Source organism: Psittacula echo, assembly GCF_963264785.1.
Source record: "Psittacula echo genome assembly, chromosome: 6".
Taxonomy (NCBI): domain Eukaryota; kingdom Metazoa; phylum Chordata; class Aves; order Psittaciformes; family Psittacidae; genus Psittacula; species Psittacula echo.
In genome coordinates, this window is record NC_137743.1 from 53091120 (window position 1) to 53235298 (window position 144179).

The following is a 144179-nucleotide window of genomic DNA, read 5'->3' on the forward strand; positions in this document are numbered from 1 at the left end:
TTTTACAGTAATGTGATTCAAAGTAGTGAGATGGCAGACTAGGAGTGAATTTGCAGTGCAGATTCTTTCCCTGACCCTAATCCTAAATCAATTTGTAATGCTATCATCAGATGTACAAGAGATGCTAGGAAAAATTCATCAGAAACTGTATGGAGCATATGAAGAATGTGTGCTGCAGAAAAACTCAACTCTCCTATATTGAACTGTAGGGTGTTTGTAAGTGTGGGCAGTGCAGAGAAGCTTAGTCAGCAAGACCTTGATTTGCAGCATTATTGAGGGCACAGCAACTTCATTTGGAGTTGTGGGTGTTTAATAGCCTTGAAAATAGGGCTGCAAGAGATGCTGTTTAAGGTTTAAGGCATTTCTGTCTGCTGGAAGAAAACCTGAAGAAATTATGCTGATTGTGTCTAGGGTAAGGAGGAAAAATTGCCTTCTGTTTCTTCTTCAGAAGTCTGTTTTTCATCAGTGCGTCAAAATATTCACTGTGAGGCAAATGTGCGAAATCAGACTTCCTGTAAAGAGGGGTAGTAGGGTGTTGTGGTAGTATTGGATATGATACTGCAGATCATTGTGTGTTAAGAGTGCTTGGATACTGTATCAACTAAGGAGAGGCATGCTTTCCTCTTCTATCTTGATCATGATCAATTGTCCAAACTGTCCCCAACAAATGCTGCAATAGCTAATGCAAAGTACCTTGAAATGCCATCTAATTATTTTTAGAAGTGGGTTGTAGCTCTCTTGTGTTTAGTGACAGGACAGGTATTAATCAGCGATGTTCAGACTGGCTGTTCTGGCTTAAGCTGAGTTGCTGAATGCATCCAAAGGTTATACTTTTCTCCTTATTTTATGGGGGATTTTTTGGGTGGTAGGTGGGATACTACCTGTATGGGAATGTTTTCCAGTCCCTGTGTAATACCCTGGGCTGTACTTTGGTCAGGGTAATATACTACCTGTTTATAGCCATCTGGGATTCTCCAGAGTGTGGAAAATTAATGGGGTTTTGCATAACCCACTTCAGCGTAACCACTTGAGATATGAGACCTTTTTGTGACAGGCTTTATCAGGATGGTAGCAGATATTCATTGGCAACCTCTGGAAAACCAGCAGTGCCAGAGGGCACCGGGCCAACGCTGTTGTGGTAAAGGCTGACTGTGCTAAGGATAAACTGTGTAATTAACTGGAAGTGTGTGTTTGGCTTCTTGATACACTGCAGTTTGCTTTCAGACATTTTTCTGAAGGAAAGACAGCATGCTTGTTGGTGCACTTGTAAGTAGTTGTCAGCCAGTTCTTAATGTGGATAAATTACTGGTAAGAACTAGTTCTAGCTAGAAAAGGATTTTTGTCTTGGTGACCACTTCCTTGAAATGTTTATGTTTATTTCCATCTCTTTTTTGTTTGTTTCAATTTGAGATTATCCACCATCCAGTAAATGAGCCACGAGCAACCTCATTTCCTCCACTCTTTCTTAGGAAGTCAGCACCCAAGGCATTATGAACTGTTCTAATGCTTCGTTTGCATCTCTTTACTCAGTCAAGAGCCTTTGTAAGTGATATGAAGGAGCCCCTAGGCTGGGACAGTTATGGGCCTGACTGGTTGAGAAGCATTCGTTTAAGGTATCTGAACCCGTGCTTCAATAAGGCTGTCTTTGGTTTCCTTACCAGCTACCCCTTCTGAGCCAGCACTCTCTCATTGTGTTCAAGCTTTTCCTTATGTTTGATTATCCCTGTGGCTCTTTTCTAGCTTATCTATATGCTCATCGAGTTGGAATGACCCAAACTATGCACCCTATTCCATAAAAGCGAGCACAGTGGCTTTCAAGTGGTGTGAACATGTGTCCTCTTTTGTTTCCTATTCCATTTTTAGTGTTTTTTAGCATTCTGCTGGGATTTGTCTCTATGACCCCGCTGACAGTGAAATGATGATTTCAAGACCTGCCCAGGTCTCTTTCCTGAGAAAAAAGATAATTACAGATTCAGAGCCTGTCACTGCAGATACTTACTTAAAGGTAATTTTGCCCCCATACACATTATTTTGCGCTTATCACTGCAAACATTTTGTCATCTGCTCACTTAATAATATGGGTACCTAAGATGTAAGTCTTAGCTGTCAGCTTTAGATGTGATTATTCTGAGTAATTTTGTACTGGTGTTATTCACTGCTCTGTCAGCTATTTTTGTGACTTTATTGAGCCTCACAAGCCCCATAGCACCTCTCTGAATGGGATTCTGCTGGTTAACTTGCAACAAAACGACATGTATTTCCTCTTTCTGGCCATGAAGCGAATGTCCTTTCTACCCACTGATTGTTCAGCTTCCAGGATTGCACCATCTACCCTTCTGTAACCTATATACAACTGTTTTTCCTTACCCTTTTGTAACCCATATACAACCATTTTAATATGTTTGGAAGCTTCATAGGCACAAATAAGCTTTTTCTTTGGTTAGCTTCAAAAGCTTTTTCACTGTCAATGCTTGGAAATGAACCATATGATCCCTGTAAGAATCAATTAGGCTTGGCTTTTTGTACACGCAATCTCTCATATTCTGTGTGTCATGCCTATATTTTTTCTGCAGAGAGGTCATTCTGAGACATACGTTGTAGTAACAGGCAATATCAACTGACAGTTTTTCAGCCTGTAGGCAATGTGAGCAACATGCACAAATACAAATGTTTAAAATGAACATTTCTAATAGTTAAAAATATATATGAATTCTGTGAATTATACAATGAATGGCTTTTTAATTTCTCAGACTTTTTAGTCACAACTGATTCAGTGATTGTTCTCACTCATGTAGAGCACAGGGGAATTTTATGGCAGATATGAAGTTAGGTTTTATTCTTCTGACGTTTTTAGAACAGAATTGGACCTGTCCATGCCTTTAGTTTTTGCTCAGTGTTTGATAAGAAGATGAATTTTTATGATGGAGTATGAGCTTGTTGATTTTCCTTGTAAGCAGCAGCTGCAAAATCTGATGCAGTTTAGTGTGTGACAAAGCTGAATGTCACATACTAATTCATTTGAATAGGAGCCAAGCTAAAATATTCCTTACTGGGGTAAAACGCCCACTAAAATAGTTTTATACAATTAGCATGGCAGATTCATCCTGAAAATTTAGGAACTCCCATTTTGGGTGCATTGAAAGTGTATTGTTCAATGCACAAGCTGTTTATGCAGACATGTGGTGTAATGCTGGATATTCCTTTAATCTTTTAGTAATCCAGACATTACCATATGGACAAACTGTACAGATTGCTTTGAGGAGGTCTCACTGGATAAATGAATACCCTGCTTCGGTTAATTTACTGAGCTTTTATGTTAGTGTAAAAGGAAAAAAAATGCTTTCCAGCACGTAGTTTATTTGCAGTGACATATAAAATTAAACTGATGACAATCAACACAGGTTTAAGGCAGCTTGTTTGACAAGCAGCTCATGATGGTTTGGACAGTTATCTGGAGGGCTTACTTTTAGTACTTTATTGCTTGTAGCCAATGCACAGCCTTTCCAATGTGGAACCACCTTTGCATGTACACATCAGAGAATGCACAATTTCCTCTAGAGTTTTGCTTTCAGTGATGCACTTGCATAAATTTTGCGCAGTGCTGTAATGGGTTATTTAGTTTTGTTATCAACTTCTGCTTTCTCAATCTTCTGTCCTGTGAGGAACTGCCATATTCCTCCTCTGTAGTTCTCATTCCCCAAGGCATATATAAAGGCATCCACCGTAGGCACAGTCTTGGCAATAACAGCAGGAATCTGTAGTGAGACACAATATTTGTTAATAGGAAAATGCACTGAGGAGCCAATGAGCTGATTTCAGCCTAAGCTAAGTTTCCCTTTACCGAACAAATGCTTGTCTCCAATGCCAGTAGTTTGCTACTCCCAGAGAGATGACAGGTAAAAGCAGTTTGGTCAGTTGGAGGCCCTTACTCAGGAAATTGTAGTCTCCAGGAGAAAGAATTTAGATCAGCATTGCATGAAACTGGTGTATTTCAGTTGAGAGTGAATACAAACACTTAGGAGGAGTGAAGAGTGTGCTGTGGACACCTTTTGATGGGTAAGTGTGCTGGTACTTCTAACATATTTTATGCGGGGTACTGAATTCCGAAGTACAGGCATGCATTTGGTGACCTGAAACTGAGCTGATTCTTGGGAACTGAATGAAAGTTGAAAGTTTTGATGTGAGTCCCAGAGTCAGCTTTGGAGCCAGGACTCATAGGAAAAAGGGAAAAAAAGGAGGTGGCATAATGCAGAGATCAATCATAGCTTCCCTGAGGAAAGGGAAGTATTAGGAAAATGAATGACACAAACACTCTCTTCAAAATTGAAAATATGGAGCTGGTGCTTGACTCGATGAAGGACAGAAAAAGCTCCTATGAACCGTGAAGCAGCACAGGCTACAGACTCCTGAGAGCTAAAGAAAAAACCCTGACTTCCGAAATTGTTGCTTGATCTAAGCATTACTATAATGCCTGTTATATCACTGTGCTTAGCTGTTTTGCCTTAAAGAGGTAGATGAACAGGATGTTTAAGGAAACAATCTACTTGTTATATATGTTATAACGACTAAACCCATTTGGGAGTAAATTGGCATTGTTCCATAGGAATGGAGAGAGGAGAGCAAGGAGAATGTCACTGCTTGAATTCCCTCGGGTGACACAGACATACCATGCGGTATTTTGGTGAAATGAACATCACATTTTCAACTGCTGCATAGAAGCATAAAAGGCAATAAGGGCCCCAGCAAATGACCAGCGTCTTCAGTGGTAAACCAGTATTAAACTGAAAAACAAGAGCAATACATTTCTTTGTGTTTCACAATTGCACACTGCAACAAGCAGATAAAACAGATCCTAAGAGACCATGGTTTGTGCTCAGCAGCAGGAGAGGATCAGCCAGCAGGATATGCCATATCACTGCTGCTTTGCTGTTGAAGTCAGAGGGAGTGCAGCTCCCTCTGCATCATGGGCTGCCTGCAAGCCCCAAAGCTCTGTTCCTGAGGGGTGGGTGTGGAATGGAGTTGCTCCTGGGCAGAAGTGAAAAGCACCTTGTGGCAGATCAGTTAGATGAGTGAGTGTGCTAGACAGAGAATCCATGGCTGGTAATTGCTGCTGAGGAGGAAGGGCAGTGTGGAACTTTGAAAACAGGTAAAAAAGAATGACGTTTTGCTGACTTCTTAGAGGGTCTTGCAGGCAAATAAACTGTGTGAAGCCTACTACAGCAGTGCAACAGATCCATGTAGTGGCATTTGTGTTGTGGTGGTATGATTCTTCTGTCCTTTATGCTAGGGCCTTATGATGTTCACAGCCAGCTGTTCCCATGTATCTTATGTTAATGATAGGGAAGTGATAATTTAATCCTTAAATTTTCTGCATTGTAACTTGTCTGCACAGCTAGAGAATATTGTGGGAGAGAAATGACACACTATTGCATAAACACACTGGAAAAAAGGGCAGTAGACTTACAATAATAAACACTGAGAAGTGTTCAAGTATTTCTCATAGAGGGTACATGTATTTATTCCAGGCAGCTACGAACCAGTCTGCCTGTCTTTTTGCTGGTATAACATCCCCCTTGAGAAGTGACCGTCTTTACTAAGTGCAGGGGTCAGGCTGTGCCTGCCAGCTCTGCATAGTGCCCAGACTGTACAGCCTGCACCTAAGGAAACAACTCATATAATCACAACATTACATTCCCATAAACCTGCCACACCAGAGAAATTCCTTTGTTTCCAGCTCATAAAGATTTCTGAACTTCCTCAGCCAAGTGAAAACACAGCATGTATAGGAAGGTCCTTCTTCCTTCAGGGGCTGCCTGCATGATTCCTTGCAGCGCTGATGTTCTGGCTGACTTCCTCTGTGACAGGCTAATGGCCTGTAGCAAAGCAGGAAATAATGATCCTTCCTGAGCAGTTTCTCTAGGTAAATATAAATATGCTATTAGCGAATATTCTCTGTGCTGCCTGTTTGTTTTGTGACAAGAGTTGGACCTTTGTTGGCGGAGGGAAATCCTCAGGGTCACTAGCCTGACCCCAGCTTTGATGGGGAATTCTTTAAAGAGCTAAGGCTGGGACAGATGCGGCTGGCTGGTCAAATCCTGAGATCTCTAAGGATGGAATTTCCACAGACTTATTGGGTGTCCCCATCTGTGTTGTGCTACTCTCCTACTCAAGTAACAGCACTGGGAGGTTAGCACAGAGGGTGTCGAGCCAAAGCGTCTGTGAAAAAAGTCGTTTTTTGAGGACTTTGTGTCTAGTGGATGCAGCCCTATTTTGGCAAGGTAGGCGCAGGGCTGAGGAAGCTTTCTTACCTTGTAGTGCCCAGTTTTCTTGAACTTCTGGTGTATGGACTGATAGGCTGTCAGCATGATGAAGCCTGGGATCATGAAATTGAAAACGGACAAAGCAAAAAGGAATGTGATGTAGTTTCTGGAAAGGGCGAAGAGGAAAAAAAAGAGGTTGTTAATTCCTCTCTAGGGCATCTCTGTAAACTTGCTGTGAATATTTAGTTGTTTGGTTTTTCTTTTTTTAATTGTCCAAACCAGTTTTGTCAGCATGCTTTAGGTGCAGCATTTGCTGGAGGCTGGTTAAGTTGTGCCATGCTGTTGTGTGCGGAACTGATTGCATTGTAGAAAATCACAACGGGTGTTTGGTTTCTAAACCCAAGCATCCCCACTCAGACATCTGTGCTGGACTGCATAAAACCGGAACCATTCTGAAAGAGTTTTAAGTCCTAAACCCAGAAAAGATGCAGCTTACAAATGAGCAAGGGAGTAGCAGAAACCTGAGCACAGCAAAAGCTGACTTTAGATGTTCCCACATGCCATCATGTGAGTCAAGGCAGCCTCAGATTGTGCCTGCTTTGCCCCAGCCGCTGGGTGGGGAGATTGCCCCAGCAGCAGTGTTAAGGGACAGCTGTGGGCTTTGGTGTGCTGCCAAGGCCACCCCAGGGGATAGCAGCCACATCCCTCCTTCCCATAGGAGCTGTCCCTGGCCCTCACCTGTCCCCTTTGCTGTAGTCCAGGGTGCAGCAGGTTCGGAGGGGTTCGTAGTCGTATTCCCCCCACCCCAGCAGGGGCATCACGGACCAAAAGGCAGCAAACAGCCATGCAAACACCACCATGGAGATGGCTGTGCTCCACTGCAGCTTGCTCCCTGTGGGAAGAGAAAAGGGGGTCTCTGTGCCTGGAATTAAACCACTGGCAAAAGCTGCCCAGCTCTGTGGGGCCAGAGCCAAGTGCCACCTGCCAACAAACAGTTGTCTGTGTTTTGTAGCCTGAAGCTGACCTGAGTGTGAAGAAATCAACCCAGAATATGAAGGGAGATTTTAGGCTTTAGGAAACAGCAAATTGTACTTCCCCTTTGATTGCTTTACTTAGACAAATGCTGTATTGCTGCTCAGCTTTGTAACATATCGCTGTTACAAACATATTCTTATATTTTGGGGGCATGTTTTAAAGGTTCGGATGAGGCGGAGACCAGAATGACCAGGGCGATACAATAAATACTGTTTGAAGAACTAGAGTCCTGCTGCACGGTGTGGGTCAGATCAGAAATGTGATTCTGCACAAGCTCTCTGGCCTCTGCCTACTTCCTTTCTCCCCTGCCAGGAGTGCAGGTCATGCGTGGATATTAAACGTACCCTGTTCTAAAATTGCTGCACATCAATATATATATGAATATATATACACAACCTGATAAAAGATCTTGTTCTAAAAATACTGTTGGTCAAATTATTTTGCCCTTAACATCATTACTTAGCCTGGAACAGGAAATGTGAAGCTCAACATTAGTAATTTTATAATAAAGTAATTATATAACAATAAAAAAAATCACTTGTGCCTATCTCATCTAGTTCCATAAAATCCCATGGGAATAAGTCAATGAATGAAATGAAAGATAGGAAACTTCAGAAGACACAAGAAGTATTTCTTCATGGAGAAAGCAGGCAGGCTTCCCTGCTGCTGCCGGATATTGTATTAACCTCACTGCTTGCGTCTAAAAAGGCTTAGATAATTTTGTTATTGAGGCTAACATCTGTAATCATGCCCATGCTGAACAGCCCATGATGCCAGCTGCACCAGCAAGGGGCATGGTGACTTTTCCCATTACTCCTTTCTAATCAAATCTGTCATTAGGGAGAAGTAATGATGTAATTTTCACTGAGGTTGGGAAGCGATCTCTTTGTCTGCCCTTAACTGCAGCATTATGACAGCAGGCCAGGAAGATTCAGGCCAGTTCTAACCTTTCTCAGAAAGGTGAAGAATTGGAGGTGGAATGCACAGGGTGAGAGGCCCTGTCATGGGATTGGACGTGGCTGACTTGTGGATGGACAGCATCCCGTAGGGCAGCAACTCCAGGAAGGACTGCAAACTCTACAGTAGCTGTTTTGTGTTTTACTGTCCTTGTGTATTTAAAGAAGGATCATAAGGTACATGTGGTAGTGAAATTGCCCTTTTACAGGAATGTTGATTCTACCTCTGCCACTCTTCTTCTTACAGAGGTTCTTCAGGGAGAAGAATTAGTTTGAATTGCACTAAAAAATCAACCTGGAAAAATAGTTTGGTGCAGGTGTTCAAAAATCAGTTACGGGAAAAAAAAGGTGTACACATTGCAGTTTAAATACCAAGGGAAAAGTAAAATAAATCCTTTTTACTATATATTTTGCTATGGCAGTTACCAATAAATATTCTGATAATTTTTATCATTTAAAACATTATTTTTTGATAATTACTAGTGAAGAATGATTAGTAAGGACTAATATCTGTCTTTTGTATGATTCCTACATAAAAGATACACTGTGGCTGCAAAGGCTCAAATATTGTTTTCTAGTACTGACATAAGAGGACTTTAGAATGACATAGATGAAAAAAAAGGGACAGTTTCTGATTCAGGGAACTAGAAATATGAGTAAAAGTTTTTAGTAACTTGTAATTATTATTAATCTCCCAGTTCAAAGAAGCAGTGTAGCCTAAGTTGTATCTTTCAGAACTGCATCATATTTCAGTATATGCTCAAATGGGCGCGTTAGAATTGTCACTCATATAAGGTTTCCATTTCCATTTGTTCATTTGTCCATTTGTGTTCTGCATAGTGGTTCTTGTAGCTTTGCTTTACACAAGCGTAGCTTGAAATTCAGTCAGGACAAAGCTTATTACATAATCTGTCAGGTCTGTTTTGTGTTTTACACAGTCTAGTTACATTTTAAAGGCATTATCATAAGCAGCTGCACTGAAACCTGGGTCTGAATTGTGTTTCTTTTAAACCAAGTTCATGCCAAAAGTAGCTTTTTTGCTTTGGAAATACAATTTTGTAAGTGGTAAGCCCTCCTGATAGTCTGAGAAAAACAAACTAAATCTTGTTGCTTGCTTCTGCGTGGTTTCTTTTGGATTATTTTCCTCAGAAATTCCTTAAAATAGTGAATGCCAATTTTTTTCTTGGTATCTTGTGGCAGAGATTTTGCTCTCTTTCCACCCCATCTTTTCACTTCAACGATTACTCCAATATTATAAAGGTCTTGAAACATGATGAGCTCTGACTGAGGCACTCCAGTGACCTTAGGTCATAGCCACATGCCGGCACCTCACCTATCTTTCCATGTAAGGGAAAGATCCTTGCATTGGCAAAATTTGCCCTCAGCTGCTGGGACAGTGTTGGTGCCATGCTGAAGGCAGCCTGTGGGTGACAGAGAGCAGCTGGTCCAGCTGCCTGCACGTGTGCATGGAGTGGTTGGTGGGAATCTCACTTTCCCTGCTCTCGCCTTGCAGGAGAAACTCCTGCTCCATGGCTTCCCACCACCTTAGGGTTTTTCATGGTGCCCAGGGTCTTGCTGCCACATCTTTCCTCTGGCCCTGTGTGCTACCAGCTGGGGTATATGCAGGCAGCAAGTTGCGAGGCCTGCTGCTGAAATGGCTTTCAAATATTTTTTGTCAAGAGTGGCTTTAATGAAGATTTCTATGTATAGTTTCTTAACAGGAAAAGTGCAGCCCATGGGACAGTCCAGGGGAAAGCTCTCTATGATTGTGGCTGGCACTGCCCTGTCTCAGTTCCCTTTCTGTTGTAGCTGGGGAGGTCCACATGCCTGGCACGGCTGTGGCAGCACAGCGAGATGACACTTCTCCATTTCCATTTGCTTTCTTTTTTTCCCTTTGTTTTCCTAATTTTTTGCTTTAACTTTTGTGCCCCCTCTATGACAAACTGTAAGAAAAGGTTAATTTTAGTTACTTTCCCACGGGTATTAGGTAACACAATTTTCTTATCAGATGTAGACCACCATGCTCTAATGAAGTCTGGCAGCAGGCGTGTCTTGATAGCCTGCATTTGGGAAGCTCATCTCTAGGGCAAAGTTCATATGTTCTGCCTCCTCATGCTGAAGGAGTCCTGTTTTGGACATTAGAAAAGGAGAGGATCAGAACTAACAAAACTATTTCTTTCCTTTTGGATTTGGCCTTTTGCAAAGTGAGATTTATGGTGAAATAGTCCTGGCGAAATCAGCTGTCCACTGATCCTCCAGAAAACATTTAATGACATATCAGAGGTAGCTAAATGCGTATGAATGTAAAATTAAACAAACCTGACATTATTTTAGTTTTATCCAAAAAAATACTTTCAAAACAAGAACAGTAAAAGGCTTGTGCTCCATTCAGTTGGCAAAAATGTCCTCCTTGGAGAGGGCTGACAGCAGGGAGCAAGTCGAGAGCAGTTCAGTTGTTTTTGTGCAGAGCAGGCCATTACTTTACCTTAAATGCCTTTTTTTTTGACCTGATAAAATTTAATGTAATAGCCATGTAGATCCTAATTCAGTTAAATGTGTATGTATGGGCCTCAGCTTGTGCTTAAGGGTAGAATTCCTAATTAGGGCCCAGAGATGGCAGTTTGCTCCTTTTAAGTCTAATCACTCTTGCACTTTGGCTTTCTCTCCTTGAATAGCAAGAGGGAAGCTTCTCTTTTCCATACAGTCAAATATTAATACAGGGGATTTGAAACAGCTTCTGTAATTGCTTTGGAACAGAAAGAGCTCACTCTTACAAACAAAACCCCCCATCATTTAATGATTTCTAAAACTGTGATGTCAAAACCTAAGATTTTAGGAAGTGCTAAAATGGAGCATGGAACCTTAATCCTTTTGATTATGTTGAACAGTTTTTCGTGACATAATCATAAACTATTTCTCCATCTCTAGTTGGTGGGGATATTTATGAATTTAGATTTTTTTTTTTTGGTAGATTTGTAAATGGGTTAAAATTTTGCCAGTTTTCACAGAAAGAGAAAAAAAAAAAATATCTTTGACACAGCGGCTACCTTTCAGCTAGAGCTCAGGCTGGTGTTCAAAAAGAAATTCTCAAACAGACGGATTAAAGGACTTTCTCGGATAAAGGGAGAAGTCCTTTTTCCTCATTCTTGGAAATGGTTAAATTATAATGGCAGACTTTCAGGTCTGCATCACTTAAAATTGGCAAAGTTTGTCAAAACCAAAAATATCTGAGTATCTTACAAGGGAAAATACATATCAGTCATAAGTAAAACAGGTATTGGTGCCTACTTCATCTGCAGTGTGAAAAGCACCAGTCACTGGTGTTCACAGTCATTCATTTTTAGTAGGAATAAGAAACCTGCACTGCATAATAGCTTCTTTTGTGCATAGCATTAGAAAAAGCTCTTTAAAATAACCTAATAAAGGTATTCTTTTACTCCATTGATTTTTTTTTTTTTTTTTTTTTTGCTGTGGTTCTCCATGATCACAAAGCTGTCTTGGCAATTCTCTCTTGCTGCAGTGGAAATGCAAGAGCTGTATAAACATTGGCATTTTGTCAGAGAAAACTGATGCAGGTACAAGACTAGATGAAGGAAATGTGGCAGGGTGGCTGCAGTAAGTGTGACAGGAGGTAAGCACTTGATCCTAATTTGACAGATCTGACAGCTGCAATTGGAGCAAATGGCAGTTTGCTAATCTTTGAATACTGATATAACAACCTAGATTTCATTGAATGTTAAGGATTAGATAAAAGTCACTGCAATTCTACTTGAAATTAAATGCTGCTGTGAAATCCCTGCTGATTTTGTTCGTATTTTCTTTTGTAATAATGAGAAAAGTACTGACATAAATCACTTCAGATTTTCCATTTCCCCTAATTCTTTAATGCAAGTGTAAAATCTGACAGAGTGGTTTTTTTTTTTTTGTCTTTCCTTTTAAAACTGTATCTGTATGCTGTGGTTAGGAAAGGAAAAAAACCTGACCAGGATCCTTCCCGTCTCCACAAGCTGCTGATGGCAGAGTGCTACCTTCTTGCTAAAATGAGCTACAAGTTAGATTGAAATGCCTTCAGCAAAGATGTCTCCGTGGTAGGTGTCTGCCTGCTTTCAGGTCACTGACACCCTGGGCTGTCCACCAGCCTGCCTGATTTCTGCTCCAGTGAGACCTTCCATGCTGATGCTTCCTTCCTCCGTACTATGTTAAGAATGTAATCCAGGATGTTTTCCTCATTTCAGTGGCCAGGGAGGGAGAACTAACAATATCTACCTTGATATAAAATGTCATCTTCTTTCTTGAATGCTTGGCTGCTGGTAGACAGCTTCCTCAGAGTTTGCCCTTTCCTACTTTGCTGTCAGGCACTAACATAAAACCGATTCTGTTTTTTCCCTTCCACTCCTAATGATTGGATTTTGAAATACAATTATCTCTTTCCCCATCTTTCTAGTGGTTGACATTCAAACCCTTCAGACTCCCCTGCCTTTTCTCCTCTTGTAGAGACTTTCAGACTACAAATTTATGTAGTTTTTTCCTCCTTGCTGTGAAAGTAGCCCCGTAGGTCCCAAAGCCATATTTAGGGGATGAAAAGTTGCCCTGCATGATTGCCTGGGAGGAAGAAAGAAAGAGGGAGGAGAGTAAAATGTCTTGAAACTCTAGTGTCTCTGTCATATGCGGTGGTCATAGTATTTTCTTCCATATGCCAATCAATATCAACCTCTTTTCTGATGCATGACGTGTCTAGTTATCAATACACTTTAAAGGCTAGCACTACATCCCCAAGGGTTGTACTGACTTTCAAATCAAACTAATTAAAAAAGTTGGTTAGTTTTCAGGATGTTGGTGAACATTTTTGTGTTATTAGACTCCAGAATGGCTGAGAAGTCCCATTTTTTTCTCACCATCTTTGTAATCTCTCACACTCTCATCAGTTCTTTCTTCTTCAGAAATATGGATAGTGGATAATTAAGTGTCAAGCAGAGAAATGTCACAAGAAAGGGTTTATTGGGAAACTGTTAGGGCATAACAAAAACATTGATGTAATTTAGTCTGGAAACAGTGCCAGTTCCCAGGGAATGAAGATAAATGGTTGGTAGCCTTGTTTTTTAGGCAGAGATATTTTGCACCTTCTGTACAGGCATGCAAACTCACACCAGTGTCAGCAGGAGTTTAACGTATGGATTGAGAACACATATAGCCTGGAGCCTTGGGATATCAGATCTATGAAATATGATTTAATCTTGCTCTCAATCAACATGTGAAGGATGAAACCAGAAGTGGCTGGTTTTACTGGAATAGCCACAGAGCATGAGCTTTTAAAACCTTCTGGGTTTTGGGGGCTTTTTTGGTTTGTTTTTTTTTTTGGTTTTTTTTTTTTTTGTTTGTTTTTGTTTTGTTTTGTTTTGTTTTGTTCAAAGTATTCACTAACAGAAGCAATGTTTGGCCATCAGTAAGTAACAATTTGAGCGAAGTAAAGAAGCTTGTGCCCTTAGGGTCTCTCTGCCTGTGCTCTTAATGTAGCATGCTCTTGACTGGAGGAGAGCATGACATGAAAACATTAAAGCCAATGTTGCAGAGGGTAAAATGTCTTTCCAAAGACATGCTTATTTTCAGGCTCTCACTTGTAAAATACAGATGCTCCTGTTCTAGCTCCAAACACATTTTAGTGTCCAAAGGGTGTTAGTATGGGTTTAGCTTACTGCCTGCATTATCTGGGGCCTTTGGATGTAAAAAAAACCACACCACAACATTTTGTTGCCTGAGGAAAAGAGAAAAACTGACAGAAGTTGCAGAACAAAAAGTTGGCAACCCTTCCACCCTCAACAGGATCTTCATTGAACATGTTTATTGTCTGCTCTGGTTGTGTTTTACCACTTGCTGCTTTACACGTATGAAAGCTGTGCCTAAAAGGCTGTGAGGATGCCAGTGGTGGGGGGGACTGAAGCACTGCAGCTCAGCAGTTTCTTCCCCAGCCAGCTTTTACACTTTCATTTAGTAAATATTTTGTGAAGTGGTCTGAGCAGCTTGTGCTTTAGCTCAATAAAAGGATGGCTGTATTTGTCTGTCAACATCGCCAAAGGGACACAAGTGTTTAGGGAATGGTGTGGTCACATTAGGTGCTCTGGACTCTTCATTCCTCTGGAAAAAACCTGGCTTTAGCAGGGGATATGAAAGCTGCAGATGGGAGGACCTCACCAGAACTCCCACATGACTGCCAAAATTACTGTATAATGTGAACTAAGGCATTTCTAGCATTACAGAGTGCTAGGATGTCCTTTCAGAATAAGGTTGTATTTCACATCATGTATTTTCCCATTTTCCTAATGAGGGCTGTGAGATTGTACACCCTGTGTTGGTCCCTCAGTCCTTTCCTGATGACTTTTGAAAACTGACTACTTAGAATTACACTGAAGAGAGAAGTGGGGACTGACAGGTACTAAGGTGTAGCATTTACTGTGAAAGTTGGTGTTTGGGAAGAGGTGATGCCCCAGGAAAGCACCCATAGCTGCTGTTACAGCTGAAACCAGGACAAGCAGTCAGCACAAATCTATCTTATTAGACAAAGGTGAATATCATGCCTGTGCACCATATTCACAAGAAAGCAGGTTTTGCAAGTTCCAGTGCTTACAAGGCTGCTGTTTTTTTTTTTACAGCAGATGATAATGCCCCTTGCTGTGCTTCCTGCCTTCTGTGCTAAGAGAATACAGTTGTTTGCCTGTTCTCCCCATCCACAGTGGTGGCTGGAGCTCATCTGGACTTCCAGCATGAATCCCAGCAGACTGTACAGGCACCAAAACCTGTTGAATTCCTAATTCAGCAGGAATTTCCACTCATGTTATGTGAATGCAGTACTGCCAAAGTTTGGGAGGAATTTCTGTGATACAGCATATCTATCTCTATAAATCCACATATCTGCCAATCTTTTCAAACTCTCACCTAAATCAAAAATATGCTTTCATAAGTCTATAAAAGGGTCAAATTTATTTTCCTGGGTTGATCTCCCTGTCTAAAATTGGATTTCCATTAAATCCAGCTAAGGTGTCAGAGCTAGTTAAAAACTATATTGCAAGAAAAAAAACAAAGAATGGCCTTCACTAAGATAAGAGAAATAACATTTCCTCCTCTTATTAGTACTTAAAAATAGCTCTGCCACTTTTATTGAAACTTGCAGGTAATTTTTTCCTTGCTTGGGAACAAATACATGAAGTTCCAGTCTTCATAAGGGAATCTGGAATGCAGCACAGACCTCACCAATGGCTCTTGTACCCCAGAGTGCTTGTTTGTTGCAGAATGGGGCTGCCGAGCTCTGTCTGCAAGACTGTAGCTCTGCAGAAGTGCTTTGCCGTGGGCTATGTTTCGGCTGCTGTCTCTGCAGAGGCAGCTCCCTAGCTGCACCAAATTTATCTGTAATTAGTAAGCCCTGCATGGGCATGAAGATCTGTTTGGTACACAGCAGGGTGTTGGATGGAAGCCAGAGGTGCGTAAGTTTTTCTTCAATACGATGAGTTGTATTTTGGTTTGGATTTTGTTTTGAAGATTACCTACAGGGAAAGTGAAATCATGGCAAAAGGGTCACAACTTGGATGCGATGTGGAAGAGGAAATATGTCCTGAAGGCGGTTAGTTAGTGCCCCGTCTATGGGAAGAGGTCCTTTGGACAGATTATATTTGCTCTATCTCTGGTGTACAAGATAAGTAAACTTACATATAAAACACTCAGATAATAAATATGTGCTTGCTTTGATTCTCTGAAATCTAAGCAAGCTGCCTTATAGCAGGATCTGGGTAAGGTTACTAGGTAAATTGTATCCCTTACTTGTACAGTAGTGATGATACCGGTCCCAGGCAACTGCAGCGCTGGAGCTAATGCTGGCTAGTGCTGTCAAGAAACCCTGGAATCCATGGATTTGACAGCCTTCAGAGCCATAGGGCCAGTATCTGCCAACAAACAGGAAGTATGTTAAGAAAAAGATAGAAAAAGGTGAAGATATGTTTGGAAATGTATTAATTGCAAGGGTAAAATTATGATAGCTTTTGTCATGTTTTCTGAGAAACATTGAGAAAAATATTACTGTGGTTGCCTTTAGATATTTGCCATCATTTATCTTGCTGTGATGCCTGATATAGTACAACAGCTATTTTAACTCTTAATATGGAAAAGAAAATAAACCTTTAATTTATGTATTGGAAAGTTGTTTTTTTGATTTGAAATCTTCGTTTCATCCAATTATCCATATCTTCAAAATTTGCACCCACTGGGAGCAGCCAATTTGTCAACATGTGAATATGGCAAATGAGTAATAACGTTTTGGAAAGCCAGTGTTCACCATGCAACACAGTACAAAAGCTCACAATAAATAAAAATATTCCTGATAGCAAGTCTGAGGCCTCCAAATGTCTTTGTAGACATAAAATGAGAAGAACCATGTGGTAATCGCAGGTCTCATCTGCTGACATGTGCTTTCAATATCCTGGTCAGCCATGGCAAGAAGCCATGGCTTTTCTTCTTTCTCTGCTCATCTAACCTGACTCTTATGCTCATAAAGCTGCCTGTGAGGTAGAAATATTCAGCAAACTACTTTGTCATGTGTTTACAGAACAACAGTATAATTCATTAGCAGACTACTCCTGAAAGTCCCATTGAACAGGAGACGGCTGAATGCTTGGGAACCTGGGAAACTTCTGCTCCTGTTTAAGAGAAAAGGTCCTGCAGTTGTTAAAACCAAGCTTATTTTGATATATCCACCTTAGCTTCTCAGCTACAGCTCAGTAAAGGCATCTTTATTGTCTCCAGTGAGACATAAGTGTGTGAACAAGAGCGATCTATAGAGGAAGTAAAATAATGTTGAATAAGGCCTCATTGGAGCTTATTATTGAATTGCTAATTTGCAAAAATTCATTAAGGGAGGATAAAATGGTCACATTAAGTCTTGAAATGTATTTCTGTTCTCTATTAGAAGTATTTCCAGGGTTTAAAAATATGGTAGTAAAGCAGAATTATTCATCAGCTATTTTATAGGGTTTTTGGATTTTTTTTTTGAGCATGGTTTGCATGTGATTTGTTTGTTGTAATTATTCACTGAAATGATTGATATTGTTTCTGTCCTCTGATTAAATGATTGACATGTGTGAAAATGTGGAAAATCAAATGTGTCACAACTGATGTAAACTCCCTGCTAAAGATTGGCATTTTCATTTTCTGCAAATTTCTCAAATAAGCGCTTTAATGGAAAGGTTCATCAAAAACCCAGGAAGACTTAAAAATAAATTTGGGGTCAATCTAGAAGTTTAGTCAAATTAAAATGTACCACTATTTCGATATTCAAGCAGCTTCTCCTATGACCACTGGTAAAGTTGCCTGATTAAATGTCTTCTATAATCAGTTTTATAATCTGCAAGTCATTATGTGCAGTAAAGTCTATGTTTTTCTTGCTTGGTCGATCTATATAGAGTTTCATTTTGTGGTTTCAAATAGAAAGAATGAAAAGGTTGGTTAGATGGTATACTAGAGAATCATTTGTATTAATTTGACCTCTTAGGACTTAAGCTGTTAATTTTGATGTATCTTCTTTAGGAAGCAGAAGATATACCTTAGGAAGCTGGAAAAGGCAGCGATGAATGCATTGATGCAGATCCCGCAGTCGGCCAGTGCAATGCTGAGAATCAGCAGATTGCTGGGTGTTCGGAGTTCTTTGATTTTTCGGAATGAGATAATTGTCAAGCCATTCAGACAGAAGCCAAGCAGGGCTGAAACACAGAATTGTTTGGCGTGATTCAACTAGAACTGGGAAATATCTATAATGATACTGCTGTTTTCTTTAACAAGAGAACAGTAATTACCATGGAAAGTTATGCACAGGGAATGTATATAGACTAGTCACAGTCTTCACGCAAGTTACAGAGACTTTCAGCAGAGAAGTCATAGATGACAGCTGAAGCTAATGCTTCACACTGCACTGGGGGTATGTCTAGTCATGCAGAGCAGAAATGCTTTAATCTTATTTGCATTCTGCCTTCTGTTTCAATAGAGAAACCTGATTGCTGGGCTCCATCCAGGGACACATGGGTCAGAGTGAGGGATACGCAGAAGGGCAGACAGCCAGCACATGCTGCTGGTGCACACATCCCCAAGCCTGTCTTTGGCAAAGAAGTGGGCTGTGTTTAATATCATTTGTAGCATTCTTTTGTGTTTAAACCCCTCAGCTGTGTTTCAGTCAGCCTGTGTCCCTTTGGGCTTCTGTCTAAGGTTAGCCTAGACTGTGCTTGAATCACATCAGCTCAATCTTATTACTGCCCTTCATCGAGAGACTATACATGGAAAAGAATAATCTAATTATAAAATGCAGTCACTGGTAGATTTAAAAAATAAGTTAATGTTAGTCCTCAGAGAGGAGCATCCAAGCAGCTCTGGCTATTCACCCACCACAGAGCTGTGCCACCCTGAAGCCTGTTCTTCACTGGTTTAAGCTCAAGCTTTGTCCTTTAATGTCCTTTTTGAGATGAATTATCTGAATTGCTTTAGCTCTGATGAGGCTCTGACTCAACATCCCGATCTCAGTTAGATAAGAGGCAGTATGTCTTTTTGTGTTCTTCTTGGAAAGAGAAATGATGTAGCACAGAAAAAACCTGTATCTTCTAATTCTGCGATGTAGTTACTTATGCTTATTTTCTTAATTCTGCAGCTACATAAGATGGATGATTTTGTCAGTCAGAAATCCTGCTCCTACCTTAATTGCATTAATGGCTGATGGTGTAACCATAGTAATGGCTGATGTGCACCTTTCATTACACAACAAACAACAAAATATTTCCAGGAGAAATACTTGAAGCCATTTGAGATCTGCTATTCTTATTTCTTCCCTGCCAGCTTACCTCCCACCCACAGGGTAAAACCGCTGCCAACTCTCACAAATGCAGTGAAGCCTTTAGGAGAGGTATGTTGTGACCATATTTAGAATAGTAGCAAAAGAGTTACTAATAGATCGACTTTCTTCTATCTTTCCCCAGTTTTTGGAAGCTCCAGGCTTCAACCCACTCTGCTTTCTTGAAGGCCAGGATGAGTGTACAAATAGAGAACTCAATTAAAAATATATATGTTCATTTTTAGGACAGCAAATGTGTCCAGCTAATAAAGTGAATGCAAGTTTCAATTCTTCACAGGACTTTTTTGAAAACTGCACTTAGAAGCTGCCACAAAAAGGAGGTCTTAGAATCATAGAATAGTGAGAGTTGGAAAAGACCTTAGGATCATCTAGTTCCAACCCCCTGCCATGGGCAGGGACACCTCACACTAAACCATGTCACCCAAGGCTCTGTCCAACCTGGCCTTGAACACTGCCAGGGATGGAGCATTCACAACCTCCCTGGGCAACCCATTCCAGTGCCTCACCAACCTCACAGTAAAGAATTTCTTGCTTATATCCAATCTAAACTTCCCCTGTTTAAGTTTGAACCCATTACCCTTACCCTATCACTACAGTTCCTAATGAACAATCCCTCCCCGGCATCCCTATAGCCCCCCTTCAGATACTGGAAGGCTGTCTTCATTGGTTTCTTTCAGAGCCTGAGAAAGTGAATGAATCTTGAATTATTTAGTTAGATCTTCTAAGTCAGACGGAAAAGATAAAAGTTTTACTGCCAATCCACTGGGCACATTCTGCCTAAAACCCTACAGAAAATACTTGTGTTTAGTAAAGCATAAATGTGCTAGAAGACATCTAGTTTAGATGAGGGTTACTAGCAGGCACTCTGCTTGGACTTCAAAAGCAGGAGGTTCCCGGCAGGATGCAGCCCCCGGGGCCTGGGCAGGTGAGGGGTGGCAGGTCCGTGGTGCCGCAGGCAGGCGTTCCCCAGCAGGACCCCAGCTGTCAGGCTCTGCCAGCACCCAGTGGCGTGCCTGTCCTCCTGCCGCTTCTCACCCCTCAGTAATGAAGTGCAAAGTCATGCCACAAAGCTCTTCCAGCTTTCCTTTGCAGGCAGATAATGATGCTGCCTTCCAGCTGAGCTCATCTGCAAGTAAAGGGAGAGCGCTCTCCTTTATCCCATGCTCCACGTTCATGGGGTGAGCTGATGAGCATTTATCCCATTCTGATGGTGCTTACACCTTCTCCCCCTCTACTGTTTGGCTTCACAATCCCTGCTTCCCCAGCTGAGCAGCACTATGCAGGGATGGAGTCCCAGTCCCTGACTGGGATGTAGCTCAGAAGAGATGCTGCTGACTTACACCTAATAATCCTAGCTACACACCTGTCCTTCACTAGCTGACAAGTAGGTACAAATTCAGTTTTGCTGCTGTGTCTCAGTGAAATGGCACATGCCTTAAGAAAAGCCCACATTGGCTCAACTAAATGAATACGGTCTCCTATCTCAACTTTTGCTTCCTAATGCCATGAGAGCTCTTGAATCTTGCGCAAGTATATTTCTGGCTTTTACTGTTATCCAAGAGCCCTTAATTGCAGCACTACCAATGCAATTTGTGTGTATGCTAACAGTTAATAGGTTATTTTGGACCTATCATCTTTGATTCTAAAACAACTATCACAGCCCACAAAACAAGAAGCTCGATTTTATTGAGAGATTATTGGTCATTCCAACATTGTTCCCCATAGGAGGATAAAATTGCCTTTAAAAGTCAACAACAAAATCTTGCATCCCAGATTCTTGATAAGAAAGCTATGTAGCAGGTACTTTACTGCCACAGGGATCTTCAGTGCAAACATCTTGCAGTTCACCCTGATTTACTCACAAGAAATACTGGTGACATAGCAGCAGTAACCTCCGCTGGTCAATGTACCGCAGATGCTGCTGTTTGCTTCAGTTTTCCTTCACCCTCCCACCAGGAGTAATTAGGGTAAAAACCTTATTTCTGCTGATGTCCTGCACTGAGCTTACCTTCTACCAGCAGGGCAGTGCCGATGGCAAACACCTCTAATTCAGTGAAGCCTTCAGGGAGAGAGTATGCAGTGACCATACTTGCAATAAAGATGGCAACAGATTTAACCTCTGCCCTATGTTACAGCTGTAGGGCTGCCTTTTCTCCAGATCCCCCTTCTTCCGCTAGTCCAAGGCTTCTTAAAGGAACAGCTCACGTGCAGACACATGCTTGTTATTATATAACAGCTTTGGGGTTTTTTACTCCCACCACTACAATCCGTGCAAGAATGTTATTAATGATGGGACTAGCATCAACCCGCACTCCCCCTTCCCCTGCAAATCGTATTTCAGACACCAGCAAAATGAAAGCATTCATTGCAATTACAACAAGTTCTTTGTAGAGACAAGATTAAGAACGCTGTCCGGTTAATTCTGCAACACTGGAAAAGAATTAAAGGTTCTGGAACAAAGGAGACATGTAATATATAATTGGGGAGTGACCTGAAAAACAAAGGGGCACTCACTGAGTTGGTAATTAGAGGAAAAGTATGAACGAAGAGTTTCTGCAGCATATAGGTCTTTCTCTCACCACTTTTTTCACATATTTTTCTGGCAATGACTATTCTGTATATTAACATATCTTCTTTTCATAACTGGGGCTTAAATTAATGTGCACATTGGCACAGCCTGATTAAAGGCAAACACAAATTACTGATTTTGGGCTCCAGGCATACAAGGATGTGTGGGACTTGCCTAGTTGTGAGTGCTCACGGGAATTCTCTTACTGTTGTTTTGGAGGTTTTTGAGGACTGGGGTCTTGGTGCAGTGTGGCTCTGGAGTACATGCAATGTGCAGCTTTTTTTTTGTCCCTTACCTGCTGACTGACTTCCCACCATGAGCAAACCATACGAGGGGTCTAAGATGTGTATGAGCCCTTGTCAATTCCCAGTAGGGTCAACCATTTTCCTTTAATTTCTTGTACTATTGATTGATTATCTAACTCTGGGAATTTGACAGCCTGGATCCTGCAGAATGGAAGGCAGCAACTTTCAGAGTCCAAATGAAACAAATGGTACTTTTTCAGTTATACAACTGTTATTTATGCAATTTTCAATGCCTGCCTGTTAAAAGTGAGCAACTTAGCCGTAGTTCTAATTTTTTAACCTCCATTTAGAGTAGCTTACTAGACAGGGTTGTTATCTTTTAATGGTACTTTATTCCACCCTTTTTGGTATATTTGTTTCCTTTTTTTCACTTCTTTTTCTGTACTATTTTTCTACAGACCCAGTCATTGCCTTAACAAAAACGTGCTACTAACACAATAGTCACTGATTGAGATGTCAGGCAGAGTGAATCTGCTCCAGATGCAGCCAGAGCTTTTTCATGGTTCTCCCAACTACATGGCAGAGGTGCATATACAGTCAGCACTCTTGGTTGAAGACAGCGGTAGATTTTTTGTGGTTTTCCTGAAATCTGTGCTTATATGCTGCGATGCCCAAGAGAACTGATTGGAGCTTCAAGGTTGTTGTGAAAACTTGCTGCTGTGTTTGATCTCTGGCATTCTATTTACAGCTGTTTGTGATGTAGGTAATTGCCTTGATAGATATGCTCTTGCATTTTGAAGTAGGATTCAGGAGGATTTGATACTTGTTAGTCTATACAGATGTTTGGTTTAAGCAGAGCAAAATTACATTCCACCACATAAATCCGTTGATATGTTTGTCTTTCACTCACCTACATGTCTTGGTGATAAAAGAGGTGACAGCTCTGCCACCTAGCAGGGCAAATAACTGATCTAAGCCTGTGTCTTAATAGTGATCCATTGTGGGTTCTTGCAAAAAAATTAATGCTAGATCTTCTAAATGTGCTGTAAATCTTTTTAGTGTGATAGTTTTTAAAATAGATGGCTCATTGTAATGCTTGTCAACATACAGCTGCACAGCTCTTCTATACTAGGGGTAGGGGACATGAATATTGTGTGAACTGGCCTCATGAGGGCTGTCAGGTGCTTTTAATTGCCTGCCACTCTACTTCACCCTCACTTTCAAGCAAACTCCCTCTCAAATACGTTACACTGCTGGTATCTTTGTGGTGGTATCTTTCATTAAAGTCTGTGGTGCAGACTTTGCTCATTCCAGAACTATTTTTTTCCATGAAAGCAGGCTACTTCTCCAACCTCTTTGGGTTTAGCAGATCTTTATTAGAATGAATATTGTGAACTTGTTGGCTGCTTTTTGCAAGTATCTTAAACCCTTCTGTGTCTAAACCTTATTTATTTTATCAATGTTGAATCTAATAAAACAAGTCAGTCACAGGCAATCTTTCCAGTGGTGGTTCAGCATCTGACTCAAGTGCAATTGGTATCAATAGGAACTTTATATATCAGGCTCTCAATATCTATTTTTGATGCCGTGTTGAGCTGACTTTTTAATAATTCATTGGGATAGTATGGAATGATGTATGGTCCAATATGGCTGCTAGATTTAGTTATAAAGGATTTTCTTCAAGCAAAGAAGCAATGTACATAGGGAATAAATTATTGAATTTGGTAGGATCTACTAATGGTATTTCTTTTTCCAGCTGGTAAAACAAAGCTGCGTTCATTTCTTTCTCCTTTTTATGTAAGACGCAACTTCACTTTGTGTATTCTTGTGAAGCCAGTGAAAACATGCAAAGCATAAAAGGTTTGTCAAAGACATTTATTAACTCCTTAAATGATGGAGTTTTCTGTGATCCCTTTCTACTTTATGCACTCTTTTGATAGCTACTTGCTGTTTCCAAATTCAGAGGAAAAGTTCTTTCACTCAACCTGATGTTAACTTGCAACTTCATATTTTGAATTCCCACTGATCTCCTCTCTGCATCAATAAAACATCCATTTCGTTCTACCCTCTCACTTAAGAATACTTCACTAGTTACTAATCTGTTTGCAAGGAACATGCAGAAAAAAGATCTGATAAGTTCTTGCCAGATGTCCCCATGGATTTTATAAAGCTGTATGGATTTGGTGGGAGCATATTAATCTTTGTAAAATATGCACTGGTACAAGCACAACAAAAAAAAAGGTGCAGTGTAAAGGTAACAGAGCACTCATGCACTCTGAATTTTCTCCAAGCAATCAATGCAGATTAGTGACATACTTTTTGATATTCATAGCAAGAACTTTGCTAAATTGATGTATTATTATTCCTGTGCCTTCCCAATCTTTTCTTGTGATTCACGTTTAGTGAAATTGTCTTTGACTTTTTATATTGAAAACACCTTCAAATGACAAACTGCAGCATTTCAGCAGAAATGGTCTGGGAATACAGCCACATGGGACTTCAGTCTGGTATCAGAGAAATGAGTGGTAGTCTTGGTTCCCATGGGAAAGGCTTCTATTCAAGGAAAGGAAAGCACCAAAACATGCTGTCTGGAGGCCTTCTAGTTGCAGTTGTGTAAATTTGTTTTGATTTGGAAGGAGTGATTGGGAATACACCCCAGACTCTAAATAGGCACCTGGCGCTGGCCATAGGAGGACAATGCAGGGAACGATACAGAGCAGCATGCGGACAGGCTTCAGCCCTTTGAACAAGCCTGCAGCCATATAATAGCTGTTCTCTCAAAAGTCTGGCAGTCTAACATGCTGCTCAATCTGATTTTCTCTGCAGCTGCCTCCAGAGGTGTTTGGAGGAAGAACTAGTGGTGAAGGTCTGGGATGGCCAAGGAGGCTTGGGGTGGAGGCAGGAGCCAGTGGCCATGCTTTTGGAGAGTTAGTGCATCAGACTCAGGTCCAGTGAGGAGGGTGCAAAGGGCTCCGGAGTAAGGTTTGTGCTCTCTGTAGACAGGATGGGGGTGGGATGTGCTGCCTGTGCAGAGGAAGATGGACAGAAGGGCTCGCTTGCAAGTGCAGAGAACCAAGATCGGAGATAATGGCCAGCAAAGCTCCTCAGTCATGTTGAGCCAAGGTGAAGGAGCTGTAAATTCAGAGTGAATTAGGAAAGCAAGAGGGGCATCTTCAGAGTCAGAGCTAGAGTGGTGCTGTGTGAAAATTCCTTCAGAAAAGGATGCAGATCCCTCATTTCCTTCCCAGATGTCACGCATTAACCTTGTGCTTGGCTAACACAAGGATACAGTGCTGCCTGGGTCCAAACAGTCATTCACACCTGTGCTGTGGCCCGGTCTCTGCACTGCCTGGCCTCCCAGTCCTTTCTACTGCTTGGGTTACCCCTCTAGAGAGAGGTAGCTTAATTCATAGTAAATTTAATACATATTTGATAAGTATATGGATATCCACCCAGGCTAGAAAATTAATAAAGTTACTAGAACTTTATTGCATAACTTCTTAGACTTTGCTGGATACACCAATTGTAATCATTATCAAATATGCATAATTGTTGGCTTGATCTGTTACCTATCTCTCAAATTACATTTTAGACATCTAAAAATAATGTTTTGCTTTCAGTTATCCTACTATTTTGAGGGTCATATACATATTCACAATCTGCTTAAATATGCTGTTTCTCTCTGCTGAATAGGACTTTGAAGGAGAAGGCAGTCCTACAGAGTGTAGGATATACTTACCACTGGGATTGAGGCCTTCCCACAGCATGCAGAATAATAATTCCTCCAGGAGTCAAAAGAAGATCTGCTGTCAAGAGGGACATTAATTGTATTAAGAGAGGATTTGCACCTCAGCTCTCCTTGTATTTACTACTGCTCTCATAAAGAAGAAACTTGACTCTCTTTGAACCATTCCTCAATGAGTCTATCCTCCTGACCACGTATGTAAATAAACTTCTAGACCGAACCGAATTTTTCCCATCACTCTGTGATATTATGTATCTTGCTTGTCTTAGCAGTCTTCTGCCAGTGTAGCTCTGTAGGGATTTCCCCAATTTTTCTGCTGATAGTTCCCTCACAAACATTACTTAAGCCTGAATTCTGCATAGCTTTCCTTGACTTTAGTATAAGATCTGTGGTTACATTGAGAGTGATTCATCACCTCTAAACTTTTCATATAAAAACCAAATGTGCTAATTATCTTGTACAGCCAAGTACACTTTCCAGTGCACATTAGGGACAATCAACAGAATTATTTATAAATTATACCTGTGAATTAACCAGGACTTCCCCCCCCCTTTCCATAAAATAAATGTTACTGGTTTTTTAAACACTTTCTAATTGTTTCAGCTTCTGTTATCCAAGCCTTTGAGCTCAGTGTAATAAGCAATTTCTTCTGGCTGAGTTGCCTTTTATAATGGAGTGGAATGAGACTTGTAAAAACTACATTATGTTATCTCACAAAACAAAACTAATCATGATGAAGGCAAAGCCTTCGGTTGTGCTTTTGTTGTCATCTTTAATGTGAAAATGTTGCTGAATTATTGTTTTGTAGCTAACTAATGAAGGAGGAGAGGAGTTTTTATAATGTGCCATTTCAAAATGATAGTTCCTGGCTTTCCCATTCAACTTTCAGTTACTTTTGTCCTGGTAATATTTTTTCTTCTTACAGAAAAAAAACCCCAATCTGTTCCTGAATAGAATCTTTGGTAAGTCAGATCTCCCCATAAAGTGGAAGTCTTGATTAAAAAATTACTTTTCAGACAGACAAAATATATGAATGGCATGTTACATGGGTATTTTACGGGTAATCCACCAGTTTGGAATAAAAGAGCATATCCAGGAAAAAAAATGTTTTTTGCATATGTTCCTCCAGTGAAATAATCTACCAAACACTTTAATGAGACATTGAAGCAAATATAAATGATAATTTTAAAACCTTAATGGATGCATTTACTTAATAATGTAGAAATGCCTAGAATTGTTGAGGTTAAAATACACGCAATGAAGAATAAACTGTCAAGAAAACAAGATAAACTTGGCGGTTTTTCCAATATATTGGTAAAAAAGCTTAATGTCCATTATGAGAGATGATTAAACTCTCCCCAGATGACAGGACCTTCCAAAGACCTTGCATAGTCCTTTGCTTCTGTGGGAATTCCTTAGGGAAAACTTCATCTCATTATACATTTCTGCAGCTTGCAGCCCATGTGCTGCCTGTTGCCCTTGGAGCATCAGCCTTCCTTATGTTTTTTCTGGTCTGAGTGGATTTGTAGGACTACTTTTGCCCTAGCAAAGATCCTCTGAAGTAAATTGAGTATCTCTGAAGACGAGTATTCATGGACTTAATGTTATTGTGTCTGAAGGCAGACGGAACAGGGAAGTCAGCACTTAGAGGAAGCTCCTGACCATCATAGACTTCACTCATCTTCCTAGGTTTGTTTTTCACTCTTACCTTGGTAAAGATAAGTTGTCAAAATTAGGGCAGTTATTTATCTTTAAGGGTTGAACAAATGAAGGATGAACCATAAAGCAAATCAGAAGGACTGAAATGTGGTACTTTTCCTTTTTGCCCTTTTGTGTCTCGGTAGAACAGTTGCGGGTGTGAGAAGCTACCCGAAGCACACCCTGATCCTCTGCTATTGCTTCCTCAAACTCCCCCTTTCTTATTTCACAAGTAATTATATTTGAAAAAAAAAAAAAAAAATGTATCATGAAGCATTTAGTCCATAATAATCAGAATGAAAATAGAATAATGACATAGGCAATGCAATTCACCTATTATGACCCCACCACATGCATATATATTCATCATTCATGGCTTGACTTTGCGAACGAAGATTTGGGAAGGGCTTTACCCACGCTTACTACAAGCGCATTGATGACTGAAAAAGGCCAATGTGGGATAGGCAAATCTGGTTGCAAAAAGCACAGTGAAAGGTCTCCTTGGGTGGTACAGGCGCGACGCGATTCTTTCTACATTGTCTTTTCTCCTCGAGACTAATTCTGCGTGTGCTCTCAAAGGAGACAATGGCGTTATATATACCACATACATACGTTGCATCACTGGAGAGAATAGATTGAGAGAAGCTTATTGCTCTGAGAATAATGTTAAGAAAATAGAATACACCAGGGCAAAGGCTTTTCTTTTTCCTTTCTTCCTACCTTTTCTCCCTTCTTTTGTTTTCTTCTTTTTCTTTTCCCTGTAGATCTTTTGGTCCCTGTGTCTAAGACTTGCAGCTTTCCAGAGGTTTACTAAAACTGGCGCGTGTACCTAGCCTGCAAAATCTCAAGGCTGTAGGCAGCTAAATCAGAAAAGAAAAGCTGGTGATTATCAGACTGGAAAGAGGGAAGAGGGTTGCTGTGTAAAACATTATGCCCTATCTGCATTCAGCAGCCAGATAAACAGTGCCTGAAGTTGAATTCTTCTTGCATGTCTGAGGAAGCGAAACAAAACAGGCATTGTTTCCTAAGCAAAGGTGACTCTGCAGGGCTTAGACTAATACTATTAAGGTCCAAATCAGAAAAGGTTGTTGCAGTCAGCAATATTACTGTATTACCCCCTCTGTCATGCAGCTAAGGATGCTAAGCGCAAAGTTAGCTGATTTTGTTAAATTGTAGGAACCTTACTGGGCTTCAGGGAATGAAGATACAATAAAGAAGAGGGTCCAGGAGTATAAACCTAAAAGAAGTTTTACCCATTTAAAATTCCTATGTCAGGTATGATTATGGCATGTCCAGTCATCAAAATGGACTACAGTGGAGCAGTATATGGCTGTGGCATCTGAGAAGAATAGTGTTTTCTTCCGTGAGAATGATGCTACTAGACATTGCACTTATGCTGTTCTAGGTGTATGTTTTAGTAAGTCTAGGGGTGTGTGCATGTGTATACAGACACCTAAATACTTCTCCAGTCTTACTCACCGTGTGTTTGGTTTCCTTCTTTAGAAGACTTGTAAAAATCCCCTTTAGCTTCTATTCTGGTCAGAAGTCAGTCAAGAGCTTATGGCTGGAGAGCATATGTATTAATTTTTCTGTTCATGATAAATTAAGCTTTAAATCTAGATTGTTTATATATATATGTCTACAGTATCTACTATATCTTGATTTGTTTCTATGTTTCTTTCTCTAATTTTTGCGTCATGTCTTCTTTGGTTGTGCTCCATTACAGATACAGGTGTCAGTCTTTGATAAAAGCTTTCAGATTGCTTATGCCCTACTAGAGCTCCTAGGCATTTTTTCAGTATAAATGTGAAATAGTAAGCATGTTGTAAAGCATACATACCAGCAGTGAGAATTTGCTTCAATGCTTCCCTTTTCCCCTTTTTCTTCCTCCCCCCAGTAACAGCTGTAATGTCAAGAGAATTGGCATAGCAGAAAGCTGTTAGGTGATTGTAGCATGTATGAATGATACTTGTTTTGAGTTTTAAAGATCTTTTTCTGTGTGTAAAAAAGCTAGTCAGAAACATAAGTATCTGCAGAAAGATTCACTCTGTGCAACTCAGCTGATTTTTTCACATTTGTGAGTTTTTTTAATATTACCTTGGTGGATGGTTTTGTGGTAGTTAAAGCATTTACTAACATGGAATTACACATTTTCTGTGCATTTATAGTTTTTGGGTGGAAGCATCTTTCAGCTTCCATCTAGTGGGCAACATCGGTTCACTCTCTCGTTAGTGTTCAAGACTAGTAGCCTCAAAGACAGGTTTGCAGACGGCTTTTAATAAAGATAGATATTTCCTCTGCTGTCTTCCTTCTGCAGAGGAGTTTACAGAGAGTTTGTGTCAAAAAATTTTGCATGTGACGCCAGTGGCGTTTGTCTGTCTCACAGGGCCCTTTGGAGAAGAAGAGTAGAAGAGCTATGCCTGCGGTGGCTGGCTCACTGCTCCATTAAGATGAGGCAAGATTTAGTGTCAGCTCCTCCACCCTAGGGCCAAACTTGCCTTGCAAGTTACTGAGGGGATCATCTCCCATTGGACCTGGAGGTCGTGGGTACCATAGCGTCACGGACACCAGCATTTTAAATTTTGCATCAGCCATGATGAGACCTCCCTAGTTGCATGAGCCCAAAAGGGAGGAGAGAGGGAGACACCAGGCAGATTGGTGCACACCTCCATCTTCTGCTAGACTTGCTCCACTGAGCATTGCTGGCTGCAGCGTGGCCTTGTGAAGTGGCTTCTGCTGCGTGGGCAGAAATGGGTCAAATGCTGCATTCACAGGGGAGGTGTATGCATTTATCTTCCCCTTTGGTTAGAGGTCTGTATTCACTTCTGCTCTTCTGTACTGGTTATAAAAACCAAGGTAAAAGTATGCACGTTGTTAAAAAATAAATACCTCTGATAAACTTTAAATGCTCCATGAAAAAATCCTGTTTGGGTCTATTTTATTTCTTCAGCATGCCCAGAAGTCTATTAATGACTTCAGTCCTATAGGTCTGGAGGAGCTGCCTTCAACAGCATTAGCTGCAAGATCCAATTTAGAATGACGTAATGCATTAACGTGCTCTCGACTTGCATCAGTGGGAAGGATTTTCCACTTTAAAAGATGTGCCCTGCCAGAAGCTTCTTGGAGATGCATTTGCCTAATGAATTTATTTAGTGTCTGGCTTGCATTGCATGCTAATAAAACCTTTCAGACAAAATCATGATAAGAAGGTATTTTATGGTTTTCATTTATGCTAAAATATGCTGGTTTATTTGCTTTATGCCATATTTCTCTTAAGTATATGGGGAAAAGAAGTAAAAATAAATTCTGTCCAGTGGCCATATTAAAAATGAGTGACTTAGTGGAGCATGCCAGTTCGTCACTCAAGTTTTGTTTTGAGCTTGTGGGTAGAATCTGCTGATAAATCAATTCAAAAAATCTATATGGGATGAAAAACTGGAAACTATAATGTCTAGTGAACTTAATCCTATTAAAACAAAGTAAGAAAATTTCTCCACTTTATACATCACTAAGAAAAGATTGCCATATACTGAACTTTGTTAACAGTAGGCTTTGACCCCATTTGCTTTACATTTGCTTTCACCTCAAATATAAACAGGGAATCTGGCTATTCTCAAAGAATGCAAACAAAGTTCTTACACTTCTTGCTTTTTTTAGTGTTCGGTTTTCTTTTTTTTTTTACATATGATATTTTTAGCTTGATGCAGAGAAGAAGCTGATTACTTCCTAAGTAAGCAGCAAGGAGCACATTTTTTATGATTTAGAGTGCAGAATTGTACCCATGGAAGTGAAGGTCCTAACTCCCACTAGTTTCATTATGGAATGAAATTCACTGTCATGAAAAAAATGTTTTTACTCTGCACTGGTACCTTTGGCACTTGCAAAACAGTCTCACATATATATCACCTGCACCTACAACAAAGTTAGTTAATGAGTGTTCATTTTAAATGAAGTAGCATAATGTGTGAATACCTGTTCAGTAGTTGAGAGGAGGTAATACGCCTTAAAAATACTATGAAGATCTAGAAAGGTGTTGCATTGCAAGCAAATGCTTCAGGACAAACCAGAATTGTGTGTAAAGGTGAATACATGGTCTGTTCAACAGAGTAGCTAGATTTCGCTTCCAGTTTTGTCTCTTCCATGTTCCTGAATTAAGGATGGAGCATGGATGTAACCAGAAGCAGCATCTCCTTGCAGCCACTCACTGATGCTGCGTCACTCATGCTTGCAGTTTCTGTCGTGTAATCACTGATGTGCAACTACTGGCATCTATCCTTATGTTTGTAGGCATGTCATTTCATTGCCCTTGTTTTACTAATTCTCCCTCTTCTGCCTGCTCCTTTCTGTTAAACCTATGAAGCCTATGCACCAGGGGAACACATCTGCTCCCTGTGCACCAAGGCCTTACTCCTTAATGTAACCACTTTTATTTATCTTGTTTTATTAATCTCTCAGTCTATCACAAGGTATTTCTCTTTCTTGTTCAGAAGTGAGTCTGTCATGTTAACTAAATAGCAGCGTTCTAGACAAAGTGCATAGCATTAGCAGTCACTAAGGCATGGTTTATTTATTGCTGTTGTTTTTTATAAATTAGGTTTACTTTTACTGCTCCTGGCATTTAGTTGTAACGTAGACATTTCATTTGTGAGGCAAAATTGAGGTTTGTGGAAACAAACCTTACCATAGAGTTACTGGCTGCTTTCTACAAGTTTATTGTTCCAGAGACCCAATGGAGGGACACCACTTTATCAGATGCATTCAAAAAGAATAGAGCCAAGAGGTTAATTATGCTGAATTGCTTTTTCAAGTAGAATTTAACTTCATTCAGGAGAGAGATGTTTCGGTCAATGTTGTGAGTATTGAGCTGAGGCAGAGTCTGGGTGGCAAGGCAAGTTGACCAATGAGTGCACTAAAAAAACCAATGAATTCACTAAAAAAACCAATGAGCTTGGTCTTAGCCGGAGATCATGAAGGGCACTGAGAAATCGTTAAATCTAGAAATGGAGCCTAATGGAAGTCGATGGGAGAACAAGAATGGATATTTAATGAGCAGCAGTGCATCATGTTCTCCTCTGTTCAGAAATAAATGATGAGATACTTGAATTTCTCTCCAAACAACAATAAATGTAAAATATGAAAATAGCATGGGGAAAAAAAATCCTTTGGGCCATCCTCTCAGTACGTGATTTTGACAAGCCTTAATTAATTATTGGAGTTACTTGTGGAACAAGCTTACGTGAAAGTATGGCACCACAGAATGTCTGCTTAATAGTTAGCTACAAATGACATCTAGATTACCTTGAAAATCTGGGAATTCATTACACAGTATTATTGAAAAATTGCCACTGTAATTTCATTCTGCTGAAGAACACAGAATGGATGAATCTGCATGAAAACAGCTATAAGCCAGAAATCCTGGCAAGCAGTCTTAGGGAACATAGTTTATACTGTTGCAGTAACATGCTCATTACCCTTCAGGTAGCTTGCATGTATGGGTAGATATGTTATTGCTGCACTTCTGACTGGTAACTTCTGATTATATATTTGAAAGGAAAAGCAAAATCAACAGGTCTGCAACAGGGAGAGGTGTTGGAAAGGAGAGGTGCAAGATGAACTCTGGAGCTGGAGATACTTCAGCCAGTTTATCCAATAGGGATCTTCCTCACACAGGCAGATCCTCAGCCCAGGCAGGAGAGAGGGGGCTATTGGGGAAGCAGTGGAAATGTGAGGGTAGTTACACCATGTAGCCTTCTGCATTCATCTTAGCTGGGGAACTGGGCTCCCTTAATTACCACTGTTGTCAACAGGAGAAGAGATGAGCTTTGTCAATAGGCAATTCACGTTGCCCATGTTACACTTATTTTGGAACATCCTGTCCATCTTGACAGATACCTTTGACTAGTCTTTTGTTAGGGACTTGAGATGGCTGCACAAGTATTGGAAGAGATTTGAGTTTTGAGGTGTAATATCCACAGCAGGTCTTCAAAACACGTCTGTCTCTCATAGCATTCTCGCATGGAAGCTTTTCATGTTGAATGGTCTGTTGTGGTTTTCTTTGGTTGGGTTTTAAAATATTTTCTACTAAACTCCAAAATATCTTTTGGACTAGATTGTTCATATTTCTTCCTTGGCTTACAGCGGCTTATATGATTTGATTCTTCTATGTGTCTCTGCAGAAGGGCAGCTGTAGACACAACCAGGCTTTTAAAAAAGGTGCAGAATTGTATCTCCTAAGGAAATCTGAATTTAGATGGTTATCTACAAGAGGTGGACGGAAGAGCCATAGCATCTTCAAACACTGAGAGAAGAGACTGTGATGGGCACTTTTCCTGATCAATATGACTTTGGTTAAGATCCAGTAAAACCTAATTTTTAGGGAAATCTTTGTGGTTGTAATTCCTTTGCTCTTCTTCTCCGACTATGTAAAGAAAAGGGAGGCTGGGAAGTGACAGCTGCTGAAGGGCCAACAGGATGCCAGGTAGTTTTTGCTTCAATAAGCCACATTTGATACCACACTCCCATTTTTTTGAGTGAAGCAGATGGCAGAGTTCCTATTCTCTAATCACAGGGTCCAGGATTTTAGTAGTATTGCTCATGTTTTATGTTGAGTGAGGCATCTGGGACTCTCCCCTGTACCACTGCTGGGCACTGAGGCTTTCCTGAGCTCCAGAACTGGAAAAGAAATATTTTCCTAAAGCATCTCTGAAGGAGTAGAAGTGGTCTCTGGTTAGTGCTGGATTACTATAGCTGTTCAGCACTCTTCAGTTACTCCTCATTTCTGTTAACTATTAATTTGTGTTTTCTGTTTTGTGTCTGCACAGAGGTCAATTTTTCTGCCAAAGCTATAACGCAGTATAGCTGGGAACTGGGGGAGTAGCAATTTGATCAGGTTGAAAGTAATAATCTATTAATTTCTCCAAAGCTTTTTACTTTTAAGAGTGTTTCACGTTTGTGGTGTGAGTGATTTATATACATTTACATGGAACAGAAAACAACAGTCTTTATAAACAGATGTCATTGCTACTATGAATAAAATTCTGCTCCCATCTCAAGTAACAATTTCTTAAGCTTTATATTTGTGCATATCTGGGCTCTACTCATGAGTTGTGTTCTTCAGACTCAGATGAAGACAGCTGAAAACATGGGTGGTCTCCACCAGCTTTGCAGTTATGGCTGCCTCTGCTAATAGATTGGAGCAACTGTCTTCAAGGAGAGTGGACAGAAATAAATTGACAGTCAGTCCTGAGCTTTTCTTAGCATCCCTAAAGCCGTTCCACCACCCTGCATCAGGTGGTACTCCTGAAAGCGGTCCCTCGTCTGAGCTTTGCTGTATCAGCAAGATAGAGCATAGTGCTCAGTTCTTCAGGTGTGTGCTGGTCCTGGTATAAACTGAAATATGAGCGTATTTACTGGGTTTATCAATATCAGGCATGTTGCCAACAGTTCAATAATTGTTTGATCAAAGTAGGAGTTTTAAAAGAAAATTAAGCATTTTAATATTGTCACTATATATTTTTAGTATTCTTATATAGGAGGCTTACATTCCATTAGCACAAGAAACTATTTTTAAGTACTCTGGTTCCCTGTGAGGAAGTGAATTACTGCTAACTCCTAGTCAGATAACAGTTATCTTGCTTGTGATGCAGGTCCCCAAAAAGTATCTTTGCTTTTTTCTTGCAAAAAAGCCACAGATTGCCCAAGGAGGGTGTTTTGATGGTGGTCCCCGTGGGAGGAAATACTGTCAGTACGGTTCCAGGAAGCAATAAGCACCTTCATGAAAATAACTCAAGTCCTCATCCTTAATCCCTGCCTATCCTTTTTTATCTGATGGACTCAGCGAGGGCTGGAAGATCACAGTGCGGCTGAAAACAAAAGGGAGTTAACAAGATGTGACCAGTCAATGGATAAAACAATAGGCGAAGCCCTCCACATTGTCTAGTTCCCAGGTGTCCTTCCCATGCACAGGTAGCCATGTGGATCCTGGTGAGTTTGCTCTGCTGTGTAACACTCGGAGGGCTGCCACGGGCGGGCGGCTCGTGCCCATCGCAGTGCAGCTGCGCCTTCCACAGCCTCAGCGAAGGGACGAAAGCCAGGTATGCCGATATCTCACTGGGGGTTGTTGCTGCTCTTTCTCGGGGTGTTGGGGATTTTATTTCTTTTCCTCTGTAAGGATGGTCACAGGAGAAAATATTGCTTCCAGACTCCCTGTCCATTATTTTTCCAGTTGCTTTGCGCTCTAGCTTTATTTGCAGAGGATTAGCTTCTAAAAACAGAGTAAGCTGATTTCAGAGAAAGCGTTTGGGCATCTTGTCTGTGAGAAGTGACATAATTACCACTGGTGCAATAGCAAAAATGGAATAAAATTTAAATATTTTCTTTCTTTTTTTACCTTTATGCTAAAAATGCTAGTTTAAAAAAGCTTTATCCTGCTCTGCTGGTTTGTTTCTGAAGTGTAACTAGATCTGGTTTATGTTGTGGTACCACAAACTGCAATTCCATTTACTTGAAAAATCCTTCAGATGGAGATTTTAGGCAAAGCAACAGACTCTAGATGAGAATGAACAACAACAATAACAAGAAGATAATAATAATACTAAAAATAAATTAATATAATTCTCAAACCGTAAACTTTCAGTTAAAAAAGAAGACCAGACCAGAAGGACACCCATTTTTGAATACAATGCCCTTGTACAGACATTTCTCTGGAGGACTGTAATTAAAAAGTCTTCCTGAAGGGTAATCACAAAGTAATGATCTGACTTAAATGAAACACAGGCTACATTTTTATAAGATGTGGCTCGCAGTAGAGGAGGTTTTGTGACAGAGATACAATATTTGCAAAATCCTTTGGAAGAAATCTTTCCTAGACAAGACCATGGTACTGAAATGAAAGGCTGTCCCCTGTATTTTGGATCCTCATGAAATAGATCTACTTTCTTACTGCTTTTATGGTGCCATAGATTTAATACCAGAAACTTTCCCAGTAAGAAGCATGATAGAGACTGTAGTAATCTGCAATTGTTAAAAGGGAGTACAATAGCGGGAGAACCAATTATTGCTCCATAAATGTTACAGTTTGCAGGGGAATTTCCTCTCACTGACTGTAAAAAGCTGTACTGTATTATGGTAAGACACATAATAGAGGGAATATCCATTAAAGAGCGTAATGTGACCTTTTTTTCTGTGTTATGATTCATATTTCTCACTAGTAGGAGATTATCCCATAGATTAAATGTTTAGTGCCCACTGACATAGTTTAGGGACAATATGAGAAGCACACTGGTTTACTGCCATAGTGTCTCTGTTATCAAATGTTTTGTGTCATGCCTGCACACACACACACACACACACACACAATGTTTTATTGAAAGAGGATTTCTGGATTTTTCTTATTTGATAGATTTTTATCTTTCTCAACATCTCAACTTTCAGCTGAGGGTAGGCAGGATTTAATGCCACAATAAAAGTGCTGGATTAGAGTAATGTACTATGCTTTGATTATAAATTAACAATTTAACTATAGGCTCAAATAACATTTAACTCTGGGAAGCTTGCATGAGCAGTTCAGCTATGTTATTTGTTTTTTGCTGATAGTAGAGGAATAATTGCTTTCAGCAAAACCAATCTGGTTTTGGCAGCTTTGTAATATTCTGTTTATCAGTCAGGCAGCAAGATAAGAAAATGTTACTTCACTGATCACACTACATTTCTTACTGTATCTTGTTTAGCATGTGGAGTGGGACATGCCTATCTAACCTGCTACCTTTTGCAAGGTGGCTTTGTATTTTGTTGAGAACTTGCTTTTCTCTCATTGCTCATAGACAAATTACAGTGCAGTCTGAGAGACCTATTTTGTCTCCCTTCATTCTTCATGGCTATCTACAATCCCACATCTTGGCAAAGTCAAAGCCAAAATTTCTTGTACAAAGGCTGTAAAAATACAGCATAGGGTTTTTATGATTTGACCTTTATAGATTAGAAATATGAAAGAATGATTAAGACACATAAATCTGCCTTGTTTTTAGTATAGCATTTTCCAGAGAGTTAATTTTCTGCACTTTCAGTCTCATAACTCTACATGCCTCGTTCTTTGTAGAAGATTGGTTCTTGGTAGTCACTCTAGGGGAAGGAGGTTTCTGCTATGAGGGTGGTGAGGCTGGAAGAGATTGCCCAGAGAAGCTGTGGCTGCCCCATCCCTGGCAGTGTTCTAGGCCAGATTGGATGGGACTTTGTGCAACCTGGTCTTGTGGAAGGTGTCCCTGCTCATGGCCGGGAGTTGGAACTAGATGATCTTTCAGGTTCCTTCCAACTCAAACCATTCAATGATTCTGTGACTGTAGACACCTTCCAGACTATTTCATAGTAAAGCAGACTTGCTGAAGTGTATTTCCAATGAGTTATTTTCTTATCCTCATTTCACAAATCCTGTACCATATTTAATCTATATTTAATCTATTTAATCTATATTGCTTATTGCCATTCACAGGTCAGCAAGGCTTCTTTTCGTATGTCTTTTATGGTTCAGTTTATGGATCCTTTTGATTTAACGTGCACTAGAATCTTCTGTTGTGCATGAATGTTGTCACTGCTGTCTATCATAAGTAATCTAAAAAAATGAAAGAAAAAAAGAAGCAGGAACACTGTATGGGCCAGACTTAGACTTGCACCACTCCAGCAGAGGCACAACACTGCAATCTCTGCAATCAAAAGGTACATATGAATTACTGCAAGTTGATGTACTTATGGTGATGATGTAGTAGAGATCATCAGCAAGTAAGAAGAAATCTTGTGAAAAAAGAAAGGCGGATCAAAGTCTTACACATAAATAAAGTTTCAAAACCTGTTCAAAATGTGAGAAAGTCACATCTGTGTTTGTTTCTCCACCAGGACAGTGCTATGTAATGACCCGGAGATGACCCTCACTCCCGTGAACATTCCTGTAGATACATCCAAGCTTCGGATAGAAAAGACAGCCATCCGCAGGGTGCCAGGAGAGGCTTTCCACAGTCTCCACAACCTTGAGTACCTCTGGTTGCCCTATAACTCCCTGGCCAGCCTCAGCGGGATCACCTTCAAGGGCCTTCATCGCTTGCAGGAGCTGAGGCTGGATGGAAATGACTTAATATCATTCCCCTGGGAAACCCTGGCTGACATGCCACAGCTAAGACTTCTGGATTTACATAACAATGAACTTACCTCAATCCCTCCAGATGCTGCTCGTTATGTTAAGAATATCACATACCTGGACCTGTCAAGCAATAAGCTGATGACTCTTCCTCAGGCTCTTATTGCCACCTGGGCCAATCTCCAGGCCGTTCCTTACTTCCCCAACGATAACTCCAAGATGATCCTAGGTAAGAGAAGTGCCTGTCATTTTGCAGGGGGCACAAATGTCAGGAGCTCTGCATCTTATTGCAGCATTTTCACCCACTGTGGTTACCATAGCAAGTACACTCTTGTGTATAATTTAAGACCCCATATAAAGTGAGCATATTCATTTACATATTAAAAAACTCACCTCAGGTTCCCCATCACTTGGCTTATTACACCATAAACTTCATCACTTGCTTGAATCTTTGTAACATAAAACTGATGACTCTTGCTCAAGCCCTTTTTATTTATTGATACTAATTTTTGACAGAAATACAAATATGATTAGAGCTCCACATCATTCATGTGATCTTTTCTGATAACAGTTGCTATGAAATAGATCAATTTTAAGCAGCATTAAATAAAAAGACAGATATTTATTATGTCCAAATTAAAGAGGAATAAACACATCACTTTGCACAAAATTTGGGTCAGGACTGCCAGTTTGTCTCTTTCCAGAGCCTTGTTTATCTGTTCACACAGAATTAAAACCTAGTCTCCCCAAAGCCACCAAGACATTGTTATGAAGTATTTTTAATATTGTAAAGTTACAAGAATCCACTTTTTGGTGATTGTTCTGGGCTCCTCAGAAGTATGGCTTTGGGGTAATTGTTCATTTTTGTCTCTGAGGGTACATTACAGATGACTGTCTTGAATCCTCCTAGATGCAGTATCCTTAGATGAGGTTTTGAGCACATTTACTAGTTCTGGGGATTACTACTCAGCCTTTTAGGCGTCATGCACTAGTTCAAATCCATGTCAGGTTGATGATGGTTAGGAGTTGCCATCTGCTGTGTTTCCTTGCTATGAGCTGACCTAGCTCCACTGACTGGCTGATCTCTGGACTGTGTGCATCTGTGTGTACTGCCTCTACAGCCATGTTCTCTGGATAAATTGAAGGAAGAAAAGTGTTTAAAACCAGATGCAGTGGAAAGAGACATAAGACCTTAAGAAGATTCAAACTGACACCTACAAAGCTTGCTCCACAGCAAATGTTCTTTAAGGTTTCATTAACATCAAGAGAGGAGCAGATTTTTTGTCACCTTGTTTTGCCAGATGCAGTATCAGTTCTTTAAGCTGAAGCTGGCAGTTTGGGATTGCCCATTTCATTTGTGGCATAACAAGACACTGCCTAGATCATACTCTTTGTTTTTCTTTAGAGTCAAGTTACATGTGAAAATGTTACTCCATTAAATATAGATTAGGAGAGTATTCTGCCAAGAAGAACAGCTCATGCCTTGATGCTCATGGCCAACCTGAGTGTTTTTATAGCCAGCTGTGCACAGGTTCCTTGTGCCATGATCCTAAAAAATTAATGTAGGCAAATGACTATAATGCTAAGATTAACACTGTAATGTATAGACACTTCAGCTCCTAGGTCCTATCCTGCTGACACCCATTGGGACAGGGTATATGAAACACATGTCCATCACAGGAGCAGAATGGGAGAATACAGCTGCATGTTTCTGTTTCACTCTGCTCATGACTGCTTCTCATGGAGGTATAAAAAAATCCATGAATAGTAACGAGTCAGCCTAGTTCCTTCCTTTGTCTACAGTGCATCATTGTGACTCCTTTTTAGATCCCTTGCTTGTCAGCTATTTCAAGAAGTACCTTCAATGGTAGCCTGCTGGCTGATAATCTGTGCCAAGGCTGCAAGCTTTTGCACAGGAGGATCAGCCACATGAACCCACAGGATTTTGCCATGCAGGGCAGCAAATGCCAAGGCTTTGGGGGTGCCACAGCATCAACTGGGGCTGGGGCGTCTGCCAGGGAATCTGCAATAAATTGTGCATGAAGTCAGAAGTAAGCTGCTAGCAAAAATGCCAGAAGCCACACAGCCAAGCTGAACTTTCATTCTTTACTTAGTCCCCTTAACTTTAATACATTAATTAATAAGAGGTGCTCTCCCACCAAGGTCTCCTGCTTTCAAATCCCTTTCCAAGCCCAGGGAAGATGGTCTGCAATGGCCTTAGAAGGTGCTGTTGGAGTGACTTAGTGCTCTGATTTATTTTGACAGGCTTGCAAGACAATCCTTGGGTATGTGACTGCAGTCTGTATGAAATGGTCCATTTCCTAAATTTCCAGTCTCCTAACATAGCATTCATTGAGCCCAGGCTGAAATGCTTCACCCCCCGGAGCCTTGCAGGAGTCTACTTCAGCCAAGTTGAGCTAAGGAAGTGTCAAAGCCCTGTTGTGCATACATCTGTAGCCAAAGTAAAGACCATCCTGGGCAGCACTGTGCTACTACGATGCGGAACAACGGGGGTGCCCATTCCTGAGCTCAGCTGGAGAAGAGCTGATGGCGCTCAGCTAAATGGCACAGGTGGGTTTGGTTTAAGCTTTTCTCCTGCACACAGAATGGGTGAGGGAGACCTGCATGTTTTTCTACAGACTCTTTGGCAAATGGACGCTTCCATGACAATAGATACTTCCCACTGATAAAAGACCCTAAAAGATGAAAGTGGTGCAAAATTAATATTCACTATAATTCACAATAGTAGCTTCTGTAATTCACTATTGCATTGTGATTTTTCTATAAACTATGAAATTACTTACATGTTGATGTAAATATCATCAGATAAATGTATGCTGTCATGTAAAAGGTTGGTTTTACTTTGTCTCGTAACAGTTGTGGTAGTGAGATGAGTCAAGGGGTTTTCTGCAAATCTGTTGGAGCTGAAGAAATATGTCCAGCTGTAACAAGAGACTGTATTAAGTCTGACGGTTATTCAGTCACTAAAAAGGCTCAAAGTAAACTCTACGTACACTTTCAGGAAAGTATTCTCTGTTTTATTTTTTGTTATGGCTCTCTTTCAAGTGTAGGAGGGATGCTCACAGCAAAATGGATAGATGTCACTGTGAGGAGCAGCTCTGCTACATCTTGCACATCATGTACAACAGAGCAATGACTTGTGCAGATCCCCAAAAGGGGTATTTATTACAAGTGGTTCTACTGATGTGAAAGAAAAATGCTCTTTCCCCTGTTTCTGTGCACCAAGGTCCCCTGTAACCCTTCTATGATGTATTTTGTGCCCCATTAAATCAGACTTCGGGACCTATCAATAAAAAGGTAGCTGAAAATTATTTCTCAACAATGGCAGCTTCTGTGCTGATGCTATAATATGACTGAAATACTGGTGTTCTGAACAGAAAGGAGTGAGAAACAGCCCACAGTCTGTATGCATGGCTAAGTGCCATAGGAAGACCAGTAGCTGCCTTATGTTTTTTTAATATACCCATTCAGTAAATAATTAAACTGAAAAAGTAAGGTCTGATGCCATTGTATTTTACTACCATTGGAACATGTCCTGGTTGCCAAGGCTGGATCCTCACCCCACAAGTGCTTGGGAGAAGTTTGCATCCTGTCTTACCTTTGCCTTTCAGACATCTCCCTGGTTTTTAACTGTCAAGGGGAAAGGGCAGAGATAGTATGTACTCATCCTAAGGAGGCTGGTTAAATAAGGAAGCAGGTGCTTTACCCTTTTTCCTGATCCCAGCTCTTTTTTTCTGCACAAATATAAAAAGTCAAAAAAGAGCTAGTTTTAGGCTCCCGATAAACCAAGTAAGAAAATCAACACACAGCTGTGTACGTATCGTTCAGTGGTAAGTGATCAGACTTCCCTGTGTTTGAGTCAACATGAAAACCTGCATGAATTTAGCAATAAAATGGATATTATTTTGCAGATATTTTTCTCCATATAATCTAGACTAATCCATATATGGTTGTTAGAAGAAAATCTCCACTATTTGTATTTTCTATGACTCAGAAGACTGCATCTAATGTTCAGATAGATTGTGCTACTGTCTACTGCTTCTGCTCTTTTAGCATGGTGCCTACGTAAGAGCTTTAAAGCTTTATTCTTCCTTTCTTTTTTTTTTTTTAATGGAAGAACCTTTCCTGTTTTGTTTCAAACTGTCAGTTTGGAGGAAATTGCATCAAATGCTTCATATATATGTGGTCTGAAACAGTATAAATCCTAACATAATCTAATTCTAGTATTACTGTCCTTTTCTTGGATTTACTTTGATTTTGCAGTGTTCTTGGTGGCAAAAAGAAATGATTCTACTATATCGAGCAGATACGTGGCTGACTGAATCTTAGTATTTAGGAAACTATGTTATTAATTTTATTGATTATTGCCTATTACATTTTTCCTTCCTTGCAGTTCACCAAGAGATTTCCAGTGATGGGATGAGCTGGTCTATTCTGGGCCTGCCTGTAGTCTCTTATCTGGACTCTGGAGAGTACATCTGTAAAGCAAAGAATTTTCTGGGGGCAACAGAGGCATTCATATCTCTCATCATCACAGACTCAGAAAGCACAGATGACCCCAACTCTAATGTCAAAGGCGCATGGAGTGGGAAGACAAGTGGGATGGAAGCAGCTGCCTACAATGACAAGCTAGTGGCAAGGTATGTTATCACCACCTCCACTGTGCCTACCTTGGGCACTGGAGAGGGCATCATCCCAGATGTGGCACAAGACAGCAACCCCCGAAACCTGCTGGTGAGTCCGCCTACTGCTCAGCAGGAGCCAGAGCGAATGGTGAGGTCTGTCAGGGTGATAGGAGACACTGACCAGAGTATCACCCTGGCCTGGAAGGCTCCTCTGGCAAAGAACACAACAGTATTCAGTGTCCTCTATGCCATCTTTGGAGAGAGGGACATGCGGCGCATCAGCGTGGAGCCAGGGAAGACCAAGGTGACCATTTATGGGCTGCTGCCAAAGACCAAATATATCGTGTGTGTCTGTGTAAAAGGGCTGATCCCCAGGAAAGAGCAATGCATTATATTTTCCACAGATGAAGTCGCCAGTGCAGGAGGGACCCAGAAGCTCATTAATGTGGTTGTCATCAGTGTGGCCTGTGTTATTGCTGTTCCTCTAACACTGGTGGTCTGCTGTGGAGCACTAAAAAGGCGCTGCAAAAAATGCTTTGTCCGGAAACCCAAGGAAATTCAGGAGTCCTATGTCACCTTTGAAAGCCTGTCCCCTGGGGCCAATGCAAAAGGTGTGGAAGGAGAATACTTGACTAGACATACCCCTGATGAGTCGAACAGGCTGTTGTCTGCCCGATCCAGTGTGGATTCAGAAGCAATACCAAAGATAGAGGGGCAACCTAATGAATACTTTTGCTGATGGTAACTAGACTGACTGTCAGCTCATGAAATGGAAAGCACATGGCTGTATATATAACTCTCTTCTACAGCTCTGCAGGCCACCCTGTCAGTGCTTCTGTTTCTGACATGTTCTGGGGGACGATGCAAGAGGGTTGGCCAAGTTTTACAGAAACATGTTGCTCATCCCACATGGAGTTTGCTGTTTTTACCCAGTCAAAAGCTTGTGTGACAATGGCCTCATTCTCCTGGACCACTTTTATATTCATAAGATGAAGTGTGCACGCTGAGTGTGAGCACATTAAGCAACATTTCTGAGTGTACTCTACTTGGTGTTCTTTAGTACCTGCTCTGCAATATGCTAAGTATTTCATTTTCAGTTCTTTTGGTATTTTTTGGTTGACAAACAGAGGAGTGTTTAGTAATTTTAATATAAATATCTACGAAAGTAAAGACTGAGAGTCTTACCTTTTACATCCCCTATGTTTGCATGAAACATGCAGCTTGATGCTTAATAAATCAGTAATGACACATGCACAGCAACTGTTTCTAGTATGTCTAACATAAAAGCAGCTCTCTGTTCTGTATTCAGGGAAATGTGCAAAAGAGATAGAAATCAAGAGACAAAACCCAATCCACTCCTAAGAATACATAATGAGCATTTTGTGATTGCATTTTGGCCCTACACTCTATTCTTAAGATACAGTATCTTTCCATAGAGATCTTTGAGTATCACTCCTATCACTATCACTCACTGGCATTTTCTAGCTGTATTGTAATTAATAGAGTGTGTTTTATATCAGCTGTGCTAGTTAAAAATCATACAATAGCCTACTCTGCAAATTATGTGAAGTGTTATAATGCTTTGTTATCAGTCTGAAAAACCTACATAAGGCAGTTCTGCAAGAATCTCCCAGACCAGCCCTATCATTGCTGCTGGCTCTCTTCACAAAACTGGTGGTGAAGTCCAGAGGGCTCAGTCAGGTACCTTGTGGGTTGGTCATGAAAATATCTTGCTCTGTGCAGAGCAGGGGTATGTGATGTGGTAGTGGAGGGCTATTGCCTAGGCACACATCAGCCATATTTCCACCATGGCATCAGTGGTGGCAAAGGCTCAGCATGGACTTCTGGGTTTCAAACAATTTACAAGTTTAAGAACCCTGAAAAAAGCTAATACTCATCTAAATATACTTTCACAGTCAGGGTGAGCTAATTAGTTATTTAAGTCCTGCAGCTCCACTGGAATCTGGATCTGAGTACTTATCACAAAGCACTTCCCAGCTGGATAATTTTCCACTACAGTCCCTCATGTAGTAATACTGTATATAAAGTTTTTCTCTTTGTAATAAATATTCTTAATGAAGAAAATTATGTATGTTCTGCCAAATGTTGAATGGGAGGGATCCAGCCAAGTTGAAATGTTAACTGATAAAGCTTGCTGAGTTGTTTTGAAATGTGTATTTGTAAATTTATTGGAAGGGTCTTCACTCATATTCTAGATGAGTATGTACAGTGTGGGTTAAGAACATTCTCCTTGTACAGATGGGTTTCAGTTATGTCAGATTACTTGGCCTGATAGAAAAAGCTGGACATTTGATCCTAACATAAATACTAGCAACAGGGAATACATTATAATAGTTTCTGATAGGACTCCCTGTATTTCTTACATTAATGAGAAAGAACTCTTGCACTGGGAGAATTTGTCAAACTCTGTGTAAAATAAAGCATGTTACTTCTATCACTGGACTGCATAGATTTGTGGGTTTACAGATAACATTTTGTAAAATTATGTATTTTAATACAACAAATTGAGAAATATGTAGTATGTAATAATACTTATTTATACAGATGCAATTCCCAGGATGATTTTTAGAATCTGTCTCCAAAGTACAGCAAAAATATTCTTCTAGTAGCAGTTTTTGGGATGAGTTGCAAGGATTGCTGTGTTACTGAGCCTGATTCCTGCCTACCTGCAAGGCTATTCCTGAGCCTGGATTCTGCAGAAATTAGCCTGATGTGGCCCTGGATAGAACAAGGTTGTCCTAAAGTTCTTCTGAAGTGAACAGAGTGGACTTACTGACTTTCCTGAAAGTCAGGTTTGCAGGCACTGACTGGGAAGGAGAGATACTTACCTTTTGGCTGCTGGGGTAATTTGCCATGTCCAGCCCTAGTGAGGAGTGTCTCTCACCTGCTCTATGTGTGCAAGCTCTGACACAGTCTGTGAGTCAGCAGTGGAAAAGACATCAGCCAGGCCAGCACTGTTGCTCTTTGCTTGTGCGGAGGGAAGGATGGAGAGGTCATTCTGTGACGTTCACTGTGGATGTGTTGAGTTTCACACACTATTAGACATTTTTTGCACTTTGAAGAAATAGCTATCCCAAGTATAACAAATATGATTTTTAATTCTCTATTTCCTATGGCTATTCTCACTGTCTCATAGGTGAGGCATCACAGCATAGCATCTCAAAGGCTGCTGCTCCAAAACAAGCCTCACTGCTGCCCTGGTGATTCACACAAGATAGGTGATAGATAGCAACTTGCGTAAGCTCTGTGTCCTCTGGTATTGGTCAGGAAAGAAACCCAATACTTGCTAAACTGAGAGCGAAATTTCAAAACATGAAGTAAACTGATTTTCTGCTGAATGTGACTTCAAGGCTTTGGGTCAGATTTTCAGTGATACAAGGCATATAAAAATAAATATCTCACTGGAATTTCTATTGTTGTTTTAACCAAAGGGGTATTAGGCACCTAGTTTCGTCAGGGTTAGCTCAGGCAAACTTCTCTCTCTGGTCATAAGCCATGTGACTGAAGCTGCCGCAGAGTTCAGGCAAGGAGAATATTCATCCCTGGAAACAATTTCTTACTTGGTTAAAGTCAATCCTTGGACAGAGATGTGCTGCAAGAACTGAAATGAAAATCTGAATATCTTTTGGAATTACTGTATAAGTAGCATTTCAAATGTTGGGGGTCTTGTTTGTTTGTTTGTGTTTACTCTTTGTTCTGTTTGGCTTTTTCCTTGCAAAATGTTTCTTCTGTTAAATGTCTCTTTATGTCAGCTTTTGACGAATTTGTTATTTTTTGGGGTCTATTTCAAATATTTTCCACTGTCAAGCAAGCCTCTTCAAGTACAATGTTCCCTACTTTTATGGTAACTCATTTTAAAATATAAAAGAACATGAGTGTTGGACCACTTCAGTTACACTTAGGAATAAAGTAACAACCCACCTGTGTTAGGCAGGAGGTCTGCGCTGACTTTCTGGGCTGAGCACTTTGTAGCAGCACGAGCCACTTCTGGATTGGTACTTCACGTTATATATAACAAAGACAGACAAGCTTCTCCTTCCACAGTATCTTTTCATACTTGTTTTGGGCTTCAGAGTAGTGAAGAAGTGCAAAATTAAGGATAAAGTTTTAAAAATAAGATAATCGTGTTTTAAAATTTGATCCAAATAGCTCTGAACAGTACTGAAAAATGGTATATTTTTTTTTTTTTCCTTATTAAAAAGATCTGGAGAAAAGCAGCTATGAAAATGAGGGAACTGAGCAGAATGTAAATGAGATAATGTGCCCGGAATGATTAAAGAGGAGTACTGCAAGTAGGCAAACTACAAGAAGAAACGTGAAAAAACATGTTGAGGCTTTGAAATATGTTTTGCAAAATGTGCTAAAAAATTTCCAGATTATCTGGTGGCTAGATCCAGACAAAGGCTAATATTTGCTTTGAATTATAAAGTCTCTTCAAATATTTTTAATGCCACATATGCATAAAAATTCCACAAATGCAAAATAATGTACAGGCTGACAAACATCTTAATTGCACAGTATGATTAAAGCTTGCTGGAAGGCTGTAATTGCATTAGTGTGGTCACTTTCACATTTATTTCAGTGTGCCCAGAAAGAATAGACTAAAAGGTCTTTAAAAGATTTAAAAAATGAAAGACATAAAAATGTACATAAACATGTATATAAATACATGAGAAAAAAACCCCAAACAACACCACCCAAATGTGTCAAGAATGACAATAAAACATTATAAAAGATATTTTTAAAAAATCAATTTTTTAAAAAAATGAATGGACATTGAAGAACGAAGACTTTGAAAGTATTCCAATGGTAAAATGAAAATCTGAGGGTTAAAAGCTCCTGAAGAAGCTGACAGCAAAGTCTCTCAATGTCAGAAATGCTCTGGGAATATCTGGAAAGTTTCAGGATGTGTTAAATCAATAGTTGGCGCTACAACACTGTGGCTTAGTGGGAGCTTCACCGGCTTTAAAGTTCAAGAACAGAAGATGTAAATTGTTGCCCAAACCACAGCAAAAGAATTGTCCCCCATTTTATTTTCCTGTTACTCAAAATTAAAAAGGAAGAATTTAATAATTGCCAGCAAAGGTTCCAACTGCTCAGAGATAAGTGTATACACTCCAGAGAGCAGGACCGGGAGCTTTTCAGAGGTAGCAGTGAGCGTTGGAGTGATGCCCATGTTTCCCAAGAGCCCGGGGCTACTGGTGCTGATGTGGGGCTGCTGTGACCACAGTCACACCCCACAGAAGTTTTTGGGCCCTTGGCTCCTGGTTTTGGCATGGGAGACAGACTCTGCTCCTGCCCTGAGAGAGAGTTGAAGCCTTTCCTCTCCTCCAGAGGGTGAAAGAGGGTGGGCTGTGCCCCTCTGCAGCTCTCTGTGGTACTTTCTGCACTGGGGCTGGAGCTGCAGTGCCCCATGGGAACCTGCTAGGGGCATTGAGTTACTCAGAAAAAAATTGTGGAAAGACTAGCAAGTTTGTACAGCTGCTGTTGAAGGCTTGTGAAGAAAAGTCTTATTTACCTCTTTTCAAGTCACCTTCTTCTCTTTCAGAGGTGCTTTTTAAAGCCTTTCCTATTTGGTGTTACATGTGCCATACCTGAAATACCCAGCTGAAGCCTTCAACTCTTCTGTCCTCCTCAGCAGAGACTTCTAACACCTGGACTTGATTTCTCACAGACCTGTATGTGGTTGTGGTTTCAAGATGGAGTTCAAAACTCCCTCACAATTGCTAGGAGCACACAAGAGGTGAACTTTCAACATTTCCTTTGGCAATCAGTTGCAGCCTTTTAAACTCCACTTCCCATAGATTAGCAGCAATGTCACTACGGAGGTTTATTCTGACAGCTTGGGTTTTAACCAGCTTGTTCTGCATTTTGGCTTTGGCCAGGATGCCACATGACATTAAAGAACAGCTGAACTGAGTGGACATCTGCTGTCACAAAAGTTACCATCAAACTTACAGGCAGGCATAAACTGGGCTGAATTAAGAAGGCAACAAAATCACACTCCACTAGGGAACATAAACATAATGGCTGTGGTTAACATTGTCTGGGGGATTTTTTACTTTAACTTTTTTTTTCTTTCCTTTCCTTCTCCCTCTTCCCCCCAAGAGTAGGTAGCCTCTGTACCCACTAATTAATCTAATTTTGGTAAGTAATTCACCATTAGTTTCTCAGGTTATTACTGAATCTTCTAAGTACATTTGGGGTTTGGGACTGTCTAGAGAAATGGCCTCCCAACAGCAAATAAGTATCAGCCTGAAAACAGCTAGAGGACTGGCCCATGGTACTGACTGGCACCACTCTTTCTTTGAAAGGCTGTGTTTCAGTCTTGAGGAAGACAGGTGGAACTGGGAGGAGAGCTGATGTGGGAGAAAGAAAACAACCACAATTCTTCTGTTTTCCCTGTTACTCAGTGGATTTACTTAAATTAGTATATTTCTAACACAGAATCCTGGATAAAATTTTATTTGCTGCATCCCAGGAAATTAGGCATTATTCACCTGTACTATCCCCATAGATGTACATTGGGGAATGGGGAACTAACCAGTAGTTTTTACTCCATATACAAACTTGTTGTTAATAATTGAAAGGATTTTTTTTGAGGATTTTTAGCTTATATTTTAAGACCCTCCCTGCAGGCCATGGAGGAGGGATGTGAATGTGGCAAAGGGGTCACCCTCTCTGCGAGCCAAGTAGGTTTTTGCACCATGAGCAAATAAGGAACACTTCAGTTAGTTAAAAAAAAAAAAATAAATAAAAGGTCCCATCATCTTATGGTTAGATGCTGAGCACAGCGAGCACCAACAGCCCACCAGGTCTGCTGCTCATGGCCTGCTGCTTGTACACAGGAGGCAATTGGGAAGCACTGCAACAGTTCCCAGCTGTTTCCCTACCAGTTCATTTTGCTGATTTGCCTTGAAATCAAAACACCTGTCAACTTAACAGCTGCAGAATCAATACTTGTCTTTCGTAAACTTTGCTATAGCACACCCCACGACAGCCATGTATAGGTATAAGCCGTCACACTATAAATATTTTTCCATCCTGGTCCCATAGGTTAGAGATTAAGTAGGTTCAGGCTAATCTTGATTGGTGACCCAGCTTCACATGTACTGGCAGCGAGGTTAAGCCCTTTTCTGGCAGCAAGCTGCCTTCGGCAGGCTGTAATAAAGCCCATACACGCTAGATGGCCCCAGGAGAACACAGTGCTGCTTGGAAATTACAACCAAACCCTGCTATTTTGGATTAAAAGAAGATAAATTTGGTTACTTCAAGTCCCTTCCTCATTGAATTATTTAGACTGGGTTTTTCAAGCTGACCAACAGGCAATCAGCACATCTCACAGGGAAACAGAGAATAGCACTGAAATTTTATGTTTATATAATAGAGATTAATTTCCAAGATATTACTTTCTCAGAGAAGTCCACAGAGTGGCAAAAACTATATTGCTGTTTTTATTACCAATGTGCAAGATTGGAGATGATAGTTCAGGGGGGAAGTTGTTTGGGAGGAAAAATAGTGTCATACTTACGTTTCTATGACAGAGCAACTGAATTTGGGGAGTAGTTTTCACACTCACCATGTGCAAAAGTACATCCTCCTCAGAGTTATGGACAGAGTTTGTGGCCTGATGAAGTGTGAAATATGGCACTATGCACTGACAAATTACAGCTGCGAAATCTGGCCTTTATTGTGTTTTGTTGTTTGTTTTTTTTTTTTTTTTCTTGCCTTAACAAATGCCATTAAAATATCGGAGATTGAGTCAGAACCCTTGGGGAAAAGAAAAAAAAAGGTAACTAGGCCTGGTTAACTACTTGTGAGTGCTTGGGAACAAAAAGTGGTTTTGTTTCCATATTCATATTACCGACAAAATAAACGTCTCAAAATCCCTACATATCTCGAGACATGAAGAATAAATGCCAGGGGTGGTCCTGGGGTGATTTTTAGCACTTTGACACAGGCTATGAACCATACTACATGTCTTCTTTAGGGATGGGTCCCCAGCAGGATTTATTTCTGCGTCAAGGAAGATTACAGCTAATAGGATTTGCTTCTTGGAGGCTGTTGGCATGTTTGGTGCAAACCCTGCACAGTGCTTTCTTAAAGGAGAATATGGACCCCATTTGTCATATTTTTCTTCTTCTTCTGGCCTTCCACGAGATAAACCTGTCTGGTTCATCTTGTATCACCGGATGCTCGTGTTCTCAAGACAGCTTTGGAAGGTAAGACTACTTACCCTAGTTGTGGCACCTGTGAAGCAGCTTGGACAGTTCCAATATATATTTGCTGATGATGTGAGCACCAAAACCAAACTGATGGCCTCCTGGTGTCCCTCCCCTAATACTTGAATAGTACTAGCTTGAGCATAGAATGACATTCCTTTTATTTCCCTGAGATATGTAGCTGCATACATAGCAATTTTTATGACTTAATTGTATTCTTTGTGGGAAAATGGATGTAAGATCCAGAGAAGGAAGGATGTATGGCTTATGCATGCCCTGTATACAATACCTTTTAATTATCCAAGTGCCTGTAGACCCATAAAGGGAACTGTTTTTTTAGCCATGAGCATGGTGTACAACCTGGAGGATTTTCTGTTTTCCTCCTTAGGAGTTTGCTTTGCATGTCTGCACTGCTGAGGCAGATCCCTGCAAACATCCCTCAGGACATCCGGAAAATTAGAATTGAAAATTCTCACCTAACAGAATTACCTCGTGGTTCTTTTGAGAATGTTAGTGCCTTGGAGTATCTCTGGCTCAATTTTAACAACATCACAGTGATGCACATCAAGAGCCTGGAATATCTGTCAGCTCTGAAGGAGCTGCGCTTGCAAGGGAACAAATTAAGTTCCGTGCCATGGACAGCATTTCAAGACACGCCGGCTCTGAAAATCCTGGATCTGAAGCACAACCGGCTGGATGTCCTTCCAGAACACGCGCTCCGCTATCTTCCTAACCTGACCTATTTAGATCTATCCTCAAATCAGCTTACCATCATATCCAGGGATGTCTTCTGCAACTGGCCGGTCTACCAGAGAAGCCAGAGGGCAGAGGGGCACACAGAAGCTATTTCCAATGCTGTCCTGGCTCTTCATGACAACCCCTGGATTTGTGACTGCCGCCTGCGGGGATTTGTCCAGTTTATCAAGTCAGTCGGCCCACCTGTTATTCTGATGAATTCCTATTTAACTTGCTCAAGTCCAAAATTCAGGGCAGGGAAGTTTTTTTATGAAGTGGAGCTCAACAGCTGCATGAAGCCCCTGACCTCAGCCCTTGACACAAACCTGACAGTCGCAGTAGGGCTGAACGTCACCCTGACCTGCTTTGTGCAAGCCAGCCCTGCCCCAGCTGTCTGGTGGACCTATTCGCTCAAACTTTTAAGGGCATTTAATGGTAAGAAAAGCTTTTTCTTCTTTTGTTCTTTTTTTTTTTTTTTTTTTAATTAAAAAGTTGTGTTCTGCTATTCTACTTGCATAGGTCTTCAGGCCACCACAGTGACCACACCAGCTCTCCAACCCTTCAGAGCATCACAGTTATTGTGGTGGCAATAATCCAAATAATCTTAATCATCCTGCATGTCTAAGCATGCCTGACCAGGATGAGAACAGCTGCTTCACACAGGATATCAATCAAAGATGAAAGGAGCAGAGCCTCATTTTTACACAATTATTTTATGTAAATCAGCCTGGAGAAAAGAGGGTTTTGTGGAGACCTCATAGCAGCCTTCCAATATCTGAAGGGGGACCTACAAGGATGCTGTGGAGCGACTCTTCATCAGGGACTGTACAAGGGGTAATGTGTTCAAGCTTAAACAGGGGAAGTTTAGATTGGATATAAGGAAGAAGTTCTTCACTGTGAGGGTGGTGAGGCACTGGAAGAGGTTGCCCAGAGAAGCTGTGGATGCCCATCCCTGGCAATGTTCAAAGGCCTTGATCAGCCTGGTCTAGTGAGAGGTATCCCTGCCCATGGCAGGTGGTTGGAACTGGATGAGCTTTAAGGTCCTTTCCAGCCCAAACCATTCTATGATTCTACGTATGGATTTTTAGCAGTGGCTCTTTCATTACCACATATGATATTAAGAACTATTAATATAGTCACACATATATAATAAATCTGTGGTTATCTAGACCCAAATCTAATTTATGCTATATATGATATATTACATATATATGCACACAGTATATATTTGTGTGTACCTATGTGTGTTTGTAGGAGCACACACACCCCTACACTTGTATGTTTCTACACGACTCCGATGTTTTCTCAAGAAATACTCACATAAACCACAAAATCATGCAGACTTGTTGCCTGTGTTCATTCATGCTCTATAACGAAAAAGCTTGTCATTCTCCATAAGCTTTGTTTATTTATATTCTTTACTGAGGTCCTTGTAATATGAGGCCTTTCCTCTTCCTCCTTATCCAGCTTGGGTCTTACAAGGCTTCCCTCACATTTATTCTTACTAAGAGCCTTCAGTAGGGCAAGTTGCTATTTTCATCAGATAAGCTAATAATGCACGTGGGTTCCTAATAAGCCAGCTAGCTAAATAAGATAGCATTAGCCCTTAATCCTGGGCTTATACTTGCTTTAATTGCAGCATTGTAGCATTTGTGCATCTTTCTGTGAGCACACGTTAAACTAACTACATACAGGCATGTACCCCTGTTTGGGTAGACAACAGGGTGTTTCATACTATTCTTAAAGCTGCATCTCACTTCCAGACCAACAATGCGTGGCTTCACACACCTCTTTTTGGCCGAAGCCTCTTGAGACTGACATTTTCCTACTCAATCCTAATGGAGGATGGAGCATGCGTCCAAAATGCAGTGGTGCCTGCTGCACCTCAGTGGCTCTCCCTGGATTGCTGTGACCTGAGGACATTGATGGCAGATGGCATACGGGTGGCTTGGCCTCTGCCCACAGCAGCCTCCCCAGCTGCTCACGTTGGGGTAGGCATATTCCCTGTCTCCCATTCCTAGGTGTCCAAGTGCATTTATTGCCTTTCTGCCTGGAAAATGCTTCGCTGACAAGCTCTGCGGGGTTTGGCACACTTCTGTGCTCCCTCTCCTTCTCTTCCCGGGGCAGGGGAGGTTCTGCTTGGCCTCCTGGCACCAATCCCACATTAGAGTGGTCCTGGGGTTACCTCAAGATGTTTCTGCATGCTAACACAACTTGCTTTTGCCTGCAGTGTCCACGGAGCCCATCAGCGAGGACACTGTGCGCTCAGAGCTGCTGATCCCAGCAGCACGGCCAGCAGATGCTGGCAACTACACCTGCACAGCTGCTAACTTCTTGGGCAACACCTCAGTGGCCATCAATCTCCATGTGCGGTCCCCGTGGGTGTCTGCCACCACCACCTCCGGCTGGGGCCCTATTGGCCCAGCTGAGTCGGGAGCCCACGTAGAAGTGCGCATTGCCAAGCAGACAGTCTATGGCATCACCCTGGAGTGGTTTGCAGTGGCAGCAGCAGCAGCCGAGCCAGGGGAGACCTGGTACACCCTCCTGGTGGGCCGCTATGATGCGGCCCAGAAGGACGCCATCTACATTGGCCCCGGCATCAACACCTACTCGGTGACTGACCTGCTGCCTGCCACCAAGTACGAGGTGTGCGTGGCTGTGCGCAACCAGGCACCTCGCAAGGGCCAGTGCGTCGTCTTCGTCACGGGCAGCGACATCAGCCAGCTGGAGCAGCGTGAGAAGCTCATCCACATCGTGGTCATCGTCTGCGCCATGGTGCTGGCTGTGCCCGCTGGCATGTATGCCTGCACTGCCGAGGCCCGCCCTGGCTGTCTGGCCCGCTGCCCCAGCATGTGCCCGCGCCGCCGCCGGGGGGGCCAGGCGCAGGCTGCAGGCAGCAAGGAGAGCACGCTGGACAGCCTGCCGGCCGGCAGCGAAGACGGGCTCTGCCTCCCTGAGGGCGGGCGCGGCGCCCGGCGGCCCACAGCCCGTGACGAGCCTGGCAAGACTCGGCCGCCTCACAGGAACAGCGCCGACCTCTACTAGCCCAGCCGTGCCCGCCCTGCCTGTCTGCAGCGGCACCTTTTACCGGTGACCTCAAGCCACAGCAGGTGCTGGTTTGTTTGAGGGACTGTGCAAAGGAGGCTCCGTGCTGCAAGGACTCAGGGCATGGTCGTGCACACCACAGGGACTGCAGCAGGCTTGGGAAGTGCTGGGAATAGGGGTGCTCAGGGTGTGTGGCTGTGAGCCCACAGCTCAGGTCTGCCTCTGCAACACTGTCATGGAGCAACGCACAAAAACATGCAAACAGAGCATTAACAAAAAACCCCGACCAAACCAATAACAGTGCATGTGGCAAAATGCCAAAGGTCTCCCCTTGTTCTCCCACAGGCTCACTTCACTTTATTTTTCCCAGCTGGGGCACGGATGGAGAGATTCATTCACAGCTCTGCCTCATGGGAACAGGGACAGAAAGCCAGGGCGGGTCTGTGGTCATAACCAGCAACAAAAAGTAGCAGGGGGAAGACTGAGTCAACATGACGAGGCTATTTTAATTCACTTGGAGAAAAGATGGCGCTGTGGCTGTAGGGTGACATGGGAGGTGATGGGGATGCTTGGCTTGGATTGGGCTGGCAGGACAATGGGCATGGGGCACAGACAGTGGTGGAGCCAGGATTGGGAGCCAGGCACCTTTCCCAAATGCAGATGTGCTGCCTGCCCACCCTGCTGCTTTGAAACCAAAGCTTGACTCCTTTCTAGAGGCAGGAAAACCCAGATGCACATGTAAAAGCAACCAGCCCCCGGCTTGCTGAGCAGCTAATGCGTTATTTCTTGGGGGTCTGAGGATGTGTGACTTATTATTTTTTGGTTTTGGGCTCGTGCTTTCCAGCACAACAAAAGCACGTGGCCAGCAGACCCTCAGCACTTTTTAAATATGTGCTATAAATCTCCTCAAAAAGATAAAAAATAGAGCAGGAACCTCAGCTGTAAGCAGAGATAAAGCCTAATGTGAGCTTCGCTACACGGCAGTTTGGCTTTCTAGTTGTAGTTTGTTTTTTGCTGTGTTTTCCATCCTCCTCAGGCCCTGCGTTTCCTGCCCCAGCACCTCCTTCTGCTGTAAGCTATTGCACAGCTTTTGAACAGAGACCTGTTTTGTCAGCGCTCTCAGTGTTATACTTCAAGCGACTTCCTAGTCTTGTCAGTCTTTTGTTGTCAAAGTAATAAACGTGATGGATTTTCAGAATATGCAGATGTCCTCTGCTTCATTTCTAGCCTTTTACAGTTACAAACTGCAAAAATCCTGGATGCCAAGGGGCTCTGAGGTTCGGCTGCAAGGGATGGAGGGAGCCTGGCAGTTGCAGCACATCACATGGGGTATGGAGCAATGAGGGAGGATCAGCAGCAGCATGCCAAGCAAGGGACATGACCTTGTCCTGGAGAAACCCCTGGGGACATGGTGCATACAGGGACAGGCAAGAGATGATGCTGGTTGAGGTCCATCACCCCCCATGTGCGAGGGGAGGTGAAAAACAAACCAGTGCCTGTAATGACTGGCCTCCTCCCACCCAAGTCACCATGGAGGAGCAACATCAAACTGTGGAGACTGTAGAGAGAGCTGCTGAATCACAGTGAGGGAACAGCCAAGGAAAGACAAAACAACCCATCACCACTTGTGCAAAGTTCGTAACAAATTGCATACCCAGTGAGCTCTGGCATCAGACAAACCTGCTGCCTCACAAGGAGCCTTCCTGCCTCTGTGGCTGTGCTGCAGTGGGCTGCAGTGGGCTGCAGAGTGCAACGGACATTTGGCCAGGGGCTCATCTGTGACCCTGCCTGTCCTCTGTGCCTTACAGCATCCTGCTTCTCACCTCCTCTCCTTCCAGGCTAGTGTTGCCCAAAATCCACACAGCCCCTTCTTCTGACTCATGGCCTACAAAAGCAGCCATTTGGTTATCCTAGGAAGACCTCTGGTTGCCTGCACCCATGTGGTCGATACCAAGCAATAGCAAGGCCTCACTGCCAGCAGAAGCATATCATGCACAGAAGCACCTTTTGCAGGTTGGTTTTTTTAATTATTTATTTATTTATTAAAAAAACCCACCCTGAAGTTGAAATACAGAGTAACTGGAGAAAAGTCTCACAACATAGTAATAAAACATCTTTATTCTCTCTTAAATACAATCTCTAAGACTGTAAGACTATAATGCCTAATAAATCTCACTTAACTGAATGTTTTTTATAGGCTTCCCTCATTGGAGAACAAACACTGAATACTGGCTTCAACACAAGACTGGGAAAACAGTAGTATGGGTAATAAACCACAGACTTTTGATACCTTGGGAAACACTGCACAACCTGGTGGAGACACAACCAGCAGAACATGCATGCTTGCACAGGGCAGTGGGAGTGCGCCCGGTGGCTGCACATCCCCTCCCTCCACCCACAGCCAGAGGACAAGGTGACCACACACAATGCCAGAGCCTGGGCCTCATGCCATGAAGGCCCAGAAGGAGGGATAAGTAAGAAAAGTGATGGAAATGAGAGACATGACAGGGGAGCAGTACTGTTGGCACAGCCCCCCGCTGAGACCTTGCTGCACTTCTGGGATGCAGCTCCTCACTCAGCCCACAGGTGACATGAGCTATGGTCACCCTCTGACTTCTAGATGTATTGGGCTGAAGTTCAAAAATACAGCATTTTCCCTGTATCTAGGGAGCTTCATATTCAACCAGGTATCCCCCAAGCTGAAGTCCTGGCGCAGAGAAAGGAAATTAGACCAGCTGATGGGATGACAGGAGAGGAATCCCTCAGGGCCATGTCTGCTCTAGTAGGAGAAGAGTCTCAGGAACCCCTTTAAATAACAGTGTCCTGTCCTGTAGGGTTTGCTCCCCATCTTGATGTTCACAGTGCCAATCCATGACAGCACAGCTGCCCTGCAGGGCCAGGGCACAGGCAGAGGTGCAGTGTGCTGTTCCCCAGCCAGCCTCACACATACTGCCTTTTCCCAGAGGGATAGGAAACAGTCCCAGCTGAAAAGCATGCCCTCAGAAACAAACAGGAGGGGAAAACTGTGCATCCAGTGAAAAACGATCCAGTGAAAAAGCTTTCTGCCTTTGGTGCCTTTTTACTGTCACGTAACAGGCAAAAAAAGTGTCAGCTGTCCCCCACCCCCTGTGTTCCCCCTTCTGACTGTTGCATAATTCACTCAAAAGTACTGACAGGACAAACCAGAAACCTCACCACCCTGGAGCAAGCCAGGAGAGGTGGTGAAATACATTCCTCAATACCTCCTGTTAGCAGTGTACAAAACCAAATGATCTTTCTGCACACTTCCCTGACCAACATATGAGACTTTCCAGCACTTGTCTATATTTTTCACTTATCATTTTAATCTTGGTTTTCCCTTGTCTTCCCTGCTGCTTTAATCATGTCCTTCTTCTCATGGGCTTCCCCTCCTTAGGGGACACGGTGTCAGAAGGAGGCAGTATTGAGCAAGCGCTGCTACTGAATTTCTGTGCTCCAGTCTTGCCCCAGCTGGTCTAGGGAAGGCTGAGGTGGTCCTCCTGTCCCCTGATTACTAGGCAGGTTCAGAGCAGAAGCAAAGCACAGCATCATGTCAGTATACTCTGGCAAAACCCATCATAAGCTGCAGGAAAATGATGACCTTCTCCAAGTCTGTCCGCTTACCTTTTGGGAATGAAGATACTCAAGCCATGAGCACATCGCTCTGCCAGCTGTTGCAAAGTGTGTTGCACCCTGAGGACAGCAGGTACCAGCTACGCTATACCTTCTTGCAGTGTGCAGTGTCACTGCTGTAGTAGACCTGCACACGGAGTCACTGCTGGCACCACAGCCAGGCCAGTGTCTTCAAAAGTGAGTCTGGGATTGAAAGTGATGGGTTTTTGGACACCTCAGACACATCTACGAGCTCAGGTCAGAACTGGCATCCTCCAGTGCCTTGGCTGCAGAATTCCTTGTTTGAAAACTTGGACTCTGGGTAGGGACCACCAAAATGGGGGCAACCTGAATCCCTATTCACTTGGGGAAACTGTGGCTGGTGTGAAGGTACTCGGTACCCTGTTCGGGCAGCTGAAGGACCAGCACTAGGACACAAGCCAAAGGAACTGAAGCTGCAACCGGACAATGACCGCAGCTATGCTATAAGTGGGGTGACTCTGTAGCATGTAATACTTGCAGAAGGTGAGGGGTCTCTATTCCAGCACAAAGCTGCTCTCAGTTCACGGAATGCTGACAGACACAGAGAAAACCACAGCACATAAATATATCCACACACAGCCACAATCTGCAGTCACTGGGGGCTGCCAAGAGCACCTAGATGTGGGGCTCACCCATAGCTGCGTTCCTCTTCTCAAACCTCATTTTGAGCTCTGACACAAGGGCATTGTGGGCACTGCCATGACCTCTCTTCTTCACCTGCTTGTTTATAAACTTGGGAGTGAGGGAGCCAGACACAGTTGGCACCCGCCACCCTGGGGCATCACCTCTGGGAGCCACAGTGGGGGGCGGTGGAGGCAAGGGAGCAGTTGGCGGCACAGGCACAACCTGGATGTTGTTGTTGCTGTTCTCATTGTGCAGATCTTTGGCATCATCCTCAACAACAAACTTCTCTGCAGCGTTGCTGGGCCTCTTGAACTTTAGCCATTCCATCCTCATTGTCCGGGGCTGTGGGGTCTGTCTCTTTTTTATGATCCGTCTTACTGGCATGATTTTGTTGGACCGCTTGTTGCGCCAGAACATGGCAGTAGAGATCATGATAGTTATCAGCACCATTATGCCCATGACACCAGCTAGCACTCCTAAGGCTTTCATGGGGTTATCTTTAGTTTGCATCAAAAAGGCGGCCATAGGCCCTTTGTGAAGAGTCTGTAAAAGAGTACAGAGAAAACACATGACTTACTCTATGGGACAGACAGTGACCCAGAAATTTCATTTGTCCAAAATATGTAACAAGCAGGGCTAACTAATGGAAGTTGTCTCTAAAAAAGATGAGAGTCAAAGAGCCAGCCCAGGTTTGGAGACTTTAGATGGAGCAGGACACTGAGCAAGCATTACAACATTCTGAGATGAATGACCATCAAACATGAAAGCTTACAAGAGTACTACTGCCAAATTAGGATGGATTCCTGCATGTCACCATAGTGTTTGCTTAATTTGCAAGAACTGAGGAAGAAAATAATTGGTTCCAGGATCTGCAGCTGTATTGTTGTACTACATTTCAGAGTTAATTTCCTAGGAATAATAGTGTTGAACCCAAACAGAAGTTTATGAGTAGAAAATGAACTTTCAACAACAATTGCAGGTGATATGGTGTGCAGCTTATAGGACTATTACTGAGCATGGCATTGAAAAGATTATGAGAAAACCTCACTTCATAAAATTACAGTGTACAAATGAGTAGTTAGCAGGTATGTGCTCCATTCTGTTTTCAAGTACTCTTTTACAGACATAACAAAACTCTTTGAGGTAGGGGAGATGAGTAGAGTTAAAGAAAGAGCTTTGTTTTTAGAAATAAAAGAAATAAGCAATAACATAAGCTACATATGGCATATTAAGGACAAATGAATGGCCAGTTCACTTTGCAGCTTAGCACACTGTGCGTCTTGGAGGTCCCCGTATAATTTTGCGGATTTTGCCCTGTGGGTGGAGCTTGGATCTTTTCACACTTTTCCAGTACATGATGGTGGAGATCACCATTGTTACAGAAATGGTAGAAAGGACGCCACTCATGCAAATTCCAAATATTGTCCATGGACGCTTCTTGAGGCCTAAAATATAGGATCTTACCCTGGACTTGATCTGGAAACATCAAAAATAAGAGAAATGGTCAGCCCTCACATAGTTATATTTGAAAGAGGGCAATATCTATTACAAGTACAGCTAGAGAACTAAGGTGAAATGCGTACAGGACGGAGAGCATATAATATAAAGGGAGCTAAGTGTTGAACTAGGCACAGGAGAAAAGACAGTTGTAATGACATTGAACTGAATCCAGAAGCACTAACCGAAGTTAGGAGGCACTTCTAAACAGCTGGTTGATCAGAGAATAGAGGGTAGCAGCGTGATACATAGATCACCTTTATTCATGGCACTGTAGTCCACCCTGAACTACATTTCCAAGAGAAGTTCGTAATAAATACAATCTCCTGCAATTGTATCTGGACAGAGAGTAGTGTTGTGGAAGGCCAGGAGATCCTTCAGAAATGGCACATTCACGAGCAGGTTCATTTAACAAATAGGTGGTCATAAAGCTATGTGCAGCTGTGGAGAGACAGGACTACTCATCATGCCCCAATCCTCTGGCCTAGGCTTCGGGAGGGAATCACCACCCAAACTTTCCATGTCTAATAACAGGTTATCTGCATTTTAGTTGGTCATCTAAGCTTCCAGCTTTTTAGTCAATGGAGAGAAAATGACACCTCCAAAGTAGTAGTCACCACATGCTAATATAGATCTCAAAGACAGTGAGTATAAAGAGAGCCTTGTGACTAGCTTGGTCTTGAACCTCTGGCTTTTAGTCAGTTAAGGTGAGATCACATGGATTTCCCTGTATCAGTCTAAACCAAGACGCAGTGTGTGGAGGAAGACAACTAAAAGTGTCCCCCCCAAATGTTTCAGAGTACCTCTTGTCCGGTATTACACAGGAACACTAAATCACATCTCTAAACTTGGGGAATGTAAATTTGTTAATAAATACCCCCATTGCCTTCACTTCTGTATTTTCATAACCTACCTCTAACACATTATCCAAGCCCACTCTTCTCCTACTCTGAATATTTCCTGTTGCCAAAGAGAAATGGGTGAAGAAATGCTGTTGAAATTCATGGACCATATAACCTTACACATAGTGAGCAATTTTCATCATTTTGCTGTGCAAAGAGTTTTCCCATTATTTAAGTAGCAATGGGTTTGGGTTGGAAAGGACCTTAAAGATCATCTAATTCCAACTTCCTGCCATGGAGAGAAACACCATCTACTAGACCAGGTTGCTCAAAGCCCCATCACACCTGGGCTTGAGCACTTCAAGGAATGGGGCAGCCACAGCTTCTCTGGGCAACATATTTAATATATTCATCAATGATTTAGATGAGGGAATTGAGTGTACTATCAGCAAGTTTGCTGATGACACTAAGCTGGGAGGAGTGGCTGACACACCAGAAGGCTGTGTTGCCATTCAGCGAGACCTGGACAGGCTGGAGAGTTGGGCGGGGAGAAACTTGATGAAATTCAACAAGGGCAAGTGTAGAGTCTTGCATCTGGCGAAGAACAACCCCATGTACCAGTACAGGTTGGGGGTTGACCTGCTGGAAAGTAGTGAAGGGGAAAGGGACCTGGGGGTCCTGGTGGATAGGAAGATGACCATGAGCCAGCAATGTGCCCTTGTGGCCAAGAAGGGCAATGGCATCCTAGGGTGCATTAGAAAGGGTGTGGTTAGTAGGTCAAGAGAGGTTCTCCTCCCCCTCTACTCTGCCTTGGTGAGGCTGCATCTGGAATATTGTGTCCAGTTCTGGGCCCCTCAGTTCAAGAAGGACAGGGACCTGCTGGAGAGAGTCCAGCGCAGAGCCACAAAGATGATTAGGGGAGTGGAACATCTCCCTTATGAGGAGAGGCTGAAGGAGCTGGGTCTCTTTAGCTTGGAGAAGAGGAGACTGAGGGGTGACCTCATCAATGTTTACAAATATGTAAAGAGTGAGTGTCAGGATGATGGAGCCAGGCTTTTTTCAGTGATGTCCAGTGATAGGACAAGGGGTAATGGGTGTAAACTGGAGCATAGGAGGTTCCATGTGAACATCAGAAAAAACTTCTTTACTGTGAGAGTGACGGAGCACTGGAACAGGTTGCCTAGGGGGGTTGTGGAGTCTCCTACGTTGGAGATATTCAGGGCCCACCTGGACAAGTTCCTGTGTGATGTACTCGAGGTTACTCTGCTCTTGCAGGGGGGCTGGACTAGATGATCTTTTGAGGTCCCTTCCAACCCTTGGGATTCTGTGATTCCATAAAAGAATTCCAATAAAGAATTTCTTCCTAATAGCTAATAGTTTGAACTTGTTCCCCCTTGTCCTATCACTACACGCCCTTGTAAAAAGTCCCTCTCCAGATTTCTTGTAGGCTCCCTTTAGGCACTGGAAGCTGCTCCAAGGTCTCCCTGGAACCTTCTCTTCTCCAGGCTGAGCAACCTCAACTCTTTCAGCCTGTGTTCATGGGCAAGGTGCTCCAGCCCTCTGATCACCTCTGTGGCCTTCCTCTGGACTTGTTCTAGCATGTTCACATCCTTCTTATGTTGCTATGTTTTCCAAAGAGGATGCCCATATCTGTCTTTGCTACCAAAATGGCAACTAATTTCCTTTTCTTTTCTCTTTCCTGCCACAATAGTTTGCAGTGTGCAGACACGCACACCTCCTGGCAGCTTCTCAAGGGCCTTTCACAATGCATGGGTTGCAGTGAACAGAGCAAGTGGTTGATGTATCCAGAAGTTGGACACAACAGGAGTGTGTGGTTGAGCTGTTCAATCACATGAGCAGCTAAGGCTCATCAGCTATATTTAGAAGTCTAAGTAGGTGAAGCTGTTAAGAGCCCAAGCTATCGCAGATTATAAACAACTCAGGCTGCATTGACTTGAGCAATTGGATTTGTACAACAACCAGCTGGTTCTGTGGAGCCTATTTCCACATAATAAGCATTTCTGGACCTCTAGCCTGGTTGCAGGGATGGTCTGCTTGCTACTGCCAAAGCACAGTTGGTGTGCTTCACAAACACATTTTTGTCTGAAAGAAATACAGTTTGTGTGCTTGGAGCTATCTGAGATATGAGCCATCCCACAGTAATGTGGGCTGATAAGGAGATTTGCTTCAGAAGTAACTCCTGATCTGAGGTAGAACACAAGCTGCCCCCTTCAGTGCTTATCCCAAAGAGCAGTGCTATGACTGTATATGAAGGCTGCATTTACATCACTTTGCAATACAAACACCAGCATGGGGCAAGACCTCTCAAATCAAACCAGCCTTCTCTGAACAATTGTTTTCAAGGTTCATGTAACTGCAGAAAGAAGAGGCTAACTGCTCTGCAACTGTGGTAAAGGATATTTAGTGACATCAGCAACCACAGTTTCCATGGTTGCAGTTAATATGAGAGACAAGGAGATCTCCACATTAATTCACAGAGAGTATTTGTTGAACCTTTCAGTTAGGAGGATCTAAAACTGAGACTCACCAGCTACATTTAAAAGTCTAAATGAGTGGCTAAAGCTATTAAAGACTGGAGATTATGCTGTCTAAATGTGGATTTAAGCCTCAGTCCATGAAGAAGTGTAAATAAACACCCCCATATATTTGCAGAATCTCAGTGGAGTCATGAAGAGGCAGAGGGATCTCCTCATCAGGCCAGCCTTCTGGATCAGGAGTGGAAATCAGCTTTCCATGAAAATCTCAGTTATCAGGAATAGATTTTTGAGTGAGACATAAGGGTGAAAAAACAGTGGCTTTTTTCAGCACGTTTCATATTCTGTTGAGAAAGGATAGATTAACAGTCGCTACTCAATACCAATTTCCATAAACCCAGACTCAGTTAAATTAAAAGGCCTCTGGATTTTTTTATCACTGTATTATTCCAAGAGCAAAAGGTCCTTTTGATGTGCAATACTGCTGAACTTAGCCACAAGGCATCTATCTCAAAGGGCACAGCCCTGCGCTAATTGCAATGGTAAATGTTAATCAGAAACTATGCCTGTTTAATTACTTAGTGTGATTAACACTGCAGGAAACCTCTAGAAGATGCATTCACAAATATCCTCCTTATCCAAAATCAGTAATACATAAATGCCCACCAAACAGCTAACTGAAAAAGACTTTTTACAGCTGGAGCACAGAGGGATGAAATATACTTTCGTAACAGCCTCAGAGAGAAAGCTGGAGAGTACACAATGTTCCTATACCGAGAGATTCTTCTTCACAAAATGTTAGCAGTGATTGCACGGTCTCTGGGACACAGAAAGGGGCCAAAGGTTGTGTATGCTGGTCTTGCATTACATCTCACTCGCATGCAAGCTGAAATTTGGGAGTGGTTTTTGCAAGGAGATGTGATGCTTTTGGATGAAAACAAAACAAAACCAACACAAATCATTGCAAGCAATGGAAGAATTATTGGAGAAATGTACAAAGTCTTATGGAAGATGCAACATCAGATTAGTAGTGCAGACCCTGCTGAAGAGACCTACACAAGTGAAGAAAGAAGATACTGTTGCTATCTCAGACTCTGTGTCGGGATTTTTCATCGAGCATGGGAGGAAGAGAAAGAAAAACTGTCTGAGAGGAATATGTCTCACTGCCTTCTCTGCTTCCCCTTTAGAATTTATCCCTCACTTTGTGCCAAATCTGTGACCCTGGAGGGGGAAAAAGGAAGCAGAGGGGAAAATTTGTACAAGACAAGCGCTGATGTGCTTGAAGCACAAGAAGGAAATCCAGAAAATAAGCTGCTCTTGCTTTTCTTCCAGATGTCCTTCATCAACTGGTTTAGGGACAGATCTCCCCCCCCCCCAGCAGAGGAGGTATAGTGCACCCTCCATCCCCTCGACATCCCTCAACCCTGTACCTTAGCCCTGCATACTAACGGAGAAGTCATCAGCTCACCAGGAGAGGAAGGAAAACTGGAGACCGAATACTGGGGACCAAGACTCGAGACAGTGCCTGTGGCCACCTGGTACCACACGCTCCTGGAATGTGCACCCTGTGAGAAGCCTGGAAGCAAGGCAAGAAGGGCTGGAGCTCCCACTGTTGGCTGCAGGTAGAAATTCTTATTTTCTATATAAACCCCACCAAAACGTCTGGTTTCCATGGGAAATCACAGTGTTAAGCAGTTTATTTCCTTTATATCAGTAAGAATGGCTAGATCTCTACAGTGATCACAGAAACCCAGCATGTGCAGTCCCCCAGTTCCACGTGTCATGGCCTTGAAGCAGCATGCTCTGTCTATAATGAGCCCCAGCAATGTTGCACAGCAGCTTCCATGGAGCCTGCAGCAGGGCTGGCCAGCTCCAAGAAACGGCCCTATGCGAGGTACCCCCTCTGCTAGGGCAGAGCGAAGTCGCCTGGCAGTTCTGACAGGACAGGTGCTCACAACAGAGACCGAGGGTTACTCCTGTGCTGCTAAGTTTATCTTGCCAATGCGCACAAGTGTTCTCTGAAGACAGCTTTTAACTTCCAGCAGGCTCTGATCGTGTACAAGAAGTATCGTATAAATGCACCTGATAAGGAGTATCAATGGAACAAGAGGGTATGGAGAAAACAGAGAAAGACTGTAACAGATAAAGGAGCAGTAGGTGCGCTTTGACCGAAGAGAAGGCCAGCTGCTGTCTGTAGGAAGAGATTTGCATCTTTGCCCAGTATGTGTGTGGTCCAGAAATTGTCAGGCTAATGATGTGTTTCTCATCTACTTTAAAGCCCATTTCCACCCTGCTGGTACCTACTTAAAGGCATGGCAAGACAGTTACAATAAATAAGAATCATGCAAGCATGTGCTGCTTGTTCTGTTGTTGATGTAAAAGTTGGACTAACAGGAAACTCTCAATCTATGTGTGCAATCTTTTAGAGTCTTCTTGTTTTGTCTGCTGATACTACTGCAATTATTAAACTCACATCTAAAGTCCTATGTACTTTAAAGCATTTCTATAATAGTTTTCTCACTTTTCCTCTGTCACTTATGTTGACATGCAAAACTGGTCTGATACATTTCACTCTGGCCACAGCTACTTTCTACTCACTTTTTGCAGGGAAAAAGATTGTTTTTCTTCTGTTGAATTACATTAAAAAAGTGCAGAAATTTAGTAGTCAGGATTTACCTTTACTCTCAGGAGTCCGTAGTCTTTTATTTGCACCTATCTCTAAAAATCAGATGCAAGAAATTAATCTCCCAAGCATATTATGCTCCCACCTTTGTACTTTTGCAATTTCTCTGATCAAAATGTCTTTTACATTTGTGGCTGTAGAATCCAGCTTCACCACAAGGCTCTAGAAACACTACAAAACAGAGCTAGCAAGGACGGAGAAGGAACAGCTGGCAACATTTTGGCTGTAGATTTCAACTCCTGAAGCATTTTTAAAGTACTGTCAGGAATGAAGCAAATAGTGTCTACTCTTTGGTGCCTCTCACATAAGGATTTTTTAAAAATAGCATTTTCTTACCTCCTCTGTGATATCAATCTTCAGAACTGCTGTGGTACTGAAGGATGGGGAGCCTCGGTCTTTGGCCTGCACCACCACTGACCATATGCAGTCTTTGTTCTTTGTGATATTGTGGATGATGTCTAGGGAACGGATATAGGACTTCAGTTTGATTTCTCCAGTGCTTTGGTCTATATCAAACACGTTGGCTGGATCTGCTTGCATGATGGAATAATCCACAATGTTGTTGGGTTCTTCTGCATCTTGATCTATAGCCTGGTAGGAGAAGCATAAAGAATAGAGATGTTATTGTTTGTATCTTTGCCTGAAGACAAAACTCAGAGTTTCTGAGCATTCATTTCTTTTAATACCCATGCTGTGACTGGGCTATTTTTCTTTCATCTTGGAAATAATGTCCCCTTTTCTGGTATCAGCTATGCTACATTTTCTAGTGAAAAACAGCAGAGCTAGAGCTATTTTTGTATAAGCGATTTTTGAGATTAAACAATATCAAAGGAAAAACTGAACCGTAACCTATTTGTAGAATGCAAATGGTCCACTGCTGGGGAGTTTCTTGCACAGCATGGGGACAAATGTGAAGTAATAGGGAACAATGGCATTAGATCCACACTATAAACTATAGCTGCCCTAATTTTTGTGCTGTGGTATTTTTTTCTGCTAAGATTAAGTGTTGTGTAATCTTCACTATATGCATTCAAATCTGTGTAACACAAGATGTTCTGTTCCTTTGCCTGTGAATTGTTATTGCCATTTTTTAGCCTCCTTTTCCACACTGGATCAACGAATACAATTCTGCAAAGCAAAGGGAAAGAAGCTGTGTGGTTAGGCACAAAGACGTGGCAGGAAGGTTAAGTATTCAAAACTCTGTACTTTCATTCACTCATCTTATTTGGGCTTCTTATGATCCAGGGTCCTCCACCAGTGAGTGATTCAAATACTGTAACAGAACTGTGTCTTTTGCTTACAGAATTTATTTCTCCCTCTCAGCAGTCTGTAAATACTATCATTCCATGCTTTAATCCACTTGTTACATATACATGAATGTGAAAAATAAAGCTCCAGGAAAAGCCAACTTTCAGACATTCATCACATTTCCTGAACAATAAACATCAGAGCTCAGGCTTTTCCAAAGCACTCTGCTTTGTGACACACAGTGTTATCTCTCACCTCTATCTTCACTGGTGACCCAATGATCATCGTCTTTTCCTGGATGTTTTCATTGAACTCTGGAGAGTGGTCATTGACATCTAGCACAGTGATGAACACTTCAGCCAAGCTGTATTTCCCATCTGTGTCCTCTGCCTTCACATAGAAATTATACTTTGAGTTCACTTCCGCATCTAATACAGCCCAGGGCTGGGTATAAATTATGCCCGTTGATGGGTGGATTAGGAACCTGCAAAAGAAGCATGCAAAGACTTTTTGTTCTTTTGGTTGCTTAATGTGTGTTTACAGCCTGGGGCAAAGGTGGGCTTTAAACACTGAAATGTTGTGCCAAAAGACTGGTTACTCTTCATCTGTCTCCTGCCTGGCTAGTTCCTTTAGGCTTTAAAACCAGAGAATTATCAGTTCCTGGTGTTTTTCGATCTATTGAGCATTAGCCATTTTAGGTGCATTTTCTGTTAAAGTCTTTGTTCTCAGTAAATACACGGTGTGATAGTCTTCTCCTAGAATGATTTCTTAGTGTTAAAACACTAAGTAACTGCCTTTTCTTTTTCTTTTTTCTTTTTTTTTCTCTTTTATAAGTACAGTATATTAGATCATGTCCTGCATAAATTAAGATTGACTGATATCACCTTAATAGCTAAAGGAAGTATGCTGCATATCATATTTTAGCCTTCACTTCTCAAAATGAGTAAGAAAAATGGCTGCTCTCAAATCCCCCAAAGTGTGGGGCTAATTATCTCCTCCAAAAGTGATGACTTCTCCATAGACTGGCACTGGGATGGAGTGGGTGTTCAGATTTATCTGTAGCAAGTTTGATTCTACACATTTGTAATTACTGAGACACTGTCAAAAGTGTCAGCCAAAACCTTGGATTTATAGAGAAGATATTAACAGAGTGTCTTTTTAAAATGGGCTGCCAGTGTAGGTTTCAAGCAGTAGGGTTTTTAACAGATGAAGGGTTTTATATACCCTTTAATTAATGTACAGGATAACAAAATATTTTCTGTATTTCAACTCTCAGCACAATTGAGAGTGATTGTATTTTACAATTTTACAAAAAGGGTACTTAATAATCCAGACCCTTCAACTGTTTTCATTACCCTGTTAAATACAAATGCAAGTATTGATGAAAGCCAAGACATAGAGGTCGAAAGATCTGTGCAAACTCTTGATAGGAAACAGTGCCCATATCAACTGCCTCCTTAGTACACAACCCAGGCTAACCATACAGAGGGGACTGTCATCACCCACATTTTGGTGGAAGAATAGAAGCACAGAAATATGAAGGCATTGTAGCAGCGTACCCCACTCCTACTGAAAGCTTAGCTGTAGGATTACGAGCATAATGGTTTCATCTTCAACAGTTAACACGATTCTTCTCACCCCAATGCAACTCATCGTTCTGCCAATGCAACTACATATCCACTGATGAAACCCCTGAGACAGAAAAAATCATGCGTCTAGTTGAAACTCTCACATCTACACCAAACTTGTGTGTTCAGCAGATCTGGAGGTCCCAGGACTAGGCAGTCAATCCAGCTTTACAGAGACATGCCATTTCGGCACAAGGAAAAAAAAATCATACTTAAGAAGGAAGAAAAAAAGTACTCACTCTTAATTTCTTCACAGAAGAACAGTTAGTCTGAGCATCCCCATAATTCCAATCAAAAGAATGTTGCACTCACATTTTTTTCTAAATCCTTAGTCAACAACCTTCATAAGCTTCTTTGCACCAGCTGCTATATTCTAAACCTAAAAGGTCTGCCTGTATGACATGGCCTTTGCCTGCTTGCGTCTATGCAGTTAGCAGCTAGCTTCAGGACTTAGTGAAGAGCTCAAAATAATCCATAACAGAAATCCTCCTGTATGTGTACCCTTCTGGCTTATCATCTTGTTGAACAAGACCGGTCCCAACACCAATCCCTGAGGGACACCACTCGTTACAAGTCTCCAGCCAGACACTGAGCCATTGACCACAACTCTTTGCGTGCAGCCATCCAGCCAGTTCTTTACCCACCGAGTGGTCCACCCATCAAATTGATGTCTCTCCAATTTAGAGACAAGGATGTCGTGTGGGACAGTGTTGAACGCTTTGCACAAGTCCAGGTAGATGACATCAACTGCTCTACCCCTGTCCATCAGTTCCGTAGCCCCATCATAGAAGGCCACTAGATTGGTCAGGCAGGATTTGCCCTTAGTGAAGCCATGCTGGCTGTCACCAAGCACCTCCTTGTTTTTCATGTGCCTTAGCATGCCTTCCAGGAGAATCTGCTCCAAGATTTTGCCAGGCACGGAGGTGAGACTGACTGGTCTGTAATTCACTGCATCATCCATTTTCCCCTTCTTGAAAATGGGGGTTATATTTCCCTTTTTCCAGTCATCGGGAACTTCACCTGACTGCCATGATTTTTCAAATATATTTGTGAAAGTCTTGTCTGATTTATGTTGACAAGAGTTAAAACTAAACTATCTATACAACTGAATGGAAAGTAAAGAGGAAAGAGCAAGATGGTTTTTTTGTCCTCCAGAACTGACTTTTCACAACTAGACCAAAACCTCCTCTTCCTCTTATAAGTGTTTTTTAAATGGTGATTGAACAGATCCTCTGTACTGGTACTTTAGCTGCCTTATGTCTCTTTGGGGGTTTGTGGGTAAAATTCCGTGAGTTCATGAAGCAGATGTTTAATGATCACACTAGTTTTTCTGTTGTTGTGTTCGCTTAACTTACAAAGAACATGGCACAAATGTCCTTGGAAATGAGCAGGTTAAGAATGAGTCTGTTCTTAAAAAAAAGGAAATCTTTTAAAACCCTGCTTAGATGTTATGTAGTTGGTTGTTTTTTTTTTTTTTTTTTTACTTACAGATCTGCTCCTGTTCCATAGATGGAGTACTTGACTTCTCCCCAAAGCCCTGAATCTGGATCTGTAGCCTTAAGAAAAGGAAATAAGAGAATCAACCCCTACTAAATTGCAAAAGAGAAATGTTTAAGTTTTCTTTTAAAAACAGGCCATATAAAAACCCAGACGCTTTTCACTCTTTTTGCCGTCACATTTGTAGGGGGAAACCACATAAAACAAATGTGCAAAACACAACACAAGGAAATGTCACTGGTCTTCCAGGAAGCTGTTCAGATGCCGCCTGCCTTCTGGCCAGGCTGGTGCCCAGAGGCTCTAGCAGGGAGAAAGCCACTAGATGGCTCCATCTATTGACATTTAACACATCCTTCCTTTAATAGAGATGGAGCTAATCTTTATGACAAAAAAACCAAACTGCCCATTCTCAAACCTTTCTAATTCTCAGTTAAATATTAATGCATATTTCCCAGGCAAAATTATTTACTCTATATAGAGTATTTTTTAAGCCTTCGCTTGTTTAATTGATTCAATTCAATGCATAACAAATGCTTCAATTTATACACAATGTTTCAGCTTTTTTTATATTTTAATCACTCTTGTGCCTGTGTGATTTTCAGTAATGCAGACACTACCCCAGATGAGATCTTTGTTCCAGACTCTTGTTGGCTTTCTTTCTTAGCTCAGGATTAGGAAACCTATTGATTTGGTAACAGCTATTTCCAGAAGCTCCTACTTCTCTGGTAGCTCTGAGGACATGTCGACAGCACATGACAGAAAATTTTATATGGACTTGCCAGCTACAATGACCTGTGTACCTTGGCTCAGAATGGGTAATTTCATTGTTTTGCAAACGTATTTTATTTTTTTCTGCTGTTCACCTCCTAGTATTTCTTAGTCCTTTTGCTGCAAAGATAGTGATGCTTGGGATTCTGTTTTCTGCAGAAAACAGAAAGCTGTTTTCTTCTAATAAAACTTTCTGTACTGTTTATGTTCCACTTCTTTTGTTCTTCCACCCCTAAAATTTGCCTTCAGTACTTTATTATTCTCTTTGTTTCTTACTTGCAGTCAGCATGCGCTGCAGATCTCTGGCAACCTGCCTCCATCATTCTTACCCATCCATGAGGCCTCTGCAAGGTGACTTGCATCACCCACTGAGCCCCAGATGGCCAGGTGCTTTCTCAGCTTTGTGGCATGAGGTCTGTTTCCAGCCCTAGCAGCTGCATTAAAGAGATACAGCCCACAACGGCTGGAAATGCTTCTCCAGCACATGTAGTCCATGTAATACCCTGACTTTCTTTATATGAAAATGTGGGATACTGCAAAATCCATAGGCATGTTTTTCCCACTGTGAGAGGATCTTTCTTTCCATGCTCTAAGCATTTTAATGTTTTATTCTTGTCTTCATTAACTGTCTAATTATGCATTTAGCAGATTCCTCTCACTAGAAGACTAATACGGACTAGCAGCCATGTTGTTTTCTTTTTACGCAAGCAAATCCAGTAAATCCAATTCCACTTAGTCATAACTGAATCTTCCTGCTGGACACTGATTTGACTGGGGCTTTCTTAATACTCACAGGCCATGTGATTTAATTAAAAACCAAAGTAATTGTGGTTCTGAAAAATGTTTGCCCAAGAGTTTATTTTTTCAGAGTGGTTTTTTTTTTGTTGATTCTGGAAAGGATCTGGAGTTCAGTCTGAAAGCTGAGTGGCGGATAAGATTTGTTACTTGTCTCTGTCCCCTATTTTTAAGGTACTGTCTCCACAGACACCTAGAAAAGACATAATTTCTTAAGAGATGAATGAAACTTACTGTAACAGCAACTACGTTTGAGCCCCCTGGGGAGTTCTCAGGGATCCTGGCAATGTAGTAGTCAGAAGAGAACTTTGGGACATTGTCATTGGTATCCAGCAAGTGTACCACTACATCAGCTGTTGAGCTGAATTTCTCTGGTGTGTTCACCTCTATTGCAAGAAGCTAGGAAGAGAAAACCAGGGAATTACTACAAAACAGCTATTATTATTTCTTAAAGGAGCTTCCTTCCACTGCCCATGGCATGTTGGTGCTTTTTAGCGTGGATGGCTCAAAAACAGGGACATGGTGAGATATACCAGTATGCTGCCTATGCTCATTTCTGCATGCTTGCAATAGGCAATCAGCTGTGGAAAAAGCACATCAAACCTGTGTGTATATAGTAGACTTCATGTGACAGAAGTGCTTGATCATAACTAATCAACACAGCTGAAAAGCCATAACAGAAGCAAGCAAACGTCCATCCCTGGGCAGTCCCTAGGATCTAGGAAAACATAAGCACAGAATGATTATAATCACTTAAACTGGATCATTATCCTTTGCAGAGGATGCATAAATTCTTCATCAGGAAAGAAGTCAGGGCAATAAACAGGGTAAAGAGATGGGACAGCTGGTGCCCTGAGATGTCTGAAAGCAGCAGTACCCCAACCAAAAATTCCAGGATGGTCAGGAATGAGACATGTACAGCAAAATCCCATTTCACAAAGTTTGTGAGGACTCCTGCCACCAGACTTCTGGGAAACTGTACCCTCACTGCCTCATGCTGATTAGAATGTTATCACAATACCCACAGGGACTTCTGAATTACCTCACTGCATCTGAGGGCAAACAGCGGACTCTGGCATAACACATTCTCGTAACTCTGCTCTTCTGAAAAGGGAGGCAACCACATACAGCAAGACCAGGAATGGGGAGAAGACAGCAGCATGGATGCTCTGGCTGGCCATCAGCAGAACTTAAAACCAGTGCATGCCTATCGCATCCCTCAGCTGAGGGATGGCAGTGCTGGGTTACCAAGATGGTTTCTCACATTGCGCCTTAATGCACAGCTAATTGATGCAGGGAAGAGCAGCCACCACAGAGCAGGAAGCCCCTGACAAGGTGGGACAACTGTATGTGTCACCTTTGGCAGAGGGACTTGAGATCTAAAAGGCCAAGCTGGAGGGGTACAAATTACAACAGCTGCTATACCTTGGGAAATCCATTCTAGCTCTTGGGCAGCTGAAAATGAAGGGAGTCCTGACTAATTATGTTTAAGAGGCAGCCCTTAATGGAAGATAGATTTTCTCTATTAGTCTTTTATTCAGGTAGGTTTTTAGTGCATCTTCCAGTCAAATTAACTCCTCTCTGGCATTTTACTGGTCAATAACAAACAAACCCCCTGAAAATAGCTTCTCAAAATTGCTGTGGGATACATGTTGTATAGAAATAAGGATCTATTTCATCAAAATTCCAGAATGACTACTTGGCAACTAAAACTGGGTAGGAAATGATTTTGACTTTTCAGGGAAATGGAGACAGCAATGAGATATATTATTTGCTGCCATATATTACTACCATGTCATACAGCTGCACCTTCTTCATTTAGAATCTAGACAAAGGTTCCACATTTTAAGAAAAGCCTTATGGTCTTTCTCCAGCAGAAAAAAAAATATAGTCTAAAAATAAGAAAAAAATAGCAAAAGTAAATAATTACTTAAGCTAAAAAAAAAATATTTTTTCTGGTAATTAATTCTTTCAGTGCTCATGGCAATCACATTAACTACTTTGATTGCTATTAGTATTCATGAGGAGGCCATGTGTAACTTCTTTATTGGTCTTTCAATTGTTTAACCTGAATAAATGTACAGTTACTATAATTAGTGTCAGTAGCACTTTATAGCCCTTTCAGAATCTTCCATTTTAATCCAATAATGATGCCTCATAGTTTTGTAGCATCTATAACCCATGAAGCTCAAAATGACTAAGGAACATTACAAGAGGAGACATGAAGCATACTGCAGTGGAACTCAGTAAGGACACAAAGCAAACCATGTAGCAAGGGTGAGAAAAAAAATCCAAGAAGTTGGCTTCTGGGCTGTGCAAACCCCACCATTTTTCACAAAGTCAAAACTAGCATATGTTAATACTCTGGTAGATAGTGTGGGCATTTTTGTTTTAATGATTTCAGGGATTGTCTATGCCATTCTTTCCAGTCAGAACTGAGCCATATATCCTCGTGTTCACAGGTGCCTGAAACAAAACCAGACTGCTTAGTTATATTGTTGATGAGTCAATGAATTCACTGGGGAAGGTGATAATGCAAAGGTCCACCTTTAGGATCAAAGCTGGTTCTTGTATGTCTAGGTTAGAGCACGGATGAGGTAGATTCAGGTCAGACTGCAAAATGCCATATAGACAGATACACTCTGACAAAGTCAGCAATTTTTGGTAATTATTTTTCAGTTGGCTGGAATGTTCAGCCTGCCAACATTCAAAAGCATGATCATGAACCAAATTACTTAGGACCAAGTGGGTAAAGTTCTGGCCCCAAAGAAATAGGATTTCATCCTGTGCATTCATCTTTTTAAGAGCAGAAATAACACCCTCAGGGTTCAGTCTAGAATTACTCAGAGCCACTAACATGTGCAGTCTCCACAAAGAGATAATACTCAACATTTCTCACTGACTAGACTAAATTAGTTCACATATGCATCCATTAAACCTTTGGAAGCTGATGAACCAGAGGCTGAAATGAGTTTCCCTTACGTGGAATATAATGTCACTGACAATGCATCAGACAGCTCTGGGTGGATTAAGAAGCTAAATCCCATCAGATACATAAGCCATCATATACATATGATATACACAGGATGAGAGGACCTGGAAAGTGGAAGTACCTTGAAAGTTAACACCTTGAATTTCTCATAGTCAATAGCAACAGAATTTTCCACTATTATTGTAACCTGAGCCTCATTCAGGACTGTTTGAGGAACCACTCGGAAGATGCCACCAGGTCCAACAAGACGGAGGTTGAATTTAGCATTGGCTCCCTGTGAATAAAAGCAGATACAGCATTGTTTTCAGTGAATGATGCATTTCTTGCAGCCTAGACTGGCTCTGTTTCTTCTCACTGTATAATATCAGAATGAGTCTTACTGCTTAGAACCCTCTGCTCTCCATCCCCTGGGCAAGAGACTGCGAAGAAGCTTAGTTATATAATCCCTCCAGCCCTGGTCACAAAATGGACACAGCTTTTCTTAAACTAGATTGACAAGCCTGGTTATTCTTTCAGTCAGAATGGAAAAACCCTGCAGCAGGACTGGCTAAGAGAGGGATCTTGTGGCAAGCGGCCTGGGGTTTTGTGCCTCACACTGTGAGCTACTGCAGGTGACAGGGTTGACATCATGTGCACATCGGCGGGCAAGTCCTGCCTTCTCCTGGTTCCTGCCAAGGAAAGACAACTGAATTGCCTGTCAGGACAACAGACACCTCAAACACTCAGCCTGTGTGCTAAGAGCTCACAGCCTGGGATGATGATGAAGAACCACAAAGATGTGCAATTTCCAAACAGAGGTGGCATGCTATGGTTTGCATTGACTGGGTTAAACCAGCCCAGAGTTACAGCCATTAGACCTTTTGGAAGTTGATACACTTGGACATAGGAGCTCCACTTGTGCAGAATAAAATCTGACATGCATTTGACAGATCCAGGTGAAGTGAGAAGCCAAATCCCATTATAAACTTTCTAGCCAGAGAGGACATGGAAAGCAGCAGTATCTAAAAGGTTACCCCCAGTTGTGTGTGAGTTGGGAAGAGTGAGGCAGAGCCAGTTGGCCAAACCAATTCTCTTACATCAAACTGGAGCATGGAAGAGAAAAGATGCAATGGCCATTCGTATATTTCTGTCTTACAGGGAAGGTGGGAAAATGAGCTGAATCCACTTTACCAACCCTCTGGGTACATCAATTTCTCAAACGATGTCATCTTTACACTGTGACAAACCAACCAGATTCACCACCTGACTGGTACGATGTTCTCTCCCTAGCACGAATCTTGAGAGGAAGAATTTCTAATAATAACTTTTAAACAGGATAACTCTACTTTCAGCTGTATCTCCGGAGGGCTTGTTATGAACAGTTTTTGCTGCAACCCTAGCTCATGTCAAGAGGAAAAGTGTTCAGCAGTAGTCCCCCAAGGGAAACAGAATGACCTTGGATCCAAACTCAGTGGTTTGTGTTGCTTGGTCATATAAAGCTCTGCAGCTACAAAGATGATAACAGGTTCTCTTTTGCTGGGTAGTAAAGCAAAAAAACCAGAAAGCCAGAGCTGCTGGACTGTGGAAAATAGTGCTGATAGGGAAAGTGTTCTGTCTGACAACACAAAGTCCTCTGCCCTTCAGAGTGTACGTGACTGAAGGGACAGTGGCATGGGGCAGGGAGGAAGAGAACTGCCTCCCCCCAGCAGCTGAGTGATTTCTGACAGTGAAGTCCCCTGAACCCAGATCTTCCCAAAGCAGGCCATGCTGCTGCATGTCTCCAAGCAGCCAGTCATGGGACACAGGAATGACCGAAGGCATAATAGCACAGAGCCCCTAAGCTGTGTCTGTTGGGTAAAGAGGGCTGAGAAAGGAAATTCTGTATAATGTAGGTAAAGATAGAATTTTCATCAAACTGTAGGCCTAAAGCAGACCTTGCCCACAGCTTCCTCCTCCTCACCTGTTTCAGCCACTCCCCCAAAAGAAAGAGTCACTAATGACTGTGACAGAAGCAGGCTTATGTTTAACTTTCTTCTCTATATAGCTCACTTGTTCAGAAATGAAAAATTTGCATTCTATGCCTTAAAAGAAAACCAACCCAACCTAGAGTGATGTTTTAACAGTATTAGGAAGCTTCTTGAGAAATCTATACAGTGTATCTAGCAATGCTTTCTGCTTATTTTGTAGTCTAACTTGCAGCCTAAATGTTTTTTCAGCCTACATATGATACATATCTATGTTGTCTCTAAATAGAAGAGATGGGTTTTGTTTCTTTCTTTCTGCAGCAACATCCCATGTGACAATAGCAAGATAGACGTAGAACTGCTCTGAAAGCAGTCATTTGTCTGCTTGCTGCAGAGCAGCAGCGGGGAGGGGGAAGAAGCTAGTGAGTTTGATAGAGTACAATACAGTCAAAACAGTACAATACCGAGCACAGTTATATAAGAGCACTCTTTCCACTAGTTTCTCAGATGCATTAAACTCCGCTCTTGTCACTACCTAACTTCTGGCTAACTCAGATGGATGCCATTCATACAGTATTTAGCTTAGGAATCCCTATAGCAACCATCACCATAGTATCTATGGGCATCACAGGTCAGTTAAATAGCAGGCTGAGATGGATGAAGTCTTCTTTCCTTTATCTGGTTAGATATAGTCTTTTTCAGTTGGCATAATTCATAAGATTACCTATAAATATCACTCCATTGGGAATGATTTATCAATGCATGCACTGCAGACTCTGGCTGTAATGTAAAAGTCAAAGGATAACATATTCTAATAAAACAAGTATAAGAGTATGGTCTATATTGTCTCCATCAGGGGCTTAGAAGATACAGGCAGAAATTGTACTTGAGGTGCAATTACTAAAATGATTGGAAAGTCTAAGTAAATTGCAGATCGGATTACATTCTCAGACATTACACTGATAACAACTGAATGTAACTAGAAGTTTGGGGAAGTTCATAAGGACTGTTCAACTTCAGCTGCTGCAAGAAATGGGCTGCACGTTTAGGACCACCCTTCTCAACGTAAGAGTAATATGACAGATTAAGTATACTTCTGGGTCCAAATTCTCTGTGGTAATGGACCCTACAACTACTTTGTTTGTCCTAGGCTTTGGGGGAATGCAGGTGAAATAGTTGAGTTCCTAAAAGGATATTTCCTTATCTGACAGCTCTTTCTACTCTTTGGGAAAATAGGGCAAGAATACTAAAAGTCCAATTGATTTCCATTTACCTGATCCGAATCATTGACTGTAATCTTCAATCCCCTCAAGATTTCACCCTCCGGGGGATGCTCATACATGGTCAGTTCAAATTTGTTCTGAGGACCATTTTCTCCATAGAACGTTGGTGGATGGTTGTTAAGGTCGACCACCCGAATAGTCACCATGGCAAAAGTGTACGCTGAGATGTCACCTTCCTGACCAACTTCTGATGCCTGCAGCAGGCAGGAGAGAGAATAAGGGTGGTGTACTCTCTTTCATCACTTTCATGTTCTGGTATTATCTGCATGTACAAATCACCCTAACGCTCTAATTTGTATGAATATTCACAGCCGTATATTTCTCTAGAAATCTCAGTCCATTTCACACTGAAGTTTATGATGATTACAACAAGATTATAGTAATAAATTAGTCCAAATAAAGCCCCAGCGAAAAAATTCTCTTCCTCATTTTGTGAGCTTAGTAACTCACTTAGTTGAAAACAGTTCTCTAAAGACAATATAGGTAATCTAATAGAGACAAAGTAATTGTTTGCCTAAAGTGTTAACAAAATAGAAGACAACCTTTAAATTTGCTGTGGTACCACAGGTAGCTGATTTTCACATTGCTGCAAGGACTGCAGCCTTGAAAACTCTGTGAGAAAAACTGTACTTGAGGTATTTAGACAAATATTTGAAGAAGAAAAATTACACACTTTTTTTTTCTGAGATTTAGTCTGTCATTTCCAATTCTGTTTTGCTGTCTAGGTGAGATTAACTTAAACTGGATATATTTTGGACAGACACGCAAACCTAGTTGGCATTTTTCTGAACTGAAGGATCAGTTCCTGTAAAGGTTGTTATTTCTCTAAATTCAGAGACGAAATTAGGACAAGATGACTTGATTTGAAAGAAGTAATTTGAGACATGAAATATTCCAAGGAACAAAACCAGTTTGCTTGGATTTATACTATCTAGCACTCTTCTCAAATATGGGAGGTAGTTTCTAAAACAGGTAAAGTCAGCTAAATTGAGCTGTTTTAGACAATCATGCCTACTCATGGCATTTAAGACCAAGAAACTTCAAGTGGCTACAGAACATACCTGAACTTTTAGTTCATACACTTCTTTCTTGAGCTGATTTGGGCTTTTTATAACAGAAATGGCTCCAGTTGTGTTGTCCATTTCAAAGGAACCTTCACTTCCTTCAATAAAACCAAGATACTCTAGTTACATGTGACACTTCTTTTAAAGAGCAAGCATTAGCAAGCTTTAGCAGCTAACCATACATTTCATTCACCATATCTTTGCCAATATCTCTGTCCATCTGTATTAGTAGATTTGGAGCCGCTTTTCAGAAATGAAGCACTTCTATGCCAGTCACAGTGAGATGAAAATACAAGTAAGGGCCAAAAAGGGTTTCCTCCCCTAGGAATGGCTCAGTGGATCTCTGGCCCTGTGGAAAGCTGCCCTCACTTTCCTCTTTCCCATCCTGGTCAGGTTCCCTGCAAGCCTCAGTATCCAGGCATGCAAATTTGGTATTCATTTCTATTATACTGTCTTCTTTATATGCTGGTTTAGACAAAAATAGACATTCCTCATTGTATTTAGCAAATGGATAATTAAGTCTATGAGAAACAAGAACATCTTTCTCATTAATATCAGCTAAGGTTAAAAGTCTGACAATCTGTCTGAAGGAGACATAGTCACTCTTTCTGCAGACAGCATTTCTGGAGAAGCATCTTCTGCCTTTAGATATTCAGTTGTTAAAAAAGCTCTCAGCCTCTTGCAAGGCTGTCCTAAATAAAAAGGGATTTTTGAGAATATGGGGCAAACCCCAGTGTTTTTGCATCGAGGCAGAGTATGACACAGACAGGACAGGGCTGCTGGCTGACATTGCTACCACTGACCTAACTTCTGTTGATCTGAAGAGAAGATCAGTTACATGGCTGCAATCCCTTCAGACCTGGTGAATTTGTGCTGAAGCAAATGTTAGCTTGTGGAGAGGCAGCATGTCTGCATCCATCTCTCCATCATGCCCAGGGACAGTACCAGCCAACAGCTCAGGGGGCTCTGCCCTGCTCTGCTGAGGCGCTATGGACACCAGTACATGCTACCTCACATATAGTACTGATTGCAGCATACACTTTGTGGAAGAGCCTACCACTGAAAGTAAGAGAGGAAAACCCTTATAATTAAGGGAATCAAGCCTTCAGAAATAAAGGATGATGACCTGAAAGCCCAGTAATTTTTCTTTTCCTCTAACTCAATTCCAGTGCTGATTTTTAAACCATCTGATAGTATACCATTTTGCTAATACCTGCAATAACTGCAACTTCATTAAAGTACACTAGATACAACATTGAACAGATATCGACTTATACAACGGTCAATTATTAAGATACATTGGCCTGGAAAGTACAGCCTAATTGAGAAGAAGCTTAAGTCAATAGTGGTTTCAAACCACCATACTTCATGTTATTGCCTAGTTATCACAACAAAATTGGTAACTCTAAGTGTGTAGCATTATGTGTGTTCCTTCATACAGCATGTTCAGAGGACTGGAGTATTTTCTAAAATTATCCCACACTCCCCAGATAAAAAATGCTGATAAAGAATAAATTTCCTATTTGCTGTTAGCATTTTCTCACCCTTTGATAACCCAGCCTGCAGGTATTAGGATAATGGTTTGTCACACATAATGCAGTGCTTCAATCTGAAGTGCAGGGGCAGATCGGCTGTTCTTTATTTCTTCAGCTTTCTACACACTAAAAGCATATACTCTTCCCCTCTCTTCCATTTCATGCTAACAAAACCCTGTTAATGTGCATAAGGAAAGACTGCTCTTCATTATATTTTATGCTACTTATCTGTCATCTGCCTCCATCTTCATTTTCCACTCTTTCCTAATAATTTACCTTTTTTATCCCATATCACCTTTTCGGTCCTTCTCTATTTTCTTTGGAAATCTAATACCTTTCCTCATTAACCCTATTTCCCTTTGACATTTTCCCTGGTTCCTCTGACTTTGCTTATTCTCCTTACTCAATTTCTCCCTTGTCTAATATGTTTTTATCCCACTTATTTGGTTTTACTCCTCATTCTTCACCTTTCTTTTTATCTTTTCTCATTTTCAATCTATTATCTTTTTTTCCTCAATGTTTCTACCTTCATTTACCTATACTCTTTTTTCCATTCCCTTGCATTGAGGAGAAGGAACCTCAGCAGGGATCCCATCCCGCATCAAGGCAAAACTTCATTGCAACCCTCTCTGTTCTCTCTAGACCTTGATTTTTAGATCACGTAAGACAGTGAAGAACTTGCTGCATAGCTCTGCAACTAAATCTCAGGTTTCTCTTATGAAATTTTGGGATCTCTCACACCTGGGAGTTGGGGTGCCCAGTTGCCATGGAAGTCTTGTTTTGGAAGAAGAGAGAACCAGACAAAAATAAAGAAGTTGTATCCTGGAGTTCAGCTGAGCTAAGTTGTTGACTTCACTAGCTAATAACTCATCAATTCAGCTAAGTCATTATCAATTCAGCTAAGTCATTATCAATTCAGCTAAGTCTCACATTTACGCTATTAAAAGACGTGTGACAGACACCCTTAGAATAGCTAACGAACATCATTAATCTTCAGATAACATCTACTTTCTTCCAATGCAGTGTACAGCCAGTGTCTCTTCACTTATAATTTCTTCCAAGAATTCATAGGTTTTACCATTTAACTACTTTAATCACAATATTAATAAAAATATCCCTCTAGATACCATGTCTGCATCACCCAATGCATTCTCTTGCCTCCCAGATTATAGAGATGCTCAGCAGCAATGAATTCATCTCCCTTTATGCTTTCTGAAATGACAAGCAAGCTACTGATGCCTAATAAATCACCAGCATTACCAGCTCCAACTGTAGTTCTGTGGAGTGGAAAACTGAAACTTAGTGGATTGTATGTTGGCTGTTCTCTGGTAGAAGGAGTTGTCTGAGGTACCTGACATTATTTCATGAAAGTCTGTCTCAACTTCATTAAACTCTAGCATATCCCATTCTAATTTAATGTCACGTCTGGTTTCAACTGCCCTTCAGATTTCATAAAAGACAAGTCTACTCACCATTTACAATGTTGTAATGAATACTGTTAGGTTTTCCTCTGTCTCCATCAAGAGCAACAACAGTAAGGACTTCAGAGCCCTGGGAAGTAATGGGAAATCACAGTCTGTGTGATGAGATCAAAGAGCAATGAAATTGCAACTGCATATTAATAAATTGAACACTTCTGTAAGTCCTTCTGCAATGAGATGTAGGGGCAGACTAGGTACTTTTGCTTGTGCTGCATGGGGAACACAGCAAAGACAATTTACTACCACCCAGAAAAATCAGTGCATGGCTTTGCAGGGCAGGAGCTGAATACTACTCCTTGGACCAACTCTGTTGTTCCTACATCAGTAGTTTTAGTTGTTTCCAGTGATGTCACCCATGGACTGTACCTCCAGACAAAGTGAGGATGCCCCCGCTTGCTGCTATGGACCTGCTGTGCAACCTGCCCTTGTCAGCCTGCTGCCAGCACCATGCCACTGCCTACAGGGATGGCAGAGCAATCCCAGGAGGGACGGGGCAGCCTCAGGGCATGCCAATATGCCTTCCAAGAGACCAGTGCCTGTTTGCTCAGTACCCACTCCTCTTGTCCTTTTTTCCAACTCAGCTTTTGGTGAGCACCAGAGGACCAGCAGGAGCACTCCACTGCTCCCCATGGGCTGCTCAGTGTCTGCTGCTGTGCAGCGCCAACAGCATGGATGTGAAAAAGCTGCAGACTCTCTGCGGCCACAGTGCCTCAGCCGCAGGGGTTGGCTGGGCACAGGAGCAGTTGGAAGCCATGGCCAGGGACACCTACTTTAAGCCACAGACTTGGACAGAGGCTTTAGTGTAACCAGTCTGAGACTCAAGGTTTAGTTTGGGTCACTACCAAGATGCCCTCTGGACGCTGCTGTTGTAGGCTCCTGGTGTAGCTGTGTGACCCATGGCTGCACACTGTGCTGAGGCACAGGCAGCTACTGAGGAGTCATCTGAACTAATTAAGGTCTGCAAAAGCAAACAGAGATCATAAAGCAACTTGGCCTACAGAACATTTAGGGCATAAAATTGTGATGAAAATTATGATTTAACTGTCCTTAAACTTTCACTGTCTTTCTTTCTGTGCAGGTAACATGGCCATGGGCCGTATGTACTTGTGTACTGGAGACCATTTGCTCATGTGACTACTCCTATCAGTTCAGAGCAATGACGACTGTCAGCATTAAAATGCTAACCCAAGTGGCAATGAGCTGTGTAATTTAGGGCTCTCAACTGAAGTTCTACTTTTTGGGGCTGTAAAACCAGGGAACACTGAAGTAACTGTCAGTTAATCACAAACGGCAACATTTTCATGGCACCCGTTGTGTGAATTTTTCAAACAAGAGCGAGTCTCTGTTAGAGCAACTGGAAATACAGAACTGTATATATTATCATTTATGCTGGAAGCTGCAATAAAATCTGCCCACTGAGCAAAATGCAGTGCAGTCCCTTTGAAAGTGACTGAGTACTTATAAATCCTGACAACTCCACCAAGGAGAAACAAAGCAAGTTTACAAAATTAACACCAAATATGCAAATAATACTAAAATCAGCTAGTGCCTCTCTCTCTGTGGACTTCATTCTAATAGCAAAACTCACACTGGGAAGGACTGATTTGTGCTTCCATCATTATAATATCATAATGGTGTAACTTATGAGCTCAAGCTGGATGTAATTAACATTTATTGACTCCCATTTCCATAGTAAACACTAACTCCTGTATGCACCTGATAGTTATTTCAAGATCTATACCTAACTATGCAGAATAAATCAATATACATAATATCATTCATTACAAACATCTGCAAAATACACAAGCATTATTTCTCTGCCCTGCTGATATGTAACAGCCCAAGCACTGAACTACAATATACAGTCATACAAGGGCTACAGTGTACATCGGAGTTCTGGGCAGAAAATAAAGACACCATCTTTCCCTAAACTCAAAGAGAGATCAGTTGAACAATATGCAATCACACTGCCAAAGAGAGCGATAGTCTAATGTTGGGTAATTTCATTAGTACATACCATTTCTCATCCTATGTATAAAGAAAATTTTAGCTAAATCTTCTGTATCAGGGTGAAAGCTGATCCATACACAATATCATGCCATTGCTTATATATAAAGAAAATACATTAGTTTGCAGCTTCAAGAATATGTGACTGAAAGCACCATGGTGGATATAATAAATTATTTGCTATGATTTTTTTCAAGTAAATCTGCTATTAGGCGTTTCTGAGGTGATGGCACAACCAGGATCTCAGTGTACTCCTTGGATTCTGTGTCCCTGACAGATACAAAGTGATACCTTAATCAGCAGACACATGACAACAGATGCAGTGCCCCTGCTTGTGGGTAGTTTTCCTAAGTATGTCCCCTTGCTTGATCATCTGCTGGGTTTTAGGCCTGGGAGGACTTCCTGGTCCGTTCTGCCTGTCTAGCCATCACTGAGCAGAAAGCATCCTGCGTTCTGGGGGTGTCAGGATTGCTTCTCCTCAGGTTATGTCCGTGGGACAGCAGAAAGAGTCTAGAGCATTTGGGCACAAATTCTCACCACACCTTGCACAAACAGCTCTTGGTACCAGATTGATCAACTATTAAATAAAAGCACTGTGAAACCACACAGCACACAAACACACAAAAGCTGCTAGCATGATGTGTTTGGGTGAGGTAGCTAGCAATCTGTTTAAGCCTTCAGCCAAGGTCTCAGCTATGGAAGAGCTCTTAGTCACTGTCTGGGCTTAGACCAACACAAATGGGAAAAATTCTTTTTTATTTTCATAACAGCAACAGAAAGACTTTCATGGCAAATTTGCAATGAATATAAATAAGAAAAAGTCTGAGATTTGGTCATCTCATTGCACCTAGGAGTCAAGCCAGAGTTTAGGTCCCAGTTTCCAATAAAGCCTGTGCTAGAAACCATAGGGCCATTATCACTGAGATGTGACAGATTGCATTTGTTCTCTTACAGGCAAAACCCAGCACTTACTGCGAGTGTATCCTCATAAACATATCCATAGTAGGGAGTCCCGATGAACATGGGAGGAGTGTCCTGAACGTCCTCCACGTTGACAGTAACTGTTGTTGTGGCTGAAAAGACTTTGTTGTCTCCCCGGAGCTTCCCACCACCGTCCTAGAAGAGAAGTCAGGACCAGATCCCTCTGCTGAAACGTCTGCAAATCAGCTGCATGCACCTCATGAGCCTTCAGAAGCCCAGTGCCAGGAATCCCTTCGCTCTTTCAATAAACAGATTAATCTCTGCTGCTCTATTCCCTTCTCTTTTCCATTTGTCTGCTCCCTCTCTGATAAGGAAGACAGCCTGCAGCGTCTCAGAAGTAATTTCTTATATTAAAAATGGTTGTGCCAATATATGCAGTCCTACATGATCTTTTATCAACAATACAGGGGACAGGAAATGCAAGGGGATTGTTTTGCAGAGAAAAAAGAATGTTAGAAACTGATGCAAAAAGTTAGTGGCTAAGGTATACAGCTTTTCATGCCACATATAGCCTTGTCATAAACACAAGGCAATGCACAGTAGCAAGCTAATGCATTTCTAGAGGGAAATTAAATAGTGCACATGATCAAAGTCTCCTAGGGCCTCCTACTTGATAAAGTGAAAGCACGGAGGAGCTGTGCAGCCAAGAACTGTTAGATAGCCAAAGTGTATAAACAGTCTCTGGGGGCTTGACTACAATCAACACTGCTACTGGTACACAGAGCCAATTAGAAAGATGAGTTGCAATTTCAGAAGCTTTTAACACCCTCAGTCTCAGAGCACCGGCTGGAGGTCAGTAGTCATGCTGCTGTATAAAAGTGTGACTTGTTCAGCATGTCTGCTGTGCCAGTTCTAAAATTTCCATTTTTTTGAAAATATGTACTATTTTTTAACCCTCCTTCCTGCCCCAAAGGCAGTATTTAAGCCAAATTTTGTTACTTCTCCCCAAAAGAACCCTAGCTAAATAAATACATAGAAAGATCTGTACATTTTTCATAAAATATAAGGAACTCAAAGTCCCCCTAAGTAATAGCAAAATCATCCTTTTTCCACCCCTGCAGGTCTGTCTGTGTGACAGGTCCCCACAGGATCCTGAGAGACTTTACTTCAGAATCCATAAACTTTTAATGCCTGTTATGAATCCTCAGCGGAGCCACAGGCACAGCACTGCTGAGAATGACAGTGGCAAGAGGGGATGTGCAGCAATATTTGCAGGATTTGAATAAGCTCCTGTCACAAGGCAGCAGAGAAGTAAAATTAAAAAATGTCCACAGATGTGTCCAGAAGAGAAGTCAGTCACTTGTGCTGCACTGGGTCCAGCTATGTCCTGTATCTTACTGTGGCTAATGACTGTGACCTGCACAACCTGCCTGCCGGGGTTTGCACTTGTTGAAGTAAGGCCATGCCTTGGGCCGCATAGCAGAGCCCTGAACTCCTCTATGTGACCAAATGCTGATGCCTTTTAGAGTTAGGACTGCATACACCAACCCTTCACTTCTAGGTGAGTCTCAAAATGCACAAGTGACTTTCTGCAGTGGGGTGTGCTATTCTGGCATTGGGGCGTGAGTGAAATGTAGGAAACGCTGTGCCAAATGCCTCCAGATGTTGTTCAGCAGCACACGGCAGTCATCTTTCCCTCCTCACTTTCCTCCGCTACCCCCCACAACTCCAGATGTTACAGAGGGAGTGACCCTGCTGCCTCAGTATTATGCTTCATGTTTCAGCAACCCTTTAAGTCACACTTGTATTTGAACTAATCACTCCTACTCAGGTACAACCCCCTACCTCCTCTAGTTTGATAAAAGCTTTATACCTTGGCTACGACAACAATAAAATGCGTTCGTGATTTCTCATAGTCCAGGGTGACCCCTGTTTTGATGCGCAGGACACCACTGTGACGGTCTATTGTAAACTTATTAGCGTGGATGTTCTAGAAGAAAAGAAATGAAGAAAGAGAGAGAGATTACAGGTATGGAAATAACACTGCCAAAGGGATTCAACTTTAACTTCATCTGCTAAGGGAAAAGACTAGAATAATGATATGGCTTGGGTGAATAATGTATCTGATGAATTTCACCTCTGTGTGTTTATGAACAATTCATGAACCAACCACAGGTCTATCATTATTCAGAATAAATTAGTTACCTGCAATGTAGATTTTTTTAATCTTTTAGTATTTCATTATGAAATCTTAAACTTTGGCTAACACAGCTCATTGCGTGGAAAGAGGTAGGGAGGCTTAATAGAAAAAAGGATGAGGGGAAAGGGAAAAAGGAAAAAGGTTTTGTCCCTTAGAATTTCAAATTTCTACTGGCCTAAAAGGAAGTAGAAAGTTTGCATGCATGGATTATTGTCATTAGAGTGGTGTTTTGGAGAATTTTGCAATATACAAATAAAACTTTAAAGTAAAAAATTGGCCTTATATGGACTAGAGTAGCAGTCTCAATCCTCAGAATCTTTTTTTTTTTTTTTTTTAACCTGGTTTCTGAGATCTCAGTAAATGAGAGATGATTTCTGAAGGTACAGGTAATACCTTACCTGCAAGAAGTAGGTGATACTTCCTCCAGAGCCTGTGTCTTTGTCCACTGCCTCAGTCTTCAAAATACTGCTGCCAGAGGGAGTGTTCTGTAACCAGAAAGAGTTATCAAAGTTACGCAGAAGTGGAAAACAAGGTAAGTTAGAAGAAGTGAAAAATGAACATGCAAGGAAGCAGAAAAAGAAAGTGATGGTAGAAAGAATATAAATGCATTGAGGGAACCAAAAAGCAGAAGGAAAAGAGGCAAGAGATTAAAAATGGAGGAATCTGGAGAAGAACAAGAAGGAAGAAACACTTTTGGGAATAAAAATGACAAAAAATTCAGCTAAGACAGGACGCATCTTATTCCCTCTGAAGTCAAGTCTAAAAGCTCCCAGCGACTCACATCTTGGAGCTTACCCACAGAATAGCACAATTTAAGTACATACAGACTTATTCCCTAAGTTTGAAGTGAATATTAAATATCTACCCAAATCCTATACCAAAAGAATGCAAGTTAGTCCTGCACACCTTGTTATTTTACTGAAAAAAATACTAGCTCCTCTTTACATTGCATTGATATATACTTCCAGTATGCAAAGGAACTTCACCAACCTCTGGGACCTGGACTATGTAAGGTGTATTGATGAATTCTGGGCTCTCATCATTAGCATCCATTACAAGGATCCTGACTTTTTCAGATACCTGGAGTAGAATATGAAGAGCATATTAGGACTCAAGCTGATTTTCAACATGTACCTGTTCATATACCTACTAAGTCAAAGTCAAAGGCAATGAAAAATTATGCTGTAATAGAATATCTTTGCACTACACTACCAAAACTGAGTACAGAAAAGAAGATACAGGAAATCCCATTTGTTTTCCCACTATTTGATCCCACTATTTCCTATTTACAGAGGTTGCCAGGGCAGTTGTGGCTGTAGGACACTGGCACATTCCAAAAATTTGTTGCAGTAATCTCAGTTACTTTGTGTGAGATGAGGAAGGGCTCTAGAGTTATCCAGTCTTACCTATAGTAAAAGTGTCCTACTTTTGTGGCACATCTAGTGATGAAGCCCAGGTCTAATATCCTGGCTGTGACAGCATCTGTCCATAAACTGAAAATGCCAAGTAGAACTAGGATTGGATGTTTGCGCAATGCCTCAGATAAATCCTCAGATTAGACGTGATCGAAGCTTTATTCAGCAGCAGACAAGAAACCCCCACACACCTTTGTCTAAGCAAATCTTCTTAATGTCATGCTAGAGAAACATTGCGGAGATGGAGGGACAGTCAGTTCTTGGGTGTCCAATGCTAGTTCCTATAATGGCGTGCATTTCTCCAAAGAGCCTTCGAGATCTTTCTTAGGTACGAATACTACTGATCTGAGAGTGAAACTTCAGGGGAAACTGCTGTAATTCTGCAGGACACTAAGTGAGTCAGTCTTCCAGGTCACTACATTGTAATTATCCTCAAATATCCCAGCAAGAAGCTGAGTTATTGGGAGTTCAGTGGCTCTTGAAAGAGAAGATAAGACTCTAATGAGATTATGTTTTCTGATAAAATGAGATAGTCCCTGTAAGGCAATTTAATAGGAGGAGGCATATGGAGACAGACAGTTTTACAACTACAGCATAATTAAATACTCACTGTACTCAGGCCATCTGAAATACTGACAATAACTTCAATCTCATCTTCCTTCTGTAATCCAAGAAAATTCCTTTGTTAAAGAGATGGTGTTTGCCCTGATTGAAAAAGGGACTGCAGATTTAAAGGTGTCTCAGCAGGCAGGTGAAAGTAACAATTAATACCACAAAGCAATCACAGCAGAGGCTAGGAAGACCCCTCAAAGGCTTCAGCTCTGGGGCTCCTTGGATTTTCTGTGGCTACTGTCAGGAACTGGTTGGTCTCGGAATCCCTGTTGTCCTATAAAGTGCTAGGGAAAATCAGTCATCTTTTTCAAGAAATACTCCATAAAAAGGTACAATTGGCTCAAAATTATTTTGTTTCAGTACACAGTATTTTGAAGGATATAACAAGAACTGTGTACCCTTCCTTGTGAAGGAAAAGTGAAGGGTTCAGTATCTGTATTCCCAGAATAAGGCTGCCTTTAGGCCGCTGTTGCTGGGAATATCTTTACCCTACATGGTTACATGGACTGAAGGGCTATGGTATAACTAGAGAAGTATCCCCGAACACTACAAACCTCTACTTCCTCCTAATGACAGGAGAGTCCCTGTCTGAGGGACTCTAACCATCCCTAAGCGCTTGATGGAGTGAAGCTGGGAGAAGATAGGAATAAAGAGTAAACTTCTCTTTAAGAAAAAGCTGGACAGACAGCTGTTGAAAAATTTGATAGGAATGTCAGTGGCACGAGTCAACCGAAAAAAAAACCAACTTAAAGAGTGAAGCATAACGTCTCAGAACTACAAAGCGTATTACACGTTTTGGGGAAAAATAAGTTGGTGTTGTCCCTCAAAGCTGCAGATCAAGGACACTTGCTGCAGATGAAGGTCATTCCATAAACATAGGGAGCGGTGCCCTTTCACTCTACCTCTCTGTCAAGCTCCTCAATCAGTGTAACATTTCCAAGGTTCTTGTCAACAGAAAAGTAGCGTCTTGATCCAGCTTCATAGGCCAGGCTGTACGTCACGGGATCTCCTTCTGGGTCAGTTCCATTAAGAGTGTACACATGAGTACCTGAAAAATTTGCATTTAACAGTGTTTCGCTGTGGTTACTTCACTCAGTATTTCATAGGTCTGTTCTTTAGGAACTTAGCTACATTGCAGCAGGCAAAGCTTTTCTGAAGCAAACCCACTTACTCATATATATGGATATATATGATATATATGATAGGATATATGGATAAGAAGACAGTTCAATACTCCTGATTGCCACCTTTTAGACTACTGGTTAAACCAAGTTTATCTGCGCTGGTTGCTCTCACTTCTGGGCCTTTCTGTGCCTAGATCAACACTGTTCACATCATTGTGTTTACATAGATGACAAGCTCTTGATTAACTCTCAGCCCAAGTGAGTCAGAAGTGGTGCTGTTATAGGCCTGCGTGACAATCTCAGCAGTACCAGAGGCCCTCCCTCACATTCCCATTTTCTATGGGAACAATGAAATTGTGAAGTAGCAGGCAAAGGATCTGGCAATGGAAAGCAGCACTTCCACAGGAGTGGACCTAGGCCCTGAAGCCCAGGAGATGCAAGGACATTTGCAGACTTTTCTACTTTCAGAACTAATTAAGGCAAGAGACTTCTTTCCTGCTTCACTCCCTCTCATTAGCTCCCTCTCATTAAATTCTCTACTTGACACATCCACTCATGCTCATGCCAATGAATAAATTCTCCAAACTCATCAATGTACTTCTTTCACAGGCTGAGGAAAGAGCGATTGCTGTTGCTATTTTTTGACATTTGAGAAGTTGGTGCCAGTTTTTCCAGTAAACTGACTTTGTTTATCACAAGTGCTGCTTCCTGGGGGAGTGACAACACCCACGGTTTCAAAACACGGGAAGGGTTAATCAGAATTATTTTTTTAAACTTACATGCCTGTCACTTTACTGTGCATGAATATCTTCATCCAAATAAAACTTCAAGCACATTACAAATATCAGTTAAATAAGCCTGAAATATAAACCAATGTCATTGTTTCCTTCTAATCCACTGTGCCTTGTGTATGTTACCTGAGATATTCAAGTTGCAGAGGTTTGGAACAGAAACTCTGCTTTACATTTAAGTTCTCCGCACTGGAAATACTGTAGCCAAGTGACTCAGTGGTTAGTAGTGAGTTTTGCTTGTGCATGTGACTCAAAATAAAGTGAAGGAAGAACACTGTTAAAGGGAACCCAGAGGACTCCCGTTTTGACTCGAGTCTACTCTGTCCCTGAGTTTGCGAGATTTTTAATTCTGTACTCGAAAGTCATAACCTCTTTCTCATACCCTCTCTGCAGTGGCAGTGGAGTTTTTCACTGACTGAATCCATAAGCTTGTGTTAAGCGTTGGTTAAGGTCGTTGCCCACAGCACTGACAGGTCAGCTTTTTGAATGCTTCCTCAGTTTTGCAATGCAACCTTTCATTCCTCATTTCCTTATTCCTTGGCATGCAAAATGTGAAGCAAACAGATCAGTGGGCTTAACAGACGTGCAACATCCAGGCTTCAGAAGTGATATTTAGAAAACATGGCTGTCACCTTTACATAACAACAGATTATGCCAAGCCATGTGGGATCTGTGCTCACTTATGAGTAGCCTTTCTTATTATAATTACCAGGGCAATATTTGGGTGACTTTGTACAGAAACACGTTCACATTGCAAAATCCAGTGGGCTCACAGGAGCTCAAACCACAGACCCTGTTATAAGCTGGCTCAGCCATCCAACAAATATTCAAGATTTGCAAAACAGGTTCACAAAACTACAAAATACTTTCCATGTTTTTCTTGGAATATTTCCCACAAAACAGAGTAGAAAATAACAACTCATCCGTAACTGAGATCCACCAAGATTATTAGGGAAAGACAATGGGTGGTATGATGAAACACTTCTCTCATTGAAACTCAACTAAGTACAAAGAAATGCAAGGAGAGGAATAAGCTGGGCTAATATAGTGTCCTGAAAGGACACCTGCATCCTGATATAGCTGTCCACATTACAGACAGCAATTTCAACCTGTTCAAGGTTCTGCAGCACCAGCACTAACTGCATTTATTCTTGTTTTTCAAAAGCTTTGTCTTAATATCACAACTGGAGCCAAAGGGAGAATTCAGGTGTTGACTGCCAGCACTTCACTGGCATCATTATCAATACAGTGCTTTTCTTCAGCCTTTTTTTGGCCATTATAAGTTTTTATTACTTAGCTGTTTTTCTGTTGTTTTTCTTCACTTTTCCTGTCCCTTCCACTTTATATACTTCTGGCTGTTTTGCCTGTTTCTAGCTCATGTGAAGTGGAGAAACAGGATGGTCATCACAACCTGCATCTGGAGTCTATTGGAGCCTGCGGGCAACAAGCAGGCTCAAGCTCTAGTGCTGTGACTGGGGCTGCTCTGAGCCACCCACCCTGGTAGTATGAACAGAACATGTGCTAAAGAAGAATAGACTATGAAAGCTGAGGTGAATATGTTTGAACCTGGGCTGCTTCTTCCAATCTCACAATTTTCTCTCCCACATTTTCTAGGAATTTTCTTATAAGGAAAACAGGAATTTTGTCGCTGCTGAATGTGAGAAGAAACATTGATATCGATACAGACTCAGATTACTGAGGTTTCTGAGGAAGTAATGAAGGATGTCATTGATCCATTTACACTGGACTGTCTGCTTCCTAGCTAAAACTTATATTTCTTCATTTTTCATAACACAGAACACTTGTGTGCACTTTAAATTGGATTGTGGATCAAAATTTCTTTTTCTAGCTCATTATGGTTCTTTTTTTTTCTCTGAATTGCACAGTACTCTCTGTATCATTAACACCCCTGAGAACGCTTCTCAGCACAGTGTTAATGCCAATTAAAAACCTCCTCTCAGTGTGCTGTCTCCACTTGCTGAAAAGAAAATAAATGAGAAAAACAGCTAAAATCTTATCAGTGAGGACCAAGTAAACAGCCTCTCCCTGTCAGAAAGATAAGGAAATTGAAGAATCTTTACCCAAGGAGTTAGCAAATGCTGTGTAAGGGCCCTGGTCAGAAGAGCTGGATGCTCTGAGTACCTAAGGGATGGCACAGCAGGCTAGGATAGAAAAGCCCCAGATTGCTGCATGCTGCTCCCTGCTACAGCTGCTTCCCAGGAGCCATTCCAGGCTTTCACTCTGTTTTCCTATTCCATCTTAAAAATCATTTGCTCTTTGCTCCTGCCACTGAGGATGAATGGCTGTTCCATGATGCCATTGCTCCATTTTACTTCATTTGTGACTTAAATTTATTCACAGCAGGCTGGTTTTGCTCCGTTTTTCTCTGGAGGCTGGTTTTGTCCTCTCACTGAAGACACACTCTCATCTCTGCTCATCTCATCTCAGCAATCAAGTCCCCTCCCTGCCAAGCCAAATAAGCCAAGCACATTTTGGACTTATGCCATGTTCCCCATTGTCCTTTGTCACTACAGCTGCATCTGTTAACAAGATGCTGAGAGGGACATCCATGGCCAGGCTCCCAGGACAGGGCACCTCTGCTGCCAGTATCACAGCAAATACCACCTTGTCCAGGTTTCTATGCCTGCTCTGCACCTGTCCCAGCCAAAGACCCATTTCCCCACCATGAAAGATGATGGACAGTTAACACAAAACCTGCATACAGCTGGTTTACACTCCAAGCTCACCCCAGGAAAAAGGGAGCTCAGGCTCTTGGAGGACATGGACCACACACCAAGAACATCTCCTTTCCCATTCACTACCAGCTACCGCTGCTTCCTGCACACAACCAGGTGAGTCCTGCTCCCTCCCTGTACCCCAGCCCACTGTGCTGCCTACAAAACAGAGACACAGCCAGGATCAGCATCCCAAAAGCCACGGCTTTTGGGCCTGCTGCAAAACAGGCCCTGCAGCTGCAAGACAGTATGGCACCGAGTGCTCAGCATGAGGCCCAAACCACCAGAACAGCAATGTGTCCCCATGGCACCCACAGCAACCAACTGGAAACAAACCATCTGAGGGCATTTTTCAGATGTATCTGTTTCTGTTAGAAATGGATTTTCTAACAAAACAAACATTTTTAAACAAACATTTAACATTAGAAACAAACATTTTCAGATGTGTCTGCAGTTTCTGTTAGAAGAATAAATACAAAAGTGACTGCTGTAACACCTGAGTCATCTGTGCATGTCTGTGTAGTGCTCTGTTTTGCAGTGGGGCTCTATCTTGTGCAGTGTCAGCTCTGCTGCAGTGGTGCAGAAGGCAGGCTGTGGTTTACAGCTTTATTCTGGAAGCTTCTAGTTTTAGGAGGAAGACTTTAGTTTCTGCAAAAGGTTGAATATTTTTGCACCTTCAAAATTTTAACCTTTCTGGAACCATCTGAATGTGACATGTTGGTGGGTCTCTAGGTTTCAAAGCATAGCTTGGAATAAATCGCCCAGGCCTGTGTCCTTTCTAGTCAGAAAGAAATTATCATTTTTGAGGATAAAAAAAAAAAAAAGTGTGTGAATTCTGTCACTCAGATTCTCTTGGTGACAAGGAGGGCTGGAAATGGTGGGTAGAAAAAATTCCTTACATGTTCAGCTGTTATGTCTGTGAAGGGTGAAATACAGAACCACATACAGAGAGATGGCAGAGTGCCACAGTGGGATTGCTGAGAGCTGAAGGAAGGACTAGGAAACACTTTAGCAGGGATTCTCACCAGTATGGGGAAATCAGCTGGATCAGGGTGATAGAAATGGTGGGTACCAAAGGGGACAAGAGGGCTCTCCACAGCCAGCTAAGAATGATGGGAAGAAATGAGACCAGGAGTGTGTAGGAACAGCAGGGGAAGTTTGGAGGGTGAAGGGACCTGAAATGCTCAGGCAGTGGTAGGTAGCTGGCAGCTGTAGCTTTGATCAAAGAACTACCACTGCAAACTGGCTTTTCATGATGGGGAGTGCACACTTATGTATATGGGGAAAAAAGAAAGGAAAGCCACAAGGATGAGATTGCAAAGATCTCCAGGGCATCGACGATGGTTGGGCTTTGAGAGAGTAATGAACTTAGGCCTTCTCAGTATGCTTCAAACCCTTGGCTTTGCAGCTCTTCTCAGTTCCACTCTGTCGTCACTATGAAGGCTTACAGGGATTAATGAGGTAAGATGAAACAAACAACCTGAAATAGCATCCCACACATGCCCTAAGACCTTGATTAGGACAAGCACATGTAGTTTTTGAATGTACACAGGCAACATTTTGCAAATCACCCACTTACCCTGCCAAACAGCCACAAAAACTGTGACTGCTACTTCAGTTCATAACTTTTCCCATTCTTCTTAAATCTGGCACTGGAAAGGACTGCTCTTCTGGCCTTTCTTACCCCAGGGATTCTCATGCTCTGCAGCAATAAATGGGATCTGGGAATCTGCAGACACTTTAAAGCTTTCATACAGAAATAGTATTTGCTCTTTTTACGATAGCTTCTGTCACAGTGTATGTAACTTGGTAGATTACAACTATCTCTAAGTAAGGAAAACTGCATAAGGGAAAAGAAGGTCAAGTTAAGAATGATATAAGCAGGATAATGTGATGTTCTTGAATTTGATGCATTCGTGCAGCCTCAGCGCTGCAATTTCTCTTTCTATAGTCACAAAGAGAATCCATCATCTACTTTCAGTGCTCAAAATGCTCCATGTCCCTTGCCTACAGATGCTGGGAATATAACTAGCACACACCGTTTTGCCAACTGCTTGTAATCTCAGCAAGGCCAAAGACTGTAAAACTCCTGGAGGTTTATTAAAGCTGCTGTCCATGGCATTGCTGCTGCCAAGAAAAGCATCCTGCCTACGACTCCATATTTTATGTAAGCACAGTGAAGACCTAATGGCAACCTGCCTAATTTGCAGCACCTAAACCTGAGTGAAGCCATCCAGAATCAAATATATGGAAGTTTTAATCCCCCTGTTTTGCCACTGATCATCCTCTTCAAACTGAAAGATGACTGCTGGAGTGTGGATGCTTGAGATTGCACATGAATATGGGGGACCAGATATCTCCTCCTCCTTCTGGAGAAGATCGGTGCAGAGTGATGAAGAGTAACAGCCTCCTCTGTGATGTGAGATCCATCACTGGGGCCACAGAGAAGGGTGAGCCTGGTAGCCATTTAGCACAGGCAGTGTGTGAGCCCTCACTGAGCTCTGGGCATGAAGCTCTGACTGTGGTCTGATGTGAACACTGACCCTTTGACCCTGCATAAAGCTGAATGCATACCCAGCACTGCAGCACTGAAGTGTTGGTGTCATTTGTGCCCTCCCCTTGAAGAATCCCTGCCAAAGCATCTTCAAGGGGTGAGTGTGCTAACATGGGTGGCGGGTAGCCACAGCGATTTTCACTGAGCAAATCGCAAGCAGCCATATTCCAGTGGAATTTCCCAAAGTACTTTCACGAGAGAGGACCCTGCAATACTCACAGCTTTTAGTCAGTGTTCTGGGAATTAGCCCAAAGAAGCACTGGCAGCTGCATGGCAAAGCTACCACATTTGCAGTTCTCAAAAGTAAGGTCTTATCTCCCTTTCCCAAGAGTTTCTCAAGGCCCTTTGGAAAAGCCTAAGCTCAACACTTTCTAAGCTTTCACCTCAGAGAAATGCTTTTGGTGGCACCTTTGGAACTTTAACTCAGAAGCTTCTTCACTCGTCTTTTAAAGCACATTTATATAGCAAAATACAATTTCAAGCCAGGCAATGTAAACACACTCTGGATGAAGCCAGCAGGCATGAGGCACAGCAGCACTGAAGACAGAGCAGCTTGAGCTTTTCCACTGCTGCAACCAAATTATAAACTCTCCAGGGACCCCTATGTACCTAATCTGGCTGATAATGTTACAAAAGCACATGCAAAAGCCATCACGTGTTTGTCATAATCCTTCCTTGGGCTAGTTAGAAGAACAGTAACCCAGGCTCTGATCCCTCACACTTTTCTGTTGAAGCATGCATGCTCTCCTTTTTCCCGTACCTGGAGACCCACAGCAGATGCACTGTGTCTCAGTGCTGGCAAATTACTGCACTTTGCTGCTGCAGGGAGGGCTGTCACCCGAGAGTACATGTGGTGCTATGCTCTTGATAGGAAGGACATTTCTGACTGTGTTGCAGCTCTGTGCCATCTTTAGCTCCTCAACTTCACACAGGTGGCTAGAGGCTCCCAGCAGTGGCAGAAAGAGGCTGATGCTCTGTAAATGTCTGCAGTTTGGCACCACACCAGAGGATGAGAGTTTGATGACAAGCAACTTGTACTGCATGCGGTTTGAGTGGTGGAGTTGGCAAACACCACCCCAAACAAACTGAGTTGGAGTCCCATTCTGTGGTTATCTGGCATTACAAGCCTTATGTACACCAGTAGATGAGTGATTCCACTAGCTAATCTTACTCCAGCAATCAGCAGAGCTGTCTGGATTGCCAGGGCTGAGCAAGTGTGGTTTCTGCACGAATCCAGACAGAAACACAGCAAAAACTGCAGCTCCTTGATCTGCTTCTGTCTTTTGCAGCTGAGGTTTCCACCTTAAGCTTGACCAAGCTTTTAGCAAATCCCTTCTGCATCATAAGCAAGCTCTTTTTAAGTTATTTGGCTAGATGTGTCACTTCTATGCTATGTTCCACCTTCTCCTCTTCTCTGGTTGAGCAGGCAAAGAAGAATTCACTGCTTCCCAGTCACCCTCTCCTCATCCTTTAGCATGCCCAGCATGGATCTTGGCTGACACTGACACCACTGGGCCAGGAATGGAGACTTTGAGCAAACGCCAGGTAGCTGCTTGCCAGAGCAATGAGTGACCCTGGTCATGTTTAGGAAGGCAAGGGCAGCAGTGTTGGTCTTCCAGATGGGGCTGTGCCCTCTGGATCCTTCTCTCACCTGCGCCTCCCTGCCCCTGGCTGCCTAAGCCCTGGGAGGGGTTTGGGTGCAACGGTCTGCACAGCCATCTCCCTCCTCTATGCATGAGGCAGAGAATAGATAGTACACAGTTTGGAATAGCTAAGCACTCTCCTGATTTAGACTGTAAAAGCTACAGACAAACAGGAGCAAATCCCAGACCAAACCGCAGTACAATGTTTGAAGAAAAGGCAGTGCTCATCACTGTAATAGATTTTGCATAAATTTTTCTTTAATGTTAGGAAATTATTCTTTCTCTGTGAAAAATATTGATTATAAATGGCCTTTTTGTTCTTACTGAATTTTTCTTAATGCAACTACAGTTAAAGGAAGCATAAACAGACCTGCCTCAAAATGCTGAAAGCTGAAAAATGCATCAGTTTTTGAATTTTCAATAAAACAAACCCTTTTTTGAAAATATCAGTTATTTGGACAAAGCAATTTTCACTCCGAGCAGAAACATTTTCTACCATAACATTTGTACCATAAACATGAAAATTGTGATAACTGTTCAAAGAAAATCACGCCTCTATTACTTTTCAATGTACAGCTTTCTTTTACCAAGGCTGATAAAATTACTAACAACTAGGCTTTCTTCTCATAAGCATCTACAGATTGGTAAGAAGTTCCTTACCCCCATTAATTTATTTCTGACCCCAGGAATATCTGTGCTCTGGTGCTGTGAAAAAATTGGTGGACCAAGAAAAGGGGAGCTAAAATTTGTGTTTTAATTTACAGCTACAATTCAAACATGTCATTTTAAATTCAGGCCAATTAAAAGCTTGAGAGAAAAGCATGTAAGACCACAGCATATAACAACAACTGACAACAAAACATACGTTGCTAATCAAAAGAGCAAGAAGGTCCAGTGCCACAATTTAAACATACTAATTTTAATACTGACCAACAGGTGTGTCCTCCGAAAGGCTGAGAAGTGCCATGTTCCCATTTGTGCTTCTGGCTCCATTATCAAAGAAATAGGGGGCATAATTTGCCTGAACTGCAATTAAAACAAAACAGAAGCCAAATAAAAGCATTTTGTAGGTGGCAGTTATTTGGCTTTGTTACCTGACTTTCAGTAAACATGAGGTGTTTGGGAAATACTATGAGTGTGTAACTTACATATTTGCTGCAATGGACTTTCAGAACTATATCTGTACAGGTATTTTAAATAATATTACATCTACCTGTTGCTGTGCCAGTATTCACACAGCAGCAAATAGAGGAAGAGCATATGGAAAAAAAAACAAACCAATGCAAAACCAATAGAAACAAACCAAGTAGCAGGGTCTCTTTAAAACATCTCAGTCACAGATAGCTTCATTGCAAAATTAACCTTTTCAGCTTCCAGTGACTGTACACCTCTCACATACTCTACACATGTAAGTCTGAAACTTTCCCAGTACCTCAGTACCTTACCCAGTATTCTAACCACATTGTGTCTTAAAATTATGCCTACGGCAAGAGCAATTACCCAGAATTAAATAGTTACTTACTTGCTGCCAGACAACAGCAAAGTTAAAACAAAAAAAAAGAAACAACAAATTAGTTGTCATTCTACTGACTGACTGTTAGAGCTTCAAAACAGCCCGTCTGAAAGGAAACTGAATTATAAACACAGAGGGTAACATTTGCACAGGGATCAGTTGCCAAGAGAAATATTTCAGGACAACATTACCACATCAGTAAGGACTAATACAGGATTTAAGGTTATGCTTGTATCCTCTTGCATTTTTATTTAACAAATTGATTATTGTACTCACCCAGACAAACGTGCACCAAACTGAGAAATAAGGAGGGGGTGAAATGCCTTACATGCTTCATCCCACTGAAGAAAGTGCCAATTTCTTCTCTGTTTCAAGGTATGGGTTTTTTGTTTTGTTTTGTTTTTTTCTCTGAAAGGTCTGGGAAAGTGTCCTTCTGACTGATGTAGTGGAGAAATGTGCAAGAGGCAGTAACAGATGCTAAGATGTTAAGCGGATGACAAGTCTTAATTTCTGAGGAATTTAAAGAAGCTTCTTCCTACTACCTAATTAGACCAATTACTTTGCAGGGAGCTGTGGGACTCATTTCTGAGACAAGATTTGGAGGAATCAATGAACTCTCATAGGTTCTGCTTTTAGTACTGTATTTGTGCTGTCCAAGCACACAAGTCAGAGAGAAGGTAAAGTAAAAAACCATTTTCATTCTAAACTCTGTCTTTAACTCTGTAAGCCAGTCCTCTATTTTTGAGAAATAAAAGAGTTTCCTCTTTATCTTTGGTAATCTTAAGAAACTACAAAGGAAGAAAATCCAACATTAGCAACAAACAATAACTGTGATTGTTCCTCATTTAAAGGAAACAATCACATTTATGATAGCAAAAAGTACACAAAATTGCACACTAAAAGTGCAGAAATCAAAATGCTGTTTTCAAGAGCTGGCCTGATCATTTAATTCTTAAACTGCATGAATTTCTGAAAATGTCTTTTACATTCAGCAGGTAATTTTTGACCAACATACTAAAAAGTGTGTTTAACCACCAAGTTAATAAACTAGCTTTTCTTCATTGCTTGCTTTGATTTTCTACACATAAAAGGTGTTTGCACTACTGTAAAATATGTATCATCCAATAATTATAGAGTTAAAAACCAGTCACCCTGGGAAGTTGTTCACATATAAAGCTTTCCGCTGCTTAAAAGGAATCTCATCAGTGGTACTACTTAGCTTCCAGTCAAGGAGATGTTTACATAGTGGCTTAGCTGTTTAGACTTGACCTGAGTGAGGCAAAGCACTTGCCCTGTAAGGATGTGTTAATGGAGTTTTCTGGGGTTTAATTAACAGCCTGCCTGAAAGAAATGCCTGAGAAATTAATCACAGAGTTCTCCATTGCAATACTTTAAAACATGACAGAAGCTACACTTTTTTCCAGGCAGAGCCCCTCGGTGCTCATACTGGCGAGGAGAGCCCTGGTACCCCATCTGGTACACTCAGGTCTCCCACAGAGCGGCTGCTGATGCAGAGCTTGCTACAGGATGACCTGATGGTGCTGTCAACCCCTCGGGGCCTTCTCAGGGCTGGGGAGCATTCCTGCTACAGCAGGACGTCATGGCCATTATCAGTGCATGGGTCCCATGTAACTTGGTGGGATGCTGCATGTGGGATGCAGCATCCAGCTAGGTTGTGGGCAGGCAAACCACTGCTTGTTCCAGATCAGGCTGGAGACACGGAAAGCAAGTGCAGAGCCAGGAAGCAGCTTCAGACTGGGCAACATTGGAGATTTTTTGCTCCCTCATTCATCCACGTGTTTTATCATTATCTGCTAAGATTTTGGGAGAGACAAGTGTTTCTTACACCTAACCCTGCAGACATTGTCTCCCTTCCTAACACCTGCCTGCTAAAGGCGAGCAGCGCTCCTGGGCTAGCTTTCCTCATACGCACAGGGGAGGGATGGCCTGGGCAGTTTCTATGTTATTTTTCCTACAGAGGGAGCTGCCAGTTAGATCATGCTGCATATTTATAGCGTACCTTACTCACCAGTTGCTGGAGCTGCAGGGTGAACGAGTGATGGAGGAGACCATGGGAGAGAAGTCTTTGCCGCAGACACAGCGCTGTGATACTCCCATGCTGCGGACAGAGCATGTCTGCACCTTCAAATTTCCCTGGACCTACAGTGCTGCTGGGAAGACACCTCTGCCTGCAGAACAAATCAACCGTAAGGCTCCCAGAAAGGTAGAACTCTTGGACACAATATTGCCAAAATCCGTCATCCATTGTGGAACTTGCCAGAGAATGGGACACAGAGCAAAAGCCTAAAAAAGCTCCAATTTGTTTGATTAGACAAATTAATGAAGATTAGGTTCATCGGTGACTAGCAAATGCGATACGGATGCAAACCCTTGCTCAGTAAGGCACTAAGTCACCATCTGCCAGAAGCAAGAAAATTAAACTAAGGGAGGGCTCTTTGTCATCTTGATCTTTTTCTAACCATCTCCTGAAAGATCAGACCTTAGGTGTGACTGTATGACTATTCTTGTAGGGCAGTGTTTGCAAAGGCTCTGTGTCGAATCAATGTGTGACTGTAAAGCTCAGGGGAGCCTGCAGCAGGCAACTAAGGAAAACAAATGTATTTTTAGTACATTTAAATTAATGATATGGGTATCTAAAGCTGAAAACTGTGTGGGAGGGGATACACATATAGAAGATGGATACAAATGTAGTCCCTGTTTCAGATTTAACCATGCCACCACTGTCAAAAGTAATATTAAACCACTGATAAAATCACAGAAATGCACCTGCATGGTGCCCAAAAGGAAACATCAATAGCATCCAGATGTCCTTTCACCTGCCTCCTCAATCCAGAACAACAAGCTTTTTTTCTACATACTATTTTCCTAGCAAAAGTGATAGAGAGTTTTTGTTCAAGTTAATAGCTGTCTGTTCCCCTGGTTGCATCCCCTGGGAATCTAAATCTCTAGGGCCTGCATCTCCAAGGAAGCAAAATGTCTCACTCCTGAATTTCAATGAATTTGAGCTCCTAATCCCCTTAGAGTTTGAAAACCTAGCTAGTATGTGTCTATGCATGCTCAGATATGTACTTAACACAGCAATACTCTGACAGTACTTTTGTTTCTCTTAGAAAATATGCTTTGGTCAAAGCTAATACAGCTCATGGATCCAGGCTGATTTTGATACATTTTCTCTTTGGGAAAAAAAGGTGAAGGAGGGGGTTTCTGGAGAGCAATATATTCTGTCCCAAGAGTTTTAGCAATAGAAATATCCCTCTATCTATGTAGAAGAAACTTTTGTTTTCATATATTTTAAGCATATCAAGCAGCAAGAACCATAAAAGAAGAACGAAATATACACATTTGATCTGAACCATTTATTTTCCCAGGATGTTCTGTTTACCATGAAATATATTGATATTTACTATGAAATATAATAATGTATAATATAATATAATATAAAAACATACTGTTCAGTATGAAAACATATCTGGAAAGATCCCATATTTTCAGGAAGAAAGTTCTGGGTTTGGGTCACTGACTAGCAAGATCTACTACAGTCTGCTGGACAACCTGAATTTTTATAAAATTAAAGTTTTAATGTTGAAGGATGCTACAACAATGCAATGAACACTTTAGCAGACTTCACCCCTTCTGACTGCAGCTTGTGTGTACTGGTACCAGGCCAGCATTGTTGTAACTGCTGGTTTGGGCACTGTTAAGCCCACTGAGATACCCTGAGCCATTGAAGGCTTTTCTTCCCCCAGAACAAACCCATACCCCAAACCAAAACCAGATCCTTACAGGGCACAGGGGCCAGACAAAAAAACTAACCACACACAAATCCCTACCAGCTTCTTCCCTCTTATTGCTCTGAGCTATCAAGAATCTTGGAAAAACCCAGGTGCCAACGTGTTTACTTTTCTTAGCCCTAAACCCCAGTTTAAGTCTGAGACTAGTAGTCTGCCTTAGCCAAGTACGGCTAAGAAGAAATGGGCTTCCACCAGTACTGAGAGCTACACTTCTTCTGTTTCCACATCCCTGAATATGGTGATAATGGGCCTCACCAAGACAGCTGTTCTTGAGCCCAGTCCCCATGCCACACAGAAAATGTAGGCCAGACTAGAACTAACAACAGATGCCAACACTAAAAGGACACATAAAATGCCACAAGATCCCAGCCGCTCACCCCTGCAGCAATACCAGTCTGAGCTCAGGGTTCCCAAGGAGGCCTGCTTACAGCAGGCAATGAGCAGGTGCCTCTATTTGGCCACTATCATCCCCGTGAACACTCACTGCTACCCGCATTGGCAGTCTGAGCAGAGAGGGCAAAGTCTGAGCTGACACAGAGATAAATTACTCTTTCCACAATGTGGGTGGCCCTTCCACCTCAGGGCAACCACATTAGAGCTGCCTGCCTGGAGAATGCCTGCTTGGCATATAAATGTGAGGTTTCCATGAGTTGCATTTCAACCAGATTTCAGATGGTTACATGTATTTGCAATTCAAGAATTAAGAATAGAAAGAAAAATAAAATCACAGAGATAACAGAGACTAAATAAATTTCCACTGCCCTGCTTCACTTTATATTAACTATCTACAGTCTTCAGATTTTATGCCTGCTTCTGAGTTGAAACTCTCCTTATCCTTGCAAATCTGAATGTGATAGGAAACTTCTTATTTAGCTTTGAAAGCAAAGGCAGGCGAGCAGGGTGGGTCTGCAACACACAGCACAGGTAAGACAGACACCCTAACAACCCTGAGTTTAACACAGCTGTAACCACAGCTGGGCTGTCCCATATGTGTATCCCATATACATTTGTTGTACAAAGCAATAAGTATAGCAAGGCTTCTCTTCCGAATGGATGGCAAGACTTTTTAAAAGAGCAGGTATACAATCATATCCATACAGAATCTCATACCTGTGAAAATGAACTTTAAAACCATGACCAAATCTGAGGGTGAGAGCTTTTTAAAGAAAATGAACCAACACTGAGTCTACCCGCACTAAAACCACTTACTTGTGTTCACCCCCACTGCCATGAAAAGCTAGAAGGAAGTCAGCAGTCTTGTTCCAGTAACTGCAAGTGAAGTGTTATTGTAAGGTTACAAGACAAACCTTGAAGGAGGAAATACTTCGTTGTTTAAGCATGCACAGACAGAGACCAAATTATGGAGGTATGTACAGTCAATATTTCATAGGGCAAGAATAGTGTCAGATTTTCCTGTCCCTGACTTCTTAAATGGTCTTATATAGTTGAGTCAGACCAGAATCTTCTCTTGCTGGGGGAGTATTTTTAAAGGCCAAACTCCACATATATATCTAAATAAAAAGCAATTTTAATTCTCTGTGGACCCCAGTTTACTGGACCTCTGATAGTGTTTATGCTTGGCACAAACTGTGAGAAATGACTCACTGCACCACATCAGGAACCAATAAAAGTTACCCAAGTAGCAGAGCAAACATGGTAAGATAATGGTCTAGGAACAGGATGTACCCAGGGCTCCTTTAGACAAAGTGGTCTTAAAAAATGAATAACACCACCCTGTGAGGTCAGACTGCCCTGTTATTTCACATACCACAATATATTTAATGACATACTACAGCTTTGTACAACACTATCATGAGAGAACCACAGCTGTGCTGTCCTTGTCTCCAAAGGAATTAAGAAATGACAATGGGAGGAAAACAGAGAGACATCAGACAACAAGCATCTAGCAATTTTAGCATTTCCACGGTGACTTTCGATCGGATATCAAAGTGCAGTGAGGTTTTTTTCCATATATGTAAAGAGTGTTTACATAAAGAGTGTAAAGTGCTGTCATCCCCTCAGAAAAGAAACTATAGTCTGCAAAACAAACACCTCGGGACACTTGCCTGCATGATTCATCATGAGTTATTGTCCTTGACTCTGCGTGGCAGCAGAGAAGGTTTAGGAACGCCTAGGAAAAAGAAGTAACGCTCCCATTGTTTCATCTCAGGTACAGCTCATTCTGGTTGTAGTCTGCCAAGAGCGTTTTATAGCGTTTGAGAAAAAGGTGCTGTAGGTAACTGGGGAAAAAAGAACATATGCCACAGCTGCTAGGTAATTCAGGTTTCTGCTATGCCATTTTACTAGCTTAGAGGCTTTTAAAGGCCACTGCAAAATCCATTTACAATTCAGTAACCTTGCCTCTTTGGAAGCTACATATCACTCTCCTCATTTTGTTTTGACACGGACAGAAAAAGAACAAATAGTCCCTAGAATATCCAGGTATACTTAGGTGGCCTACATTCACTCCAGCAGCATGATCTCTGATGGATGTGGTGCCACAGAGCATGACACAGATTGAAAGTATGACATTTAAAAACAGTCTAAGTTATTTATGGAAGAACTGGTACTGTTCATTGTTTTGCCTGTAAAAGCTGTACATATAACTCAGAGGTGGGGTGTGAATAACAAATGAATCAAGATTTTACAGTTTACTTGGTGTGTCTGAGAAAAATAACAAGACTTGTCAAGGCAGAGCAAAGAAATGCCTGTGTTCTTCCCATAAATCTTCTGGCTGGCATGCACACCATGGGCATCACTGTAAAGATGCCCTGCTTACATGGCAGTAATATGATCTGTTGAACCAGGGGATGTATGAAAAAAAAACATGCTCCTTTCACTGCCATATATAACCAAACTCAGCTGTTCAGTACAGGAATGGCATGACTGCCATTAGATGAACCCTTGCTAGAAATCCACTCTAGACCACACCAGCACTTCAGCCTCAGGGGCTGGTGCAGTGAATTACCTGGATTTTAGACAGATATATGTGTGACACCCTGGCCGCAGATGGGCCTTCATATAACGCCTCTTTGGAATGCAGATGTGAGCCTTAACATTCTCAGAAGGGAATCCCAGAACTCAGCAACTCTCAAATTGGATTAAGTACCGAGGTACTTACCTTGTTAGGATTTGGGAGGCCCAACCAGCTCACAGCATACCTCAGCCTTCAACTGCTGTAACAGAGAGAAACCTGAGCATTTAGGCAGCCTTAGACGAAAATAGTGCTTATCCTTAACTTAGAAAACAAGATGTATTTCAGCAAATTTTCTAGTTATAACAAAAGGCCTAAATACTCCACTTTGAGGCAATTGAACTTACCTCAAAAATATGTGGGACTATCTCTATTCCCACATACACTTTTCTAGCAGCTGTCTAGCCTTTGCCTGGAAAGACTTCTACAGCCAATAGTCCTGTACATATGTCGGTTCTCAAAATAAATAGTTTAACCTTGCTAGAGCCCAGATGTCAGCTCTTCATGCCTACCAGCTCTGCCTATGCCTCCTATGTCTACCTGTGCTCTTACCATTTCTTCCCACACCTTCAAGTACTGTGCTTATTTGGGTTGTTTTTTTTTTTTTAATAATAATTTGTCAAAGCAAATCAATAGAACTGTATAAGAAGAATCTCAACAATAAATTTTAATTTGAGAAATTAATAAAATTACCTGGGAACAGACTTCCACATCTGGTAACTGAGATTACATGACCAAAATGTAAGTGAAGGCTGAAACACAAATGAAGTGACAGAAAAATCCCTACTCATACTGTGACTTTAACATGATTAGATGGTGCCTTGAAACAGAGATGTTCAAATTTTGTAACTGAAATTGTCCTTGGTATAAAAATTATGTCTGGAAACAATAAATGCAATGCAGCACTATTTTATGTCACATCTTTTTGACAATGTGCGCTCCAGTCAGTCTCATGAACAGAAATTACAGTATCACAGTATGTTAGAGATTGGAAGGGACCTCAAAAGATCATCCAGTCCAATCCACCTGCCAGAGCAGGAATACCTAGATAAGGTTACACAGGAATGTGTCCAGGCGGGTTTTGAATGTCTCCAGAGAAGGAGACTCCACAACCTCCCCGGGCAGCCTGTTCCAGTGTTCCGTCACCCTCACTGAGAAGAAGTTTCTTCTCAAGTTTAAGTGGAACCTCTTGTGTTCCAGTTTGTACCCATTACCCCTTGTTCTATCATTGTTTGCCACTGAGAAGAGCCTGGCTCCATCCTCGTGACACTCCCCCTTCATATATTTATATACACTAATAAGGTCACCCCTCAGTCTCCTCTTCTCCAAACTATAGAGACCCAGCTCCCTCAGCCTTTCCTCATAAGGGAGATGCTCCACTCCCCTAATCATCTTAGTTGCCCTGCGCTGGACTCTCTCCAGCAGGTCCCTGTCCTTCTTGAACTGAGGGGCCCAGAACTGGACACAATATTCCAGATGTGGTCTCACCAGGGCAGAGTAGAGGGGAAGGAGGACCTCTCTCGACCTACTGACCACCCCCCTTCTAATACACCCCAGGATGCCATTGGCCTTCTTGGCCACAAGGGCACAGTGTTGGCTCATGGTCATCCTGCCATCCACTAGGACCCCCAGGTCCCTCTCCCCTACACTACTCTCTAACAGGTCGTTCCCCAACCTATACTGGAACCTGGGGTTGTTCCTGCCCAGATGCAGGACTCTACATTTTCCCTTGTTATATTTCATCAAGTTTCTCCCTGCCCAACTCTCCAGCCTGTCCAGGTCCCGCTGGATGGCATTACAGCCTTCTGGCGTGTCAGCCACTCCTCCCAGCTTAGTGTCATCAGCAAACTTGCTGACAGTACACTCAATTCCCTCATCTAAATCATTGATGAATATATTAAATAATACTGGTCCCAATACTGACCCTTGAGGCACTCCACTAGATACAGGCCTTCAACTAGACTCCGCCCCATAGACTACAACTCTCTGGCTTCTCTCCTTCAGCCAGTTCGCAGTCCACCTCACCACCTGATCATTCAGACCACACTTCCTCAGTTTAGCTATGAGGATGCTGTGGGAGACTGTGTCAAATGCTTTGCTGAAGTCAAGGTAGACCACATCCACCGCTCTGCCATCATCCATCCACAATGTTATTTCCTCACAAAAGGCTATGAGGTTGGTCAAGCATGACTTCCCCTTGGTAAAGCCATGCTGACTGCCCCTCATAACCCTCTTATCCTTGACATGCCTTAAGATGGCATCAAGGATAAGGTGCTCCATCACTTTCCCAGGGATGGAGGTGAGGCTGACCGGTCTATAGTTACCCGGGTCCTCCTTCTTGCCCTTTTTGAAGACTGGAGTGACATTTGCTTTCCTCCAGGCCTCAGGCACCTCTCCCGTTTCCCAAGACTTGGTAAAGATGATGGAGAGTGGTCTAGCAATGACTTCCGCCAGTTCCCTCAGCACCCGAGGGTGTATCCCATCTGGACTCCTGGATTTATGGATGTCCAGATTGCTCAACTGGTCCCTAACCCATTCCTCGTCGACTAAGGCAAACTGCTCCAGTGACCTGACTTCATCTGAGGTCTCAGGAGTACAGGGCTCTTCAGGACTGCCTCCGGCAGAGCAGACTGAGACAAAGAAGGCATTCAATAACTCTGCCATCTCAGTATCTTCTGTCACCAGGGCACCCATCCCATTCACCAGTGGGCCAACCTTGCCTCTGGTGTTAGTTTTATCAGCTATGTATTTGAAAAAGCTCTTTCTGCTGTCCTTGACCCCTCTGGCCAGATTTAATTCTAAGGAGGCCTTAGCCATCCTAGCTGCCTTCCTACATCCTCTAGCAGCAGCCTTATATTCCTCCCAAGTGGCCAGCCCCTCCTTCCATGACCTATAAACTCTCCTCTTCCACTTGAGCATACCCAGCAGTTCCTTATTGAGCCACGCAGGTCTCCTGGCCCTCTTCCTTGACTTCCTACATGTCGGGATGCTCTGCTCTTGAGCTCGGAATAAGCAATTCTTGCCAACCAACTATCTTGGGCCCCTTTACCTTCAAGCAGCCTTGCCCATGGGATTTCCTTTAGCAATTGCTTGAAAAGGCCAAAGTTTGCCCTGCTGAAGTCCAGGGTTGCAATTCTACTTGCTATTCTACTGGTCCTACCACACAAGATCCTGAATTCCACCATCTCGTGGTCGCTGCAACCAAGGCAGCCCTCAACCTTTACTGCTTCGACCAGACCCTCCTTGTTAGTGAGGATGAGATCCAGCAGCGCTCCTCTCCTGGTTGGCTCATCCACCATTTGGATGAGGAAGTTATCATCCATACACTGGAGGAACCTCCTGGACTGTGGCTGGGTTGCTGAGTAGTCCTTCCAGCAAACATCAGGGAAGTTAAAATCCCCCACGACGACCACGTCCTGTGACTGTGAGGCCGCTCTCAGCTGCCTGTAGAAGGCCTCGTCAACTTCCTCACCCTGATCTGGTGGCCTGTAACAGACACCCACAACAGTATCGCCCCTGCCAGCCTGCCCCTTAATTCTCACCCACAGACTCTCAACTCGCTCGTCCCCTGTTCCTGGACAGAGCTCAGTACATTGCAGCTGCTCTCGCACATAAAGAGCACCCCCACCACCAAGCCTGGCTGGCCTGTCTTTCCTGAAAAGGACATAGCCCTCCATGACTATATTCCAGTCATGTGAGCTGTCCCACCACGTCTCTGTAATTGCCACCAGATCATAATCTCCTGACTTAACACAGGTCTCTAACTCCTCCTGCTTATTCCCCATGCTGCACGCATTGGTGTACAGGCATTTCAAGGAGGGAGCTGAGCACACCGATTCCACCCTAGGATTATAGGAGGTCTCCCAGTCTTCATCAATCCTAGAGTGCTGCCCCACTGGGGCAAGCCCAGTTACAACCCCATCCCCCTTCAAATCTAGTTTAAAGCTCTCCAAATGAGCCCTGCTAATTCATGCCCCAGCATCCTTTTGCCTCTGTGAGTTAAACCTTTCCCACGTGCCATCATCCGGACTGGAGCCTTATAAAACCAGCTGTTATCAAAGAACCCAAAGCCCTGCCTAAAGCACCAGTCTCGTAGCCAATTGTTTACGCACTGAATTTTCCCATTCAGTCCCACGTCATCACCGGAAGATGGAAGGAGTGAGGAGAAGATCACTTGAGCCCCAGACTCTTTCACCATCCGCCCCAAGGCTCTGTAGTCTTTCTTCATCCCCCTCAGACTGCGGGAAGCAGCTTCCCCCCCACCTGTCTGGAAGACCAGCAGCGGGTAGTAGTCTGTCGGGTGCACCAGGCTGGGGAGCGCCCTGGTGATATCCCTGATCCGGGCTCCAGGCAGACTACACACTTCCCTATGATGAGGGTCAACTCTGCATATCGGGCCCTCTGTTCCTCTCAGAAGGGAATCGCCTACAACAATGACCTTTCTTTCTTTCTTGTCAGAGGCAGTCTTGAGGCGTGAAGTCGACCGCCTTTTCCTATGTGACCTTGTAGTCTGGCCTTGCATCACATCCTCACTTACCTCTCCATCAAGATCCAGGGCCTCAAACCTATTACTGAGGGGCACCTGGGGAAGCAGGGCAGGAAGGGAGGAAGGTTGCCCACGACTCCGAACTGGAACTCGCTTCCAGCCCTCATCGTCTTTTTGGTCCCTTACCTCTGCGCGACAGCTACAGAGCAGGAGCTGTCTCGGGTCATCCCCCTCTGTCTGAGAGGACAGGGGGTCCATCCCCTTTTGGGAGGTATCTCCCTGGAACCGTTCCTGCTGGCACGCCAGGGAGTTACTCCACCAGTCGATCTCCCTTTCACACTCCCTGATGGTCCTCAGCGTCTCGACCTCCTCCTTAAGTTCTGCCACCAATCTAAGCAGATCTTCTACCTGCTCACACCTCACGCAGGTGGAATGTTGGCCTCCCTCCCTCGGCAGCAGCAGGCTCTGGCACTCCCTGCAGCCAGAGACCTGAACAGCCACGGTTTGGGGCAGGGTCTCTGTCTGAGTTGCTACAGTCTCCTTACTGCAAGCCCTCCTTCTGGAGGCGACCATACTGGTCAGCAGTCTGGGACACCAGCAACAGGGTCCACAACACGACCTGCTTGTTCCTCCCTGCGCCCGGTGGGCAGCGACCGGTCACTGCCCTCCCAAAGGCTCTTTCAAGGCAAGGGGCAGGGGTGCGGTCGCCGTTACCGCGGGAACGCCCCCTGCCACGTCAGCCGCTCTCTCGCAAGGGCTGCTGGGGCTTCTGGGATCGGGAGATGTCGGGAATCGCGATGGCTCTGCGCTGTCCCCTCTGATTTTCCTAATCTCTTCTGAACGTCGTGGTCTCTGAAGCGTGCCGGCTCCGGCTCTAGCTGGGCTAGCTCCGATCAGCTGACTCAAATTCATGGAGTCAATGTAGTCCAGCATAAGGAGAACAACTTGAGGAAATTTAGACAGCAGAATAATATCTCTGAGATAAGATCTCACATAGATTTGACAAAGAATGGGTGGGGGACCATCATGCCTCAGACAAAAGATGGCTTTTCTAGTCAGTGAGAACAGCCAGTAAGGAAGGCTTGGCATCAAAATCTGTAAAAACGTGTAGGAACAGAAGAAAGCATGGAAAGAAACTTGGGGAAGGAAGCAGAGAGAAATTTTTTTTCAATACACAGGAAAAGGTGCAAAGCACATTTCTAATAACATCACAAAGAAAAGATAGGCTTCCCTTCTCAGACTTAAGGATCTGTTTTAAAATCTCTTGAGTCTTGACTTAAATTGATGGAAATCTAGGGGAGCTCTTTTCAGAGATCATTGAAGGTGAAGCTTATGAGGTTAAGGCCAACCATGCACATAGTGCTTTGCTAGACATAACTTCAGCTCAGATTATTTTTTAATCTCTCTTTTCATCAGCCACTCACTTGAAGATTTTTGCAGAATAAAGCAGCAATACTGGTAGATATTTAACTAAGCCAAAGGATAATGATGAGTTGTTTAACCTTGGTACATTCAAACAACTTCAAGATAAGAGCCCAGTGACAATTGCCATCGTTTATTGTTTCCCACATAATGAAAAGTTAACAACTGGAAAGCCAGTGAGTTGAAAAGAACACTTTAAAGAGGGACTTGAGAACACTGCTGCATTATCTCATCTCATTCACAATGTTGTTTTCAACCGTCTCGCTGGTTCTCTGACAGCATTTGTAAATGCTATCTCTTTTTCTTCATACTTCTCTTTGTATGACAACATCTTTCTTCCCAGGCATATTGACCTCTTGGGGAAAATTCCAGGGTGGAAATAGATTTTAGCCTTGCTGACACAAAGCTGTGTGTAAAACCACACTGCTGTCACTGACTGTGTGACAGGGCTCTGCAACAGTGCAAACAGGAAGTCTTGTCTTTAGAACTCACTTTGCAAAGACAGCATTTTCCAGTGCACTTCAGTTTTGGGAACTGATTTTAAAAACATGATAGAGAGATTTGATTTTCATAGACCAGGCAAACTGTATAGGCTACAGTCTAACTGAACAGTGCCTCAAGAATATCTTTTTCCGCCCTGAGGTTAGGATCATTGCTGATGACCAAACAACAATCACAGAACCCAGCAGAAAACCACTTTTTTTCACTGACTTAAGCGCTAAAGTGCCATCTTGCCAGTCAAATGAGGGAAACACTGCTGCTGTTTATCTTTTGGACTTAGAGATCCTATTAGCCAGGCTCTATAAGTTGCTTTGACTGCACTACACTTACCAGAAATGCATGTGCACATTAATATAGTTAAGAGATGGTACAAGTACCTAGTGGGCAGTGAATCACAACCATCCACTGAATGGGCATTTTTGTGTGCACTGAACTTTTGAATGCCTCCTATATAAGGTTTAAATCACGACCTGTGACTATCTGTGCTGTACTGCCAGCTGGGACTAATCAGCTCTTGAACTAGCATTCTGGATGCAGTTTGAGTTTCTAACAGAAACTGGGCTTGAAATGACAGCTTCTTGTGACTACAGAGATTTTTGTGATAGCATCAGGCTGAAGGAGACAGACAAGTCATGCTCAGTTTAGGATCTGTTACAGGCACATAGTGACCTGATTTCTCTGAAAGCCTCTGAAAGAGGCTGACCAGATGGCATTGTGAATATAAGGTGCTTATCCTGCAGCAAATCTCTGGCCTTAGCCACTCCCTTGCAGAGCATCAGTCTGAAAATGTGGAATTTAATCCCCTGCATCTGAAGATACTCACAGTCAGTGCATCTGAAACACACTAACAAATGTTGGCACAAAGGTTGAATGACAACTTGAACAAATCCATGTCCAGACACTGAACTTTTCTGGCAGATATCCCCACCACTGAGATACTGAAAACCGAAGTAATTTTTGAGAATGCCTTCTGTGCCAATACCCCTCCTCTGAGCTTAAAAGGCAAAGCATGACAAGACCGTTTTGTGTTCAAAACCAACATAGGTTATCCAGTGGCTTCTCCAAGTCTTATAATGCTGAAGGGCTACTGGGAATCACAGACATACATGGGTTGGAATCAGTATCTTTGTTCATTCAATTTCATGTAGGACTAAGGAGCAATCTTGCTTCCCAACAGCAATTAAAAGAATACTTAATCAATCCTGCAGAGAAATTAGCCACGATGAAGACAACTGCTCACATCTAATAAGAACTGCTTGATCTGAGGCAAAAATAAGATTGATGTGTAAGGGGGTTTTCTCCTCACCTTCCACCTACAAGAGGAGAAAGTCAGTGCTAATTTTGGCCAAATTCTTCCCAGAAAAAACTTTAGTAAAAGGGTATATACATCTGATCTGCGTTCACCATCTGACAACACTTTCCTAAAGCCATTCATGGCAGGGTGTGTGTGTATGTGTGTGTGTGCGTGTGTGTGTGCACAGCAACAATATCAGACTAAATAGAATCAGGCAACAGATCTCCAGACTTGATCGAATTAATACTGAAGTCACCAGGAGTCTTCCACTCAGTTTTGGCAAGAGTCATTTTATGTATCTTATATATCATGTATATCTACAACACAAAGTGTTTATCCCTCTTTTCTTATGTTTCACCTGAGTTTATTATTTGAGATGACAATGTCCATGCAGAATTTTAGTTTCCCTTAGCAAACACAATTCCAAGAAGCTGCCATTAGTCCATACTCTGGATAAACAGAACTTCTCCAAAGCTAAAATCCTAAATTCTTCAACTATACCTAGGCCTTTGCCTCAGTTGTTTGCTACAGTCTAGAGGGCTTAAAGGCCAATAGCAAGAGCACCCATTAGACTTTTTAGGATCACATTCTGTATAAAACCCACATAATTTCGTTTCTTTTATTACCCACTTTGAAAGGAGAGATCCCCAAACCTGCCTCTGCACCAACCAACACTCCCTGACAGCAGGGATCATTTCTCCATTGCTCCCGACAAGTACAGTCATAGTGCCAAATAAGACTGATTTGGGGTTTGCTGGTGGTATTAAGCTCTAAACAAAATGCGGGGCTACCTGGCTCATTTAGTTCACAAGGTCAGACCTGGATCTAATCTGTTCTGATAGGCATAGAGATACTTAAAAAACACCTTTATTTGAACTTGAAGGAATTATTGTTCCTATTGTGCAATTTTCTTGTTTGACAGCCAAATGCACACAAAAACACAAGATACAAAAAAAAAAAAAAAAGACCAAACCCAAAGCATTTGTCAGCTTGGACAAGCTAAATTTACTGCTTTTTATATGCATACAGCTTGTGCACTTTGAAAACCCACGGAGAAAATATATGTTACACCTCAGGTAATACCAAACAAATACATGTAGAAGTGAAAGGAAAACAAAAGGAAGAACAGATGCCTGTAAGTGAACCCAGCATCAGATGGTAGCTCTGTTTTACCACATGGGGAAAACAGCCTGGTACATAAAAGTCAAACTCTGTTGAGGAATCACCTTCAAGGGCTGACACATGACATCCTGATACCTCTAGATGAAACAAAAAAGTATGTTTGGGCAGCAGTCACAATCTATGCTGAAATAATTTGAGAATATCTGTTTTATTTTGTTCAGCAAAGACTAGAGCCTCACACAAGCAGCATCTTTAACTTGAATAGCCCTTAACCTTAGGTTGAGGTCGGAGCTAGGGAAGCTCAGAGAGTAAAAATACTGAAGTGCATTAAATGGTGTCCCAGGGTCCCTCCAGAGACCCATAGTATTCTTTTAATTGTGCTAATGGTCTTTGATGCTTATGTTTTCGCTATCAGAGAAAACATTTTGCCTGAAGAGGACTGGAGAGTATGGGGCAAAGAGAAAAATCATACAGCATTTTTTCAGATGTAAAAGAAAATTTCATACTTGTTCACAATGCTTGATATAGAGCTGAAAACACACATGGTTATATTTTACAGGGTAAAAACCTGCTGCAAACTTCTAATACCAAAAATTCTCTTCACATTTTTTTGTCATTTGTATTCTATGGATTCCTTCTGTGAGCTACAAAAAACAAAATAGAAATAAAATACGTTGGCCCAGTGATCAGCAACAGAACAATCAAACATAACTGCTTCGCCATCCTCCTGACTCAAAGATCTTGCGAGGAGAACTGGCAGCTCCTTCATCCTCAATATAAAAATGCTATGCATGGTCAGCTCTTCAAAAATAGGAAGCTGAGAGTCAGATCTATCTAATCTCAAAACTAATAAGAAAATAAAACAATAACAAGCACACAGGAGACTCAGAAATAGGTTCAATTACTTGTTACAGTAGAAACATTGACAGTGAGAGCATGGCCTCATGTAACTGCCCATAAATGTGACCCTTGGGAATGCATTTGCCTGTGTGGGCTACAACAGGCCTCTGACTGTCCCCATTCAACTCCCCCAAATTCTGAAGGGCACTGAGACCATTCCTATTGTACTGAAAATTATTTTAAGAGAAACAGTAGTACTATGAGTACTGAGGGAAAAATTACTATTTCCAATCTGCAATTTCCCCAAGAGCAGGAAATCTTTCTACTCCTCCTCATATTCACTAGAAGGAAAAATGAATTTATGAACAATCAAATCATTCTGTTTTAAGGATTCACCTCCAGGCAGAGAAATAGCATATGCAGAGGACAATTAGGAAAGGACAAAAGATACGTGAGTGAAGACACCAGTCACTGCTAATGATGTCAGCAGAGTGTGCACCCGTTTCTCTGTTATTCAGCCCTTTGGTATTATTCTTTGCATTAATTTCATGCTCCAGCAATTTTTGTTTACTGGGTGATCACACAACTCAGGTGTCTTGAAAGAACAGATGCCTTCTGGCTTCAGGACGAAGATATTTAATCTGGCTTTAACACTTTTCAGCATGTTGTTTAATAACCACCTGATGACATTCTTTTAGGAAGTTAAACAGGCCTCTTTGCTTTCAAAGTCAGATTTAAGCCCTCAGAGGAGATACTCAAAAGCTTACCACTGTACTCAAATCTGGTCCTTTGCCACTATTTTAACAATCTGCTTATCTAGTTTCTCAGCTCTTTCTAAATGATGAACTCTATCTCACTTGCTAGAAATGTAATTTCAAGTGGATTTCAAGAACTGAGAGCAAAGGCTGCAGGAAAAATCATGATGTGCCTTGCTACAAACACAATCATTTTGTCAATACAAAATAAATCATTCATAGAAAAGGTTAAATATGCATATATACCGATAAGTAGAAACAATAACATCAGCCCTTTACCACCTGTCAGGCAATCCATAAACACTAATAAACTGATTCAGCCAGGTCTTCAACCAGTTCTCCTCCTCTCACTTGAGGACCTAAATCCCTCTTTGGTGCAGAGGAATATGCAACTGACATGACTTCTGGTGGCAGCCAGAGAGCTTTTCCTGACTCTTTAGCTGCCAGGCTAATGTTACTAAGATGACAGAGCCCAAGTGAATGAATAAACAGTAGTGAAGCCTTTCCCAAATGAAAAAATAAGATACAATCATGTCCTATCTGTGAGAGCAGGGCCCTCCACCAAGTAAAGTACTGTGAGATGTGCCAGCAGGTAGATGTTCTTCATCTTGTTCTCACTCTGCTCATTTTAGCTGTGGAAGGGGTCCAGGAACATTTTTAAGGGCTTTCTGAGGACAATCCTTGCAGTATTTCCTTATTTCCATCAGACTCGTTTCGAAATTCATATCTGTAATACAAAGATGCAAAGGAGAGAAAATGGAAAGAGTTGTTTAATTGGGAGTGTGGAGCATGACACAAAACTTTAATACCTAAAGCTGAGCTGTGTTTGTATGGGCAGGCTTAGATTATCAGGGTGGATAATGAAAATGGATGTGCTGGTAGTTTTCTTTTTATTTCTCTTGTCATTAGGTTCCTGGAGATCAATCATTCACAGCAGCTTTTCCTCCCAGTACCAAGGGTGCACAATCACTGAAAACATGATTGCTGCTGCTGGAAGTTTCTACAGTCAGATGAAGGTCTTCATAGTTAGAGGGGCAGTGCTACTGTCTCTCCAGAGCTTGAGTCCCACAACCGATAGCATCTTCCCCTTACTGTCATCCCATTCACCATCTTTCCTGACAGAAGCCACAGGCTGACATTGTCTTGAAACATTCTCTTTCTGGGATGATAATTGTTTCTGATGAAAGAACAAAGTTCTAGAAAATCAGTGGTTTTGCTTTAAAAGTAGTCAGTATGGTTAAATGACCCGCCTCCTTCAGCCACACTGAGTTAGCCTCTGAGTGGCTTTGCAGCTTCCCCTAAGCACATGCCCAGCACAAAGAATGGTGCAGAGTAACCCTTATAAAAGGACTGTATAAAGCAAGTAACATTTGCCTAGAAGAGACAGGACCACAGAAGCACAAGTCACCCAGAACTCTCATAACAACACAAAACAAAGCTAACGTTGTACAGTTCCAGTCCACAACTGTGTATGAAGCAATCCACTGTGTTTAGCTTTGGGCAGTTGCTGCATTATGCTTAAGCTTTTATACCTGCCTCTCAAATAAGAGTTGAAACAGATTCAGATCAAGCGTTTTCATATAAGCAGGTTTGTAACAGAGACAAGAAGGCACGTGCAGCAGACAGGGGCACCCTGCATGAAAGCAAATAAACAGCAATCCCTGACCTAAACCAGGTTTGACTGCAGCTGGGGACAGGAGATGGTCACTGTAAGCATGTCCAAATACTCAGAGACCAAGGGCAGAGTCTAACGGGGACAAGCAAAAATCATCAAGTATTACTAGGTCTGCAACAGAGAAAGACATTTCAGATTCCTTTTGTAAGAGATCCTTGTGGTGAATTCACAGGGTTTTATGGAGCACTTCCTTTGTACTTCTTTCTCCCTCTCAACATAGTACTTTCCATTGCTCTGCAAGACCAGCATTACTGTATTTTACCCACAGGGAACAGTTTCAAAGGAACATTTGTTTTGGAAGCACATTCTATCAGAGAGATTTCATGCCTGTTGCATGAAAAGCCCCTAAAACACGTCCTACTTTGCCAGATAGCAGAACACACCTCAGAATGAAAAGTAAAAACCATGCTTATTGTAAGAAATCTCAGTACTTTGGAAAGGTTATAGGCCTCACGAGGTAAAACACGGCATCCCTTTCAGGCCAAGAGTGACAAAAGCCACATCTGTGCATTCAGCATTGCATTCCGCAGTCCTTTTAGATGGGCTGGGAACCCACTGTTATTGCCGTAGATCATTTATAGCTGAAGTTCTCCATTGGTACTACACCTACCAATTAAATAAGACCCCCAAACAGCTATAAACCCGTGATCCACAGGCATAACTCTGAAACGGGTTTGCTGCTCCTGGTACCAATTAAGACACTGCCTATAAAACAAAACCCATGATTCAGCACTCGGAGACTGGAGGGAAAGACACCAGCTAAAGGGAAACCACAGAGAAGCACAAGAATTTCCATCTAGGTTTATCTAAATACAAAAAGGAATAAAGCATTTAAGGTATTTTATCAGCTGGAATGAATTTGCTGGGAATTTCAAATTAGTCATAGAATCATAGACTAATAGAACAGTTAAGGTTGGAAAGGACCTTAAGATCATCTAGTTCCAAATTAGTCATTTTATGATGAAAAAATTAGAAGAGGGTAAATGAGTAAATAGGAAATAGACGATTTGAAATAAAATTCCATATCTTTAGAGTTTAATGTAAGTTATCAGCTAGCCATTTTAGAAACTTTCAGATTTAAAATGTTGTTATCCTAAAGAGCATACCTAATCATTTTATCCTAAACTTGTTCATGGTTTAGGCTTTTTTACTGGAGTCTTACTGAAAGCAGGGATACTATGGACATACAGAAAGAAGTAAACTGAGCTTTTTGGACTAGTGATAGCATCAAATCACCACAATAAGGATATATGAAAGTGGACAAGGTCGCTAAGAGATAAAGCTGCCATATTTATACAGTGAAAGCACTGATATGATGGCAGAAATTCCAATCACCGCTTTAGAAAACACTGACTCCACAGGAAATCTGCGTTTTGCTATCAAAAGTAGCTCTAACTAGAATGGGAAATTTAATTTCAGATTTAGTTCTCTGATTGCTCACATGAGCAAGAAGCTAAGGTAACTCTGAGCTGCTCACTCCTTCCTGGCATTACCTTGTTCCAGAGCCAAGCAAATGAGGCTGGTTTCAGCCTTGTGCAGGTACACAGAGCATTTTAAGTAAACAAAGAGGTACATAGGTAGGGAATACTGAGCTTGTAGCTGGAAGTATTTGCATCGAAATGCCAGTTCACAGTGAGACACCATCCACTCAGAAAACAAGGAAAGAAAAAAAAAACAACCTAAAACTCAGTGAAGATTGGTTTTCTGAAAGGAAAGCTACCATTTTAAACTCCCATCTAGAACATGGATACTTTAAAAAGCAGCAAAGTGATTTGCCTTCACTTTGAAGGCTGTGGCTGTTCTCTATTTCCTCTTAGAATAAACGGTCTCAAAATACCACAGTGTGATCTTCCCCTTCCACTTGCTCTGAGCAGGGAACATATTTGGCTTGAAAAAAACTACCATGTACTTCAATGCAAGTGGATTTCTACTTGTGCAGTCTTTAGACACGCATATTTAGGACAAATTCCATCTCAGATAATTCTTGTTCCTGGTAGGACTGTGGGTTCAAAAACTCTATTTTTAGGAATTTACAGAATCACACTTTGGTTGATCTCTCAAAACATGGAGATGGATGCTGCCACAAATAGGCAATGATGGAATACAGCAAAGCAAAGGCATGAAAAAACTTGACTTTTGCAGACTATTCTTGTTAATGAGGAACTATGCTATGATACTATTCTTCCTGCCTTCAAAACAAGAATAAAACCTTCTAGGAAGCAGGAAGTGATATGAATACTTTATGCATTGATCAGACCAGATCATATTTCTCTTGATTGTTTTACACTGTGAGCACTAAACAGATTCTCTTCTACTCTTATTTCTTCCTGACCCAAGCATTCAGTAAGTTAATTGAGAAAAGAGAAAAATTTCAGAGTGCAATGAAGATAATACCTTCACTGTTAATTCTGTAAAGTTTTCAAATGGAAGATGCTGTGATTTATCTGTAATGATTACCTAATTAATGCAATGAAACTGTAAATCTTATTACCTTTAGGCACTTTTTTGTTGAATTTGGGTAGTTTTGAGCGTCTGATTTCTTTAACCTTCCTACCTAAGGGTGAAGAAGAATACATTACCAGTGGAGACAGATAATGCAAATAGCTGTATATATGTATTCTAAATGGGTTACAGTCCACAGACATTTTAATTACCATATTTACCATTGAAATCCTTGAACAGAGAGATCTGTGAAACAAAACATCACCATGACTGATGTTTACATCTGTGCACAGCTTTATTTATTTATTTATTTATTCCCATTCCTAGCATGGAATGGGAATTAATTTGTTCTTTTCCATCATTACTAGTACATACACCAGATACATGAAGACTTTTTACCCTTTGAAATGTCACATATTGGCAGGCAATACAAACAGCAAATTCTAGATGTTTTAACCTAAGAAAAACTCTGCACTTTTTTTATAGTTACATCACTTAATGAAAATATAAAAGATTACCAAGCGGGAGAAAGCGTATCTCTGTGTCCATATGAACAGGAGTGTAGAATAAATTATTTTGGGTGAGCAAAGCCATTTAATTATTCCCTCCCTACTAGACCTAAACAAGTGAGCTGTTGATTGCACTTGACATGTTACGTGCTGGACACGTTAAAGGGGGAAGAAAGTTTGACACTGGAGCTGAGGTAGACCAGAAAGGACAGAGGTAGTTGATTTCTCAGAAATAAAATCTCATATGTGCCCAATGTTTCTGGAAGTCCCTGTGGCACAGTTCTACAGCCAAGGCTAGTGGTTGTGGCTGCCCTAGCATCTAAGAGATTTGAAGTATCTTGTCACCATCATTTCATTCTGATGTAACAGATTTTACACAAAAAAGCACATTCATCTTGCACACCCAGGCACTTCTACCTTCCCATCAGTGTGTTTATGGTTAAGGAACAGTGGCCTTTGCACACTTTCTCTCCACCTTCTGACTCGTTGAAGGAGCAAGCTCCTAGGACACACAGTAATAAAAAGAGAGCACTATTACAGGATGCTGAGTGTATTCATTTAGGTTTACAGGGTACTCCTGTCTCCTGTCCTTTTTGGACAGACTTCTACTATGCTCCTGAAGACAAATCTAGAAATTCTCCAACTCCCTTTGCACTTTTCCTTACGTTTTCATCTATGGGTTTGGGAAGCCTGAATAAATAGAGAAGTGGACAATGCAAAGGGAGCAGAAGAACTTCAGTTATCACTGCTCTGGCAAACAGCTCTACCTCTCAGAACAGACTCCAGTAAATGAGAAAACTGGGCAGCTTACTTGATCAGTTTGAAAGACAATCACATGTTGTCTCCCACGTCTCTCCCCACATTTACAAATAAAGTGATTATAATGAGGTGTCTAGAAAATACAAAGCATGGCAAATCTGCTGCTCCTGACCTTTGAACATTTAGCTTATTTGGTTTTCCTTATCTCATATTCATTCTTTACATCTTGTGTAAAATAAACACATGGAACAATCATGGTAGGTCTCAAAGATTTACAACATCAAACATCAAATCTGAACAGGTAACTCTAAAAGTTGCAACTTTCAATTTAAAAATCCTACTAAACTGTCTCCCTGCAAACCCAGAATGACATCTCTAGATATGTGGCTACAGACAGATGCAAAACCCCTTGTTTTTAAGATTTAAACTGCTCAATGAACTTGCACACTTTGGAATACTGCAAAATGGTGACTCAGTGCCACAAGGGAATACTGCAATTAAAGTGGAACACCAGTGGCTAAAAAATGAGTCAAGACTGATTGAAGGTCAGAAGAGCTACTCCCACCTGTTTCACTGTTCTATAAAGAACTTCTCATTTACTCCAGTTCTGGTGACCTGAATGTTACCTATTCCCTTGTTCCATAAAGGTAGAAACTTTTTCCATTAATGCATTTTTCACAATTCAGAAAAAATATATAATTTTTAGATTGGCAGATGATTATCTACTGGAAAAGTAATAGATTTTTTTCAGAGGAGCAGGTTTCAGAACACAGATTAAGGTAAAAGTTAATCATGCTGAGGAATGCAAGAGGAAGTAACAGATAGGAAACACTACTGTCCATAAAAAACAAAGCATTGATATGCAAACACATTCTTCAGTCTAATTCCTTTCCTAAATTCATTTTCTCCTTTCCAGTTGTCAAGCTCTGTTTTCTTTTAATTAAAATCAACATAGAGAATAAGTATTTTTGTATCACAAAAGCAAAGAATAAGATAGGAGACAATTGTGTTATAAGGATATACTGTACCTTCTGCAGTAAAGGCATTGAGAAACAAAAGAAAGACAAACAAAAATTCACAGAGTACCAGAAGCTTCATCTTTCCAGCTATCATGAGACCAGATGTTTTTACTGAGGCTGAACAAGCATTTCGGTCTGCCTCCTATGCAACCTTACCTTTATATAAGGGAGATGAAAGGAATGCTGTGTTCACAATGGGTGGAGATTTGGCCTTTGCATTGCACTTCAATGGATGAAATGAAACAGCCATTCCTATTACGAGAAGCAGTTTACTCAAAATTAGGCAGCAGTTGGCTCCAGTTAAAAAGGAGCACCTGGCTTTCAGTATTAGAGTATACAGGGATGCTCCGATGGAGAGAGTTTCTGTGTGGTTCACAGCAGCCTCCTTAGGTGACCTTGCGTGCTTCTTTGTATGCTTGGAAGGGCAGCAAGTACACCTGAAATAAAGGCGTGTGGACAGTGAACTGGAGCTGAAAATGCAAACCAAACCCATAGTATTTAAATCAAAGCAACTGCTAATGTGTTGTTAACATAATTAATAGGACAGCTGGATAAGCAGCAGATTTCTGAGTTTATTATTAACTTCTCAGTATCTATTATATCAGATAATTAAGTCTGTACAGAGATTCCAGTTAACAATCAATTTTAAGAGGTCCATCAAATTCAACACAGTATCAAGGTTCAACAAATAGAATATGCTCTGAGCTATGTAGCCTTAAAAGCTGGGAGTGGTACCTGCAAGCCATTCAGACTTGGAACTGCAGCAGGACAGGTGGCTTCACTCTGGTGCACATACATCGCCCTTCTTCCTCTCCCCAAATTTCAAAGTTATGTATTTTGAGTTGTGGATTTGGCTTGTTTCTTGCACTGGATCAGCAGCCTTCCAAATCAGCTCACATCCTTATCTACCAGTTTTCACCAAAAAAACTTATTTCTAGATTCTTAGCTGGGACAGCTGACCACAAATGACCCAAGTGGTACCCCAGACCACATGCTGTCATGCTCAGCATATAAAGCTGGGGGAGGGCTAGTGAGGGGATGTTTGGAGCAATGACATTTGTCTTCTGAGTAACCGTTACGTGTGATGGAGCCCTGCTGTCCTGGGAATGGCTGAACACCTGCCTACCAATGTGAAGTAGTGAATTAATTCCTTGTTTGGCTTTGCTTGTGCATGTGGCTTCTGCTTTACCCATTAAACTGTCTTATCTGAACCCATGAGTTTTCTCACTTTTGCTCTTCCAATTCTCTTCCTCTGTCCAGACAAGAGGGTAAGTGAGTAAGAGGCTCATTAGTGCTCAGTTGCTGACTGGGAGTAAACCACAACAATACCCAAAGAATTTTTCATGTCCTTTTAGCGTTGACTAGAAACACTGCCTTCTCTTCCAGTGAGCACAGTAAGAAATAAAAGTGAATACAGAAGAGGAAGGTAACCAGGTAAGATGGGAGATGAGTTGCATAAGAGAACCTTATCACATGATGGCTACTGACATTTCCAGCTATGTTAATTTAATTAAACTGGAAAAATGTTGGAATGTTAAATGCACTACAGCTGCTGCCAACACCCACTTCAAAAAAACCCAAATATTTTTCTTCTGAAATATTTACAACAGAATACTGGCAACAGGAGTGTTTACAAAAGACTTCTTTTTTAAACATAGATAACTGCATTATAATCATACCATCCACCCCAAGCAAGAAAGCAGCATGTGCTACTTTGATGCCCCATTTGTTTTCTGCTTGAAAGAAACAGGCTGCTACTCAGTGTCCTCTGTTGCAACAATCCAAGCCCTCCAGCTACTGTGATGGGAAATTAAGCAAACCTGCACATTTATCACTGCACGCACAAATACCCCACAGAGGGGCAATGAAGAAGGTGGTGGGAAGCTCTGCTGTCTGCCCAGGGAAACAGTTTTAAATGGTTTATGCTCCTGCCTTTCAGCCTGCTCTTGCATTTCTGAGTCACAAAAGCTATTGTGCCAAAAAGAGCATAAAGGACTTTGCCAGATGAGTCTGAAGTATTGCCCACAAACCTACAAGTCTGCTTGCTACCAAAGGAGGCTACCACTATCTCTACATCTTTGGTCAAGCAAATCTGAAGATCTCACCTGCAAAGTGGTTTTGGTCCTCAGACCAGAGAGGATCAGTGACTGCTACCTGAGTGTGGCAGAATGGTCAATTTCTGTATTTTCCTCTTCTCCAATATGTACGGTATCTGCAGCCTTGATACTCATCTGTTCTGCTGAAGACACATCACCTTCTATAAGAGAAACTATTCTTAGTCTTACACTCTTTGATTCTCAACCTTTATTTCACACAATCTGCATTGCCATTGCCAGCTGCCTGTGTCCTCTACTCAGCATATATTTGCCAGCTGTTAAAATATCCCCTCACCTGGTGTTCAAAGTCACCTCCATTTTTGTCCTTGATCCTGTTCTCTTTTCATACTTCTTTCTCCCCTTCTGCTACCCCCATGCCTTTCTCTCTCTCTCAAGCAGTTCTCCCCATGTATAGTTTTCCATTTATTATGACCTGGTAATAGGTGAGCAATACTTTTAGTTACAACTGTTTAACTGATTCCAGCTATTTCTTTCTAAGGCATGAGCCTACTTTTTTTGGCAGAAATATTTTGACTTTTCAAGAAAACAGAAGTGCATGAAAACCTATGTGCTCTTTTTTCAGTCAGTCACAAATCATATCTACATGCTTATGCTTTACCATCATCCCTTGTGGGAGAGAAATTTCAAGCATAAAATTTCCTGCTCATCACCTGGGCTAAATTTTCATTCAGGATAATCTCTCATAATATGCTGTGGCTAGAAACCCACTAATGCACGCACCAAGCTGAAACGAGTTAGCTTTTGAAATCTCGTGAGGAGTTGGAGCTCTCCTTTGAGAGACAGCAAAGTTTGTCTCACCATCACCAGTTGCCCCACCAAGCCAAAGGCACTCTCATCTGCTGTCAGGAAGCCCACACCCTCCCTGGCCACGTGAAGCCCTCTTTTCACATTTGCAGCACACCTTTACTACCTGTCCTATTCATCAAAGCATTCAGCTTGCTGTAGCCATGCCAGTTCCCAAGGATTGCCTTCCCAAAATCCATATATGCCAAGTCTACTTTCCTGTCCCTCCTCATGGTTGCAGTTTTCCATTCCCTTCCTTTTTTGTTATACAAAAAGCCTTGTGTTCTGTATATACCACCAAATACATCCATGTACTTCAGAGTGACATGCCTAGTTATGGCTGGAAGGCCAAAAGTGGCTCAGGTTAATACGGGGTTTAATTTATTTGTTGTTGGTTGGTTTGTTGGGGGTTTTTGTTGTTTGTTTTTTAAAAACCGTGCTAGGTATGCAGGTGTTTGTTAAAATCTGTAGCATGACAAATATAAGGAACATTAGAGCTATAGCAAAAGTTGAGCCTGTAATTAGATTAGTATCTTAAAGACTAGCACTACAATGGGCTGTATTACGCCCCCATACACTATGGAAGACATTGACTTGAAGTGCTTCAAATAATCTATTTAAAATTATGATTTTAAAAAGCAGATTTTAATATCCACTCTTAAGCCTGTTTCACATTCATTATTTCCCTAAGGAAAGATTCATCACAGTTGGTGGTGTAATCATCACATCAATTTTTACAAAATATGGCCTTTACCTACAAGGCACTACTACCTTTTGCATACCTGAAGAAAGTACAAACACTTTTCACATCCACAGAGCTCAGTATATGCTTATTCTGCTTTCAGTGTTCATAATTTTAATACAAAAGATTTACCTACTAGAGAATCAGGTAAGTTTTTAATTAGTGATTTTTGCAAGGCTCTGCTCACTTAGCTCCTGCCTGTACAGCTGACAGTCTCCCTATTTCCCTGGCATTCATGAATTCCTTGCTGTTGCGGCAGGATGAGTTATTCTTTGACGTCACCAGCTCTACTCTTCCTTTCTCCCTCCATTGCTAAGATCCTATGCATGTGTTGGTTATTCATTACCTAGACTAGGATAAATGCCTGCCTTTATGAGCCGATTTCTCTTCCTTCCAATATTTATCCCTGCTGCTCCTTCTTAAGTGACAGACTAGTGGTAGCAGAGGGGTTCTTGACCCCATTTTTGACAGAGCTCTTCCTCTGCCTTCTGCCCTTGGCTGTTCCACAATGTTTCAAGTAATTCCACTTTAAACCATGATCTAAATGGCTGCATAACATTTAATAATTTTATATCAACTCTTTTCGCAACCATACAAATAGGTTATTTTCCTAAGAAAGAGCTCTTTACAGACTTTACCGGTCAGCCGGTACAAGCAGACCTGACTCATTCACATATTTTCAGTTTGCACAATAGAATACAAATGAAATTTAGATTTCACCTTATGGAAATATTCAATGTAACTGTAGATTTGCAATTTTCATCTGACTTGCCTCACCTCCAACACTGCTGGATGCAATGAGATAGAATGTACTGGCCTTTGTGAAACCTCCAATAGTACACCTATAAAACAATAACACTTGCATGCCTGGTGTCTTTATACAGCTTGAATTGCTTTCCAAAAGACAAAGATGATTTCTTCCTATTTCTGCTGACATTAAAGAGCAGGACAAATTTTTTAAACTCTCCAATATTTGAAAATAATTTGGTAAGGCAGCTTAGGTATTCTTTGAGAAATATCTTCATTTTATAGCTAACTTAGAATTTATAAATGGTTGCTGTAAGCAGTATTTAAGTATGGACTGGATTTTTATTATAGCATTCAACCATCTCAGTGACCTTACTGGAGACAGGCTTTTAAAACACAGGAAGCAGAGTACACCAATCTGTGGCAACCCTCAATGGAGATGGCTGTTCAGACATTCCAGTCTGGCACTGGAAAGCCAGCTGCTACAAAAGCAAGTAACCTGCTGGCACAACTCACTAACCCAGAATTCACCCCATTTAACCATGCAAGAATAGCCTCTGAAAACAAATCTAACACAGAACTGACAATCTAGAAACACAAAGGTCTCATTCACACATATGCAAAATGTCTCAGACTAACTTCTTTGAGATCTAACCACCTCTCCTTTGCCAGTGATGAATAGGAATAGGTTCAGAAAAACATACTATCTTTGTTAATTCCTTTGCTCCATTCCGACACTGTTTGTTCAGCTCTTACTGCTCCAGCCAATGAGCTGGCTTCATTTGGAGCTCGGCTCAGATGCCTCTATACAAACGCCCGTAGCATGGGAAACAAACAAGAGGAATTAGAGATGTGTGCACGACTGCGGGAGTATGATACAGTAGGCATCACAGAAACATGGTGGGATGGCTCCTATGACTGGAGTGTTGGAATGGAAGGTTACAGGCTCTTTAGAAAAGACAGGCCTGGCAGGTGGGGAGGGGGAGTTGCTATTTATGTTAGGGATAGGCTGGAGAGTATGGAACTCTGTCTGGGGACAGGTGAGCAGTCGACAGAGAGTTTGTGGGTCAGGGTTAAAGGGAGAGCAGCAATGGGGGACATCACTGTGGGGATCTGTTACAGATCGCCTGATCAAGAGGAACCTGCGGATGAAGTGCTCTATAGGCAGATAGGAACAGCCTCACGCTCACAGGCCCTTGTTCTCATGGGAGACTTCAACCATCCTGACATCTGTTGGAGCGAAGGCACGGCCCGGCACAAGCAATCCAGGAGGTTCCTCGATTGTGTGGAAGACAACTTCCTTCTGCAAATAATAGAGGAGCCGACAAGGAGAGGTGCCATGCTTGACCTCGTGCTCACCAACAGGGAAGGGCTGGTTGGAAATGTGACGCTCCAGGGCAGCCTTGGATGCAGTGACCATGAGATGGTCGAATTTGAGATCCTTGGGACAGTGAGAAGAGCGTGCAGCAAGCTCACTGCCCTGGACTGCAAGAGAGCAGACTTTGGCCTCCTTGGGAGCCTGCTTAGCAAGGTTCCATGGGACACAGCCCAGGAGGGCAGGGGGACCCAAGACTCTTGGTTGTTATTCAAGGATCACCTGCTCCAAGCTCAGGAATGTTGCATCCCAACTAGAAGGAAGTGCAGCAGGAGGGACAGGAGACCTCCTTGGATGGATAAGGAGCTGCTCAGGAAAATTCAAGGAAAAAAAAGGCTTATAGAAGGTGGAAGCAGGGACAGGCGGCCTGGGAAGAATACAGGGATGCTGTCTGGGAAGCTAGGGACCAGGTGAGGAAGGCTAAGGCCCAGTTAGAATTGAACTTGGCTAGGGATGTTAAGGATAACAGGAAGGGATTCTATAGGTACGTAGTGAGTAAAAGACAGACTAGGGACAACGTAGGCCCCTCCAGAAGCTATCAGGAGAACTGGCTACCCAGGATTTGGAGAAGGCTGAGGTTCTTAATGACTTCTTTGCCTCAGTCTTCACTGGCAAAGGCTCTGACCACACCACCCAAGTCTTGGGAGGCAAACACAGGGACTTTGAGAATGAAGACCCTAGGCCCACTGTAGCAGAGGATCTGGTTCGAGACCATCTTAAGAACCTGAATGTACACAAGTCCATGGGACCTGATGAAATCCATCCGCGGGTCCTGAAGGAGCTGGCGAATGAAGTTGCTAAGCCACTGGCCATCATATTTGAAAAATCATGGCAGTCAGGTGAAGTTCCCGACGACTGGAAAAAGGGAAATATAACCCCCATTTTCAAGAAGGGGAAAATGGATGATCCGGGGAATTACAGACCAGTCAGTCTCACCTCTCTGCCTGGCAAAATCTTGGAGCAGATTCTCCTGGAAGGCATGCTAAGGCACATGAAAAACAAGGAGGTGCTTGGTGACAGCCAGCATGGCTTCACTGAGGGGAAATCCTGCCTGACCAATTTGGTGGCCTTCTATGATGGGGCTATGGAACTGATGGACAGGGGTAGAGCAGTTGATGTCATCTACCTGGACTTGTGCAAAGCGTTCAACACTGTCCCACATGACATCCTTGTCTCTAAATTGGAGAGACATCAATTTGATGGGTGGACCACTCGGTGGATAAAGAACTGGCTGGATGGCTGCACGCAAAGAGTTGTGGTCAATGGCTCAATGTCCGGCTGGAGACCGGTAATGAGTGGTGTCCCTCAGGGATCAGTGTTGGGACTGGTCTTGTTCAACAGCTTTGTCAGTGACATGGACAGTGGGATTGAGTGCGCCCTCAGCAAGTTTGCTGATGACACCAAGCTGTGTGGTTCGGTTGATACACTGGAAGGAAGGGATGCCATCCAGAGGGACCTTGACACACTTGTGAGGTAGGCTGATGCCAACCTTATGAAGTTTAACCATGCCAAGTGCAAGGTCCTACACCTGGGTCGGAGCAATCCCAGGCACAGCTACAGGTTGGGCAGAGAAGAGATTCAGAGCAGCCCTGCGGAGATGGACTTGGGGGTGTTGATCAATGAGAAAATGAACATGAGCCGGCTTCAGTGTGCGCTCGCAGCCCAGAAAGCCAACCGTATCCTGGGCTGCATCAAAAGGAGCGTGACCAGCAGGTCAAAGGAGGTGATCCTGCCCCTCTACTCTGCTCTCGTGAGACCTCACTTGGAGTATTGTGTGCAGTTCTGTTGTCCTCAACATAAAAAGGACATGGAACTGTTGGAACAAGTCCAGAGGAGGGCCACAAGGATGATCAGGGGACTGGAGCACCTCCCGTATGGAGACAGGCTGAGAAAGTTGGGGCTGTTCAGCCTGGAGAAGAGAAGGCTGCGTGGAGACCTCATAGCAGCCTTCCAGTATCTGAACGGGGCCTACGAGGATGCTGGGGATGGACTCTTCATCAGGGACTGTAGTGACAGGACAAGGGGTAACGGGTTCAAACTTAAACAGGGGAAGTTTAGATTGGATATAAGGAAGAAATTCTTTACTGAGAGGGTGGTGAGGCACTGGAATGGGTTGCCCAGGGAGGTTGTGAATGCTCCATCCTTGGTGGTGTTCAAGGCCAGGTTGGACAGAGGCTTGGGTGACATGGTTTAGTGTGGGGTGTCCCTGCCCATGGCAGGGGGGTTGGAACTAGATGATCTTAAGGTCCTTTCCAACCCTAACTATTTTATGATTCTATGACTCTGAACAAATCTTCAGCACTAACAGAAGGCAATTCTTTTTACTAACTTGTGCACGGTAGCTAAGTTTAGACTGATAGTGTTGGGTTTTTTTGGTTTGTGGTTTTTTTTTCTGTTGGGTTTTTTTGCTTGTTCTGGTGTTTTGGGTTTGCCCTTTTTTTGTATGAATGAACAATCTTACAATACATTAGGTATTCCACTTCTTGATAGCAGTCCTAACACCAAAAAGAATTACTGGAAATCTGTTTTCTAATTGCCACAATTTCATTTAGAGGAGTAGTATGACCACCCAGACTGGACGCAGGATGTTACAGATGTTACCCCCACTATCAATTCACCTTATTCTCAGCTGCAGCGATGGTCCATCAAGAGATGAAGATCACTTTTTCCTCTGAAGCAGTACAATACATCCTCATCCATTGCCATCTTTAAAAAAAAAAGATGACACAGATTTCTGAAAGCAATCCATCCTGTCAGCATTTCTGAAGAATGCGTGAGAGCAAGAGTAACTGATAAGATTCCTCCCCCCACCAAAGACAATGTAAGGAAACAAAATTACAGACTTTTGCAAATTACATTTGTCCCCAAGGAAATGAGAAGAAATACAATCTGAGCTGAAATGCAAAAATCTCACTCTCTTTTCATTTATGTCTCTTGAGACAAATACAGACAAAACTCGGGCTCTTAATAAAAGCTTCAGCAGAGTTCTCCTGTTCCATCAGTTTCTAGCTACAAGTTGATGAAGTACAGGTTTTTTCTTCCACTCCTTCCTAGTCACATAAATACAGCTGCAGTGATCATAAATGCTTTGGGGGACAGACTATGTTCACTGCATTGAAATGGTGTCCAGTGAACTGGATCATGGGATTTTAGGTCATGCAAGCTTACCCAAGTAGCTGACACTAAATGAAACGATGGAACATTCTCTTCAGACAAATGTGTCTCTGTAGGAGCTGGCAGGAAAAAGTTGAAACATACCATTATAGAAATGTAGATGTGTTAGTTCACATTCTGGACTTCGTATTATGAAATTATTTTGGTTGCGTGCAATGATCAGCATGTCTACAATGTACAGAAGAATAAGGAAGAGGCCATAGTGGCCAAAAAAGGCATTTATACCCACCCAGAAGGACAAACTCCCTCTACTATCGCTGCTGGCACCTCCTGTCAGATCAGTAGAGACAGGATTTATCTATGTTTTTAAGAAAGAGATCAATATGCAGATCAATTACAAAATCTTTCCAGAAAGCCCCAAAGGCTGACAGCTGCACAGTATTTTCTGCTTTGGAGGCTTGCCAGCTTCATTAAATGCCTTATCTATTCAGGAAAAAGAAGCAAGATGCCTTCCCAGACATCTATCATTGCACAACTTCATTTCCTCATAGTAAGTTTTCTGGAACTAAGCATTGGACAACAAGACTAGTTACTTTGTACAAAAGACCCGATAATGTCATGTATTCTTCTATCATCTTTCTGAAAGAAGGAAAAGCAAAGAAAAAGTGCTTTCTCAAGCAGCAGCTGAAAGAACAAATCTTTTTGGGTAAAAACGGTAAACGGCAAGAAAGATAATCCTCCCTGTTTAGGCACCTGTGTTTTAATCTACTTTGGGGGGAAGAAGTGACACGCAGCAGGAATAGCTCTGCTTCCATAACAAGGTTACACAGTTCCTCTCATCACCCTGTCATGAAGGTGTGAGCTCTGGCAGATCAGCTGCCAAAAACAGTTTCTTCAATCGCATCTTGCTTGAACTAGAGGACTGGACAACCACAAGAAGAGAATGTTTCCCTTCACACACAGCACTTAGCACTGCATCCAGTGTCAATACTTCTGTACTGAAGCTTTGCCTCATTTCGGTATGCTCTCTCTTCAGAAGCGTACAGCTACCAGGTAAAACAGCCCTCATTATACCTCTAGTGTTCCAAGGCTAGAGAGAACAGAAATCACCTAAGAAAGCAGGGGGAAATGGGATGTATCTATTATTCCATTTTCACCACATTGCCTGCAGGAGGGAGGTTAAAACCAAGCAAAATAAATACAGCTACAAGCTCCACCTTAATAGAACAAGGCTATCCAGAAGAATGACCTGTGAAGAGATAAGAGTCAACACAGAGCTTAGAGACCACAACCACCACACACAAAACTCACAGGGATGCTGGCTGGCTGGCAGCTCTGCAGGGGCTTCACTTGCAGGGCACTTGCTGAGAAAAGTGTCAAAGATGTTTTAAACCCTGCTCCAGGACAGTCTCCTAAGTGATTATCAACTTGCCATAAACTGCTACAAGAAAACAGCTTCAGTCTTGCTCTTCATTGTGGTCTTTGATAGTTACTGTATCCCAGATGCTCATTACTGTCTCAAGGAGTGAATACAACTACAGTCTGCAGTTTCTATGCTATATATACTTTCCCTTTGAAAACAGAGGAGAGCGCATAACTCCCAGAGAACTAGGCTGGTTAACCGTTAGTCCAGATTGAATTAAATTAACTTTGTATCCTGAACGTTCTTAATGCTCCCTACATTCTCACGGCTCAAATGTTAGTTTCATTTATCCCTAAATTCAACAAGACCGTTTTATTTTCCTTATGTTTTTATTTTCCTTTTATGCCATAAAAATGCATTTTCCTTATATTTCCTTATGTTATGAAACAGTTGCTTCAGCCTGGTTAGAAGAAATTCTTTCACACAAAATACCGATTCTTCTTAGAATGGCATGAGCTTTTAATAAAACATTGATGAATAATATACTGGGATACCACCCCCAAGAGGAATGACTCTATGAAGATGCAATTTTAAGAGTTTACCTAGCTTCTTTTTGGCCAGTGCAATGAGACACTCTGGAACATGCCTTAATTTTATAAGAACCCAAACTAGGTTTTTTTTTTTTCAAGATTTTCAGACATATCCTTTGTCATTTTTGAAGCATCAGTAACGTGAATCTAAGGATACATCCCTTATTTCCCAGGATGATTCAGAAATATGTACTTCTGCACTCAATTTCCCTTCCAGCCCCCAACTCACCTCGGCAAACAGTTACAGCCTTTTTTTCAACTGAAAGAAGCAATACAGCAGTTGCTGCTCCTTTCATAAAATCCTTAAAGATGACCATCATGCAAATGCCTCAGACTTCCAGCTGACAGACTCTACAGTCACACATTAGCATCACTGTTTCCATTGAACCTCCAGTGTCCAACCACAACCTTGACACACATCTGTTTTATCATTTTTGATATTCTTTGACCTTATTTGTTAAAGGCTTTTCCTTCTTCTGGTAATATTCATTATTCAAGATGAAAAAAAAATAAAAAGGCTTTATTCCTCAGCTGGTTTTGCATTTCCAAGTTCATACCCTTAACAACCATTTTCCCTTCTTAGTTTACAGCACATGAAACAGGGCATTAATTAAAGACGGTCTAACCACAATGCTGATCAGCTTTTACAGATCTGAAACTTAGGATATAAAGCATCTCATTTCCTTCTGAAAGTATTCAGTGTTTATGAGGACACAAAAAAAGCTCTTCCTCAGCTGTATTTGCTCTGAAAGCTGCTGAGCAAGATACACTTAATGGACCCCAATGCAAGTTTTACAATTAGACCTTTCAATTGAGGGTAAAAACCCCAACAACCCAATCCAAAATAAATTGCTTACAGTAACATCACCCTGTAAGTTTAACTGATAAATCTAAACAACTTTTTAGTTCTAGAAAGCTTCCAGGTTTTCAGTTTCCGTTCCAAAAGCAGCCGGCCAGTAAACCAGCACCAACTGCCAGACAGATGCTTTCCTTGAAATAGTGGGCACCTGGTTTTATGCCTATCAAACTATCACAATTTAGGTTTGTATCTGCCTCCAAAGCAAAGCTGTCTTAATTGAGATAAATCTTTATTTTTCACTTGGGACTTCAAATGTAAAGGAACAACTCCAGATCTTGTTTTTTCTTTTGGACATCCACACTGGGCAGCACTGCGTGTTTCCCTACAGCTATCATCTCACCCATGAGTCAAGCTGCACCTCCTCAGAAGACTCAGAAGACCGCTCATGTATCCTCAAGCACTATTTACACTATTTGGCCTGTTTTTTTCTTAAAAGGTTACTGGATCTTCCTGGTGATCTCACTTTCATTGCAAAAATTTTCCCGAGGGTAGGGTGTTGTGTTTTCAAACAGTCCAGAATCCTTGGCTCAGGCAACCTCTAAAACCTTGCTCACAGAGTCTAGCCAAAAGGTGTTTTGCCACCTTTTTTATTACAGGTACAAATTTTAGAATTTCGTTGTAAGACAGCATTCTGTACGTTTTAGCATTTTAGGACAAGCACACTGCTCTGTTCACTTACAGCAACAGTGTGAAGAAACTGACTGACCATACAGAATTGCTTAAAAAGATAAACCCCGCAAAATAGGCTACTTACACTTAGCATGATCAGAGACTTCTTCCTCTTTTAGTACTACACATTTTTCTTCCAACTGTTAACGGTGCCAGGAACTAGGCTGTGCCATATAATCTTTGGGCACAAAGGATATGCAACAAGGTACTTCATAATCCAGATTCTTTCCTATGCCTATCTAAAAATACTACAGTATATGAGACATAAAAGCAGGTCTGCTGTAGTCAGTAGCCAACAGGTTTGCATTAACAGAATCACTTGAAGCAAGTGTAGATCAGCATATTCCATCTGGAAAACATCCCCGAAAAGATTCTAGCCAGTGAAACTGGATGTAATTTTTGTTGATTTTTTGAACAGAGGAATACATACTCTCTTACAAATGAAACTGTAGCCAAAAAAACATTTGTAATACTCTTCAAGTTATTAGTGCAGGGGCACCAAAATTTCTATTAACACAGGGACAGTGAGAGTTGTCAGCTTGAGCCTAGAATTTTATTGTTCATAGTCAATACATAATAAGCACAGCAAATTGAAAGTCGAGTTGTTGACATTACCTCTAAACTTTCTTGTGCCCAAGAACTCACCTTTTATTCCAACATAAAAGAACAGAGTTTGGAAAGTATTTATTTCTTAATATTAAATCAATTTCACTGATAGGGAACATCCCTTTTAAACCAAGCTAAACATACCAATTGAGAGTAAAGTTACAGGCTGAAGCATGCAACAGTATGGTAAATTTATGATACTTGGGTTTACACCAGTCTATCAATTCCCTCTTTCTGTACCAATTGTACAAGCTTGTCAGAGATAAGCACTAACAGCTCTTCTGAAGGACAGAGCTTCATCCACAATACCCAGATTTAGTCACTGGAAGACAGACACACGTCTATTGCTATTCAGTAAATTAGTAAATCTAGTATCAAAAGAACATAGCTATTATATCCACTCAACATTAAAGCACTGAGTTCTCATTTGTACTCCAGAAAGAGACTAAAGTTCACACGGGACAAATGCCGCATGGTTTCCCCATCTTGTCTCATTTACACTTCTTGGTCACCTCACTGGTCAAATCCGATACATTTCTGACAGCTGTTTAAGCCTTGCTGAAATATCTGCCCAGGCAGAAGTCATTACTGCATTTAGTGCCATAATTTGTTCTTAAGGTGTCACTGAAATATCATTTATGCAATCTTAGCTGAAAAAAATGCTGCATCTCAACAGCATTTCATAAAGTAGCTTGTGTCCCTACCTGTGTAAGGGACACCCGCTTAGAAATTATGGCCTTTACTATGCAACAACAGTTAAAAACAAACAAACAAACAAACAACTGAATTGCTGTCAAACCCATTAAAAAGCAGACAGACTATTTTACTCATATATTAAAAATTTACTTTCTCAAAATCATGTACAATTAGAAGCAGTTCACACTATTTTAACACTGAGCTGGAAAGTGTTTGAAGAAAAACTAGTAAGCCTGAATCACACTGCACTGAAACAATATGCTGAAATGCTTTATATTCCTGACTTGCAGCAAAACTTCTTGTAACCATGAATTTTTATTTAGTATGTGCACTAAGGTAGGCTGTCAGATACACAGTCTCGGTTTACTTCCTCCTGCTACCGCCACCACCTGCAAGCATGGTGGCCACCCGAATGAAGATGTTCAGTGTATCTGTGTAGATACCCATGCACCTAGAAAACAGGAAATCAAAGTGAATTACTGTTCAACAGAAATAGTATTATTTGTATTTCACACCATTACACTTCATTTTTAAAAGCCTTCACGAAGCATCTCTAACAAAACCCAACTATTGATATGTCAAAAAAACCCTGTATTTTTGTTCTACCATCTCCGCCTTAACAGACAGTATGCTGTTCTCATACAGGAGCTCTCTGCTTTTATGCTGTACACTTTGATCTGTTTAGCTCCAAGAATTCTGAAGAAGGTTAGTAGTATTCTATTTTAATTATAGGAAACCAGAATCAAGGAGATAAACAATTCAATTAAGATAAGACAGACAACATTTACAGGGAAGTTATATGTACTGAGAGTCAATTAATCCTTCTTTCCCTATCTGTCACACTGTTAAAGATTTTTATTTAGAGACAAAGGCTAGTGAATATTAAAGGACAATGAAAAAGTTAGCATTTTTTGTCTCAGCTGATACTGACAGATATTTTCAGAAAACAGCTATAAATTCTCCCAGAAACGCTTTAGAAAGCAAAACTGCTTTTTGGAAGTACTGCTGGAGGCATGTGACACCACATTCAACCCTGTTTCTCTCATTTCAGGCAGATGCTTTACATTTTAACTCCACTAGCTATTTTCACACCACATCTTTAAACCCTGTGATCATTTACATTTAACAGCAATGCACTTTTGAACAGTAAATAAAAGGTCTGGCATAGTTGAAAAGTGTACTTTGATATAGCCTGAAGCAAATGCTTACATAGTCATTGAGATCAGCTGCATTAACACAGACTACTTACGCATTGATTGGGTCATATTTTGTTACTCCATAATATGGAATAGTTTCTGCACGCTTAATAACATGCTGAGTATCGTAGAGCAGGAACATGCCAAAGAGTACTAATCCACCATAAACAGCTACTGAATACAAGCCGGCACCAAAAGCAGAAGTGGGAGGCAAGAACATGGACCCTGGAAATCAATGTACAACAGTATTAAAGACTGCTACTACATGTATCTGCTACACTGAGCTGGGTCAAATGGTGGTTACTGTAGCACACATTTTTCAGTGAGTATTCAATTCTCAATTTGTGGTGCTTTTTCAATAGCAAGAACTTTAATACACAAGCTGAAGATGTCACATACACTGCCTGATCTAGCAATCCTGAATGCCCTAGGGAATCACAGGTTTTTCATGTGAAAGTGCTTCTGACCCTAGGACTACAACTATGCCTAGAAACACAAAACGATAGACCAAGAACTAAGATCACATTTACTGTCTTCCCTACCCACTAGCAGTAACTAAAAATACAAGCCACCACTACTCACCACTTTTCAGATTAACGTGCCAGAACTATAACTTCACATTTACTTTCAAGAACACATTTAACAGAGTATTTTCTGCTGTGCTAGGCCTGCAACGGCTATTTACAGCAAAACTTAATCAGACAGACTAGTCTGCAACTGAACAGGAGCTGCATCCTAGCAGTTTAATTTTATAACCTACTTTATCTGATAGTATTAAAACAGTATTTTACCAATTGAAGAGGCAAGAACAAAGCCTAGGCCTATTCCCAGTGGTCCTCCCATGTTCAGAAATTTTTCACTTGGAGCACACATGGCGACAGTGGAGAGCCCTCCAACAATTCCAGCAGTATACCAGGCAGCTCTGATCAGCAAAGGACCACCCAAGAAGGCTAGAGGAGCCACCACTGCACCCATGACACCTAGCAAAGGAAAACAAAACACCACCCATTATATTCGGAACAGCTCTGGTAAAAACACCACCTGCCAAAGCAATTTTGTTTTACAGTCAGGTAACATGGCTCAAACTAATCCATTTACACGACAAAATACACACTTGATCGTGCACCTATCTAGAAGGGATCACAATAAACTAGCAACCTTAAATTCCATGACTTTTATCTAGCTCCGGAGAGCACTTCAGGGAGCTGATCTTTGGAAGAAAGACTAACAACAGTAACATACTAGTATGTTCAGAACAGAGCTGATAAAAAGATACCTGGCACGGACTGACCAAATACATAACAGGCATGGGAGCACTCAACAATGAAAAGCAGAATGGATTTCTGCTACAATAATTACTTAGGCAATAGTTAAGTAATTAAGTCAGACTTTTTGCTAGAATCTTGTATGAAACCTCTTATCTAGTCTATTAATATCACATTAGGTTTTAACTTTGCAATCACCAAAATAAACACAATTTCTTCTTTGTCAAAATGTTAGCTCTAGAGAGGAAAATATAATTCCAGTGCTTAACACACACATATTTTTCCTGAATCATGAATTATTTCTGGAAAAACAGTTTTGAAAAGTAATAGCCACTGTTATTTGAAGTAGGCATCATTAGTGAGAAAATGATCTGTAGTCGCACCTTACATACCTGATGGGCACATGTATTTAAGCAGTTTAATACTAAAAAAAATTATTTTTCTAGTCAAGTTTTCAAATACTTTCTTACCCTGCAGAGCTGGAGAACAGGAAGTATAGTGCTTACAGAAGCTATGGTGCCAGAAAGCAATCATAAACCCAAAGCAGCTATGAGATCAACTAATTCTATCCAATGTGGCATACACATCTCCATTTTAACTTAAGCATGACTTTTAGAAGATTATGAAAAAATATGGGCACTTAAGAAATCTTCCTGACATTCAAGTCTCCGAAAAAAATCTAACTCTCCTACAGCAGTATACAGAAATCTAACTTAAAGTCAAAGTTTCCTTAAATTAAGAATCTGGTCACACTGAAGCACAGACATCTCTACAATGAAAACTAAAATCACATACCTGAATGCATCATCCAAGCCAAATGTTTAGCAGCTGGACTATTTTCATAGGAGATGGACCTGACCAACATTCCAGCACCAATCATAGCTGCAAAAGTTGCGCCTATTGCCTGTAAAAAAAGCATTAGAGAGCTCAAGTTATCATTAGGATAGTCTCTGTTCTCACTTCCTGAAGTCAGTAGCGTAAATCTGAAAAGAGCAACCTAATTCATAATTGGGGTGTTTGTCAATTTTTCTCTTGTAAGGTCACAGTAAAAAGCTTCCTCATCCTAGCTCGCAGTAAGTTCTCATTTTATTCAGGCTTCTAGGAATCCAAGTTTAGTGGTAAAATGGCAATAATCTCTTAATTGTGAAATGTAAGAGCAAGAAAACATACAGTTCTGCCCCTTATTCTAATCCTCATTAAAGTACCTGAAATGTTAGCCTTAGTTTTGCCTTGTACATTTCTCTACACAAAGCTAGTACTCAGTTCACACACTTTTGCCACCAATGATTTTTAAACCTCAATGCCTCCTCTTCCAAGCAGAATTATCCAGCAGCTAGCACACTGGTCAAAACCATACAATTCTGATTTATCAACAAGGATGCATTATTAAATTAATCTCCATAAATTATGTAAATGCTGGCATTTTACTATTATCATTGCACTCCACTTAACACAACGAGCATGTACTAAGCAGTCACATTTTGTTAGCAGTACACTTCTATGATTTGCCTACTTGTATCATTTCAGTCTTGGCAAACAGGAGAGAGATCTCAAAGAGCTATACAGAAAAGCACAGGGAGGAACAGGAATGCACAGGGACATCAGTTTCCACTTTAGAAAGTGACAGAAACAGCTTCATTAGCCTCAGATGACTATTTACAACAGATTCTTCTTGCATATAGGTGGTAAGGATAGCACAGCATGGACTTTTTGAAGTTTTGACTTTTCATCAAGTAATCCACATTTAATATTTTTTTTATATCAACCACCACATTTACAGTCATTTCCTAGTAAATGTTTTTATTTTTTTTAATATAAGCTTACCAGCCAGGAGCCTTTTGTCATAAGACTCATGAGAGCTGGAGATCTGCTTACTGCTACAGCAGACAGTGCCGTCAAGCCAATGCTTCCCGCAAAGTACATGTAAGTAGTTTGAATTCTGTCTTTCACATACTGTGGCCAAATGCTGAAAAATAAGCATATAACTTCTAAGTCATGCACAGCTGTACAATTACCAGTATCAGAATAAAGACTAACTGAAAACATAATCAAGCTGTTAAATATATTCATAGCTACTGATATAAATAAGGTTTCATAAAAGTGGTGTGATCTAACAACTTCTGCCATGAGTTCATCTTCTAACAGGAGCTGAACTTTTAAATCTTGCTGGTCTAATGTAAAACATAACTCTCTAGAAACACTGCAAATTGCAAATAATGATAATTGCAGTTTGGTTCTAAGGAGAAAGCATACAGAGGAAACAGAATAACAAATACTTTTTAACTATGGAAAAATAGGGTATGGTGTATGTATAACAAACTGGTTTAAGGAAAATGCCTACCGAATGTGCACTGAGCACTAAGTAGCTTACTAAGGAGCTTACACATTGCTGAGTCACAGTCCACATGATTATCTGACATCACAGGCATGAATGTCATTTTGAGAGCTCTAACAATAGCAACAGACTTAAGACATTATGAATGAGTTTTTGCAATATGATTTGGTCATACTATGGACAGGAAGTTTTCACTGCTAACACCAAAGTTAAACATAATGCACACATTTTCTCCCATTTCACTTTTTTGACCCATTACTTCAAGGCTTTTGGAGAAAAAAAACAAGCACAGACAGATGTATCAATGAAAAGTTCCTCAGGTGCCAAAGTTTTAAGTAAAACATATTTATTAGAGCATAGCTTATGCCAAGATAAGTAGCGTGTTCCAAGGAGACTCCAACATACAGTATTGAAGTTTAATGAATAGTCTCACACGAACACCAGGCAAAGTGGTCGTAACAAGTTTTACAGAAGACTACACTTCATAAATTATCTGTGGCACACCTCGTAAGGCATATTTATATACTCTGCACAAATAAATTTCAGATTTAGCAAAACAAGTTACTTAAGTAAATATCCACTTAAACCTGGGTAATTTAAATTTTGCTTTCAGTTACATTCTTTAAAATCCTATACAGAAAGCAGCGAGGGCTTTCTGTTCAGAGCTTAAAAAACCCCATAAGCTATGTACACACTGGGTGTTATCAGCAAAAGAAGAGATGTATAATGAGGAGGGAGATTCACTTAAAACAGAAAGCCATCTTCCTTACGCAGCTTTTTCAATAGCTCCAATCTCACTGGACATGCCCATTCCATAGTAAGCAAGGGCCCCCAGGCCAACAGCAGCCCCTCCAGCAACAATAAATTTCCCCAGGCGATCAGCTGCATGAAGAAGAAAAAATATCCATGCTGTTATGAATGCTTTTTCTGGAATAGTAACATCCTCAAGAGTTTTGTTGTACCAGCAACAGCTGATCCACGTTAGACTTCTTTCTTGAAGTTCCACTTAATTTTAAGTTACCAGTTCTCAATGAGCTACACGTGAAAAACTCTAGATTCACCCTATCAACACAACATAACTTCATAAAATAGCATAAGAAATAAGAGACCAACTAATAACATGCCAGGTTTACCGACCTTCACTAGTGACAGCAATTCCAACATAAAACCAGTTAACAGGTTCTCCAGCAGAAGAGTTCACCTGTCAGCTGATTTAGTATACCATTTCACTATCCAACTCACTATAGAACAGGAGAAAAACTACATGTTGTATTCTTTTCTCTCATTCATCTGCCCTTAAATACTTGCTCAATCCAGGGCTCTTTGGCAGCAATTGGATCCAAGTAAGTTTATAAAAGGATTTCCAAAGCTC

General features: G+C 41.8%; 6 protein-coding genes across 10 annotated transcripts in view; 2 read left to right on the forward strand and 4 right to left on the reverse strand.

The window, feature by feature from the left end:
• Window positions 1–3611: 3611 nt before the first annotated feature.
• Window positions 3612–21214, reverse strand: RGR (retinal G protein coupled receptor; the record flags this gene model as incomplete). Its single annotated transcript, XM_080621868.1, has 7 exons — window positions 3612–3755; window positions 4668–4781; window positions 6309–6426; window positions 6999–7152; window positions 16061–16182; window positions 17835–17991; window positions 21136–21214. 7 exons carry the CDS (start codon window positions 21212–21214, stop codon window positions 3612–3614), a joined length of 888 nt encoding a protein of 295 aa, XP_080477994.1.
• A 14052-nt stretch (window positions 21215–35266) lies between these two features.
• On the forward strand, window positions 35267–43894 carry LRIT1 (leucine rich repeat, Ig-like and transmembrane domains 1; the record flags this gene model as incomplete). The annotated part of the gene is made up of 4 exons (XM_080620573.1): window positions 35267–35477; window positions 38272–38738; window positions 40775–41080; window positions 42924–43894. Exons 1-4 carry the CDS (start codon window positions 35356–35358, stop codon window positions 43892–43894), a joined length of 1866 nt encoding a protein of 621 aa, XP_080476699.1. The 5' UTR covers window positions 35267–35355.
• Window positions 43895–51288: 7394 nt separating this feature from the next.
• LRIT2 (leucine rich repeat, Ig-like and transmembrane domains 2) lies at window positions 51289–55178 on the forward strand (the record flags this gene model as incomplete). The annotated part of the gene is made up of 3 exons (XM_080621319.1): window positions 51289–51398; window positions 51787–52568; window positions 54364–55178. 3 exons carry the CDS (start codon window positions 51289–51291, stop codon window positions 55176–55178), a joined length of 1707 nt encoding a protein of 568 aa, XP_080477445.1.
• A 4287-nt stretch (window positions 55179–59465) lies between these two features.
• Window positions 59466–101364, reverse strand: CDHR1 (cadherin related family member 1; the record flags this gene model as incomplete). The annotated part of the gene is made up of 17 exons (XM_080621509.1): window positions 101017–101364; window positions 100158–100253; window positions 91283–91428; window positions 90379–90429; window positions 89344–89433; window positions 88752–88838; window positions 88027–88143; window positions 86205–86348; window positions 83213–83295; window positions 80207–80303; window positions 79136–79339; window positions 76041–76193; window positions 73162–73326; window positions 71356–71423; window positions 68495–68723; window positions 67328–67582; window positions 59466–60017 (listed from the first exon to the last, which is right to left on the reverse strand). Exons 1-17 carry the CDS (start codon window positions 101075–101077, stop codon window positions 59466–59468), a joined length of 2598 nt encoding a protein of 865 aa, XP_080477635.1. The 5' UTR covers window positions 101078–101364.
• Window positions 101365–115449: 14085 nt separating this feature from the next.
• On the reverse strand, window positions 115450–126274 carry LOC308222924 (uncharacterized protein). Its single transcript, XM_080621449.1, has 4 exons — window positions 125086–126274; window positions 124507–124787; window positions 122113–122175; window positions 115450–118673 (listed from the first exon to the last, which is right to left on the reverse strand). Exons 1-4 carry the CDS (start codon window positions 125094–125096, stop codon window positions 118570–118572), a joined length of 459 nt encoding a protein of 152 aa, XP_080477575.1. The 5' UTR covers window positions 125097–126274; the 3' UTR covers window positions 115450–118569.
• A 10974-nt stretch (window positions 126275–137248) lies between these two features.
• The window catches only part of GHITM (growth hormone inducible transmembrane protein), a 10869-nt gene continuing 3938 nt past the window's right edge, over window positions 137249–144179 (reverse strand). For all 5 annotated transcript variants that reach the window (XM_080621444.1, XM_080621447.1, XM_080621446.1 and 2 more), the window contains exons 4-9: window positions 143578–143689; window positions 142297–142438; window positions 141268–141376; window positions 139999–140187; window positions 139261–139432; window positions 137249–138462 (exon numbers count right to left, since the gene is read on the reverse strand). In XM_080621444.1, coding sequence (XP_080477570.1) covers window positions 138375–138462; window positions 139261–139432; window positions 139999–140187; window positions 141268–141376; window positions 142297–142438; window positions 143578–143689 — 812 coding nt within the window. In that variant the 3' untranslated portion in view covers window positions 137249–138374. The remainder of the gene's footprint in view (window positions 138463–139260; window positions 139433–139998; window positions 140188–141267; window positions 141377–142296; window positions 142439–143577; window positions 143690–144179) is intronic.

Excerpts from the sequence above, each read along its gene's own strand:
- LOC308222924 (XM_080621449.1), bottom strand. Across the intron at positions 122,176-124,506 it reads TTCATCTCCCTTATATAAAG|GTAGGAAGGTTAAAGAAATC; the intron begins GTAAGGTTGCAT and ends CTTCACCCTTAG. Across the intron at positions 118,674-122,112 it reads CAACAAAAAAGTGCCTAAAG|ATATGAATTTCGAAACGAGT; the intron begins GTAATAAGATTT and ends TTTGTATTACAG.